This window comes from Diceros bicornis, chromosome 31 (assembly GCF_020826845.1).
Source record: "Diceros bicornis minor isolate mBicDic1 chromosome 31, mDicBic1.mat.cur, whole genome shotgun sequence".
Classification (NCBI taxonomy): domain Eukaryota; kingdom Metazoa; phylum Chordata; class Mammalia; order Perissodactyla; family Rhinocerotidae; genus Diceros; species Diceros bicornis.
In genome coordinates, this window is record NC_080770.1 from 12259470 (window position 1) to 12401539 (window position 142070).

At 49.1% G+C, this 142070-nt stretch overlaps 3 protein-coding genes across 8 annotated transcripts; 1 reads left to right on the plus strand and 2 right to left on the minus strand.

The window, feature by feature from the left end:
- Nucleotides 1–13746: 13746 nt before the first annotated feature.
- LOC131395528 (pregnancy-associated glycoprotein-like) lies at nt 13747–22849 on the minus strand. Its single transcript, XM_058527394.1, has 9 exons — nt 22797–22849; nt 21712–21871; nt 20713–20830; nt 20505–20623; nt 19110–19309; nt 16968–17084; nt 15423–15567; nt 15233–15331; nt 13747–14050 (listed from the first exon to the last, which is right to left on the minus strand). Exons 1-9 carry the CDS (start codon nt 22847–22849, stop codon nt 13898–13900), a joined length of 1164 nt encoding a protein of 387 aa, XP_058383377.1. The 3' UTR covers nt 13747–13897.
- A 17142-nt stretch (nt 22850–39991) lies between these two features.
- On the plus strand, nt 39992–68362 carry VPS37C (VPS37C subunit of ESCRT-I). Of its 6 annotated transcripts, none has more exons than XM_058526740.1 (6): nt 40194–40223; nt 58286–58337; nt 60245–60343; nt 64209–64380; nt 65155–65237; nt 66007–68362. In XM_058526740.1, exons 3-6 carry the CDS (start codon nt 60251–60253, stop codon nt 66727–66729), a joined length of 1071 nt encoding a protein of 356 aa, XP_058382723.1. In that variant the 5' UTR covers nt 40194–40223; nt 58286–58337; nt 60245–60250; the 3' UTR covers nt 66730–68362. The 6 variants fall into 6 exon arrangements, with proteins under 6 accessions (XP_058382725.1, XP_058382727.1, XP_058382723.1 ...); XM_058526739.1 differs by having other exon boundaries at nt 40201–40223; nt 58192–58337; XM_058526741.1 differs by lacking the exon at nt 40194–40223 and adding an exon at nt 54895–56183.
- A 3583-nt stretch (nt 68363–71945) lies between these two features.
- CD5 (CD5 molecule) lies at nt 71946–93345 on the minus strand. The gene is made up of 11 exons (XM_058526745.1): nt 93209–93345; nt 81952–81990; nt 79380–79679; nt 78825–78887; nt 78227–78559; nt 75905–76195; nt 75132–75257; nt 74258–74311; nt 73221–73340; nt 72585–72676; nt 71946–72166 (listed from the first exon to the last, which is right to left on the minus strand). The coding sequence occupies exons 1-10, from the start codon at nt 93258–93260 to the stop codon at nt 72588–72590; spliced, it is 1467 nt and encodes a 488-aa protein (XP_058382728.1). The 5' UTR covers nt 93261–93345; the 3' UTR covers nt 71946–72166; nt 72585–72587.
- Nucleotides 93346–142070: the final 48725 nt, after the last annotated feature.

A 142070-nucleotide genomic window follows, 5' to 3' on the forward strand; every position in this document is an offset into this window, starting at 1 on the left:
GGTTTAAAAACCCAATATTTACATGCAAATTCAACTTAGAGAATCAGGGAAAGGGGATGGGTGCTTTTGGTTTTAACCCCATATATGCTGGGTTTAATGTAGGGGAACTGTTATCAGGCCTGGCATCTATTCCCCTCTATTTTATGTTCATTCATCAATCTTGAGGGATTTGGGGTGATGACCAATCTAGCTAATTCCTGCTGAATTGGGGCATAGATCTGGGATAGAGGAATTAAACTGTTTTGCACTTATTTAGAAATATTTTTTTTCCCAGCTTCAGGTTGACATTTTGTATTATTAGAACTTTTGTACCTTATTCAACAGTTTTGGAACAATATCTAAAGGCACATTAAGTATCTGAATAGAAAGATAGGAGGTATAGACACCCCAAATTTTAACAGTCCCTGAAAAATAGATGTAATCCCTTGGGGAATCCAAGAAAACAGTCCTGAAAACCAGTCTGGGCCTGGAAACTCTGGGGAATACCTGCTGATAAGGGGTGTAGGTTGTTTCATTTCATTGAACCAGTCTCTTAGTAAGGTGATGATGTGGGTGGGTTCCAAAAGTTAGGCCTATATTGTGTAAGCAAGTAACTAGGTATTTAATAAGAAGCATTTCTAGAGAAACAAAAAGAAAAAACAAGGTTAATGGTTGGAGCAAATTATAAACCGGTTTCTGGGCCCAGGGGGCAACCAATCAATAAGATTTCTAGAAGTCAGAGTCGAGGCATCTTTTGCAGTTTGAAACACCTCTGATGGTGCCATCGGGTGTTCAGGTATCTTTCCTAATGGCTCACACAGCAACAAGCAGAAATCTTTTTTAAGTTTATATCAAGAGTCCAGCTTCAGTTTGCCGGGCTTCAGGAAAAAGTGCAGTCTCGGTTTTCAATGATTCCAAATGAAAATGATGGGAAAAAGTGGAAAATCTTAGTTTGGAGATTTGTAGCCAGATATTTCAGGAGACTAGAAGATTTCAGGCTCCAGATCAGTTTACAGATAGAAAACAAAAACCTTGAATATAATTAACAGAACCAAAATCCAATATCCACAAATGTGTATTATAGTTTCTAGTGAAACATAATTTTTCCTTCTAAAATCTCTCTCATTTTGACCAAAGACAGCCATATTAAGACTCATCCGTTTACAAAATAAGTCTACTTTTAATAAACTTGGCCCAATTATTTACATAAGTACAGCAAGAATAGCAACTGATCATATAGGCTCTTTTAAACCTGCTTTGCTGGAACTTTTTGTAAGGCATCTCAGATTGGACTTTAAAGGCCTCTCAAGGCCAGGAAAGCCAAGCCAAGGATTTTGTCATCAAACTTTGCCTGCAATATCTACTGATTTGGGTGAGTTCCTCTCTTCTTTTGAGGTTCCCCAAAATATTGAGGTTCCATGCACCTGCCAGATAAGTGACTTTCCTTACTTATCCAGTAAGGTTGCTGTTTGGAATGCTATAAATAAGGTACAGGCTAATATTTCCAAGTGGCTTTATTCCATAGAGTCCAATCTTGTCTCTCAAAAGCTGTCTGGTCATGTCTGACTCTATGTGTATTTTTCTCACATATGATATTCCAGTCAAAGCTTTGGTAATATAACCAATGCCTTCAATTGTGTCCTGCTATAAGGAGAACAGATTCTTATTGAGCTTATGCCAATAACTATATTGCCATGGAATACGAGTATTTACTTACTAAGGGTTTCCAAATTCTGGAGGGATCAGGTAGAGAGAAAAAGATAACTGTTTCAATTCTGCTTACAAAGGTATAATTTACCAAATTGTTGTCAGTCATAGGTAGCTTGAGAGAGAAGCGGAAAAGTTTTCCTTAAACCTGAAAAAAAACAAAACGTTAAAAAATCAGCAACATTTCAAACAAAAATTCATATAAATTATAATTATCCTCATCAGTTCATTAAGTCCCACGCAATCAATTCTTGATCTTAATCTTCTGTTAGCAGTCTCACGAAGTCATCAGTTTCTCAGTTAGAATTCTGTAATTTCTTACCCAGTTCAGTTTTACAATCTGAAAGTTTATCAGAAAACTCTATTCTAGAGTGTCAGATTCCTTTCCATGAATTTCTCTGAAGATGAAACATATTTGCCAAAACATCAGAATAAAACAACTGTCTGCAAACAGTAAAAGACTGAAAAATGACAATTGACAAAGAGATTTGCCTATTTCTGTAACATACAACACTTTGAGATAATAACTAGAATTATGACTGATAACCAGGATAGATCAGAATTTTAGGAATGTTGTATAATTTTTAAAACAGTTATATTAATAACATTTACCCACACAACATAACCTAGGAAGACTTATTATCATTTATTTGACAATATTTCCCACGTAATTTAACATACCAAATAAGTATAATTAGTTTAATATCTTTCTCTTTATACAAAGAAAGAACAAATTTTTTGAGAAGTCTTAGGGCTGATTGGACATTTTTAAAGTTCCTTTTTAAGTCAAAAGAAAGACTTTAATTTTGGCAGAAGTTCATTAAAAACATCAAAGGTTTTAAAATGCTTGGTCAAATAGAAAACAATGCCTAGTTATCCATTTAATCAAAGTGACAATAGAAAGAATCAAAGGCAAACAGAGAGTTAAAACAGTCAAAAAAAAAAACCTTAATAGATAAACCTCAGTCTTTTAGAACATAGGAAATTACTTTAACATAACATAGATTTTCCCCTCTTTTAGGTAGACTTACTCAAAGGAACACTTTTTTAGCTTCTATATAAAGAGCAGACCAAAATTTTAAGAAAATTACCTTTATGAGAGACAAAGCCAAATTCTAATTCTCCACCAGCTTACTTTAGCCGACTTGACCACGTACAAAATTCCTCAGCGTTTTACTTCCACAAACCTTTTGTTACTTACTCTTTACACTTAAAATTTGTGCCATGTCTTCTTTTTCCCTAATTCTTTAGGATAAATTTATCTTTCTTAACAAAACAAACAAAAATAATTCCATTCTTTATACCCTATTTACTGAAATCATACATTTGATTTTCCTTAATTTTTATTAAATTTAATCACATATTAGAATTTTTAACCCTTAGAAACCTTAATTTTTAAGTAAAAACTAAGTAAGCAATTATGAACTGTCTTTTACATTAGCATTTTGTGGCTTGAGAAATTTATAAACACTTTTTGTAATTTTAGAAACATGTTACTTTATAGTACAATCTTTTAACAGCACACAAGACATGTTTACCAATAGACCTAAAACACCTTTTAGTTTTTTTGTACTAAGAAGCCAAAGGCAGACAAATTTGTGCTTAGTAATCAATTGTTAATATTTTATCTTGCGTGGAAATGACCCAGATACTCAATAAATTTTTATCATTTAACTTAATTTAGCAAAACTCTCAAGCTGTAAGTTACCAAAAAGATTTTGGAAGCTATTTTTTAAGTACATATACCATAATACATAATTATTGCACTTAAAAGCTCTTATCCATTTTTATTTATTGAAATTAGTTTTTTAAATAATTATGTTTAGATTACTCACAAAAACTTCATTTGCCATTAAAGCAGTTAGCCATCATCTTAAGTGGTTTTAAGTACATAGAACATAACACACAATTATTGTTAAAAAGTTCCCCAAAAAACTTTCATCCTTTTCACATCTATTTCGTTTATTTGTTCCCAATTCTTATATTTAGACTGTTTACAAAACCCTCATGAGACATCAGACAGAAACAGTTATTATTCTGTTATTACTTTTGCTGACAAATTTTGTAACAGAGATAACATGTCTGTATCGTATCCAACGTTGATAACTTTGAAAACATATTTATTTTAAATCAAACCAGCAAACTTAAACAGGCTTTCATTTCCCTAAGATCATTTTATATCATGTTAAATAACTTTGGATATTAGAAGTTTCTGCATATCCATCAAAGACCACACTCCATTATGAGAGGTCTTGAGTCTTTTCTTTCCATGCTGACCTCAAGGTGGACTCATCTGAAACATAGGTTTCCCAGAATGGCCATAGCAATTCCAAATTATCTTAAAAGTTGACTTATTTTCACTTGCTTAATTTTAGATCAGGAATTTGGGGGAGTTGAAGGGGGGAAGCTCAGCAGGAGAGGAGAGAGGAGCAGCAGATTTGGCCTCGGTTGCTGCCATGTTTAATTATTTAATTATTTTCTTTTAAAGAGGCAGTGAAGTATTCCCGATTTCATTTAGAAGCCTCAAAAAATTAAAATAGGGTTCCCATTGGTTCTTTAACTTTGTAGCTGGCTTTTTCCAATTGCATATGTAAATACACCAGTTTGGGTAAACTGAAATTGCCCTATTTTGGCCATTTTAAAGTGAGATCTCCTTTAGTATGTTTAACATTGCCTGAAGGGCAGATTTATATGTTCTTACAATATGAAGCAGGGAAACATTCCCTTTCCCCAGTGAGACACAGATGTTTATCCCCACAATACAATCTATAATACAATCAGGCAGAAGAGATGTAATGATTTTACATAAAGCCCATTTAAATATATCAATTTTTACAAAACTTTATCTTAATTTTATCAATTTTTATACTTCTCATTGCAAATGTTTTAGAATTCTATTAACAAGATTCACTATTACAATACTGTGTAGGGGAAGCATTCCCAGCCAGAAATAACATCTATTTCCAAAAACACATTCATGCAAAGTTGATGTAACCTCTTTATATAATATTAGCTTAAACACTTTAATCTTTATAGTCTTATCAACCTGAGCAGCCTAACTGTTGCCCCAAACACTTGTTGGTCAGGTTTCTTATTGTGATTTCTTCCTTTTTAAATTTTTCAAACTGGGGTGACTAGAACAGTCCTGCCTGAGGTCCTTTAATGTGTGTGTGGGGGGCCAGTAGGGGGTCCCTTTAGCCCACCCAACCTTAGGCAGTGTTTTATTAAAACCTTTGTTTTAACTTTATTCATGTCTGTTCCATTCATCTCATTTTTCTTTTTAATAACTAGTTAAAGATTTCCATCCTGCTGAGTTGAGTCTTGTGACTCCTCCATTTCTGATTTTTTTATTTCCCCCCTTTAATATTTATCTGATTTAATCCACTGTCTTCTTTACCTTCTTATTATTTTTTAACTCCTCTAAAAATTTCCACCTTGTTGAGAGGAGTCCCTTTTTTCTCTCCCAGCTTCCCTTCACTCCTCTGTTAACTCAATGCCTTCATCATATCTGTAAGACCATGAAAAGAAGCTGAAACCCCAAGTTTAATTAAGTTTTCAAGACTAGTCATCGTATTTTCCTTTTAATTTGGTCTTTTCATAGGTACCGATAAAACAGCTGTTTATGATGAGAGCTCTCTAAAACTTTTCCAACTTAAGGATCCACTGTTTGCCCATTTTTTTTCCTCTGGAATTTGAAGACTCCGGAGTCTATTGCGGCCATGTGGTCTTACAAGAGAAAACCATCTTTTTCTTGGTCATGGGCTCGTTGCTGAATATAGCCCATCTAGCCAAGAGGTGGCCCAGAGGCTTTTCCTGGGAACAGATGGAGTTCCCCCCCTTTCAGAATAACAAACATACAGAACAGACAGCCAGGCAGGATCTCAAACAGAACAGACAGGTGCACCCAACAGATTCTGGGTAAAAGTCCTACAACTATTACCACTCCGGTAGGACACCTTATTAGCAAGATGGCCCTGCCTCTGAAAGAGACAGGGGCTCAGAACGAGGGGAAGGTGTTGCACCCGAGGCAACTTACCCTACTCCAGATTGAGTCCATCGACTCAACAGAAGCAAAAACAAACAAATAAACAATTCTAGAGCCTGTTTCCTTGCCATAAGAAAATGTGCCTAAGGTCAGCGGTGCCGCATCAGATGGAAAGTACCAGGGGCGGTCCCTAGGGCAAAGCACCCAGGCAGTTGCTGGACTGCTTCCCAGGAAATTTCAGTCAGCCCAGGGCCACAGAGCCACGGTCAAAGAGCCTCCCACCTGACTCTCCAAATTGTTACTGGCCACATACACAGGTTCTTTACCTACCACACAAGAGGGGCCAAATGAAAACTGGAACGCCAGGCTTATGGCAAGGAAAGAGTTTTTATTTCAGATGACATCAGCTGGGAGATAAGAATGAGCCCTCAAATTTGTCCCATCTCCCCAAAAGATGGACCACAAGTGGTTTTAAGTATTCCGAGGAATGTGGCTGCTTGTAGGGAGGGGAAGCCTGTGGCCTTGCTGGTTGGTGCTTTCCCACCAGCCTGCATTGGGCCTTATGAGACTGCTTGCGGGTAGGGGGATAGCAAGATAAGGGAATCTGCAGGTGGGTGTCCTTGGTTGTCTGCCTCTGTGGTGGATGGTGGATTCTGGCACCAGGAAGCCAAGGAGTTGAGGTTTGGGAAGCTTCAGCTTCTTGATATTCTCCCGATATCAGTTTCCCTGTAATAAAACTTCAAAAGACCCATTACTAGCCAAAACTTCAGTGTATGCCCAGAGTGAGGCCATCTGGGCTTTTAACAATATGTAGCTTCTATTTGCCTTGTGAAGCTCATGGATACAAAGGTTTAAAAACCCAATATTTACATATGAATGCAACTTAGAGAAGCAGGGAAAGGGGATGGGTGCTTTTGGTTTTAACCCCATATACGCCGGGTTTAACGTAGGGGAACTGATATCAGGGCTGGCATCACTGGGTCATTGACAGAATAAAATAGGTCCATCATAAGCAACAGCAAAATATAAGGCCCTTCTCTCCTCGCTTCTGTTGTGGGGAGGAAAGAAATGGGACCTTGGTTATGGTCAGATGGTCAGAGGCCTATGACAACATTACGAGAAACGAAATCACTCATAAATTCCCCTTCTTAATGTAAACATATTCTTTTTTTGAATAATCTCTTTATTTTTTTTCTTGGCATGAAACCATTTAAAAAATGTTTAACTTTTTACTCTGAAAATATTTCAAATCTACAGAAAAATGGCAAGAACAGTGCAACAAGCTCCTATATACACTTCACTCGGATTCACTCATTATTGACATTTTACCATATTCACTCTCTCTCCACACACACACACACACACACACAGAGTTATTATTTTGGTTGAATAATTTGAGTCAGTTGCAGACATCATGACCCTCTACTCCTAAATCTTTCATGTGTGTTGCCAAGAATGAAGACATTGACTTCTATGACCACAGTACACAGATCACATCCAGGAAATTTAACATTGGTACAATACTATTATCTAATACACGGCATATACCCAAATTTCACCTGATGTCCTGAGATTGTCCATTTTAGTGATTTTTTTTTCTGGTCCAGGATTTGATCCAGGATCATGGATTAGTTTTGGCCGCCTGGACTCTTCCCGCCCCTTCCGTCTGGAACAGCTGCCTTTGTTGCTCATGACATTGACAGCTGTGAGGTGTGCAGGCCAGCTGTGCAGAATGTCCCTTGATTGGGGTTTGTTTGATGTTTTCTTATGGTTAGATTCAGGTTGTGTGTTTGTCAGCAGGAACATCACAGAATTGATGCTGTGTCCTTCTTGGTGCATCATATCAGGAGGCACGTGGTGTTGGTTTCTCCCGTTAGTGGTGATGTGGTCTTTGATTATTTGGTTAACATGGTGTCTGCTGCCAGATTCTCCATGGCAGTGACTGTGTTGTGATTGCTAAGATATGCTGCAGCGAGATATTTTGGGACTGTATAAATAACCTGTTCTCCATCAAATTTTCACCCAAAGTTTAAACATCCTTTGATGATTTGTGCCTGAATCAATTATTGAGGTGATGGCTTTAGAGTGCTAATTTTCAAACTCTATCATTTCTTCTATATTTTTAAATTATCAATCTGTGGTGAGGAAGAGCTTTCCTTTCTTCCTATGTATTTATTTATCTGTTTGCATTTATTGATCAGTAGGGACTCATAGATTTTTGTCCTAGTTGATGAGTTATAATCCATTATTATCATTATTTATTTTCATGTTTAAATTGTCCTGGATTTGGCCCATGGAAACCCCTTTAATGTGACTCCTGTATTCTTTTGACACATCCCAGCATTCTTTGTGTTTATTGGTATAATGGGCTGAATTGTGTTCCTTCCAAATTCGTATGTTGAAGTCCTAACCCCCAAGTACCTCTGAATATGACTGTATTTGGAGATAGAGTCCTTAAAGTGGTGATTAAGATTAAATGAGCTCACCAGGGTGGGCCCTAATCCATTATGACTGGTGTTCTTATAAGAAGAGATTATGACACACACATGCACAGAGGAAAGACCATGTGAAGACACAGGGAGAAGACGACCATCTACATGCCAAGGAGAGAAGTCTCAGTAGAAACAACCCTGTCGACACCTTGATCTCAGACTTCCAGCCTCCAGCACTGTGAAGAAATAAATTTCTGCTGTTGAAGCCACCCAGTCTGTGGTATTTGTTAGGGCATCCCGAGCTGCCTAAGACAGTCCGCAATGTCCACACTTCTTGCTTTTGCAGAGTTGTACTCAGCATGGACTGATGACACAGTGTTTTCTTAACATTAATTTCACACAACATCCCCCAATTTTTTATTGAGCATCTATGATGTTCCAGGCCCTATTTTAGGACTGGGGATCCATCAAGGAACAAGAACAGACCCAAATCACTGCCCTCCAGAGTTTCCATCCCAGGGAAGGAGGCAGGTAATCACAGGATAAATAAATACATTACACAGTGTGTGAATGTGATGCTGGAGGGGAGTGAAAGGAAGGGGACAGGGAGTGTCGGCGAGGGTTGACGTTTAGATAGAGGGGCCACCGAAGTCTTCACTGAGGAGGAATTGTTTGAGTGTAGACCTGAGGGAGGAGACGGAGGAGTGTGTGTACTTGGGACCCACGAGTCAGGCTTCATTTTTCTTAATATGGGCAGAGTCCACACTCGTCACTTAAAGAGCCAGGAGCATACTCCTTCCTGGTGATAATTTCCTTGCTGTTAAAAACTAGAGTGGTTTCCAACATTCACTAGTATGAATGGATTTCCCAGGAAAGTATTTATAGCTAACAAATAATTTATAGCGAAATATATATATATGGAGTTTATTTGTCAAAGTGGGGTTAGCCAGTCTAAAGGCGGGAGAGTTGATGTGACAGTGGTTTCATGCCACTAAATAGCCATTTAAACAGGTGGAACCAATGAGGCAGTCCACCAGGAGCAAGACCTTGTAGTGCATGTGTAATACTCTCTTTGGCCACTAGGTGTCAGCCCTTCTCCATCAGTCCAAGGGTGACCTATTCTCCGGGCGTAGATTTCCTCCAGCAGGCAACCCCAGCAAAGATAAGGTCCTCTCTCTCCTGGAAGCCTCTGTCTTTTATAGAACAATGCTTAGCTTTGCCCCCATCGTAAAAGCTACCACGGAAAAAAGTAAGAAAAGCATAAGACGAGAGGAAAAATTGCCTGTCGTGCTGCCTCCTGGATATAACCACTGTTACACACTTTTGGTCTTTTTCTGGTGTATGTGAGAAATAGTGGTAGCACGTGCTACTATGTGACAGGCACTGTCCTAAAGATTTCCTGTAGATTAATTCACTTAATCCTCACTATAGACCTAGACGGTAGGGACTACTCTTTCCTGTTATTAGTTTAGTTATTTGTTGTACAGCCTGATTGAGATATATTTCATGTATCACAAATTCTACAATTTAAGGTGTAGAATTTGGTATTCTTTCATATATTTATGGATTCATACATCCATCATCATGATTTAATTTTAGAACATTTTCAATACCCCTCAAAGAAACCCCGTACACATTAGCAGTCAACCCCCGTTCCCATTCTTGCCCTTCCCCCCAACTAGGAGGGATTTTTCTTTTTTTATATTATTAATTAATTAATTTTTTATTGTAGTAAGAATATTTAACATGAGATCTACCCTCTTAACAAAGTTTTAAATGCGCAATACGGTATTGCTAATGATAGGCACTATGCTGTACGTCAGATCTCTAGAATTTATTCATCTTTCGTAACTGAAATTTCATGCCTGTTAAATAGCAACTCCCCGTTTCCCCCTCCTCCCAACCCCAGCCACCACCATTCCACTCTCTGCTTGTATAAATCTGACAATTTAGATATCTTGTATAGGTGAAATCATACAGTATTCATTCATCTGTGACTGACAATTCACTTAACGTAATGTCCTTGGATTCATCCATGTTGTCACAAATGGCAGGATTTCCTTCTTTTTTAAAGCTGAATAACATTTCATTGTATGAATATGCCACATTTTCCTTATCCATTCATCCGCTGATGGACACTTAATTTGCTTCTACCGTTTGGCTGTTGTGAGTAATGCTGTAATGAACATGACTGTACAGATGTCTCTTCGAACTCCTGATTTTAATACTTTTGGATAAATACCCAGAAGTGGGATTGCTGGATCCTATGGTAATTCTATTTTTAATTTTTATTTTATAATTTTTTTTTGCTGAGGAAGATTCACCCTGCACTAACATCTGTTGCCAATCTTTCTCTTTTTTTGCATGAGGTAGATTAGCCCTGAGCTAACATCCATGCCAGTCTTCCTCTATTTTGCATGTGGGACACCATCACAGCGTGGCTGGTGAGTGGTGTAGGTCCGAGACCGGGATCCAAACCTGGGCCACTGAAGTAGAGGGTGCAGAACTTTAACCACTCAGCCACAGGGCCAGCCCTTCTATTTTTAATTTTTTGAGGAACATCCACACTGTTTTCCACAGCAGCTGCACCAGTTTGCGTTCCCACCAATGGTGTACAGGGCTCCACATCCTCACCCACGCCTGTAATCTTTTGTGTTTTTGATAATAGCCATCCTAACAGGTGTGAGGTGATAGCTCATTGTGGTTTTGATGTGCATTTCCCTGATGCTTAGTGAGAGAGGAACTATTCTTATCCCAAATTACAGAAGAGGAAACTGACGTCCAGAGATGAACTTGCCTAAGGTCACATGACTGGTACATGTCAGAGCTGGGATTTGAACCCAGCAGAGAAGCCCCAGGACGTGCATGCCTGGTCTGTGTGCTGCACTGTCTTCTGTGGGCTTAGCAACCCTGGGATCAAGCTATTTTGTGTTCTCTTCTTTTCTCTTAACATTACATTGGAATTATTTCTCATAACATTAAACATTCCTTTAAAACACAATTTTAAGGTGGCTGCATGATGGTCTATCTATGCTGTGGATGCTCTAATGCCCATCGGGATGTTCCAGACTTTCCCCTTTGAAAGAGCCACTGAGGATTACATCCTTGCTCATTCACGTTTGTGGGCACTTCTGATCATCGCCTTAGCATAAATCTTAGAAACAAAATTGCTGAGAGAAATGCCATACATATTTTAAGGACAAATCATCTCCAAAAAGATTGTACCCATCTACACTTTTACAAGAAGTGTTTGAGAGCTAGCTTTTTCCTCTTTTCCTTTTTCCTTTCCTTTTTCCTTTTCTGCTTTCACATTCTCTCTCACCAAAGGCTATAAATCTGTTGGTCTGGATAAAAGCAGAGAAGAGTGGGAGATTTTTGCTTTGAAGATCAGAGTTTATCCTCATGTTGATGGCACAACCACAAATACAGAGCCTCAATAACGTTGGCTAATTGATGGCCACCAGCTCCATCCCTGGCCTTGGGCTCATTTAGGGCAGCAAAGCCTGACCTTTCACAGTTAATGTAACAGTGGTGAGCCACGCAGACACCATGCGTGTCTCCCGCCATAGAGGCAGCAGTGTGCTGCAGTGAAAGCAGTGACTAATTCATCCATTCATTTATTCAACATGTGTTTATTGAAGGCCCACTATGTGCCCGGCACCGGGGGCTGGAGCCAGAAGATGGGAGGAGAGGTCCGTCATCTGTCAATGGGGACAACATTATCTGCCTTGAAGGGGGTCATGGGGAGACAGCGAGAGAGCATCTGTCATCCATTGGAGCTGACATTCTTACTCTTATTGGTGGTTTCTGACCAATAGAGAGAGACCTTGCTCATGGTTCCATGAAGACCTACTTTGAAAATGAGTTTTACAAACAGTTCACCTGAGTGTCCATTAAGCCCAGTTCATATTTACTGTTTGTTTAAAAACAACACCAATTCTGACTCCCGCTTTTCCCTGCCCTCTATCAACTCTGGATCTCTTTTGCTTCCCCTTATGCTGACCATAATCCTGTGTCATCCCAAAGGGACTGGGTAAATGTAACCGTGACCACACAGCGGATTTGCACACAGATGGTAACTGCAGGGTTTGGGGGTGTGTTTCAGGGTGGGGTGGCAGGATTGAAGTTGATGTCACCCCCCGGAAGCCTCTCTCTGCTCCCTGAAGAGAAAGCCCATCACTCCTCCGGCCTCCCACCAACACCTCCACTGTTTTCTGCGTCGGGCACTCACCACTGGGGGCTATAGTTTGTCTCTTTTTATTTCTCCCTGACTCAGCCGTGGGTTCCTAATCCAGCCCACGGGTCCACCACAGTGCCCGGCACACAGGAGGTGGTCAGTAAATATGGACAGAACGAGAGGATGACGAAGGGAGGAAGACATCCCTGTGGCTACTATTTGTCTCACCTGAGTGAAGCACAGTACTATGCATTGAGATGGGCGCTGTTTCCCACCGTATTTACTCTTTCCATCTCCTTCTTCCATCCGGGCCTCCTTCCCTCTGCCTTCTGACCCCTGCTGCCCCCATACTGGGCCTCTACCCAGGTCAGAAGACGTGATGTCCCCATCCCAAACTTGCCAAACCATGGCAGCTCGAACCAAAGGGTTTCACAGCTATACCCCTGGAGGAGGTGCAGGATGGCATGCTCTGGAAGGCTGAAGGCTTTGTGCACCCTGAGTCCCCCTTTATATGAGAGTTCACCTCCCCAAGACAGTCTTGGAGGCCAAGGGAAGGGCCATGCTGGGGGTCTGAGGGGTGGGGATGGCTCAGGCATCCGCATGGACCTGTCACTTGGGAAGCAGGACTGGAAAGGACATTGCAGGTGTGGGTGGCTGAAAACTGGTGACTGGGGTCTTTGCCGGCCTGTTTGGGGGCCAGAGTGGAACCATCCCAGTTTTGAGAGCCTCACTGAGAGAATCCCTGGAGCAGAAGGCCACTGCTGGAAAGAATAGAGTCTATTTTTATTATCCTTTACTATCCTTCTGAATGAGGATTTGCGGATATTAGTGGGGTAGTCACAAACTTTCCCATCTGTCTAGCACATCTTCTGCCATTCCTTTTGGGGACTGGTCCTCTCCAGCTCCAGCCACGTGGTTCTGGAGAAAACTGTCAATCATGTCCACATCACAGGTGAGGCCACCTGACCAAGGAGAGCCAATCAGAGTACCCCATGCCAGAGACCCATGATGATTGGTCCAAGGCTGGACTCATGACCTGAGGTGGACCAATCAGAGTCCTCCCTGGTACCCTGATATTTTCTGAGCCTCGTTCCTTTCCCATTAGATGCCTTAAAGATGTAAAGCTCTGGAGCAGGCAGCAGCAAAGTCCTTCACCATGCGCAGAAGGCTGAGAGAAGAAAGCTGTCAGGCAAAGAGAATCAAGATGAGAGATGGGAAAGAGGGAGGGAGAGAAAGAGTGAGCTGATAGCTTTGGATTTCTTGGGTCCAGTCACCGAGATCTTTGGAGCTGCTCTGGTTCCTGCATCCTGGATCCTCAGCACCCTTCCAGTAAAGTCTCCCTTTGGGTTTAAGCCGGTTGGAGTTTGGCTCCTCTCACCTGTGGTCCAGACTCGATTCTAGAGTCCTGCCTGATTCTGATGCACCGACCCAACCCATAGAGAGGCATCCATTCGTATTAGCACCATTGGAAATAAGATCTTTATTCTCTACTGAGAATAGGGCTTTGCAGACCACCAAACACAGTTGGAGCCAGTGCCTCCAAGTGGGAATGCCCCGAATGTGTGTGCGGGGGTGTGTTTGGGGTGGCCTGGATGCTTCCTGGAGCAGCCTCAGCATTTACACCGCCTTAGCCAGTCCAATCCTGTTGTTTGCTCGATCGAAAATGGTGAAATACAGCCTCAGGAAGACGTCACCCAGGATCCAGACCTCCGAGGTGAACAAGTGGCCCATGCCCTTGTCAAAACTGCTGAAGCAGGTGCCCAAACGACCCTGGAGAAGACAGAAACACACACAGTCAGCCTGAGCCCTCAGCTGCCAGCCCTTCCACATCCGGGGCTGGCAGCTTCTCGGTTTTATTTACCTTGATTTTATCCGAGCCAACTGGCTCTTTCAGCAGCTGCAGAAGTGGGGTGCCCGCCTAGGAACCAGAACCACCTGTAGTTCTCCTCACACTGTGCTGTGTTTGGGCTGTTCCCTATGCAGAGAATGCCCTTCCTTCTCCCTCCCCCTCTCTCTGTCTGAGTGAGCTCAGCCCCCTCTGGGCAGCGTCCCGGACCACCGCGCCCACCCTCCTCGGCCACTCCAGGCTAGGATGTGTGGTTTCCCTGGTGCTCCCCGTGTCTGCAGCACTCGTCATGCCAGATCAGCCCCAGGCGCCACTTTGCACAGCTCCCTGGGGTTCCACTTGCCTGGATCCCGGTGTAGACCTGCCTCCACCCAAGCAGGCCTCCTCGTGCCTCCGTAAGGCTGAGGGCTTAGAATTATTTAAATTCCCTCTCTTCCTCAAAGCCTTCCTCGAACCCGTTCACACTCCTCTGAACTCCCACCGGGAGCTGACATTCATACCAGGTGCTGTGTGGCCCCTGAGGATCTCTTATTCATGTCAGCATCTAATAACCCCACTACGGGGGTTGGGGGACTGGTACCCCATTTCACAGACAGGGAACTGGGCCTTAGCAAGGGGAAGTTGCAGCCCAGGATGAGGGTAACCATATTATTTATCATCCACACCAGGACACTTTTGAGACGGGAAGGGAGCACTGTTAATAACTATGATGGGACAGCACACTGGGACTGTCCCCAGCCAACCCCACCTGTCACTATTCCTTTGCCTATTTCAGGAACTGCTGTAGCAGGCTTTCCATGTTCCTCCGAGCACCCGGGTCTAACTGAAGCTCCTCGAGGGCAGAGGCCCGGGGTGTCCCATCTCCTCATACCCAGCACCGGGCTGGCACCCAGTGGTTGCTCCATATTTATTTGAGGATGTTTCTCCTAGACTGCCCCTTGCTATCCAGAGGTTTGTTTTGTGGGCGGCACCAGCCCAGTGAGGGGGCTAGGCAGCATCTGCAATGACATGGCTTGGCCTCCAGGGGGCCTCTTCTTCCCAGCTGCAGCCCAGCAGTTCCCAAAAGGCCCAGACTTGAGGACCAGCCCCCAGGGGTGGCCCCTCACCTTCTGGATGTAGGCACTGGCTGGCACTGGGTAGCCGACACCGTTGATGGTGAAGACGACGTCAGGCAGGGTGTTGACGGTGTCACAGTTGATGATGTACTGTCAGAGAAAGAGGCAGAGAGAAGGTTGGCCCAACTGACCGATCGGAGTGTAGAGAGCCCCATAGTGACCCCGTGGCATGACCCTTCACCTCGCCGGTGTTGGAGGGCCTGGCCTGGATGATCCTCTGGATGTTGAGGATGGCGTCATGTGGGCCAATCAGCAATGAGGTCCCAGTATCCATAATGGCCTGGCAGCCACCATGACAAGCAACAACCTTCCCATTCATGGAGATGCTGAGAGACAGGGAGACAAAGCAGGCACCAAAATCACTTCCCCGCCACTGCCCCCTCCCTGGCTGTCTCCAGAACAGCCCCTGTCATTCCCTTTGCTCTGGTCACACTGACCTTCTCTGACTTCCTTCTTGCTCTTGTAATGCACCAAGCCCTTTCGTGCCTCAGGGCCTTTGCACGTGCAGGGGGTGGGTGGGGGTGGGGCCCTTCCTCGAACTGCCCGCACCCCCTTTGTCTGGGTAATTTCTCCTCTTCCTCCAGGTTCCAGCTTCATTGTCACCTTTTCAGGGAAGTTTTCCCCCAGACTAGAGCCAGGTCCTGGCTTGGTCATTCTTGGCATATCCTTACTCATTTCTAGCATGTATCTAAGTGGTAATTGATCATTTGCGTGACTTGTTGTTTCACGTATGTCTGCCCTATTAGATGGTGAGGTCTGTAAGAGCAACTTGTATCCTCAGTGCCTCCCTCAAGTGCCCAGCACACAGCCAATGCTCAACATATGTTTGTTGAATGAATGAATGAATGAGGGACAACTAGAGACATGTATCTGGTGTCTGACCAAGGATGGAGGCATGCCGTGAAGATGGAGGTTCTCCTGGGCAGCAGATGCTCAGAGTGGTGGGAAGGGACCTGCAGGCTGCTCCAGGAGAGGTTGTCTCCCCTCCAGCCTCCCGGCTCAGACGCTGAGGCACCTGGCCAGGCAATACCCGAGCTAGCCCAACAGGCAGGATGTGGGCCTCCAAAGGCCATTTTAAGCTTTTGTCTGATGGTATCACACAGAATCCCATCAATTATTGCCCCTTGTTCTCAGGCCACTCTGGGATTCGCAGCTTCCTGATTTTCTCTGTCACAGCCCCTGTCCCACTGTGTGCCCGGGATGGGGGTCAGGGGGGTGTCTCTTTGTATGATTTGCTTCTGGGTCTCCAGAATGAAGCTGACCTCTCTCCACTGCTGGATGGCTTCTCCTTGGGGTGACCATCCCTCCTGGCTTGCCCAGGACATTGCCTGTTTTCAAATTGGTGATGTCGCTTACTGCGAACCTCCGCTGTCCCGGGTGACCAGGGATGGTGGTCCCCTTATCATGACCCCCGTCAGATTGGTGGAATTCTCCCTGATCCCCTTCTCACCGCAGCCCTCCCCACGTGCACTAGCCTCTTCCCAGAGAGAGCTCAGTTCCCCAGGCCCCCTTCTCCGGCCTGATCCACTTCTCTGGTCTGGCCCCGGTCAGGAGGCCTGGGGCGATTATGAACCCGTAGGCGGTGTGTATGTCTGTGTGTGTGTTTCTGTCTGTCTGTGTGTGTTGCATGCATCTGTATGTGTCCACATGTGTCTGTGTGTCTGTGCATGCATGCATGTGTGTGCTTGGGGGTTTGCGGGGATGGCCCCCAGAGGGAGGGGCTTACCTGTCCATGGATATTTGCCAGTAGGTGCATTTGGACACGGGCACCCAGTGGAGCTCTCCGGTGTAGTAGGAAGGGTCCACCCCGCCAAACATCACCACGCTGCCCTTCTGGCCCTTGCTGAGGGGGAGGAAGAGGAACGCCTCATTGTGAGGGTAGAATAGTGGGGTCTTTTCTCAAGCTCATCGACACACCAGGCCCTGTCTTAGGGGCCGTGCATATCATCACTCACTTATCCACACATCACACCGCTCCATGGAGTAGACACTACTATCATCTCCACTTTACAGTCTGGGAAACTGAGGCACGGAGAGGTTGAGTACCTGCCCAGGGTCGGTCACATGGCTAATCAGTGCCGAAGCTGAGGTTCCAACTCGGACATTCTGGCTGGGCTACGACCACCCACCCCTCTGAAGAGGGCCATGTCCTGCCAGCGATCAGAGCGCTCGGAGATGCAGTTGGAGGATGCTGTGCTGGAGGGGGCTGGCCTCCAACTCCCCTAGCCTGTCATTTTTCAGAAAAGCTGAGGCCTAAGGGATGCTAAGGGCCGTGTGTTCAGGCTCACACAGGGCCCATCACAGCCTGCACCTGTGGCGTCCACAGGGCCCTACACCTTTGCTGTTCCTGTCTTGAAATTCCTGATACTTTTTGAACACAGGGCCTCCCCTTTTCGTTTTGCACTGGCTCCTGCAAAGTATGTGGCTGGCCCTGGGCTCATGGTGAAATCTCAGAGAGGGAGGAAACGTCCCCACAGATCCCTCCCCTTCCTTCCACATCGAATCTATCGGCAAATCCTGTCGCCTCTTCCTCCAACATGCACCTTGACTCCCTCCACTGCTCCCCCTCTTCCCTTCACCTCCCTGGACCAAGCTGCCACCCTCTCTCTCCTAAAGAGGCTGTGGCAGCCTCTTCCCTGGCCTCCCTGCCTCCACTCTGATCTGTCATTCTCCAGTGCGCACCCAGGGGGAGCTTTCAAAAGTGTAAGTCAGATCCTGTCTTGTCCCTGACACCCCCAGACTTCATCCCTCCCCCCTCCCTCCCTCCCAGTGCTCCAGCCACCCTGGCCCTGTTGCTGGTCCTTGGATGCTCCTTGAGGCCTTTGCACTCACTACCCGCCCCCATCTCCTGGAACTTTGCCTCTCAGGCCTAGCTCCCTCTCTTCATGGACTCTCAGCTCAGAGAGGCCTCCCCACCACCTCCCTAAAACCACATTCCCATCACCACCCATTGCTTTCACAGAACCAATTCTGTCTGGAGTTATCTTTTTCCTTTATTTATTTACTTATTCCTTGTTTGCCTTTTCTCCCTCTCGTCCATCTCCTTCACATGCACAGAGCAGCATCCAGCACATAGTAGGTGCTGAATAAATATTTGTTGAATGAATCATCTCCTTGGGTTGGGTACAAGTATTATGGAAGCTTAGAGAGGTTAAACAGCTTGTTTCAGTTCATGCTACAGAGCCGGGATTTGAAGTCAGGTCCCCCCAGAGCCCACAGCCTCAACCACACTCTTTGCCTCCTCCGCGGATCTATGGGGTCAACCTCCACCTTTGGCGGGAAGACATAATCTGTCAACAGGCGTCCTCCTCTAGAGGATGTCCCCCTCCCCGTGTCCTCCACCAGACCCTCCACAGGTCAGGGGACTTCAGCTTTTCCTGCCAGCAACTCCAGTCATGGGAGACCTGCTGATGGCTTCACCACCCACCATGGGGGCAGCCCTTCGGGCTGAGTTCAAGTCTTGCCACTATGAGGTCCTGACTGGGCAATCTTGTGCCATGCTCCTCTCTGAGCCTCAGTCCTCCCACCTGACACATGAGGGATTTGAACCACAGGGGCCAGCAAACTTTTCCTGTAAGGAGCCAGATCACCATTATTTTAGGCTTTGCAGGCTGCGTGATCTCTAGCACAGCTGCTCGACACTGCCGTTGTAGAGGAAAAACAGCCACAGACAAGATGGACATGAATGAGCGTGGCTGTGTTTCAATAAAACTTTATTTACAAAAACAAGTGGCAGGCCAGAGTTTGCTGACCCCTGGACTAGACTCTCTCTCAGGAAACTTCTGGATCAGACAGTCTATAATTTTTCCTGCCGCTGGAAGCATCTTACAGATAATCTGGAGAAAGGGCTTGTCCAGCCCAGACTTACCTGCTCAAGTAGAAGGCGAAGAGATTCTCAGAAATGAGGCCTTGGTTCCACAGGTTGTCGAAGACAGGGATGGCCCCTTTGACGCTCAGGGTGGGGTAGCTGAGGCCTACGATGCCGTCGAAAGCTGTGTATTCCATAAACTTGCCGGGTTCCTTCAGGCTCAGGCCAAATGCCTGGTTTACGTCGACAAGGCTCCCAATCTGTGGGAGAGGAGGGTGTTCCCGCGTACAGGTGTGGGACGTGGGGCTGGGCTGGGCTGGGGTGGAGGTGGGCACCTCTGAGAAAACCTGAGGCCTGACTGGGCCCTGGGCTGATCTCAGATGCTTATAAGATGCTGGAGCAAGAATGTGGGTTCCACTTGTCCGGCACAGAAGCAACTCCTGCTATTATCGTCTGAAGTTAGTCAAATGGGCCTGATCCCTTGTTTAGAGGTGGGCAAACTGAGACTCAGAGAGGGACCAGGTGGTTCCCACTTGAGGACAAAATGAGTAAAGAGCAAAATCATCTTCTTTTTGGCATCACTAAGATCTGAGGGCAGAAATGGAGTGAATTCCTTGCAATTCATTGTGGATCCTGAATCCGCCCAGGGAGATGAAATCATTACACCACATAGCTGCCAGGCTTCTTATGAAAATTCTGCCTGGGAAACACATTTTTGGATGTGTGTGTGTGTGTGTGTGTGTGCGTGTGTGTGTGTATGTGTGGACTCACACACTTTGGGGGAGGCGGTCAATAGTTTTTATTAGAGTCTCAAAGGCCCCCCAGAGGTAGGAACCTCTTTATGAGGGCCCGCCACATCTATGGCTCCCTGCTTTCCCTGCCTAGGTGCCTGGAGCCCTCGGCTGCCCCCAGAGCCCCAGGTTATTTCTGCCATCATGGAAAAAATACCCCACACCTGCTTGAGTCCTGACTCGCATCCCAGCTCTGCTGCTTACGAGGTATGTGACCTTGGCAAGGCCCTCACTTGCTCTGTTCCTCAGTCCCCTCATCTGTATCATGGAGATAATGATAGTGCCTGCGGCTGGGGTCGTGGCAGGATCGCACGTGTTATTACAGTGAAAGTCCCCGCAGGGTCCGAGAACACAAAAATGGGTGGTTTTCCCCACCTCTCCTTGCTCAAAGCAAAATCAGCCTTGAGCTAACATGGGAGAACGAGCTGCAAATCCACGTCCCCAGGCCCCTCCACACAATGACCCACTCTCTGGGTGAGTGATTCCGGGAGTGTATGTGTCCACAGGGGCACTATCTCCCCAGGGACACAGCCCCACCAGGCAGACGGCCAGCGGCTGGAGGACTTCAGAAAGATGGGTGCTCCCAGCTGACCCTGCATCGGGTCCTATAAGCAGCGGTTGCTCTCAGGGCCAGCCCTGCCTCAGCCTCTGGTTTCCACGTTACCTTAACAGTGTCGTAGCCAAGAAATCCTGACATCTTCCCGGTGCCGTAGGCGAGGTTGATGGGCTGGCCTGAGGCCACGAAGGTGGAGGACCGCAGAGGGTTGAAGGTATTGTGCTTGGCTGCAGACACAGGGGGTGAGCATCTGTCAGTCTCCTAAGGACCAAGGAGGAGGTGATGGGGGCACGAGACGGGGGTGGGGTGCACTCACCACAGGCCTGGCTGGTGCAGTAGATGGAGGGCACCCACATGTCAGCGGAGCCGGTGTCAAAGATGACCTTGAATTCCTGAGGGGGTGTTCCAATGCTGATGATGCCGACGTAGGCTAGCTGCCAGGGCCAAGGAGGGATGGTCAGGGCAGGCCTGGCTGCCCCAGCCAACCCCGATTCCCAGGGTGCCTGCCTCCATCGGGATGTCACATATCACCTAAAATCACTTTCCAGTGGCCCCCCCTCACAGCCTCTGCTCAGGCTGGTGCCTTCATTTGGAAAGCTCTCCAGTCTCCCCCACAGCTCTTTAAATTCTTCCACCCTTCAAGGCCCACCTTGAGTGCTTCCTCCTCCAGGCGGCCCTCCTAGGTCATCCCGGGTCACTTCCTCTAAACTCAAAACATGTGATATCCATGCTACACAGTTGGCCCTTTTATTTGACATTTATTTACTCTTTGCCCATCTCTCAGGCTGGGCTATGCATTCTTGAAGAAGAACGAGGCCTTTTGTCGTCAATAACAATAACCATAGGGTTAATCTTTGAGTGTCGCACGCCATAAAGGCTCAACAACTTTCTACTGGTGTCGTTCTTGGGCCTGGGGAGGCTGAACTTCCTCTGCCTGGGACATCAAACTTGATCTGCAGTTGGCTTTGTGGTTTGATCGGACACGCTCATTCTTCAACTATAACTCAGGGATTCGCTTAGTTCAGGAAGGACAAACTCCCTCCAACCAGGCGTGTGGTTCACAGGAGCCCAGTGACATATTGTTGGTACAGAAACAGATGTTTACCTGTCACCTGCTCATTGCTGGGCTGTCACCACAGACCAAGAGCCGAGGGTGGGTGTGCCCTCTCCTCTGGGGATGGGGTCCCTGTTCCCCAGAATTTCTGCCAGCCATCAGCCCAGCCCCTACATCCCGGCTCACACCTCCAGATGAGCCCCAGTGCTTGGCCGGAGCCCTAGGGGGCCCTGTGGTGTGCCAGCCTCCCCACACACTCACATCCAGGTAGTTCCTCATGGGTTCAAAAGTTACTCCAGAGTCCTGTTGTGTGTAAAGAAGCTCGTGGGTCAGACGGTAGGGGTACTTCTCCAGGTAGTCCTTCAGCATGTCTTTCTCCCTGAGGTTTTCTCGAATGGACTTGACCTTCATCAGAGGGATTCTTTCACCGTGCATTGGGAAAGGGAAGCAAATGAGTGACAGCTAGCAGCTGCCCCGTGTTACAGTATAACTGCCACACCTTGCATTGTAATTGCACTCTGTATTTTCCAGACATGTTTATGAGGGTCATCTTATTATCTGGACACAATGCAAAGACCATGACAATAGACCTAGGTTTGAGGACAGGTTCTGCTGTGTCATCTTGAGTAAGCCATATGGCCTTTCTGAGCTGCAGTTTCCCCATCTGTAAAAAATGGAATGATAATACCCCCCTCACATAGAATGTTCTGAGTATTAAGTGAGATGATGGATATAATGTACCCGACATATAGGAGGTCTTGACAATGACAGCCATTACTACTGCAATTGTCATCTCATGGTATCTTTCTCAAAGAAGCCCTGGGAGGAGTATTAATTAATAATAAATTAATAAAGTAAGGGGATAGAGAAACAAGAAAGAATCAAGATAGGAAAAAACACAGAGAATTCATGCACAAGAACATCCAAAGAGATGGAGAGATAAAAGAGAGAGTTACAGAGAGGGAGAAACAGAAACACATGCACACGGACGTGGAGAGAGAGCAGGGAGAAGACCTAGAAGCAAATGCAGGAGAAATACTGTACCCAGATGGGAGCGTGTCTGCAGCTGCACAGGTTGTGCACTGAACAATTCTGGGGAGTGCCATTCACATATCCCATGATGTGACTGGCACCCCTGGAGTTGTGCAACCCTACAGGCCTGCCCCTAGACCCCTGAGCCCCACAGTGCACACGGCAAACTACTCATCAGTAAACTGAGACTTGAACTTTAAGACAGTTAAGGAATGATTACGTTCCCTTCTCTACCCCAGGGTGGGTGGAACAACAAGAGGACGAAGAGAAAGAGCCCAGAGAGAGCTGATGCCACCTGCAGTCCCCCTACTTACATGACTAAACACTCTGAGAGGGCCACCAGCCCTAGGACCCCAAACCACTTCATGCTTCTTTTCTTCTCTCCATGCTTTGCTACTCACGAAAGAATGAGTTCTGAGCATGCAGTGGCCTGCAAGAGCTGCTCATTATATATGTTCTGACCTGCCTTAATCATCCATCCCCTTGAGGGCCACTAAGGGACCTGATAAGAAATACAAAGCTCCCTGATAAGATCTTTATCCCCATCAGCATTTGTGAGCAGGAGACTTAGAAATTCTCAGAATACAGAGATTTCTATTGTAATCTCTTCCTTGGGGCTTGGCTGAAAAAAAAAAAAAAAAAAAAAAAGCAACCAAAACCACACAGTCTAAGAAAGAGTGGGGCACTCTTGCTATCTTGGAGATAAAGCACTGCTAATAATGTGATAAAAATAAGTGCCATGTGCCACACTTGACATTTGTGATCTCATGCAATCTTCCTAGCGACCCCAGGAGGTGTGAATTTCTGTCTTGATTTGGAGAGGAGAGTGCCAGGAGTAAGAGAGAGCAAATGGCAAAGTGAAGACGTTGGGGGCAGCCCACTGACATACACGTGGCTTAAGGCAGTGGGACAGATGGCACAGATCAGGGGCACTTATGGTGTCAATCTGCTTCAAAGATCTAGGCTAGAGCAGTATTACAATTGCACAATTTTAATATTGGAAGAAATGTGATGCAGGCATCCAAAAGATATTTTATTCATCCAAGAAACATTTATTCAGGAGCCACTGTGCGCTGCAGTGTGGGCTAGATGCTGGAAAGTCAAAGTCAAATAAGACACAGGTGGTCCTTGTCTTTAGGGAGCTTGCAGTTTAGGGCAGGGCTCATGAACTCAAGGCCCAGGAGGCAAGGGGAATGAATGAAAGGGCTGGACATGAGAAACATCATGGGCACGGGGCAGCATACACCCCACCACCAGGGGGCAGCCTTTTCTCAGCTCCAACCAGTGGTTGCCATGCTGGAAAGCCAGCTAGTGATGCCAGATTGGCCAACTTGTCAAGAGAAGTCAGAAGTCTAGATATTTATGTGAAATTCTCTGATTTTTAAAGTTAACAACATAGTATGAGCCAAACCTCAAGCAATGATGGGCTGGATTCAGCCTGCAGGCTGTGCAGGATTTTATTTCTGGCCTAGAGGTACGAGTAAACAGAGGACTGAGGGGGCGGGGTTCAATGCATATTGATTGAATGAATAAGAGACTGAATGCATCTTAACCATGTTAATTTTCCTTCCATTTGTAAGAAAGACCACCAGGGTCAGAGAAACCAATGGACTTAACAAGAAGTTTCACTTGCTGAGCACCTGATATAATTCCCCAGTAGGATCCATGCCTTGAAACATTTTGTCTGCCAAACCAAACGTATAAAGGAATAATTACTTTTAAGTGTCTTATCAAGCAAAGAAGACAAAAAATCCCCCCATCAGAGCATCTGCTCAGCCTGAGATGAACAGGGCTGCCTCATTAAACTGGTATTATTCCAGCCAAAGTAAAGAGAATGGAATTTTTTGGCTCCTTTCAAAACTTCCAGAGCCTTGGTGTTCCTGATTGAGATCTGTCCACGCCTGTCCCTTGGGTGGAACAACAGGAGGCTGACCTGTCCCCAGGCTTGGGTGGTAGATGGAATGGGGGCTCTACATATTATTCCTCATTTTTGCACATTGTTAAAATTCAGTTTTGGTGGTTCAACCCCATGGAGGGGATTTGACAAAGCAAATCACACACACGTATGCCCTTTAACTCGGCAACTCTTCTTCTAGGAATCTATCCCAAAGAGACACTGACAAAAATACAGAAAGACGTATGCATAAGCTACCCACTGCAACGTTACATTATTTGCAAAAGCAAAAGATTAGAAACCTACCTGAAGTGACCATCATCAAGGGAGTGTCGAATAAGCTGGGTGAATCCCCACAACTGCGTATAATGCAGATGCAAAGAAGAACGGAATGGGTAAAATCTCCAGGGTATATTGTTTAGTTTTAAAAAAAGAGGGAGCAGGTCCCGCCCCATGGCTTAGCGGTTGGGTGCACACGCTCCGCTACTGGGGCCCGGGTTTGGATCCCGGGCGCGCACCGACGCACCGCTTCTCCAGCCATGCTGAGGCTGCGTCCCACATACAGCAACTGGAAGGATGTGCAACTGTGACATACAACTATCTACTGGGGCTTTGGGGAAAAAAAAGGAGGAGGATTGGCAATAGACGTTAGCTCAGAGCCGGTCTTCCTCAGCAAAAAGAGGAGGATTAGCACGGATGTTAGCTCAGGGCTGATCTTCCTCACAAAAAAAAAAAAAAAGAGGGAGCAGACAGTGTTGATAGTTTGCTGCTTTTCCATACACATATATGTATATTTTCAATAAGACAGAGTGGAAGAGTAAACCAAAAACTAATAAAAATAGTTATTTATGGGGGAGGGGCAAGGACGGAAGTGAGATTTTTCTGGCTTTATCACTTGACTTTGCAACCGGGTAAATGTTTTACAGAATCAAAAACAAAAGTTAAAAACACATCCTTCAAAATTGAGAACAAACTAAAACAAATGAGCCTAATTGTGTCAAGTTGATGACATAGCCACATGGAAGAAAACATCACTTCAAGTGACTGTAAAATGCAGAATTTTGACTCTACATCACAGTGGGATATTTTCTAAGGGAAAAAAAAAGAAAAAAAACAAAGAAATTTGAAACTGCATCCAATAGCTTTATTGTCGGTGACATTGTGACTGTTATTTTGAAACTATTATATGTATGTTATAGGTTGAAGCAAGTAAGTCATTATGCTGATGTTGTTATGAAGCAAGGCTTTCAGTGGAGGAGAAAAGAGATGTAAGTAAGTTAAGTTTAAGTAAGATAAAACAAAAAAAGCTTGAGTAAAACCCTGCCATCTTTTTTCCCCAGTTTTATTGAGAAATAATTGACATACATCACTGTATATAAGTTTAAGGTGTACAGTATGATGGTTTGATTTACATACAATGTGAAATGATTGTCACAATACGTTCAGCTAACATCCGTCTTCTCATAAAGCCACAATAAAAAAAAAAGAAAGACGAAAAAAGAAAAAAAATTTTCTCCTTGTGATAAGAACTCTTAAGATCTACTCCTTAGGGGCCGGCCCGGTGGCACAAGTGGTTAGGTGCACATGCTCTGCTTCAGCGGCCTGGGGTTCATGGGTTCGGACCCTGGGCGTGCACTGCACCACTTGTCAAGCCACACTGTGGTGATGTCCCATATAAAGTAGAGGAAGATGGGCACGGATGTTAGCCCAGGACCAATCTTCCTCAGCAAAAAGAGGAGGATTAGCATCGGATGTTAGCTCAAGGTTGATCTTTCTCACACACACACAAAAAAGATTTACTCCTTAACAACTCTCATATATATTGTAGAGCAGTGTTAACCACAGTCCTCATGTTCATTACATCCCTAGCACCTATTTATCTCATAACTGGAAGTTTGTATCTTTTGACCACCCTCCTCCAATTGCCCTGCCTCCTCCCATCCCCACCTCTGGTAACCACAAGTCTGATCTCTTTTTCTATGAGTTTAAACCCTGCAATCTTAAAACTGGAATAGGAAATAAAAGTTTGGACTAATTAATTAGTTTTCTTTTTCTGAGCAAATACATGTTTTCCAGCTCTGGCCACTGAAAAGCCTAGAAACAATGATAACCCAATAACACTGAATACCCTGAGGTCTAGCTTGTGGCCTCTAAATACCATTTTCCAGTAGAGAATCCAGAGATTCTCGAAGAGATAGCTCATTCCAGGGCTGGGCCAAGAAATGCACAAGATGAGCCTGGGATATCTTGAAGGACTGGAAAGTTGAGGGTCTTCAAAGACCACTGGGGGGCTGACAAAAGGAATCAGGAACCAGGAATCAATATGAAGAAGCTTCCACTGGCTAAAAGTGGGAGAGTTTGAGCATCACATCAGATCAATTGAAACAAATCAAATGTATAACAATCCATGAGTTCCATATGATATTACCCAACATCTGATTTGTCACCATGGGAGATGGTTAGAGCACCAACTCATCATTCTCATCATTGAGAGAGAAAGGGAAATAATCATCAATCTTTATGCTATTTCTGTCTGTATGAAGTATATTTCAAGTAACTATGCATAGTTCATGAAGGAAAGTTCTTTTTGGAAGAATTCCAGCAATTAAATTCAGAAGGAATGTCAGAATTAGGAAATCACTGTTTTGCGACTCCTAAACAAACAGTGGATCTAGGCAAAGATCATGAATGGACGCTAAGACCATAAGGCGAAGGGTTGAAGGGGAAGTTCATAATGGATGGATGAGGCTGACAACCTCAGGACCCACTGATCAATCTTAGCACCCATAAAAGTGGGACGAGTGGAAATGATGTGCCTTTTGAAGTGATGTAATAAGAAATATGCGGAACTATCTAGAAAGTATTCCAATAAAAAATTTGAACTGAAGTTTAGATCTAACTACCAGTTTTCAGGAAATAGGTAGATAAAGGAAGCAACCATCCAAAGCCAACACTTGGGACATTCTAGAGGACAAATGACCCCCTCCCACTTTTTAAACAAATAAATGGCACAAAAAGGAGGGAGGACTGTTAATAAAAGTCTTAAGAGACAATGACCAAATACAACATATGTGTACCTTCTCTAGATCATGATTCCTGATTCAAATAAACTGTTAAAAAGGCATTTTTGAGAGAATTAGGGAAATTTGAACAGGGTCTGGATATTAGAAGATATTAACATTATTGTTAATTTTGTTTGGAATAAAATAGCATTGTGGTTATATATATTTTAAAAATCCTTATCTCCTAGAGATGTACAATAAGTACTAAAGAGAAATGGTAATCTCTGCCTTAAAATACTCCAGCAAAAATGAATAAATAATAAAAATTTTAAAAATGAGTATCTAGATAAAACAAAGATTTGTGTAATTGCTATGGACTGAATTATGTCCCCCACAAAATTCATATATTGAAGTCCTAATCCCCAATATGATGGTATTTGGAGATGGGGCCATTGGGAGGTAATTAGGTTTACATAAGGTCACGAGGATGGGGCTGACATGATGGATTAGTGCCTTTATAAGAAGACCCACCAGAGCTCTCTCTCTCTCTCTCTCTTTCTCTTTCCCTGCCATGGGAGGACACAGCGAGAAGACATCTGTCTGCAAACCAGGAACTGAATTTTGATCGGCACCTTGATCTTGACTTCCAGCCTCCGGTCCATGGTGGCCTGGGCCGACTACGACAGTAATGCTGTAAATCTGTGTGGAGAGCAGTAACAAAATGGAGTAACATATGTGGAGGCTTCCACAATGAAGATGGGAGGCCATTAAGGGAGTGGGGCTTCTGCAAGCATACCACGTCCACCACCGGATGTTATTTGAACTTTTGAATACTACCTGACACTAGAGGTGACATCTTGAAACACTGCCTCATTCCAAGGACAATCTGCCTAGATACCACTCAAAGACCAACTGACAGCTTACCCGTCCAGAACCAATTATTATCTATTCACTGTCAACCTTTGTGAGCCTGTATCTTTTGCCTTTATAAACCTCTGCCTCCTTTGTCTTCCTCAGAACACATTTTGGGTTTCAACCCGAATCTGTGTCTCCCGAATTACAATTCTAATTTCTCAAATAAATATCTGCTGTTTGAATTGTGGCGGATTATTCCTCAGTCGACCTCTTGATGCTGAGTGATGGAAGACACGGTTCATGATACTATTCTTTTTTACTTTTGTCATGTTTGAAATTTTTGTGTAATAAGAAGTTTAAAAAACTTTCATTTTGAAGTTTCTGCCCTTAGTGATACCCCGAGGGTCCCAAGAAAAGCAGACCTGGGCAGACCCCCACTGGCTGAGTCGCTGGAGCCTCCCCTGCCCATTATTCCAGCTCTTCATTGGCGGACTGTCCCCATCACTCCCCGGAGCTGCTTGACCATCCAGCTTGAGACTTGGAAGAGCCATGTCAGGGCCTGGAGGTGGAAGGGATAAGGACATTTTTAGGAAAAACAAACTGGGCACCCCTTCCCTGGCTTCCTTTTCTTTAGCGCCATCTGCAGAGCAAGGCGCAGGGCCTGGATAGGGAGGGACCAAGGAGTGAGGCCATGGGGATATTCTGAAGGGAAGGGAGGAGGAATTCATAACAGAGTCACAGAGAGGAGAGCAGCCTGTGTAGGATCCAGGAGGGACTGGGATGGGGAAGAAGCCCTGGGAAAGGAAGACCTACCTACCAGAGGTCCAGTCCCATTTAGGTCTTCTGGTAAACTGCACTGGAGGTCCCATCCTTCCTGCTGGAATTTCTGCTCCAGACATGGAGGGGATACATGCTGCTAGTGAGATGGGAGAAAGAGGCACGGCCACTCCAGTGGTCCTTCAATAACTCTCTGGCTGTTGACATGATCTCAAGTTGGATAGCAAAAGGCAGGTCTTCCGAAGCATTTAAAATATTGCCTCATTGATCTAACCTTCCTGGCACGTCTTGTACCCAGAGTCCTTACATTGGTAATCATTCCTTCAGGAGAGGTGATTCGTCAGCCTAACGCAGGTTTCTATTGAAGAATACACAAGCTTCACAATGAGTAACTTCTGCCTTATAGTTACCTGATGTTGGCCCACTGAATCCACGTGGTAGAGTGTTTCTCCGGGAAAGGCCCAAAGGTCTTCCAGCTCGTGGGTGGCAGTTACATGGCACCTGGTCTGCTGCTCCGCATCGTGAGTCCAGGGTGGACATCGCCAGGCAATCACAGCACCCTGACCACTGGATGTGGCCTCGGCATCCTGAGCAACACGCACCCCTCGGCCGCTTGTTCTGCTAATCAACGTCGGCTCTCAGTCTGCAACGAGTGCTCTTCTTGAAGAAGTCCAATCTCCTCATCCTAGAGATGAGGAAACGGAGGACTGCGGCGTGTGACTTACCAAAAGGCTGCAGGCTAAGTTACTGATGTGCTGGGAGCCGGGGCCTCTGGTTCCCAGGCTGGGAGAGCTCTGAAATGGGGAAGGTCAGGGAAGGCTCCATTGTGCCCACTACTGCCACCTCCCGTGGGCGACTCTCAGAGGCCGGCAGGTGCCAGAGCTGAAGTCCTTTCCCTTTCTTTCTCGGGTCTGGCCCCTGTCTCTAGCCAGACCCGCCGTCTTGTGGCAGCAGGAAAGCAATACTGGGGGCTGGCTCTCCCACGTGCCAGGCACAGCAGGGGCGGCCCCAGCCGGAGTGGCACCAGGAGGCAGGAGGCAGTCGTACAGATAGCGCCTGACTTGTGCCCAGCTTGGCAGCCCCACAACACCCTCTCGTTCCCATGACACCGACCCTCACGGGATCGCATGGCACTGGCCTGCTTTAGAGCCATGAGCATCTCTGCTCAGCCTTTGGCCACTTAGATCCAATGTCTTATCTGTTCTTCAGGGAATACCTGGCTGAGAGGGAGGCTCAGACAAGCCTGGATTCAAGGGACTTGTTGCCTCTCTGATGCTCAAGAAAGACCGTGGAGCTTGGAAGGCCCTGATGGGGGGTGAAACCACTCATGCTCTATGGGGACTTTGCTGTGTGGATCTGGGTGGAGAAAAAGGGCCTACTAAGGCAGACCCCTGGGGAAAGGCTGGGCATTCCCTGGGTCCCAACTAATTGTGAGTTGAGTTCCAGTCATGAGGCCTCAGGGTCAGGTGCTAATGCTGATGCCCTGTGGTCACCTTTCGAGAAGGAATGGGGCAACCAGAATCTGCTGAGGGAGCAGCCACCTCCGGGGGCCCCATGATCCCACAGGGGAAGATTAGACAAGAGTGTTTACTTTCCTGTTGGCCCTATCGGTGCGCTGGAGGTTCCTCCCAGGAGGACAAGCAAACCACGAGGGTCAGAGACATTGGTGGTGGCAGTGACGTCCGTGGTGCTCCCGGGACCTGGTGCTGCTGGCGATAACCAGCTTATTCACACAGCCTGGGGCCCAGAACAAACTCAGCTCTATTGACAGCCCTGTTCTTCCCGCCTCAGGTTGCACACAGCCCCAGGGTTGCCATTCTGGGAAGGGGGGTGATAGCTCATTACTAGTAACTCACAAGCAAAGCGTGTGAGAGGTCATGGTGGGTGCCTTTTGGCCTAGATGTCCCCTGGTGGACGGTGGTGTGTCCAAGCATGAAGGAAGACTGGAGGTGGAAAAGTAACCATTTTTTGAGCTTGGTTACCTTGGGCCTTTGCAATTGCTATTCCCCGTGTCTAGAATGTTCTTCTCCCAGCTCTTTGCATGGCTGGCTCCTTCTCCACATTCAGCTGTCATCTTAAATGTCCCCTCCTCAGTGAGGCTTTCCCCGGCCACTCTGGTCTCCCAGGCACAGAGCCCAACTCATCATAGACATCAAATGCATTTTCCCACGTGCTTTTCGCGGGAGCCCTAGGAGGTTGAGAGTGTCTCCAATTTCCAGATGAGGAAACTGAGGCTTATAGGAGTTAAGCAACTCCCTTGAGGATGTGTGGCTAGTGGGTGATGGAGCCAAGATTCGAACCCAGGTCTGGCTGACTGCAAATTCCATGCTCTTGACACTCTGCTGCTCATTAATGCTGGGCTTGTGGGACCAGGAAAGGATGCAGAGGAGAGGACAGGTTGGAGAGGATAACAGAGAAGGGAGTCTCATCTATTAGGAAATATTTATTCTTTCAGGGAACACTTCTTGAAGGTGCTCTGAGCCAAGTCTGCAAAACGCTTGCTGTGTAGAGGAGAGCCTGGGGGGCGGGGACAGCATGCAGACTGCGCCCAGAATACAGGTGCCAGGCCGGGGGGGAAGGCGGCCTGAAGTCTAGTCCATGATCCAGTGCCAAGCCATGCCCCTGGGTGCTCATCCTCATGGACAAGGAGGGGCTAGCCTTGTCTGAATGGGCTAGCAGTGGCCTTGTACTCCAGGAAGCAAAAAGACAGAAAACAAGTATGCCCAGGCTATAACGAAGGCACACTCCAGGTATCCTGGGAAGGGGATGCCTGATGCTGCCTTGGATGGAAAGTTAGGCAGGCTTCCTAGTAGAGGTGGCAGCCAGTCTCAGCGGATGAAAGGACCTTGCTGAGTGGGCACGGGGAGGAGGGAATGTCAATCAAAGAGAGCAGTACTGGCATCTTAATGGACTCGAGGGATTGTGAGTCAGCTGGCAAGGTTGGATTGTGAGGGTCCTGGGCCTAAGTCACACATTGTATTAGTTAGAATGGGCAGTAACAAGCAACACTCAATTTAAACATAATAAACAAATCTCTTGCTCTCCCTGTCTGTCACTTGCAGGTCATCTGGGCTCTGATTGGGGACATCTTCACTCGGGGAAGCAGACTGATGGAGATGTCACCATCTGCAATGTCATTGTTGTCATGGCAGGGGAAGGACACGCGGCAGCTCATGCACTGGCTATCGAAGTGTTTGCCAAGAGTGACACATGTCACTACTGCTCACACTTCATTGGTCCAAACAAGTGACATGGTCACATGAATTTCAAGTTGTACTCCAGCATGAGTTTAGGATGAAGACTAGAAAAATCGGAGGAACAGCATTAATGATACTCAGGATAATGTGGAAAAGCAGGGCAAAGGCCAGGTCACAGGTGGGCCTTGAATGCCATGGCCGAGAGCGTGGAATTGATCCTGTGGGCAATGGGGAGCTTCGAGTAGGTGAGTGAGATGTTAGACTGTGGAGAATGGAGGAGAAAAAAGGAAAATGAAGCTAAAACATGGGAAGGATGCAAGAGATGAAAGGAGTTAAGAGGAAGGAGGGGGCCGGCCCCGTGGCTTAGCGGTTAAGTGAGCGTGCTCCGCTGCTGGCGGCCCGGGGTTCGGATCCCAGGCGCGCACTGACGTACCGCTTCTCTGGCCATGCTGAGGCTGCGTCCCACATACAGCAACTAAAAGGATGTGCAACTATGACATACAACTATCTACTGGGGCTTTGGGGGAAAAATAAATAAATAAATAAAATTATAAGAGGAAGGAGGGACATAAAACAGAGACAGGGAAGCTGCAGAAAGGGGGGGGGGCATTTGGACACCGAGTGAAGGTCGGGGTCTTTGGCTTCCAATTTCCCATTTCACTGGACAGAGGGAGAGTTAGGAGGGAGTGATGGAGAAGAGAGAGAGTGGACAGACATTTTGGGGGGTTGTTTACACGGGAGAATCAAGACTGCTGGGGCATAAGGACCACTCTAAAATCTCTAAAAGATTTTCACAATAACAAGGTACTAGATTTATTCTATGATGAGATTTCAGAGTGGAACAGGGACAAAGGTTAGGAACGGTAGAAGGCAGACTGAGCCTGAATTTGATAACAATTTCTGTTATCCACTTACTATCGTTATTCGAACTGTTTGCCAAGCATTTTGCACAGATAGCGGTACGTGTGTGTAATGTTTGGAAAGGTTCATTTCCTTCCTGTTCTCACAGCTGTAGGAGAGAAAGAATGAAAAGGTAATAGTCTAGGCTGGGATGAGAGGTGGTACTTAACAGTTCTGTGGTGTTCTAGAACTACACTGAAGGAAACTCTCACCCCAGCCAGTGTTTGGAAGGTCAAGTTAAATGAGAGCATCCACAGGTGGGGAGGTGGGTAGATGAGTAAGTGCCAGGATGGAAAGAAAGAGGAAACCCCCTCTGGAGGAAAGAGGGGTGGTGGCTTCCACTCATGGCTGAGGCTGGTTCTCCTCTCGTCAGGTCTTCGGGAAGGGGCAGAACTTCTGACTGTAGGTAGGTGGGTGCTGGGGCCTGACTCTGAGCATGTGGCCTTGAGAGGAGCTGGTGGGATCCCTGAGGACTGGCCCTGGCCCCTATCCAGGCCCTGAGAAGGCCACCACTCTCTGTGACCTGCCCAGACAGCGGGCACTGGCATGTCACCCTGTGGCTGAGGGAGCTCTGGCTACAAGGGTGACCACCGCAGCTGGACCCGCCCCCCCACTATTTTTTTTCTGATACCACAATAGTCTGTAAATCTCACAAGATTCTATGGAGGGGGAGGAAGAGTGGGATATAAGTTCTCTCTGGCCTGGAGGGGAGAGATTAAACTTGAGTTAAAGAAATAAAGGTATTGTGACATTGTTTACAAAATAAGAGGGAGCACAGCATAGCACTTAAGAACACAGAGCTGGGTTCAAATCCCAGCTTGGCCATTTACTAGCTGTGTGACCTTGGACAAGTTACTTACCCTCTCTGTGCCTCATGTTCCCCATCTTCAGATGGAGAATAATAACAGAACCTAATAAGCTGATGTGTGTAGGGTGCTTAGACTCGTGGTCAGCGCTATAAGCATTGTATAAAATCAATCATGTATTATGGACTCAAATTCACAGCTGTTACACCTGCCGTATGTGGGGGCGTGTCCAGGATTTGGGGTCAAGAGGGAGCTGCCTGTCAGTGTAACATAATGACAAGGGACCATCTGGTTCTGTCTCTGGCTTTACAGATGGGAAATCACGGCCCAGAGGGCAAAAGGGACCAAAAAGGTCGCCCTGGACCCAAGTAATTCAGTGACACACAGGGGCTGGGACTCAGGAGGGGGAGCCCGAGCCCGAGTCCTCAGTCTGTCTCTCACCAGCTGTGTGACCTTGGCAGTGGGGGGGGGCTGTCCAGCTCGGGGAGGATGGGCTGCTCTGTGGGCCTCCAGGCCTGAGCAGGAGCAGCCAGAGGCCATCAGACCTCCAGCTGGTCCGGGGCTTGGGGAGGTTTGTCTGACCTCCTGGGGCCTTATTCACGCAGACGCCAAGGCCACTGAGGATGAGAGTGTGGGAGCTGCCGTGTGACACCACAGGCTCAAAGTTGAAAAAACTTGCGAGTGTGTGTCTGTGTGTGTGTGTGTGTGTGTGTGTGTGCGCGCGCGCGCGCGCGTCAGGGCGGGGTTTAAATGCCGTGGGGAAACGCACTCCTGCTCCAGCTGGCGGCTCCTCCCCGGTTCCTCACAAGTGGCTGACTTAGAGGCTAGAAGGGGCTCCTCCCCTTGGTGGGCTTCCTGAGACGATGCTGGAGACAGCAGAAGGGGCGGAACACCTCGACACTATCTGGGGTTGCATTTTCCCGTCTTCGGTGTGCTTTTCCTTCCAGTGTCACCTGTGACTTGTCCTTGGAGGATCTAATACAACGGCCCATGGGCACAGGTAGCCCTTAGCCGAGGGCTGTGAAAGCCCCGCCCCCTTGTCTTGGGTTGGGGCGCTTTTGAGGCACGATTTATATTCCCGAGTTCCCTGTGGGAGAGGCCAGGGCTTCCCTCTGGAGGACTTCCAGGAAGTCACACCCAAGCCTGGCTTCGTCCCCATTCTTTGTCCTTCCTCTGCTCTCTCACTGGTTTCTCTGGGAGCAGCTTGGAAGTAAATCACTTGTACATGAAATCTCATCTCAGGGCTGCTTCTGACCTAAGATGGTCCCCTCTTCAGGCAACTGGCGGTTTAGGTTCCAAGACCCCAACTGGCTTAACTTCCCCTCCCAAGGTTTCCTGGAGCACCTTGAAGCTTTCCCTGCCATGTGGCTTTAACCCTTGCTTGATTTTCAGAACCCCCTGCTGCACTGCATATGCTGAAGGGCAGGGATCTTACCTGACTCATTCATAAGTCCATGGAAGTAGATGCGCTATCTATCCACCATACTCCAATTGTCAAAACAAGGCTAACACACAGGAGAGCCCTCTGTATCAGGGTACAAGGTTTAACTGCGGTAACTGAAGCCCAAATGACAGGGGCTTAAATGAAATACAATTTCATTTCTCTCTCATGTAACAGTCCAGGTGGCTCCACGATGATGGGGACCCAAATTCTTTCTTGTTGCTTTGCCATCTTCAACATGTGGTCTTCATCTCCTAGTCAAATGTGCCGGCCCCAGCTCCTGTCATTATATCTGCATTCCAGCTAGCAGGAAATAGAGAGGGGGAAGCAGCGTATGCCCCTTTCCTTAAAGGGCATAGTCAGAGATTATAAATATTTCTTTCACTCATATTTCATTGGCTATAATGAAGTCACAGGGGCATTTTCAGGTGGAAGAGAGGCTAGGAAATGTACTCTTTAGCTGGGTGGCCCTAGACTAGGGGTTTGATTACTAAAGGAAGAAGGAGACCGTTAGCTGTCCCTGTTACAACCTCCTGTTTCCATGAAGATAAGCTGTTACATTGTGAAGACACACAACCCCCAAATCTCAGTGGTCCCACACAACTAAGGTTTATTGCTCACTCGCATTCGACACGGGTGGGCAGGGGCAGCCCTGCCCATCACAGTCACTCGGGGGGAAAAGCTGGTGGATGCTCCCTCTTGATGCAGGGGAAGGGGATGTGTGGCAAATTGGACTCCGGTTCTTAAAGGCTTCCACCTGGAAGCGACATCACTTCTGCTCACACTCCAGTGGCCGAGGTAAGTTCCAAGGTCATGGCAAACCTGGGGGGCAGGTGTATAGTGGGGGAGGGGATGTGTGATCCTGCTACAGGGTATTTATGCCAAGCAACAATGGCCACCCCCCTTCATCTGCATGCCTACATTTTACTCTTCTCTGGTCCTCCCCACTCTGCCCCTCTTTTGGCCAGTAGATACAGATTTGGATGAGATTATATGAGAGGACATACACTAGCCTATTAATTAGTGGGGACACTAAGCAAAAATAATGAAAAGAAAAAAAACCCCAAAACTATACTTTAAGAAAGCATGTTTATAATCACAAATTTGCGTTTATACAAGAGTATGTATATGTGTAGTTTATGCATAAATTTAATAAAATAATAAAGGAAAGAAATTTGTTACATATAAACTCATTGACCAAAATCACCAAAATAATAATAATAAAGCTGTACCATATTAACTACATAGTAGTTTCAAGTTCAAATTTGGGTGCACATGATAAAAAACCTAAAAGAACCATAACTTGAACAAGACAAAACTTGATTTTTTTCTCCCACTTAAGACAATTCTGGAGGTAGGCTATCCAGAGTTTGAATAGTTTCCATTTGCAAGGTTACCTCATGGTCCACAATGACTGCAGGAGTTCCAGCCATCACATGTGAAATCTAGACAGCAGTTAAGAAGAAGGTGGGGAAGGCAAAAAGACTCACCTTCCAGCTGAGTTAGCTCCTTTAAAGTAGCCTTCCAAGCTCTCTCAATACTTCTGCTTATATCACAAAGTCACCCAGTCATAACTAACAGCAAGGGAGATTGGGAAATGCAGTCTTTTAGCTACTAGGCACATTGCTATATCATAAAATATACTCTGTTTTTAAGGAAAAGCAGAGAATGGATAATTTTGTAGGTAGTTACCAGTGCCTGCCTCAGAGGCACAATACCTTTCTGGATAGTGTGAGCTAAACTGTTGTGCGTGGTTTGGGAGCCGGGAGGAAGGAGCAGGAGTGAGAAACCAGCCAGACGGATCTGACTTCCAACTCCAGAGAAACAAAAAAGAAAGACAAAGTCTTGACAGAAGATCTCTTGAAGACCAAATTGGGAATTATACAGACCACGTGGCAAAACTTCCTTTAAAAACGGCTTCTCCGACCCAGTTCCCAAATCTCTCTCAATATCTCAGCTTCTCAAACATCTGTCTTTGTTACCTCAAACTCTGACCTCCCTGTCTGGCCTTCCTCACTTCTGTTTCCATCACTTCTCCATCCAGTCAACCATATAACAAGATCCAGTGTTGAGGAGCTAAACAAACAAACACACACTTTTTACAAGGCGGTAGAGAGGAAACAATGCACATTTCTACTTTGGTATCTTTTGTTCCTGATCCTGAAGGACTGAGAAGTCTTGGAATAGGAAGATCACCTCTTTCCTCTCAAATCCCAACCAAGAATGGGACCTCCCTGAGGCTGGAATGGTGTCTGCTCATCTTTGTGTCCACAGGTCCCAGGAGAACAGGATTCAGCAAATGTGGGTGGAATGAGTGAACGAGAGAAGAGAGTCAGGATCTGCCGTCTCTTTCTCTCTCTCTCTCTTTGCACGTATCAGGTCCACTCTGAATATGAATGAAATTGGGTACAACTGATGCATGGTACGTGGTGGCATAATTGCAAATGACAGGACCAGGACCAAAGCGGGTGGGGCTAGAGTGGGTTGGAGGGACCGGGGGAGGCTGAAAAGAGCCAGAGGTGGAAAATAGAAACAAGGCAGGAAGAGTACCTTTTTCCAATGCCACCTGCCTCAGATGAGTCAAATTTCCTGCCACTTTCTCTCCTGCCCTCCTTTGCCCCAGTTCAGAAGGGCCAGCCTGCCTCACCCCGCAAGACAACTTGGCAATGACCCAGTTGGTGCAGAGTAGGCAGCAGTTTGTCATTTCCCTTCAACACCCCCAGTGGAATCATTGTGTCTGTCACATTCACGAGTTATTATTGTCATTGTTTTAGGAGTTTCTAGCATCTGCGTAAAATGATGTATAAAATAGTCTCTACCTGTCCTTACAGAAGTTATCATCTAGGGGAGTATATGGTCAATTACAGAAAAATGTAGCAAATGCTAAGAAAGGAAAAAGTGTGCAGTGTTTGCAGAACATACAAGGGAGACACTTACCCAGTCTTGGGGGTAGAAGAGGGGCTTTCTAGAAGTGGAGTCTGAGACTTAAAGGGTGTGAATGACAGAAAACCTAAAAGAACAGGGACTTACACAAGGTGGTTTATTTCCCTCTCCTGTGGAAGTCCAGAAGTGGGCACCCACAGTGTCTTGGTGCTCCATGGTGTCAGGGCTCAGGCTTCTTCTATTTTGTTGTGCCACCAGGTATGGCTCCATTCCCATGGTCACCTCCCAGTTCAAGATGACTACTCTAGCTCCAGCCATTATGCCCACATTGCACGTTCCAACGTGGTACTAGTGAGTGAAAGAATTGGTAAACGTAAGCTCAAGCAAATCCATCAGTGGTGTTTTCTAATTTTTTTACCCCTAAAGTACAACACTGGATTAAAAATTATATAGCACAAAAGGGCTTATGACAAAAATCAGGTCATTTGCCCTGGCCTTCCCCACCCGTCAGAAACAATTTTAACCCAGCTTTCTGGAAGCTGCTGTTAATGGGAGCCATTCTGACATTATGTTCAAAGTGAAACGTTTGCAAAACCAACCATGGCATCCCTCAAATCAGTCACTGGTGTCTCAGAAAGGTCAATGGCTGAGACTCCCTTCCTCACTGATCCCTCTGCGCTCTAAGGGTTGGCCGCTGATTGGAGAAGGGTGATCACCTGACCCAAGGGTTGTTAATCCATAGGCTACCTGGCAGCCTATGAGGTGGCAGGAAAGAGTAAGCTCTGTCCAATAGGGGCAATGGTGATTATCTTAGCCAATCAGATCCATTCTCTCTAAAATTTGAAATAGAAAATTTGAGACTATCTACGGAAAGGAAAGAGTGTTAACACAAAAGTGAAAGGACAGAGTCAAATAAGGAGGATGAGGCCTTCAATACCGCTGTGCCTGGCGCTACCACCGCCTCTAGACTTTATGGTTAGGTGTCCCAATAAATCCCATTTTGCAGAAGCTGGTTTGATAGGGTTTCTGTCACTAGCAACAATGGTCTTAATTCAACATCTAATAAGGTTTTGCATTTTGGGCGGCACGGTTTCCTTGGTCTAAGACGCTCTCCTCTTGGGGTCCCACTTTTACAAAGCTACAATTACAGAGGCTGCTGAGAGGCAAAGGAGGGAACGGGATTCACCTCCAGGCCCGGTTGTCCACTAAAAGCTGCCCAGAGAAGAAAGTGCTAGAACTAGGGCCCTGCTTCACCTGTCAGCAGCCTCAGGATTCTGGGCAAGCGAGGATGCATAAGGCCGTCTGTAATTTACAAAGCACCACCCACACCGAATGAACCAAAAGTGTCATCTAGGGCCTTGGGAAACAGGGTACTTTCGGGGAAACTAGTTAGAGTGGTTTTGAGAGCCCGCCAGTCAGTTCTAGACTGACAGGCACTGCTGTTTGCCAGGGGACACTTAGGTCTGCGGTCACTCCAGTCCTGGGGCAAACGGAAGTGGGTGTTTGGCTGGCGTGGGGGTGCCGCAGTCTGAGCTCAAACCAGCTAGGGCGGCCCCTAGAAGCTGGGATTCCATTCGCGTCCTCTCGGGGCCCTCTTGGGCAGCCTCCAAGGAAGTGGCGGGATGCCGCGCAGGCGCACTCGCCCGACCGCCTGGTCTCCGCCCAGTGGGCGGTGTCCCTCCTGGGGGCGGGGCCAGAGGCCTAGGGGGCGGGGCCGGGCGTCCACCGCACGGGCGGGGTATCGTGGGTTCTCCTGCGAGTGTGGTGCCCGGTCGCCGCGAGTGTGTGTGCGGGGAGTGGGGAGACGGTGTCGTGGTGACTCAGGCCCGCGGGGCGCCAAGCTTGGTGCGGGCGTCGCTCCCCGCCCGGACGTTGGAAGGGGGTCATATCCGGCGGGAGGGGGCGGGCCTCCGGACCCGGAAGTGTGGGCGCCGGCAGTGCTTGAACCCGCGGCGGCGGTGGCGGCGGTGGAGGTGGCCGGGGCAGGTGAGCGGGGCCCGGGGAGGGGCGAGACGGGCATGGGGGTGGCGCTGGCGCCGGCGCTGGCTCCCGGCGCGCCCCCGCCTGCCCGCCTCCCCCTGGCGGAGGCCGGTGATTGGGCGCGAGGGGCGCGTGACTCCCGCCGAGGGCCGGCGCCCCTGCCCCTGGCGGTGGGAGGGCGGGAGAGGAGGGCGAGAGGCGCTGCCGGGGCATCCCAGCAGTCTCGCCTCCAGCCGCGCCTCACCCCACACCGCCACCCTCCATCCTCCACCCCCGATCTCAGTGTCCTGCTGGTCACAGTTCTAGTGATGTTGGAGCCCGTTTGCCCATTGTACAGATGGGGAAACAGGGCTAAGAGTGGGGGCTGACTTGCCAGAGGGCACACGGGAGCCGGTGGCAGAGGAAGGTCTCAGGGACTCGGGTCTTTGACTCCCCGGCCTGTGCCCTTTCCCTAGAGCGGTGAGAAGATAGGGCTTTCAGCCTTGGCTCTGTTCTTATCCTTTTGTCTCAACCCAGACTTGGACCGCCCAGTATCACTGACCATTCCCTACCACTGGACCCAGTGGGTACAAAGGGCATTGGGGTGTGTGTGTGTATGTATATATATATATATATATCTCCAGTATGTGTGTGGTTCCTCCTTGTTTCCCCCCCACGGCTGGTGAGGTGCCTATTTTTCCACTTTATGGATGGGGAAGGAGTTACCTGGGGCTATGTTGTGAGTTACTGGCAGAGTTGACCCTATGCCTCAGTGCTTTTTCAGCTACGAAGTGCTAGGGCTCACTCACCCTAGAAACGTCCACCTTTAGCTCTGGAAACTTCACAGGCTCACTTCCTTTGGCTTCAGCAGTATCCCAGTACTGCTGTTGCTGACTCAGGCCTCTTCCACCCCCTTCATTACCTCCTTGCCTCTTAGCCAGGAGTTCCATTTCCTACTGCTGCACCCAAGATGCTGCCACCTGACTCTCAGGTCTGTGACCTTCGGCCCTAGAGCTGGAGGTGGTGGTGACAAAGGGGTTCGGGAAGGAAAGACTTTTCTCTGGCTGTTGTCCAAAGCTGAACCGGGCACAAGCCCGAACTTGTTGGTTCTGGGTGGGAGTGAGGACTTGGGGTGAACTACTGGATGCTGAAGTGAGAGTCTTTGTTCTTGGCAGTCATAGTGACCAGAAAAGCATTTTTCCTAGATTATCTCGGGAATCTGGCGTGATGCCTTTGTAATTTCCATTAGGTAGAAAATTTTCATTGTAGACTTCTTCATCTGGGCAGCTCCTGGTGGCTGTTTTTAGGGAGCAATAGCTCTGACTTCTTGCTTGGCTGCTGTGTGCTCTTGGCACTGTTCTAGGGGCTTTGTGAACATACCAAATTCAGAGAACACTTAGGGTAAGTGGTGATCCCATTTCACAGGTGAAAAGTGAGTCGTAGAGATTTTAGATAATTTGGCTAGGGTCACGTAGCCAGTGAGTGGCCAAGTTGGGATTTTTAACCAGTAGTCTCATTTCGAAGCTCATGTACTTGCTGGACCTTAAGAATCATCTGTGATGCTTTTAAAAATACAGAGCCACACCTCTGGAGATTCTTGCTTAGACTGTCTGGAGGGGTCCCAGAAATCTGTATTTTTAACACAGGCACTGAGTGATTCTTATTGTAAGGCAAGTTTGGGAAGCACTGCCTTAAGGAGTTTGGAGATTTACTGAGCTTGGAAGTGAGATTATTTCTAAGGATTCTTGTTTTCTTTTTGCTTATTGCTGTGAAATTTGCTAATCTGACATAAATCTGCCGTTAAAAGGGCATCGGAGTAACTAGCCATGTGAATCATCTCTGGACACTGTTGGCCAGTACTAGTTGGGTTTTTCCAGACTGACATAATCAAGTTATTGGAGACCTTGTTTTAATCCAATTAGGTCTCTGTTGTTTGGAAACTTAGTTTCTGCTCAGGGTCTGGAGTTTTCAGAAGGTTCCAGTCTGTGCCTGGTTAGTTGCCCCATAACAGAGAGATCTCTGTAATGGCAACAATTTCTGAGGTTTTGGAAGCTTTAAAGGCATGTTTACATAGCAGGTGCACCCTCCACTGCATTTCTCTCCCCTTCACTAGTTTGTGTGAAAGACTTGAGCAAATACCAAACAGGTTTGTCGTGATTTAGCTGGGGCTGGTAAGTGGAGCCCCTGGGGCTTAGGATGGGCCAGAGAGGAGAGAGAAGGAGAGACTCAAGCATGAACATCAAACAGATAACCCACATCAGGTTATGCCTGGCACTGGAGACATATAAGTACTTTTAGTCCCACAGCTAATTTATCTGCTCCCTCCTCAGCAGGATTACAAGTTGTAAAAGAGGCAAAGTCAGCATTATAGTATTACTTTATTCTCTTTTTGTCTAGTAAAGATTGATTTCTAATTTAATTTCTTTGTAAACAGAGGATGTCCTTTGTATGGTTTGAATTGTTTTAATTTACTGAGAATTGTTTTATGGCCCAGGATATGGTCTCCCTTGGTAAATGTTCTGTGAGCACTTGAGAAGAATGTTTTCTGCTGTTGTTGAGTGGAGTGTTCTATAAATGTCTGTCAAATCAAGTTGGTTGGTAGTGCTGTTCGAGTATTCTATGTTCTTACTGCTTTTCTATCTACTTGTTTTATCAGTTATTGAAAGGGGGCATTGAAACTTCTGACTGTAATTGTGGTTTTGTCCATTTCTCCTTGTAGTTTTGTCAGTTTTTGCTTTATGTGTTTTGAAGCTCTGTTATTGAGTACATAAATATTTTGGAGTGTTATGTTCCTTTGATGAAGTGACCTCCTTTACCATGAAATAACCCTTTTAATCCTTGGTAATATTCTTTGCTCCGAAATCTGTTTCATCTCATATTAATATAGCCAATCCAGGTTTTAAAAAATTAGTGTTAGTGGATTGATATCCAGAATATATAAAGAACTCCTACAACTCAATAACAAACGAACAGCCTGATTAAAATGGGCAAAGGACTTGAATAGACATTTCTCCAAAGAAGATATATAAATGACCAATAAGCACATGAAGATGTTCAATATCACTAGTCATTAGGGAAATGTGAATCAAAGTGACAAGGAGATACCACTTTACACCCATTAGGATGGCTATTATTGAAAAAACCAGAAGTGTTGGCAAGGATGTGGAGAAATTGGAACTCTTATTTTTTCCTGGTGGAAATGTAGAATGCATAGCTGCTGTGGAAAACAGTATGGCAGTTCCTCAAAAAATTAAACATAGAATCACCATATGATCCAGCAATTCCAATTCTGAGTATATGCTCTAAAGAAGTATAAGCAAATTCTCAAACAGATCTTTGTACACCAATGTTCATGGGAGCGTTATTCACAATAGCCAAAAAGTGGAAGCAACCCAAGTGTCCATTGACAGATGAATGGATAAACAAATGTGGTACATACATACAATAGTATATTGTTCAGCTTTAAAAGGAAGGAAATTTTGACACATGCTACAACATGGGGTGAACCTTGAAGAAATAACGCTAAGTGAAACAAGCCAGCCACGAAAGGACAAATATTGCCTGATTCCTCTTATATAAGCTTCCTAGAGTAGTTAAGTTCATAGAGACAGAAAGAAGAATAATGATTGCCAGGGGCTGGTGGGAGGGGGGAATGCGAAATTAATGTTTAAGGGGCACAGAGTTTTAGTTTGGGATGATGAGAAAGTTCTGAAGGTGGATGGTGGTGATGGTTGTACAACAATGTCAATATAATTAGTGTCACAAAACTTTACACTTAAAGTTGGTTAAAATGGTAAATTTTATGTATGTTTTACCACAATTAAAAAAAATAGATAGGGATTAAAAAAGTTCATGTTAGCATGGTGTGTCTTTTTACATCCTTTTAAACTATTTGTGTCTTTATATTTAAAGTGGGTTTCTTGTAGGTGGCATATAGATGGGTTTTGCATTTTGTAAAATCCAGTCTTACAATCTCTGCCTTTTAATTGGGATGTTTAGACCATTTACATGTAATATAATTGTTACTATACAGTTGTGCATCACTTAACGATGGGGATACATTCTGAAAAATGCGTTGTTAGGTGATTTCGTTGTTGTGTGAACGTCATAGAGTGTACTTACACAAACCTGGGTGGTATAGCCTACTCCACACCTAGGCTATATGGTACTAATTGCATGGGACCACTGCCATATATGAGGTTTGTTGACTGAAACAGCATTATGTGTTTGGTAGTTGGGTTTAACTCTATCATCTTGCTATTTGTTTTCAATATGTACCGTGTTCTTTCTTCCCATTTCGCTTTTTTCCTAATCTCTTTGGAATTGAGTAATGTTTTCCCATTTTGTTTCCTTTGGTAATTTATTAGCTCTAACTATTTTTTTTTATTTTTGTGGGTGCTTTGAGATTCATAGTATGTATCTTTAGCTTGTCACAGTCTATCACCAAGTGATATTAAACCACTTTACATATGGTATAAGAATCTTATAATTGTATTCTTTCATTTCCTCCCTCCAGGCCTTTGTGTTATTGTTGTCACACGTTACGCTTCTACATATGTTATACATCCCACAATACGCTGTTATTATTTTTGCTTTAGTCAATTATTTTGTAAAGAGATTTAAAAAAAAAGAAAAAAGATCTTTTTTTTTTTTTGTGAGGAAGATCAGCCCTAAGCCAACATCTGCCAATCCTCCTCTTTTTGCTGAGGAAGACCGGCCCTGGGCTGACATCCATGCCCATCTTCCTCCACTCTATATGGGACACTGCCACAGCATGGCTTGACAAGCGGTGCACTGGTGTGTGGCCCGGGATCCGAACCAGCGAACCCTGGGCTGCTGCAGTGGAGCGCGCACACTTAACCGCTTACGCCACTGGGCCGGCCCCGAAAAAAGATCTTTTATATTTACTTACATGTTTATCATTTTTGGTGTTCTTCATTCTTCCGTGTAGGTCCAGTTTTCCATTTTGTTTCATGCTCTTTCTGACTTGAGGACTTTTTTTTTTTTTTTTTTAACATTTCTTGTAGTGCTGGTCTGTTGGTGATGAAGTCTTTCAGCTTTTGGATGTCTCAGAAAGTCTTTATTTTGCCTTTGTTTTTGAAAGGTATTTTCCTTGGCTATAGAATTCTAGGTTGACTGTTTTTCTTTCAATATGTTAAGATGTGGTTCCAGTGTCTTCTGGCTTGCATTGTTTCATGTGAGTAATCTGCTATAATTCTTATTTTTGTTCTTCTGGTTGTAATGTGTCTTTTTTCCTTCTGGCTGTTTTTCTTTTATCACTGGTTTCAAACAATTTAGTTATGATGCGCTTTGATGTATTTTTATTTATGTTTCTTGTGCTTGGGTTAATTGAGTTTTTTGGATCTCTGGGTTTATAGTTTTCATCAAATTTGGAAATTTTTCAGCCAGTAATTCTTCAGATATTTTCTCTATTTTCCTTTCTTTCTCTTCTTTGGGGACTCCAGTTACATGTATATTAGGATGCTTGAAGTTGTTTCACAGCTCTCTGATGCTTGATTTATTTTTTCCCCCAGTTTTTTTTCCTCTTGGGTTTGCTTTGGATAATTTCTTTTGCTATTTTTTCAAGTTCACTGATCTTTTCTTCTGCAGGCCTAATCTGCTATTATTTCCATCCACTATCCTTTTTATCTCAGGTATTGTAGTTTCCATCTCTAGAAGTTTGATTTAGGTCTTTTTTATATTTTCCATGCCTCTACTTAACATGCTCAGTCTTTCCTTTAGCTTGTTGAATATATGGAATATGGTTGTAGTAACCATCTTAATGTCTTTGCCTGCTAATTCTATTATTTATATTTCTGAGTCTGTTTTTATTGATTGATTTTTTTTCCCCATTATGGTGCATATTTTCTTGCTTCTTTGTATGTCTGGTAATTTTTGACTGGATGTCAGATGTTGTGCATTTTACCCTGTTGGGTGCTGGATATTTTTGTATTTCTATAAATATTCTTGACATTATTTTGGGACACTGTTAAGTTACTTGGAAACAGTTTGATCCCTTAAAGACTTGCCCTTAAGCTTTGTTAGCTGGGATCAGAACAGCCTTTAGAGCAGGGTTAATTTTCCCCACTACCAAGGCAATACCCTCTTCCGTGTTCTACCGATGTCCTATGAATTATGAGGTTTTTCCACCCTGGCTGGTGGGGACACGAATTATTCTTGGCTCAATTTGAGGTCCAAGGATTGTTTCTCTACACCTGATCAGTACTGTCAGCATCAGCTGAAAACTGGAGGGGGCCCCTCTGCAGATTTCCAGAGTTCTTTCTTTGTGTAGCTCTCTCTTCTCTGGTATTTGGCCCTGTGAACTCTGGGTACCTTGGCCTCCCTGGACTCCCAACTCCCTCTCCTCAATGTGGGGAGACTGTTGGGCTCCGCTTGGGCCCCTCTCCCTGTGCCATGGCCTGGAAACTCCCTCTCGGCAGTATGTTGGGGCAATTTTAGGGCTCACCATGTTTCTTCCTCCTCTCGGGAATCACTTTCCTGCACTACCTGATGTCTCATGTCTGAAAACTGTTGTTTCATTTATTTGGATTTTTGGTTGTTTGAGGCAGGAGAATAAACCTGGGCCCCGGTCCTCTATGTTGGCTGAGAGCAGAAGTCCCTGTCCGGTGAGCGCTCACTGAGTGCCTTGTGTGTGCTAGGCATTGACCTAGGTGCTGGGAGGCAGACATGAATGAGACGTGGGCTGTGCCCTTGGGGAGCTCACATCCTTGCCCAAGAAATATGCTGATTTCTACATAGTAAATGCTAGGTGGTGCTTACAGAGCACCAGGGGAGGGTAGGATGAATTCTTTGGGAGAAGGAGCAAGGAATGCTTCCCAGAGGAGCTGACATTTGAAGGACAGGCAGGCATTCTCAAGCTGGAGAAGGTGTAGGAAAGAGTATTCCAGGCAGAGGGAACAGCAGGAGCCAAGGCAGAGCAGCAGAGCTGGGGACTCCTTGAGGGCAGGATCCCTGTCGTGTTGATCTTTATATAGATGCAGAGTATTTGCCAAGTGATCAGAAGCATGTTTTCTGCTCTGGGATTAGAAGGTGCAATGGAAAGAATCGGGGTAAGGTGAGCAGCCCAAGGGGGAGCAGAGGGGGATCTAGCTGGAAGGGAGATTTGGGGTCCGCTGATACAGGGCCTTGAAAGCCAAGCTGAAGAGCACAAGATTTTGAATGTAATACCAAAACACTAGGGAGCTGTGGAAAGTTTTAAGCACAGACGTGAGAACCTCTGAGTTCTGTGTTCTCTAGAGATACTGGAGTATGTGGGTTAGAACGAGGTGGGCAGCTGCTGGAGAGGCTGACTCAGAGTGGACATTCTGCACGAGCCTGAAAATGAGTCCAGAGCTCAGTGCAGCTGCTGATAACGGTGTTGCCACCTTTTACCTGATTGGTAATGGCTTTCGTGGATTCCTGCCTGAGTCAAGAGCAGACATGAGGAGGCTCTGGCCTGGTTTCTCTTTTTCTGTGGCTACACTGTTGCCCTCAACACACCTGTTTTCCTCTGCTGGACCCAGAAGTTCATAGGGTCAGACATGACTGGTCAGGGTAGGGTCTACAGCTACCCCACTGTATACCAGCCTAGGATGGCCCAAAATCAGCGAGAACACTGAACCCCATCGTTTTGGACTTTGAATAAACACGCCTTGAGTGACCCCATACAGGCTCCTGGATATTTGTCCTGAGTGTGTCTTTGCCTTGACCATAATCTTGATCCTTCCTAAAGGGATGGCTGAACCTGCTGGCTCAGCTTGCTCCGTGCAGATTAGAAAGTGTGGGGTGAGGGTGGGGGCTGTCAGCAGCAGATTCAGATCTTTGCCATCATCTGAACAGTTGGGACAAAGGAGAAACAAATGGAAGTTTGGTGTGAAGTAACTTAGCATGGTTTTCTTTTCAAGGCAGAGCCATGGGCCAGAGAAGGACGAGGCTTTGCTAAGTGGCTGGGTTGTGCTTTATTGTCAGGAAGTTTCAAGAATGGGCTATGTATTAAATAACCTGTTTCTTGGCCATCATATTGATTGAAGCTGAATGCTATTGATCTGAGTTACATCCAGCCATCAGAGTTATGTTACTCTGTTGACTGCTGTGGTCTCAGGAGGAATCTCCCTTCCCTCTCCTTGGTGTCCACGTGGGAAGTACTTGAGTCGCAGAGGTAGGAATGGGCTGAGTGTGTGATGAAAATCATGACCATTTATTGAGCCCGGCCTGAGAGCCGGGCATTAGACCTTCCAGGCACTAACTCATGTCATCCTTGTGAAAGCCCTGCTGTGTAGAAGAAACCGAGGTATGGAAAGATTAAGTAGCCTGCGCAAGAGTGACCGAGAGCTCAGGGCTATCTTCCAGACACTGAGCCTGTTATCCTTGGGCTTCCCCTGCAGTGCCGAGGTCAGAAGGAGGCGCTGTTGCTGGTGCCGCTAGGATACCTGGGGCTCCAGGGCCCTGTGCGCACAGCCAAGGACTTTTTCTTTATCCTGAGGGCTGGTAAAGGAGAGTAGTTGCCAGACTAGTATTTGTTGAGGACAGTGTTATGCTGGGTTCTGAACATAAACAAGCCCTATTCTTTAGGTGTCTGGTTGAAAGATATCAGTAGTAATGTCCATTTATTAAGTTTGTACCCAGAGCTGGGCACTGTGTTTCACGGACATGGACTTGACTGAGAGATGGCATGGTGCCCTGCTGAAGAGCGCAACCCCGAAGCCAGACACCCCGGGTGAAATTCAGGCTCTACCATTTCCCGCAGTGAGACTGTGGGCAGGCACTAGACTTCTCTTCCACTCAGTTTTCTCGTCTGTAAAATGAGGAAAACCAAGGCTATATAGCGGTGAAGGCCTCTGTGGGCATCGTGTGAGTTACTGCAGACAGAGCGCCTAGAACAGTGCTCTGTACTTAGGAAGCGCTCTTCAAGTTAGCTGTGGTGACTGTCATCGTCCCTTCTTTACCAGTGGGACAGCGAGGAAGCGGGGAACTGGGCTGTAGGTGGTAAAGCCTGGTTCCACCCCTGCCCTCAAGAACTCCTTAGCTCTACTCGCGCTGCCTCTGCCTGGAATACTCTTTCCTGTACTGTCTCCATCCTTCAGATGTCAGCTCCTCTGTGACGCTTTCCTGGCTCCCTCTCTCGAAGACTTCATCCTGCCCTCCGTGTACCCTGTGGGTACCATGTAGCATTTGCCCTGCAGAGCCCTCCCTCCCTCTGGGCCCTGCTGGTGAGGTGTCGCAGCTGAAAGAGGGTGGAGGAGGGGGCTGGGGCAGCGGAAGGGTTGGGATCAACGGAGGTGAGGGGTCAGGGCAATGGTGTCTGGGAAGGTGCCTCCCAGCCTGCTTGAGTTCTCGGGGGAGGGCAGAGCTGGGACAGCAGGTCTCTCTTCCTCTGCCCCTTCCCCCAGAGCATGGCCTCTGTGATCTATTCTGTGCACTGGGGGTTTGGGGCAGTTTCATTTGGAAAAAACCAAAAATGTTCTGTAAAAAAAAGCTGAAGAAGTTTAGGAAAACAACAAGAGTGGGCACTGCAGGCAAGTGGGAAGAGAGGGTGGAGGCTGCATGTCCTGACAGCACGAAGTTGGCTGCGGGAGATAAGGGGACAGAGAGGGAGGGAGGAGTGGGGCTTCGAAGAGATGACTAGCTTTAGGGAAGGTGGAGGGAGCAGGGAAACAGTGTTTAAAAAAAAATTAATCCAGATGGTTGTAAGGAAGAGGCACTGGAGGTGGAAAGACCCATTTGGAGTTTGCATAAGGACAAGGATGGACGCACTGAAAAGATTTTGGGGTGACGGATGGAAACTAGACTTTTGGTGGTGAACACAACGTAGTCTGTACAGAAGTTGAAATATAATGGTGTACACCTGAAATTTACACAGTGTTATCAATGTGACCTCAATAAAATAATAAAAAACTATATTCTTACTGTAAACAAGTTTAAAAATATGTGCAAAATATAGAAAATAAAAATACCATGTAAGTGTGAAAAAAAAGACTTCGGAACAATGACTAGATAAAACCTGATGATTGGACTTCACAGGTGAGGGAGACCTATGCACCGAGATGGCCTGGAGGGAAGTGAGGGCGAGAAGCTGGGGTGCTGATAGAAATGGAGGTTGGGAGGGAAATCTAGTTTGGGGAGGAAAAAAAGGGATGAGAGCCCCCCCCCCCCACATTTGGCAGAGTAAATGGGCCCATCATTCCTGAGTCTTCTTACTTGGGAGCCTGCTTTTGGGAAAAGAGGGGTCAGATGGAGTTATTCAGTGGAGGCAAGGAGCATTTGGTTGTTATGTAGATATTTATGTAAAGATGACAGTTTCCTTCAGAAAGCCTGTCCTGAGAGGTTGGACATTCCCCTCATAGATATATGGGCATGCCTATATTTGAAGACCTTTGTTCAGACTGGTTTGCAGCCTGTTGAGAAATCCAGACCCTTTGCTTCCCTCTGGGACCTGCTCTTTCAGAGCCCACCCACTCGGTGCCTCGCTGGGGGCCTGGCCAAGTTATCAGGCAGCATTTTACTGCAATAAGGTGTGAATGTGTGTGGATGAACACTACCTAGCGCCTGCTGGGTGTTTTTCTAGCACCTCCAGAGGTTATCTTGTTTAATTCTCGTTAAATCCTTACAACAGCCCCATGATGTTGGTAGTATTAGCCCCATTTTACCAATGAGAAACAGAATCAGATAGGCTGAATTATTTACCCAAAGTCATATAGCTAGGAAAAGGTCAAACTGGAATTTAAATCCAGGAATATTTGGCTCTAAAGCCCTGAACTCTTTCCCCTGCCTTTGGGAGTGGAGAGGGATCTCCAACCCCAACTTCAACCCCAGAAATTCCTTGGAAAGAAGGAAAACTAAAAAAGTCTCCCTTCTGGGGCTTACACGCCAACTTGTCAAATGGTGGGGCAGATCGGTAGGTTGCTGTTTTGGGCCAGGTGAGAAGCACATGATGGTTTGATTTGTTTGTATTAACTCCCGTGGGAAGTTAGGTGACTGCAACTGTCTGATTACTTGCTTGCATGGCCGGAATCATTCTGGGAAAAGAAAATTAGATCAAGTCAACAAATACTTCCTCATTAAGCAGCAGGGTGAGGAAGGTTTCTAAGGCAACCGCAGATCTTTTTAACAGGAGGGGTGGGATGGGGCCAGTTCCACATAACACATAACACGCGCAGGTTGAACTGTGCTGGTTGCTATGGTAATGAGTTATGCTGTGGCAGGTGGATGTGGGAAACTCACAAGAAACCGAAGGCCTTTACGACTGTCCTTGCTGTGTGATTTCAGGCTCCAAGTAGCTGGCAAGGAAGTGTTGGCTGCTAATGGTAAGGAGGGGAGTGACTTGAGCAGGGAAGACAGAATCTCCCTGCCCAGTCACTCACAGTTCCCTGTTATGATTCAATAATAGCAGCACTCATTTTGTTTAACTCAATATTGAGCCCCAGGAGTGTCAGGAGTCCCCCCTAATCATCAGATTACCGCCCAAGAGGCAGAATAATTATTTGCTCCATGCTCAGGAGCTTGCAAAGAAAGCCCTCTCAGGGCTGTTGGCTCTGCGAGGCACACAGCCCCCAGGGTGAGGTTATCATCATGGTGCCCATTTTCCAGATAAGGTAACTGAGGTTAGGGGACTTGATCAAGCTCACAGGATAAAGAGCTGTGGAGCCAAAGTGCAAACCCAGGGCATCTGTCCCCAGACTGTGCTTTTCTCCTCTGCACCCTCTGAGAGAGAGCTGGCATTAACTATTTAGACGGAAGCGAGGGCCGAGGGGCACTGCAGGCTGTCGCTAAGAGTGGCACGCCTTACTCTGATCTGAGCCCCTTGCGCTGAGAAAATGCTGCATTTTGCTCTCTGTCTTTACTTTTTTTTTTTTTTAAGTTTATCTTTGCAAAGGATCTGGTGTCAGTTGAAACTATTTGTTTTTGAGCTGAACCAGCCTGGCAAAGATTCTCATTGAACAAGAGCCATCAGTGTGTTGCTTTTTTTTCTTTTTTGAATTTTTTTTTTTTTTTGCTTATTAAGAACAGATCTGGAAGGCTGCTGTGAGTTGGAGCCCTTCCTGATATCCCCTCTCCCGGGTGACATTCTGCAGCCTCCCCCCTGGGGAGTGGTGGGAAAAGGCACTGCCTCTGACCTAAACCTACCGGGGTGTAGTGTGGTTGCCTTTCGGCCCTACTATCTTCCACCAGATCTTGTTCCCCATGTTTAAGGCATGTGAGATCGATTTCATCAAGATATAAAGTAGTGGAAACAAGTTGAGACCTAGAGATGCAAGCAGCAGGGACCAGTGGCTGGAGTCACCATAGTGTGTGGATTGCAAATGCCCAGGGGCCGCACCTGGAAACCTGCCTTCTTGGTTCTGGTTGATGCTGCTGCAGCTTTGGCAACCCCCACACTCAGTGCTCTGTGGCAGAGGTGGGCACCAGGACTCCTGTGAAATGTCTTTGTCACCTCACCCCTCTGCCCCCCAGCCTTTTCTGTGGAATCTGTTCTCCCGCATGTGTCTTTCATGGAGGGTATGGTGTTGATTTCAGGTTACAAACCACAGCCCACCCGGTGTCTTTTACAACTTTGAATTGGCTACTGAAATTTAAAGATGGGGCGATGTCACATCAATCTGGATTTCTAGCCTCCCTTGGAGACCTGGCAGGCCTGGCCAAGCTGGGCTAGCCTTCCTACCTGCAGGAGATACGGGAGCTGGGCTGGAGGACAAGCTCCCTTTGATGATCAGCGGCTCAGTGTCTGATGTGCCTGCCCGGGCCCTTGAAGGCTTCCGGGTTTGTAACCTCTGGTGGAGGTGAAAGCTGCAGAGGAGACAAAACAAAAAAACAAAGAAAGAAAGAAAAGAAAAAAAGCTTTTTTTCCCTCTCGGGTTGTTAGCGAGACAGTGATACATTTTCTCGTCTTGGCGGGGTGAACACACATTAGCGCATGTGCTGCCTTCCCACCTTGTCTGATCTGTGAGTTGATGATATCGCCCCCCAAATGAGGTGTTGTCTCGCTGTACCTGTGAATGCTGTGTAGCTGCCTGCCTGCCTCGCCAGCCTTCCCCTCCCTGTCTCCCGCCACCCATACACAGTGGCTCCCGTGCGGGCCCTGCTGTCACCGCCCCCCACCCTCCAACTCCTGTGCTAGCATGAGCAGGCCTCCCCCTCGGAACTGTCCACCTCCCCATCCTTACTCCCCTGGTCACCACCTCTGTTACGGCCCTGTCTTACCTGTATTCACCATGATTTGTGAAGTTTTTGCTTTTTAAAACTGAGTTCCTGGAGACTTAGCATCCATTTTTATATGTTGAGGCTGTGTCTGGCACACAGAACTCAGTAAATATTTGTTGACACCCTCTGCCCGCATTTATCCGCCCTACCTTTATTTGGGGCCGGGTACAGTTCTTGGCACATAGTTATCGTGCATTAAACATGCATTCAGTGAAGGCGTGAAGAAGTGAATGGGGGTGTGGAAACATGGAAGAAGCCCTGTTATCACATCCCCGTGTATTCATGGCCCGTCTGCCAGCTCACTGACTGGTTCTTTGCCTCCCTCCCTCGTCCATTTTCCACCAGACATTCCTGTGAGCCATCCCTGTGCCAGAGTCTGTGTGGGTGAACAAGACATGCTCCTTGCCTTCAAGGGGCTTACTGTTCTCACCTCAGCTCTTCTGTCCGCCCCCCCTAAACAGCAGACTCCAGACACCCCCAAGAAGTACCCAGCATCCTCCTGGGCACCTTGGTAAGTGGAAGGGGGTCCACATAACTTCTCAGGAACCCCCCAGTTGTCTGCATTGTGACAGCCTTGGTGGTTGTGGCCAGTTTGAGAAGCACTGGTTTGGACTTTTCTGCCACACTGGGTGGCCCAGAGGCAGAACAGTGCTGGCGGCAGATGCCCAGACGTCAGGGGCACTTGCTTTGTGGGCCTTAGGCAAAATATTGTCCTGTTCTTCTCTCCTTTTCCAAATTACCGACCCAAAGAAGGGCTTGTTTTCAGCCTCACTGGGTGGCTCTGGATCAGGTGATGTGTCCGTGACTTCTGGAAGGAAGGCACCAGAACTGCCAGGGGTGGGTGATGCTGCGATAAATCTCACATGACGGCACTTGCCTGCCTGGCCTGAGATGTCCGAGGGCGAGGATGTGAGCGCCATCCATCTGGGAGCCAGGGACCAAGGAGGGGCTGGGATAATCCACGTGCTTGTGTGGGCGCGTAATCTCTGCATCTTGGACAACCTTGTGACTAAACTACCCTCATCTTTCCCCCAGTGATGGGCAGAGCAGTGGGGCAAAGGTGCTCGTGAAATTAAATCAGCAGAGATGGGAAGGGACTCAGGCCTCTGGGGTTTGACCCCAACAGCTTACAGGACCTTGGGCAATACCCTTACTCTTTCTTTCTGGACTTCATTTCATCTCAGAAATAGGGGTAATTAAGCCATGTGCTCGCTTTACTTCCTAGGGTGATTATATAAATTAATGGGAGAATTTGCAAAGGGCTTTGATCTCAGAAGAAGGGAGCCATGTGACCGTCAGAGATTGTGTATCCGTTTTACAGGTTAGGAAAATTGAGTCTCTATAAAGAGAATGTTTGGCACATTTGGGGGTGGATCCTGAGCACACGTCATTCCAGAAGAAATGGGCCCATGCGGCCCTTACATGTGCTGGCAGCGCCTTGTGAGGCAATGGGAGAGGAGGTGGCCCGGGGGGTGGAGCCTGATGGAAGGAGCAGCAGGGCTGCTAGTTCTGGTGGCCCATCTTTTGTCACCACAGGCGAGTTGCATGTCACTCTGCGTTAACTTCACCGCCTGTGAAATAGGCATGGTAGAATTGAGGGGGATGTTGAATTAGAAACCAGAGAAGGTGCAATTAGAAGAAAAATGCTACAGCCCACAGCCCACTGTGGCCAATTACATTTCAACTGAAAACTTGCCGGATGAAAAGAGGTCCATTTCCAGTGTTATCGAGGGCATCAGCATACACAGACCGACCTGGAGAGTTCGCTCTGGTGGGCCTGACCTGTCTATGACATGGAAGTGTTTCATACTGGAAGTTCTCAAGGCACTTAAAATACGCGTGGCCTATTTTGAAGTCTGCAATGAAAGGGACTTGACACAAGACAGGCATTTTACTACCATGGGGCTGAGATGTTTTCTGAATTTTAGAGTGGTCATCTTTCCCAATCGGAGTGGCAGAGATAGTCATTACAGACGGGAGCCAGAGTGCCCTCTTCCTGTCCCTTTGATCTCCAGTGTTCCAGAAGGCTTTTGTGCGTACCAGGCCTCCGACGGAGGTTGAGGGGTGACCTCAGCACCTAAGGACATGCTACCGGAGGCTGGACTGCACATTCCCACGCAGAATAGAATCCTGTGCCCCAACTGGGGACCACGGCCGGGGGACCTGAAGCCAGGGAGAGGGTGTTCTAATTAGGAGAGCTGTGTGTTTCGTTCATTGCCCACTTTGGGGAGAATTCTTGCTGTCTAGAAGACAATGTGATGATTTGGGCCACCGGGTAGGTGTTACAGGGATGTTTGCCACAGGGAGTTCGAGGCCATCAAACAGCCAGGTGTGGGGCTTTAGGTCCCAGAGGAAGATCACCGTTTGGGATGGTGGCTGGAGGGGAACGGATCCGAGGGGGCCTGTGTGACGGTACAATGGGCCACACACTTCACTGTACCCCAGAATTATCTGGAGACTCACTTGCTTATTTATTTCTTGATTGGCCACCATTCTTTATTTAACACAGGAAAATCTCCTTTCTTGCTGAATATCTGCAGTCACTTAATTACCCAACTTTGATGACAAGTTCCCTCCTTGGTGCTGCTGCTGTCCCTGTCTCTGTCCCCTGCGAAAGCAACAGCAGTCTTCTGCAGGTTTTAGCAACATCAGGCCCCCTTTTGTGCGACCTGGGACTTTCAAACCCACAGGGAGGGGCCTTGGTAACTTTGCTTTCACAGACTCATCCATCGAACACCCACGTTTACTACAAGTTCAAGAAGGATGGACACGCACACGAGATCCACAGAGGTATCAATAGTACCCTTTCGTCAGCCCCAGTGGGAAGAGAATTCAGAGTATTGTAAAAGACTTGAATGTTTCACAAAGATTTTGTTTTGGTGACTTTCCTTTAATTGAAATGTTTCCCTTTTTAGGGGGAAAAAAGTAGCTGGCGAGGGCAGGCCCATCAGGGAGGCTAGTCCTCTCAGTTAGCTGTAGGGCGGGTCCTGCTCAGGTAAGCTCCCGGTGCCTCCTGGGCCGCAGGGCCCAGCGCAGACCCACCCTCGGCCTTCCCTGCCTCGGCCTCGTGGAGTGTGGGTCTCCTGGCCTGTTAGAAGCCTGAGATTGTAGCAGGCACGCTCTTCATGTGAATCTCCCTGTGGAGTTGGCCAGAGCGTGGGCTATCTTCTCGAGAGCTGTAGCCTCAATGTTCTGCTGGTTGGGCTTGACAACGTGGTAGCCACGTCTGTCGCCGTCCCGGTTGGTGATACTTATTGTCATGGGGCTGCAAACCTGGAGCTTAAATCCTGGAGAGAAGGACCCCTGTCTTGTGGGCCTGGTCCCACCGTGCCTGTATGGGCCAAGCCATAGGCACTCAGAGGGAAGTGCATTCGGGGTCCTGGCAGAGACTCACTCAGTAGAGACCACACAGGGCATTGAGCCCCTGCATTCTCATCCTGCCTCTGCAGACACTGGTTGACAAATAAATCCCTTCCTCTCCCAGGGTCTTTGCTTTTCCTCCCTCAGATGAGCCTATGCCCACCTGAGTTCCCTCAGAGTGCTAGAGGAAGGGCAGAGTAAGACAATAGATGCCAAGCTGGTGTGACGCGGCTAGCTTAGTTAAAATGAAAACTTCATTAAAAGTTAAATTAAGAGCCCTGGAGATGCTGAAGTTCTGGGTCTAGAGGAGGCCGTGGAACTCTGGCTTTAAACAAGGACTCCAGTGATTCTGATGTACATGGTGAGAAACACCCTGGATTGGTTAGGGCACTGCCACCTCCTAGCCTGGTGACCTTGGGTACCTCTGTCAGCCTCCTCTGTGAGGTGGGATAATAGCGGTACTCACTGCGTAAGGTGGTTATGAGGGTCTTCGTAATGGCATATATGTAGCACTTACTGTGTTCCAGGCACTGCTCTGTTTTACAGATGGAGAAACTGAGGCACAAAGAGATGAAATAACACAGCTAGTAGGTGGCAGAGCCGGGATTCAAACCCAGGCAGTCTGGCTCCAGAGTCCATTCTCCTAACATCTAGGCCAGTGGTTCTCAAAGTGTGTTCCAGGGACCCCTGGGGGTCTCTGAGACCCTTTCAGGCCCTCCATGAGGTTGGAACGATTTTCATAATCTGAGACGTTATTTTCCTTTTTTACTCTCTTTCTCGAATGAGTGTACAGTGGAGTTTTCAGAGGGTACACGACATGACATCATTCTGGCAGCTAGTGTGTGTGCTTGTCTATTCTTGTGTTTTAAAAATTTCTCACTTTTAATTTCTAATACAGTAAATATTAGTAGCTAAAATCCACGTAAGTGAAATCTCTCTGGGGTCGTCAGTAATGTCAGGAGCGAGAGGTGTCCTGAGACAAAAAAGTGTGTGATCTGTTCTCAAGGCTGTGCTGCCCGAAGTGTGGTACTTGTCGAGCATGGAGCACGACACGTCCCCTGGTGGGTGGTTGAAAGAAAAGTTGGTGCCCGTCCTGGGGAATTGTGGCTCTGCCCAGGGCTCTCCCGGTGGGTGCGTGGAAACCTCGCTGAGTGTGAGAGTGTATCTGGATCCGCCGGGACCTTCGCAGATGGCACTGCTAACCGTGCTGATTGTGTGTGGTCGGCCAGCTGTCCCCACTGGAGCGTCCATCCTTGGCCCAGGGGTATCTCTATGCTCAGCCCTGACTCAGCGGGAGGGAGCAGACACCCTATTCTGTGGCAGGTCCCTCCCTGGGCGAGGCTGGACTGGGTGCTGCTGCTGCTGCAGCCCAGCAGGTTCTCAGCTGGGCCGTGCTGGAGGCCTTAGTAACAAATAAATAATTTCTGTGATGTTGGAGTCTTTCGCCAGCGTTTGTTCCAGGCCAGGCCTCACGCTAAACCGCTGCTTTGCCTGCGTTATCTCATTGAACCTTGCACCAACCCATTTTACAGATGAAGAGCCTGAGGCCCAGGGAGGTTCCACTTGTGTGAGGTCCCACAGCTGGTAAGTGGCAGGGCCCGGGACTCAGACTAGGTCTGTCTGACCCAGCCCATGCCCCTAACATGTTTCAGATCTTCAGAATGTTGCTCAGTTCCTCCTGCTCGTGGCAGACTCACTCGGTTTGCAGTGTACCTTTGGGGTTCTGTTCCTTTCCAGGGCCTGTGCAGTCTGCTCTTCCCGTGCCCCAACTTTTAGACCAAGGGTTTGGAGCAGCAGGGTAAGGTGTGGACAGAGTGCAGGTTTGAATTTGACTCTGCCGTTTGTAACCTTTCTGATCCCACCTGATTGCGCCCCCTCAACAGCGCATCTAAAACTCACACTGCGGTGCTCAGTAAGCGGGGGTCTCCACTGTCCCAGGACTAGCAAGGAGCTATGGTCTCTCTCAGAATCTTGCCCCGGATCAGCTGCATCAGCATCTCCAGGAGAAATCTCTGGATTTCTGGGCCACGCCCTGGCTCACTGCCGTGGAGCTCTGCGGGCAGGGCTGGGGCACCCGCGTTTTCAGCGAACAGCCCCCGGTGGACCCCAAAACCAGGCGTTCCTTGCCTTAGAGGTTGGGGGCTACATTCACCCCTCAGGAGAGAACAGATAGTGGTGGTGACCCTGTTTGGATAGCTCTTTATCAGTAAGGTGACCGTATAATTTGTTGCCTAAACTGGAACACTTTTGAGCATGAAAAGGGACACCATTAATAGCCACACCAGGACCTGAGGAGTAAACCAGGACTTTCCTGGCAAACTTGTCACTATTATCAGTTCTCTTGTCATCTTTCTGATGGCCCTGGAGACGCTATTCCCTTCCTATTAGAGATGGGGAAACTGAGACCCAGAGAAGATTGCTTCTGGCCACACAGTTTTAACCCTGGTCCTTGATTCCAGAATGCCTTCTTGGCCGAGTCGTTGGTGCTGGTCACTCAAGCAGAGCACTGGTGCGGGGGTGTGGGCGCCTCCAGATTCTATAGTGTTGGAATCTTTTAAAAACTAGCATAACCTTGGTAATGAGAAAAACCTACATTAAAGCCGTAACACACACATCTAGAAAAGATAAAAACATTGGATCCTGCCAGCAGAAAGGAAGCTAGTCCTGCGTATGCTTGTGCTGCCTCTTCTCAGTCCCTGGGGCTCCCTCCTGGGGCCTCGCTGTGACCCCTCTGTCACACAGACGGTTGATCGATGTCCCTCTGGGCAGAGTGACAGGGAGAGGAATGCTGACCCCAGCTCTTGTGTCAGAGCAGACATTCTATTCGGGTCAGTCAATTTCTTCTTCTTCTGATTGCCTAGGGGTTTTTTTTTTTGTTCCCTGGCGAGGAGGCGTGCATGTGACAGCCCGTGTTTGTGGCCTGCGGAGAGGACCACAGTGCAGAGAATACTTGAGGGAAACCCGAGGTTGTCAGTGTACTAAATATAACAATCAGCGACACACTCGAGCCTGTGATGTTGGAGCCCACAGAGTCCCAAGTGTGAAGGTTGAGTGTATTTCTGGTTCAGACAGAAATAGACACCTACCAGAGGGTGTGCTGGCATCAGGGCTCGCAGGCGGCCCCGGGCCAGATTTAGTCTCTGTCCCGGGTTGCCTGGCTCTCTCCTCCTGCCCCTTCCTATCTGCTCCTTGGGGAGCTTCATCTAACATCATGAGGAATCTTGGTTTTGCCTCTGGCTGCCGAGTGATTTCACGTATCCTGCTGTTCACAGTTTGGGTGGAAGGAGCCTCTCCTTGGTCTCCCTGGGGACAGGGGATGGCCAGGGTGGCCGGAATGTGCTCAGTGGGACTCTTGCCCCTCAAGCCTCCCTGTGGAGTGAAAGCATCCTTGGGAAACTCCAGTTTGTCTATGACAGATAATATATGTGGGCTCGGGGGTCCTTCCCCCCGAGCTGCCCCTTCCTCACTTCAGTGTCGTTCTGTGTTCACAGGGAAAGATGGAGACGCTGAAAGACAAGACCCTGGAGGAGCTGGAGGCGATGCAGAATGACCCGGAGGCCATTGACCAGCTGGCCCAGGAGTCCCCTGAGGTAGAGGAAGGGTGTCATGGGGCCAAAGAAAGGCCAGCAGATGGGACTGACGCCTGCTTAAGGACGCTTGCTTTCTGGGAGTTTGGGCCAAGGTTGTCTCCCTTTTCTGTGGCCTTCACCCTGGATCTAGCCTGAGGAGCCTCTGAGGTCTCAGTGTCGTTCCTGGGCCCTCTGAGAGTTCTAGGGGCAGTGCTGGGGAGCCTGGGGCCCCCACGTGAACTCAGGCCTCTGGTGCCTCCCAGGGACCCACGTACCCCAGGAGCCCCCACATACCGTCCTGGCCTGAATCTGGAGGCAGTTCCTGAATGTACTGTACTGTCTTGTAGCTGCCTTTCCCCAAGGGCCTCACCTGGCCCTGCATCTCCAGGAGGGGCCATTCTTGGGCTGGGATATAGGCTCATCTCCTGTTTGACCCCGTTTCCTACCATAACTGGCACCTAATCGTCTCAGCTCCTCATCACAGTCCTCCTGGGAATGAAATAACCCTCCTGAACGTACGGGGCTGTACACTTTATAAAGGGCTTTCCCTGTCTCCACGTCTCCTCGACCCTGCGACTCCCCTGCGAGGTAGGAGAGGTCAGGCGACTGGATGTGGCCACAGCGCTGGCTATACTCACAGTCACACCTCGAGTGGCTGCAGCCTGGCGACTGCTCTGGAAGCTACCGCCTGCTGCCCCTAAACTAAGGAGAGACACAGCCACATTTAATACCAAGCTCATTTGATTTGCATTTGGAATGTGTTTTTATTTCTGCTGATGAACAGCTGTGGTGTGTCGTCTGTGCATACACAATATGCTGCCAAAAAAAGGAAGCCACCCCACCCAGCTCCTCCTACTTCCTCCTCCCCAGAGCATGTCCCTCGCTGTAAGGGGGACACACAGGGTGGATGTGCTCCCTTGCTCGTGTTCTCGCTGCCCCCCACCACCCCTCCACTCAGATGAGCCATCTGTGCTGGGGCTGCAGGGGCGGGAGTATGGGACAGGGTGTGAGGAGAGGTCCGGGGATTCCCTGTGGCCCGTCCTGCCGCCCTGAGCTCGTTCAGTGAGGGCGTGATGCAAAGCTTGTCTTGGTTAAGCTCCAAGGCCGACTCAAATGGTTAATTAGGCCATGAGCCCTGCCAGGGCCGGGCTCTGAGCTGGCACGGCGCCGGGCTCAGCGCACGTCCTCACTCCTTCATCTTCCATTCTGCGTCTGTCACATAGGAAGCACCAAGTGTTTCTTGAACCTTCCGAGGCCTGCTCTAGAGTGCACGACACTTCACAGAAGCAAGCTTGACATAATGTAATTAGTTGGCCTCCAAGCTCAGGAGGCTGATAGGATCTGTGGCACGGCGCAGAATCTCGGAAAATGTGAGCAGGAACGACCTCTTGGGCAAAAGGCAACTTGAATTCTGTGGTGTGCAGCCATGCCTGACTGATTGATTCGAGTTCTCTGAGGGGAAGAACACTCATGGGATCAGAGGACGTGAAGTAGGGCGAGCTGCTTGACTTCAGAATGCCATGGACGAGGTTCTCTCTCGTGGGCTGTGAAGCATAATTGAGTCTCTGTGGGACTGTGAGGCGGGATGCGAGCTCATTAGTTTGGGATGTGGACGTTGCTTGGAGAAAAGAGTTAGTGGGAACATCTCTCCATGTAGAAGAGTGAATGGTGGCGTCGAGGCAGGCGGGCGCGGTGCTAGAACTGTCTTAGTGACCTCTCATAAATGACTGGTGGAGGGCTTCATAGTGAAGCCCTAATGGAGAAAGACTGGGGGAGGCTGTGGGCCGAGGGGGCAGAAATAGAGGGGACAAGGTTTAGGGGAAAGCGATACAGCGTAGATTTATTGGTTGAGACCCAGGGAAAAGACAGTGGATGTATGAAGAGGATACGTCTGTTACCACGTACATACCCAGGTTCTTTACCCGCCACACAAGAGGGGCCAAATAAAACTGGAACACCAGGCTTATTGCAAGGAAGGAGTTTTTATTTCGGGTGACGTCAGCTGGGAGACGAGAGCTCTCAAATTTGTCTTGTCTCCCCAAAAGACTGGAGGCAAGGGGTTTTAAAGGTTGTGAGGAATGTGGCTGCTGGTAGGGACGGGGAGCCTGTGGCCCTGCTGGTCAGCGCTTTCCCACCAGCCTGCGTTGGCCTTGTGAGGCTGCTGGCAGGGAGGGGGATGGCGAAATAAGGGAATCGCAAGTGGGTGTCCTTCAACCGTCTCTGTGGTGGAGGGTGGATTCTGGTGCCAGGGAGTCAAGCAGTTGAGGTCGGAGAAGCTTTAGCTTCTTGACATCAGTTTCCCTGTAACAAACCTCAAGAACTGGTAATTAGCCAAAACTTCAGTGTGAGCCCAGCTTGAGGCCACCTGGGCTTTTAACAATTTGTGTCTCTATCTGCCTTGTGAAGTTCAGGGATACAAAAGTTTAAAAAAAAAAACCAATATTTACATATGAATGTAACTTAGAGAAACAGGGATAGAGGGTGAGTGTTTTTGGTTTTAACTCCATATATTCTGGGTTTAATATAGGGGAACTGATAGCAGGGCCGCTATCACGCCCACTGAGGATCCCTGGGGCCCCCAAGGGGCAGCTGAGGCCTTCAGCCCTCCCACTCTGTGTCAGCCACAGAAGTAAAGAAAAGCTTTTATGGCTAATAAAAATGAGATCGAAACTCCACGGTGTTGACATCCCTGAGTCACTGTGCTTGCCGAGTGGCTCAGGAGGGTGTCTGTGGCCAGCGGCCGTGTCTGTGGGGGGAGGTGGCTGTGGCGTCCCTCTTCCCAGTCTGGAGCACGAAGCGCAGGCTCGAGGCCCTGTGGCTGGGGACCGCAGGAGGGCAGGCCTCCCTGAAGCCCTCTCATCCAGGATGCCTGGTCTGCATCTGGTGGGGGACAAGCCAGTTTGTCACGAGCTGACCCTGGCAGAGAAGCTGCACGGTGGCTCCCGTGTGGAAGCTGGTCTTGCTGGGCTGTGCCTGAGCCCTGGGTGGGTGCTGAGTCCTCTCTTCTGCCACATGGTGCTGTGGGTGTATTGTCCCTAGTGTCTCGAGGTGGCAGGTCTGATGCTCCGCCCTCCTCTCAGTAAAGAGGACGCCCTGGCACGTGGTTGGGGCTTCAGGTCAGAGCAGGTGGGGAAGGGTTCCCGTGGCTGCCGCCTCACTGGTGACGACAGCACAGGACCTGGCCGAGGGCAGAGTGCTCCTTGGCTTGGGAGAGTGCTTTCAGCAGGCACGTCCAGGTGCAAAGGTTGGCATCAGGGCTTCCGGTGGCTACAGGTGGCCTGTGTTGGTGGGAGTCCTCTGCTGACCATGGGGACTCCCCTCCAGTTCTTGGGGCCCATCCATTAATTCATGTGCACAGCTTCTCTGCAGAACACACATGTGGCTTAGGAGGCAGGGACAAGTCTCTCCTGAATCAGCATCACGGTCTGGCCCTGGCTTTCTCCATCTTCAGAGTAACTTTATTGGGGGGCCTCATTGTGTGTCTGGCCTGTGGCCTGGCTGGGCCACCTTAGTCCACCTCATAGTAGGTCTCACGACTCTGAATCTTGGGGATAAGTGGTTGGGACTTGTGGTCCCTTCTCTCGTGGAAAGCCTCTGACTTCTGCACAGCCCCTGGTGGGCCTGGCCCCTGCTCCTCACGTGGCCTTGGGTAAGCTAAGAGCCTTCAGTTCCATTTCCCACATGTATCCACCACACAAGCTGTTGGATTAAGGATTCGGGGGGTGCCTACGTCAGAGGGCTTTGCTCAGAGTTTGAACCCAGGTTCCTCTGACTCTAGTTGAGGCTGGGTATTGCCCGGTCCCCCTGTGGTGAGTGATGAGTTCCAGAAGCCCAGGTCCAGTCTGCCATGAGGTGTTTCTTACGGTCAAGTGTCCTGCTCTTTCAGGTCCAGGACCTGCAGCTGGAACGGGAGATGGCACTGGCTACCAACCGGAGCCTGGCCGAGCGGAACCTGGAGTTCCAGGGTCCCCTGGAGATCAGCCGCTCAAACCTCTCGGACAAGTACCAGGAGCTCCGGAAGCTCGTGGAGCGGTGCCAGGAGCAGAAGGCAAAGCTGGGTAGGGATGGCTGGGAGTGTGCCGTGGGGGCGCTCCTCTGTTAACTCAGGGTCCGCATTCAAGGTTGGACTTGGGGGAGCTGCTGGAATGGCCTGGAAGGATAGATTCCCTCTCCCTTGCCCAGGACAGGACAGGGCCAGCAGTTCCTGAGGGTCTCCATGTCCTCAGCCCTGTGCTGAGTGCTCTACTTACACTTTTTCACAACAGACATATAAGGGTTGGCATTGTTGTTATTCTCATTTCATAGATGAGAGAAATGAGACTGAGAGAGATTCAAGAGTTGGCCAGGGTTACACAGCTAGATAGAGGTGGAGCTGGGATCTGAGTCCAGAGAGCCTGTGTCCTACACTGCTGCTGTTGACTCGGCCAGCTCAGCTTCTGCTCTTTACAGAGCTGGTCTGAGCTCTCTGTGTCCCGGGACACACCTGTGGAAGTGGGTGGGGCTGTCCTGGTCTTGATGGTGAAGGACTTGATGCTCAGACAGGTGAAATAACCTTCCCCTGTGAGGTAGAACAGGGTCGGGGCGGGTCTGTGGGCTCCGAAGCCTGAGTCCTCTTGCTTCCCAGGCTGGCGTCGAGCAGACAGATCAGCCAAGGTCTGGGCTGGGCTCCTCTCTGCTCTGAAAGGTGACCTAAGGGAACTGGACCAAAAGGGGCTCTGCAGCAGACTCAGCACCTCAGTGCACACAGAGGACACTTGGAGAGCCTTGGCTGAGACCTTGGCCTCCAACCCTGCATCGAGAGGCACTTCTGAAATGCCTACCTTCCCTTCCAGAGAAATTTTCTTCAGCTCTGCAGCCAGCGACCTTGTTGGACCTTCTGCAGGTCGAAGGCATGAAGATTGAGGAAGAGTCGGAGGTGAGATGGCCCTTGACACCCCCTCTTCCTTGAGTAGAGTGTCAGTCCTGGAGCAGGAGCCCTCGTAGTGAGCACTGGCTGTCACAAAGTGTGGGACAGGGTGCTTTAGTAGCCTTGAGTCCCAGTGGAGGGCCTTTTGGATGCAGATGACAGGAATGCAGTCTCACCAGCTGAAGCAGAAGTGGGCGACTCACGGCCAGGCCACCGGTAGCTGGCAGACCCAGATGGAAGGCAGTGCGGCGGGAGCCCTTGAGGACTGAAGCCAGCCCCCAGCCCCCTCTTCTCCTGGGGCTGCCTGGTCTCTCTTTCCTGCTTCTCTCTGGGCATCTCTTCAGTCTCTGTGGGCAGACTGGCTCTCTCTACTTCTCCGTGCTCTGAGCAAAGGAAGCTTCCAGGTCCTCCCGGCCCTGGGCTAGCCTGCACTAGCAACCGAGTAGCTAGTGTTCCCCGGTCATTCAACATGTACATGCAGTAGCCACAGTGGGCCTGGCACGATGCCAGGGGCGGGGGACAGCAGTGACCATGACAGACTCTGCCCGCCCTCCAGGAGCTGACATTCTGGTGAGGGAGAGAGTAAATAAACGAGCATGTGTAATATGTCAACAGTAATAAGGGCCGGGAAGAGAAATTCCAAAATGGGGACCAGAGAAGGCAGGGAGCGCTTGAGGCGCATGGAGAGGGGAGGCCCGCAGCTGATCTTTTACCTGGGGAACATGGGTGGCCTTGATCCCAGCAGGTCCCTGTTGTCACCAGACCTTGTGTCTTCCAGGCCATGGCTGAGAAGTTCCTGGAAGGTGAGGTGCCCTTGGAAACGTTTCTGGAGAACTTTTCCTCCATGAGGACGCTGTCACATCTGCGCCGGGTTCGCGTGGAGAAGCTCCAGGACGTGATAAGGAAGCCCAGAGCTTCCCAGGAGCCGGCTGGTGACGCCCCTCCTCCCCGCCCGCCACCCCCACCTCGCCCAGCCCCGCAGGCAACGCCACCTCTGGCCGAAGAGCCACTGCAGTCATCAGCGGTGCCTCCCTTCCCTTTGCCCTACAGCCTGTCTCCCAGCATGCCCGTGGGCTCCACCGCCCAAGGCGTGCTCCCCCCGGCCCCCTTCCCGGTGGTGTCCCAGCCCTCCTTCTCCTACAGTGGGCCTTTGGGCCCCCCGTACTCATCAGTCCAGCCAGGACCCAGGGCTGCTGCTGCGGGCTACTCCTGGTCCCCACAGAGGAGCACCCCGCCCCGGCCGGGCTATCCCGTGGCCCCCTCTGGTGCCTCTGGCCCCGGCTACCCCATGGCAGGGAGCCGGGCCCCCAGTCCTGGTTATCCTCAGCAGACCCCCTACCTCTCACCAGGAGGAATACCTCCCTACCCAACACAGCCCCAGCTCCCCAGTTTCCCAGGCCAGCCCCAGCCCTCAGGCCCCTCTCAGCCACCCTATCCCCCTGGGCCCGCCCCTCCCTATGGATTTCCACCACCTCAGGGTCCTGCCTGGCCTGGGTACTAGACGCAGTCCTGGCCCTTGGCCCTTCCCTACTTCCGCCTCTACCGCAACCTTAGGCCCACCCTACGCGAGATTCGAGGTTAAATTGGAAGTGGAGTTGGCACTCCTTGTGGACTTGTGTCGGCACACCAGGGCCTTGGGGGGACCTGGCTGGGAGCACGCGGGCCCAGAAAGGCAGTGTGACCGGCTTGGCCGCACCAGATGTCACTGCCCTTACTGGCCTCCCCGGGGAAGGGAAGGCATCCTTTCAGTGACTGGCTTTCGCCTTTCTGGTGCTGGCCAGACGGGGCGTCCAGTCGCTCTCCGTGGATGTGAGCCAGCGGATACATGTGTTTGTGGACATCTTGTGCCTGCGCTCACAGGCACCTGAACCAAATCAGCGTTATCTTGGCGGCAAAGTGGCCAGGTCTTTGGCCGCTGCTCATTCCCTCCCTCTCCCTGGGATTTGGCACATTCCTCGTGGCACCCATGCTGAGGAGTGCAGCTGTTCGTGTCCATCTGGTCCATTCAAGGATGGCCTGCCCCACACACCATAACTAGGGTTGGATCAGAAGGAGAAAACAGTTAGGAAAAACGCATCATGACTTTTAAGTCACATCAAGCCATAATTGAACTCTGCTAGGTGGATGTCAGAGAAGCTTGTCCTCTCTGCTGGTTTGAACCACAGCAGCAGAGCCAGCGCAGCGAGAAGGGTGGGGACTGAAGGTGGACCCCAGACCTTGCTGCCGCCAGTTGGAAAATCTGGGGGGCCACCGTAGACCCTCTGGCTGGAGAAGAGGGAGCAGCTCTGGCGCAGGAGATTGTCGTCACATCGGGGCTCATTTAGGAGTGGAGGGCTGGTCGCCTCCCTGCCACCCTCTCTTCTCTGGGCCCCTCCGCTTCCGGTTGACTTTTCTGAGGCCCTCCCCATCCATCCATCCACTCCTTCAGTGCCTTGAATCTCATTCATAGCAGTCTCCTCCCTTCATCCCCTTCCTCTGGCTCCCTTGATGTAGCTCTCCCCCCTCCCAGTATCCTTCCTAAGACAGACATCAAAAGATGCCCTAACAGTAACCTCCCAGTGGTGCTTTCTAAAACACCATCACTATGTCGGAGTCCGTTTCTTTGCATCTCTCTTGTCTTCAGAATGTAAAGGGCAAGGATTGTGACTCCATGCCACATGCAGCCCCCAGCACGTTGGGGATTTTAAGCATGTTCAGTAATAAAAATGACAATACACCAAAGGGGGTGTGATGAGCGAAGCATTAACTTGGTTGTTCTAGATTTGAACCAGGTCTCGAGGGCAGACTCTGGAGCTGCTATTGATTAGAAGTCATATGTGCCTTGAAATGTCCACTACTCGAGTACCCAGCATCTGGTGGGCATGGGGTGCTGGGGGCCAACGAGGAAACTCAACCTTCTGGTGCCTGCCCCCTCCCCGGCCCGCATGCCATCAGTGGGTATGTGTGCGCGCAATGAGATGCTCCATTAGTGCTGTCGGTTCCTTGCCAATTGTGCTTGCTTCTCGTAAGTTATTTATATAAAAAGAGAAATCACTAATGGACTCTACTGGTTTGAGTGCTTCTGAACTGGATGAAGGATCTCCCATATGTTTGTATAATTAATTGCCATAATAAACTTTGATGAGTTACAAGTAGTGTTGTGGCTCCGGAGGGTTTGAGATGTGAAGATGTGGCTGCTTGGGGGTTATTGATTTCCTGTGCAGCCTTCAGGATCCCGCTCTGCTGAAAGGCCTCTTTGATTCACATCCACAAAGCCTCGTCTATCTGGATGTCGTGTCTTGAGCTGCTGCCCTCCCCTGCTCCTTCACCCCCCGGGCCTGGCTCTTCCAGAATTTCCCCTTCCTCCACCACTCTGGTTTTCCATCTTGGGCGTTTTCACGCTGGAGCCTGCCTGTTCTCGTCCTAGCAGAGCTTGGTCTGTGTGAGGCCGCAGGGCCCCACTAGGGGGCGCTCAGGCCTCAGCCTAGCTTGGGAGGGGCTCTTTCCTGCCACCTGCTGGGCTGACGAGGACCCTCTGGTCTCAGCCTCTCCAGGATCCCCAGCTGGGGTCAGAGGCTTCCCATCCAGTTTCTAAACTGGGATAGAGGGGCAGCGGGCTACTAAACTGGCTGTGGAGCAGAGAGGTCTTCTGCCTTTGCCCAGCCTGCCTCCCCCCAGCTCTCCCTGAGCTCAGCTGGTTATCGGGAGGCCTGGGAGGGCATCTTCTGCTTCCAGCAGAACCTGGGGAGACCAGGTGTCTAATGGACCCTCAAGTCAGCCCTTCTACTTTTCCTTTCCTGCAAGGTGACAAGGGCAGGCTGCCTGTGGTGATGCCCAGAGATGCAGAGAGTCGCCAATATTGGATACTCAACAGGGCTGCACGTTTTGTTAAGCTTTAGATGTACATTATCTCGTGGGGTCCTCTCAACAACTGTTTGACGTCCAAGCTTAATCAAGTGGAGGAGACTGCAGAGTGGGTGATCCAGTGACCAGGTCACACAGCCTAGAGGGGTGGGGGCTTGCTCCTGGCTCTGTCAGACCTGGCTGCAGGGGTCCCATGGTGATGCCTTTGTGGCATCAGAAGTCCTCAGGCTTTGAGGGATCACAGTCCTGAGAAAAGCTTAGGGGATCTAAGCCCATAGCTGACAGTCCCCTGGGCTCTGGTCAAATGTTTACTGCCCTTTGCCCCCTCCTGCACTCTGGCTTTACCTTGCAATTGTGGGGGGCTGAGGACACAGGACACCAGGGGGAACTAGAAGACGACTTGGCTTTGTAGGAAGAAGCTGAAAGTCTCACTGGGGGGGCATGATCAAGTCACCTGCTTTGGGTTGGTCCCAGAGTGGTGGCAGGGTGCACCAAGGGGTGAGGAGAGGAGACACCACTTCACCACTTCCCAAGAAAGGGCTTGGAGAGCTGCTTCAGCTGGTCACCCAGTGTGTGGCACCCCTGCTGCTCCTCGCTCTCCCTTCTCCCCAGGCCCTCCACACCTTAGATCTAGCACATTCTGGCTCACAGGCACTCCCCACGCCCCCCTCCCCATCCTGCATCCGCCATATGAAATCATCGGTGCCCTTTGCCAGACCGCAGTGGGGCTCTAGTTGCACGGACGAGGACAGACCCTAAGTGTCACATGTAGAGCCTCAAAGAAATTCCTAGCAGGGTAAGGACACGTGGCTGTGTTAGTGGGGCGAGGCCACTTGAAATGTCCTTTCAGCTGTTAGGTTAGTTCCACTCAGTACTCCCAGGTCCTAGAAGCATGACAACTTAGAAGCTAGACTTGGTGCTCGGTAGTCTAAGTGAGCTTTCCTCTTGGGTCCTTCATTTTCTTGACTTGACGTGAGAAGAACGTGCTAGAATCAGGTTGCACACTCAAATGCCTCCGAGGGTCGGGGTGGGTAGGTAACGTGATTTAGGGGAGTGGGCCGGAGTGTGGGGAATACACAAGTGAGTGCAGCCCTCTCTGGTTGAAGGGTGGCCCTGCTCTGCTCTCGCAGGAATGTGGACCTGGAGGTGACCCTGGTCACGGCAGGCATCCTCTACAGCTGAGGGGGTGGCTGTGGGAGTTGCTCACGGGAGGAGCAGTGCTGACCCCACAGCCCGTGGGCTGTGTCTACCCACCAAGGCTAGAACTTGACAAAGGTGCCTCCAAGGCTGAGATGGTTCCTATTCAAGTTGCTTAACCAAACAGATCTTTTCAGAAAGGCATCACTCAAGCCTACCACCACTTGGCAAACAGTTTTCTAAACAGACTTTTTGCCTCAACGCTGCTCTTTTTTGAGGGCTGTTTGTTTTTTAAGTAGGCCATGGTGGCGTTGAGGCCACTGTATGGTGGCCCAGCTAGAGATTAAAGAGCTCTGATCCAACAAAGGCGCTGGTGGGAGACACTTGGTGCCTGGCATCCGTTGCTCCTCCCTGAGGGCAGCCTCTCAGTCCCTGTGAGGAACCCTCCTCCTTGCCATGCATAGGAGGGTGACTGGGTGTCTGTTTTCTGGATTCCCGGGATGGCCAGGGGCAGATCCACACCCTGAGCTCAGCCACTGGGCTCCCTTGGGACTCTGAGTCCTGAGCAAGGGGAGGGCGGAGGCCCTGCTGGAGGGTGTTGGTAGGGACAGAGTGCTGACCGGACTCTTCCGGCATGCTAGTGCCACCCCCTCCCCTGCCATATCCTTCTAGTAACTTCCTTTTGCTCTTTAGAGTTGGCTTCTGTGGCTTGGACTATTGATCTCTGTTGCTCCCAGCAGATACAGTGCCAAATCGTTTGGAGAAAGGCCCCACACCCAAGGCGTGTTACCCTGCTGCTTGGTCTCCTCAGGGCGCTGTCTGAGGCTCATGGGCTTAGTGAGGCCCGGCACAGCCTCTCCCTCTGCTGGACTCCCTCTACTGGCCTAGGTAGATAGTCTCCTCCTGCTCATGCTTAGGAAACCCAGGCACCCAGGACTAGGTGTGTGTCTAGGCTCTCCGAGGAGTGGAGGAGACTAATTCAGTTGAGGGATTTATTTAACCCAAAGGAGTGTTCGGCCCATTCTCTGACTCTTGAGTTAGAAGGTTAACCATGATTGGCTGAAACTACTTTAGTCTTGGATTTTTACCTGCTGTGTGAAACAAAAACCCAAATGGGCTGGGATTCAGTAGGGACCCCTTTAAGCAGGGCCCTGGGGTGGCACCAATGCCCTTGGGCTTGACAGCCAGCCGTCCCTGCTCTCTGTTGGGGGGGCGTCTTTCAGTGAGGGGCTGTGGGGAGTCATAAGATGGAGGGGAGGTGATGGGGCTCTGGGTCAGGCGGCCACGTGAAGCCTGGGTGCCCCAGACGACACTTTGCTGGCAGCCGCTGTGACGTGCTAAGCTGTCTCTGCATCAGGTGTGCAGCCCTCTGAGCACAAGGCTGCAGAGAGGCCCCTGCAGGCACCCCTTCCCATGGGCATCCCCAGAGGGATCCAGGGGGTGGAGCCCAGACTGAGGAGGCCAGGCACTCTACCTCTCAGGAAGGAGAAAAAGCATTATTTACAAAGAACTTATGAAAAATACACTAGAGAAATATGCCCCGTTTCCTTCCCCAGGTGTGAGCTTCCTTGTCAGTCCTCACTGGGGTCAGAGTCTGGGTTGAGAGCTGCTTCCGCTCCGGTGCTGCTTCCCACAGACAGGGGAGGGGGCTGCCCAGGGCTGGACCCCACGTGTCTCTGCTTGGGAGGGCTGCTTGGTGGGCTCTGCCCTTTCACAGCTTCCACACTCGGAGCGGCTGCCGAGCGGTGCTGGGCGTCTCCACGTGGGCCAGGCGCCAGCGGGGAGACGGCAGAGCTGGCTGCAACGCCGGGCGGGTGGGAGGATGCATTTGAAGGGCATCTTGCCTCCATCCATGTTCTGGCTGGGGCAGGAATCAGCACATCATTTCCAAGCAGTGGATGCAGAGTATTCTCAGGACAAAAGGTCTGGCCTTGAAGTTTCGTTCCTGGTTCCCGGATCTGTGGGATGAGAAGACGTGTCAGAGGAGGAAACCACACACCCTGGAGATGGTTCAGGGAGGTGGGGGACCCCCGGGCTCAATGTCAGGGACAGCCCTCTGGGTCAGGGGCTTCTTGTCTCTGCGGACAGCTCTGTAGGGGTGCAGTCCATCAAGAAACTCTCGGGGGCTCTTTTGGGTGGGCTTCCGGGATGGAGTTTAAGAGGTGCTATTAAGGTGGATGATTCCTCTGCTCTAATGGCGAAATCAGCTCCCATCCCCTAAATTGCTGATGCTTATCCTTTCCCTTTACATAAGTCAAGATGCCCAGAGTCCCCCATTCATGGATGGGCAGGGTGGCAGGAAGTAAGGAATTAAGTGGCTGGTGCTCATCCCCAGGGCTGTGTGGGGATCCAAGGGGAATGGAGGGCCAGGCTCACCTCTTACAGCCTCTGAGCCCCGTGCAGGTCATAGTCGCTGTCGGAGGAGTTATCAGGCTGGGTGGAGACGCGATGCAGGGCCCCTTCCAGAGCTGTGGAAAGAAAGGAAAGCATTTGCAGCGGGGTTATCCTGCCAGGCTACACAGACAGAGAGAGCCCCTCAGAGCTGAGAGCCCCGTAGGGTCGGAAGATCACAGGGGCTTTATGAGCTGGTGGCTACACAGCCCATGTCTGTTTTGATCAAATTCGCCAGTGTCCACTAATGATGCTGAACTCCAGGCTCCCTGTGGCTTAATTGTTAGTGCCAGTCGGGGAGCATTCAATACAGGGCGCCTGCGGGCCACTGGATGGCTCTGTTTTGCCTGGAAGGAATCCAAGGGGCCTCATTTACCATCCTGCCTGCAAGGCCCTGCAGAGAAAGAGGCCCATTAGGTCTCAGCAATGCTGGAGTTAATGGCATCCCAGTGCATCCTTCTCTCTAGTTGAGTGGCCTGTCAAGGCGTATCCTTTCCATATCCTGCTGTGACTGGCTGTCAAAGGGGCAGTTTGATCCCCTCCACCCCTGGGGCTTCCCTTCTCCATTTAGGCAATCATGTGACCTCTGCTCCATTCCTAGGAGCGCCAGCACGCGCTTACCTGGATAAGCTGAGATGTGGGAGTTCCTGGGAGGCTGACTGTATTCGTTCTCCACGTGTGAGGCTGTCGGGTTCTCAACCTGGGACCGGACAGTCGCCGTGTGGTTGCGATGGAAAGACACTGAGCAGATGCAGGAGACGGTGTCATTAGACTCCCTGCTCTGTCCTCCTCCTCCTTCCCAACCAGCCCGGAACTTGGATTTCCTGTTCCCATTGTGTAACGGGCAAGAGGCAAAGGCACCCACAGCTCCTTCAATGCATCCTTCTTTTCCTTTCCTCCTAGGGAGGTTCATACTAGCAGGGGTCAGACTTTTAGAGCTGGATAGTCCTGCAAGCTGATTGGCGGGGTGGGCCTTCAGTGGGTCAGTTAGTCAGTCAGCAAGCATTAATTAAGCAGGGAATTGGAACATAAGTGATAGGGCAGATATACTCCCTGCTCTCCTGGAGCTGAGGGCCTTGATATTGTAAAAAAGACTTGACAACATAGAGCCTTCTTGAAGGATTCAGCCCTTGACTTGTCAAAGGGGGAAGAATATGGAGTGGGAGGCAGGAGGGGGCTACAGTTCCCTCCATGAGGGTGGCTCTGGCTGTGGACAGAAGGAGAGACGATGAAGACCAGGGGTGTGGGTTGGGCTGCCTGCATCAAAATGTTATAAAACTGGCCTTATTAAGTTGTTCCGTGATAAAACTAGCTTGAACAGCTCTTCTTAATGGATCCCCCACTTTGGACATCAACAATGCAAAAAAGCCCATTAAAGGTTCTGATAAGTCCTGAAATACAGAACCAAGTCTAGCTTCGGTAACTCATGGATTTCCAAATCTCTTTGATCATGGAGTCCTCTTTTCCGAGTGCCACCTGTTAGCACCTGTTGGCCACAGTCACACCTGAGACAAACATGGTGGAGATCAGAGGCCTCGAGCAGCCACTGGCTCTGTCTGTGGTCAGAATGAGCCTTGACCCTGCCTCCATGGCCTCCTTCCTGAGCCCCGTGGACACTGGCTGGGGCGAGGGAGGACCCTGCCTCTGGGGACACTTACTGTTCTGGTTCATTCCCGTCGGGCCAATCCACTGGCGTTGCTTCTTCTGGCGGACTGGGCGACAGACAGGAAACACACATCAGGGGAGGTCATAGGGAGGTAGATGGGGGAGGAGGGGGCCAGGGAGGGAGGGAGGAGGTGGCAGGTGGGCCCCCTGAAGTCTTTTGGGACCTCAGTTTTCTGACTTGCTCAGGAGGGGACCTGGACCCACCTAGTGCTAAAGGAACGCGCGGGCTGAGGAGGCTGGTTCTCCAGGAGCAAGGATCACTGGGGTTTGGAACCAGAATTAAGACCTGGGAAGGCACTAGGGACTCAGCCAACACTGCCCACGTCTGAGCCTTCTCTTTTCAGCCTCTCTCATCCCACTTCCTTGTCTCAGAATAATTTTCTGCTGAGTTCTGCAAGGCAAGGTAACACCTCCTCCATTCGCAATGTGCACCGCCGCCCATTTGGTAGATGGGGGACCGAGGCTCAGAGAGGAAGCGCTCAGTCAGCAACCCCTGCAGCTGATAAGTGGCAGAGCTGGGCCTGGGACACGTGTCTCCCAAGGTCAGAGGCCTTGCTGATGACCCTCTGGGCCCGCCACGGTCTCAAGGATGGCCACACCCTCCCTTTGTCCTGGAGCGAGTGGGTCTCAGCTGGGCCCCAGATGTGGGCAAATCAGCGAGCACAATGTTCCTGACCTTCTGATTCTGTTCCTTTGGGGAGAAACAAGGCCAGTGGGCAGGAGAGGGGTGGGGCTGGGTGGTGAGGCAGAGGAGCCCTCAGCCGGCTCTCTGGGGGCGGGACCCTCCTCCGTGGGGCTCCAGTGCAGCCATCTCATCTCCCCAGCGGGGGGCTTGAAAGGGAGGTGGTTAGGGGCACCTGCACCTACATCTCTTCAGCAGCTTCCTGTAGACGAGGGGGCCGCACACCACCAGCAGCACCGCCAGGAGCACAAGGGCCAGAATGATGCTCATCACCGTGCCTGCGCTTGGGCCCGCTGGGTTTGGATCCTGGCCTGGGGGTGCACAGAGAAGTCCGGTCAGTCCTGGCCCTGGGGCGGCGTCAAAACCGTCCATTCAGTGGGAATGTGCTGGCTGGCTGGCTTCCCTCAGTAATTCCCCAGCATGTGTGGAAGGCGGTTGTTTATCCGGCTGTCTCTCCATCAGTCTCTAGAACTCTCTGCCCCTTCGTCCATCCACCATTTATCATCTAACAATTGATCATCCAGCTGTCATTTGCTACTCTTGTTATCAACTGCTTAACTTTCTACCATTTGCCAGTTACTGATACGCGATCGCCTTGCCATCATAGACCAATACATGATCATATACCCATACCCGTCCACCCATCCATCTGTTTCTCTTTTGTGTGTTATTCAGGTGCCATTAGTTAGCAAATATGTGCCATCTACCTTGCTTTTCTATCTTCCATCTTGGAAGAGCAGAGAATAGAATGAAGCCTTCTCTCATTCACCAGCTGCCTAACGATTATGGCCAGTCTCTTATTTATGGTTCATGCTCATCGCTGTCTGAGCACTCTGCCCCCTCTCCCACCACTTGCCATCTCTCCATCCTTTTCTAGGGTTCTGGGGCTCTCTGACCGGGTCCTAGAGGGAAAACTCCAGAGCTGCCCTCCACCCACCATGGGCTGTGGCCAACTCACATGAGACAAACACCCTCTTGCAGAAGGATTTTTTCTCCTGAAGCTGGTGGCACTGGGACAGCTTCTCCTGGGGACAGAAGACCCCCCGGGAGGTCTTCTCTCCGGCATCCTGCACGTAGGAGTTGATGTGGCCACACTGCTGCTCCTGGCACACCTCCTCCCACCGTGCTGGGCCCCTGGCCGAGGTGCTGTCGCACAGAGCCTCCCACTGCTTGCCGTGGCGCACCTCCACGGAGCCTTCACACACGCCGCTGCCCCCCACCAGGCGGCTCTGCACCTTGGGCTGGAACTCTGGGGAGGGGAAGCAATGGGAGGTGAGGGGGCAGGCTTGCAGGCTGCTCCCTCTGCCCCGAGCCTGTGTGTCTGGCCATTGGGGCCCCGTGTCACTGGTAAAGCAGGGGCTCTGGCAGAGCCCAACTCTCGGGGGGTTAGGCACCATGTGGGACCACCTTCCTTCTAGCATCCTCTTTAGAACTTCCCCCACCAAGCACTGTCCCTGGCACCTCTAGGCAGGTGCTGGCAGCATGGGCACTGTCGGTGAAGAAGCTGGCAGGGTAGCGATGCCTGTTGGCAGCCAATCCAGGTAGAGCTAAGAGAAGAGCCGTGGGAAACAGGCTCCACCTGGGTCCACTTCCCTCTTAGACATCCTCTTATTTTCTCGCTTCTCCTTGGGAGGCAGGAGAGCTTTTCAGAAAGGGCAAGCTGAGGCCCAAGGATGGAAAATACCTCCTCCTCTGGGTCCTGGCAGTTCACAGTGGGGCAGAACCCGGGAACACTGCTGCCCAGGCCCCGCACCCTGAGGGGCAGGCTTTCATCACAGGCGCCTGGTCCGACAGACACTGAATTCATTTCTGCTCATCAGGCTGGGGCCTGGGGGTCCATAGCTGGCTTCCATAGCTGAGGCCTGTACGTGCTCAGGTTAGAGCGAGCTGTGATCTCACCAGCTTTGGCCAGTTTCCATAGCAACATCCACCTTCAAAGCCCTAGTAAATCTTCCATTTAGAAAACATAGGGTATGGTTTCACAGGTTGTAGCCTGCAGGAGGGCTCCTAGCCAAAGGCAGGGTGCTGAGAGCCAGCTACTTTTCCCTTCCTCAGGCCAAGAGACCCTGGGGGGCTGCTTCTGCCTGGAGGGGGCAGCGTTTTCCTCACTCACACCAGGTATCCAATGGGTTGGGAGCAGCCCTGCCTGCAGAATGGCCCAGTGATCCAGGCCATGCTTCCTAGCTTTGTGCACAGGAAGCCTGGGGACCTTGCTGAAATGCAGATCCTGATTCAATAGGTCTTGGTGGGGCCTGAGAATCTGCATTTCTAACCAGCCACCGATGATACCAGTGCTGCTGGTCCAGGACCATACTTTGAGCAGCCAAGCCTTAGAAAACAGGCTCTGGAGTGGAAATCCCAGCTGGCGGTCTATGATATTGGGCAAGAAATTGACCATCTCTGAGCCTCAGTTTCCTCATCTGTAAAGTGGGGGTAATAATAGCACCCACCTCCTTAGGTGGTTTTGAAAATGAAAGAATCCCTGGAATGTTCCCTGGCACAAAGGAAGCACTCAGAAAGTAGAATTCTTTGAGTCTGGACTCCACTAGAACCCCCTTGGTGGTGGGCGCCCACTACCCGCCCCAGGATGCTGTGATTATTCTTCCTTAGTTTGAACTCTGGTCTCTTTCCCCTCAGTTTCCCCACTGGTCCTGGTTTTGGGGTCCCACAGACTGGCCTCATCGGCCTCCCAGCCTCAACCATAGCAGCATCGCCAGTCTCTTCGTGTTGTGGCTCGAGAGCCTCCACAGGAAGCCCTCTGGGGACCTGCTCTGGTCTCTCTCCACCTGCTGTGCCTCGGGACCTCCCACCTCTCCTCATCATTCCAATGTTTTCTGTCCCTGGGATTCACAAGCTCTCCTCCTGCCAGGCTCGCCCCTCCAAGTGCTTCATCCTGTTCTGCACTTGGCCCAGGCCGTGAGCCCTACCTAAAAATCTTCCTCTCCTTTGCCCCACCAAACCCGCACTTCTCTCCTTTAAAACCCGCCGGAGACCTTGCCTCCTCCTTGAAGTCTGGCTGGTGCCACCTCCCCATGTGGCAGCAGAGCCTGCGGTGCATTTGGGCTGGGCAGTGTCACTTTGCAGAGATTCCCAAGGCACTGGGAGTCAGTGAAGCCTGCCCACCCCACCACTGCCCCACATCTTAGAGGCCAACGATCAGCCCTCTGTTTCCCTTGTGTTCTCCATCACGCCTGGGGACCTTTGCTACACGCAGGGGTTTTCAGGAATGTGTGTTGACCATCTGGGGACGCCCCATGGGTCTTGGCCCAGTCTCACTCACCAGAGCAGATGAGGGCGAGAACTTGGCCGCCCTCCAAGGGCTGCACTTTTCTGAAGCACTGCTCCAGGGAGGTACAGCTCGCGTTCTGGATCTCCCATTGGATTGGCAAGGGCCTGCTCTCCCCTGCGTCTTGTACCGGGGCTGCTTCCACCTCCGGCAGATGCTTCAGGAAGGAGCCACACCGGAGGGCGTCACAGATGCGGTCCCCCAGGTCCTTGATCTTGTCCTGGGCCTCGTAGCTGATGGTGCCACCCTGGCTGCCGCTGTAGAACTCCACCACGCCCGCACACCGCAGGCCCCCGGGCCCTGCCACCAGCTGCACCCTGGGAGGAGCTGGGGGGAGAGAGTGGAGACGGGAGAGGCCTGAGTGCTGATGGCCCCACAGTGGGGCCTTCCTTGCTTCTGGCTCTGGCTCCAACACATGGACAAATGAATACCTGGCTGAGGCCCTGGGAGGTGGTAAGGTCTCAAATATTGCACAGGACAGACTTACATTAAAACTTTTCATGTTTATCTGAAATTCAAATGTAACTGGGAATCCTGTGTTTCCATTTGCTAAACCCGACACCCGACCCCAGGGCCCTCAGAATCTTCTTACCTGTGGGCTCTGGAGTGGTTGTGGGCGGGGGGCTCGTGGGCGGAGGTGTTGTCTTCAGTGGCTCTGCAATGACACTCTGGTGAGGGAGGGGCAGGGGACCCTGGGAGGGAGGAATGACGGGGGAGGAGGGAAGAATGGGGGATGTGGGGAGGGCTCTGGGCAACTGGCAGTGTTGAGAAAGATCTGGAACTTCTGATGTAAGTACCAAGAGCTCCATTAGGCCCACTTGACTCACACGTTGTCTTGAAGCCGTCTGTGAGGTGGGCAGTACCAGCCCATTTTACAGTTGGGAAAATGGAGGTTCAAAGGGGACAATGAGGTTAGCACTCAGCAGAACCAGGCCCTTGATATGTTTCATCCTACCAGACAGATGCCAGCACCCCTCAGCCCTCCCCCTCCAGTTCCTCACCAGGGTATGTTTCTGGAGGTGGGGATGGTTGTAAATCAGGGAGCCCCTTCCACCTGCCTGCTCAGGGCCCAGATCACAGGCCCTGGGCAGCCTCCCTGGGGCTGGTGCCCAGGCCCAGGTACCCATGTGGCTGGCTAGTTACCCACCTGAGCAGATCAGGCCCAGAGGTTCCTTCCAGTCTGTGCTGCTGCAGTTGGAGAAAGATCCTAGTTGTCCCATGCAGGTGATCTGTTTGCTGGGACTGTTGAAGTAAGGCACGTGGGCCAGGACCAAGGCATTCTCGCACAGCAGCTTCTGGCAGAGCTTCGAGGCCTGCTTGAGGTCCTGCTGGTGGTACGGGCTCCGGCTCCAGCTCCGGCTGTACACCGTGTACCACGAGCCCCTGAAATAGACCTCCAGCTGGCCCTGGCACCGTGAGTTGGAGGCTCCTAGTCTCACCTGGAACCCTAGGGGTCAAAGAGGTGGGGGGGTCAGGCTGGGCAGGGCCCTCTACTGCCCCCTCTCTGCCTGGGCCCCCATGCCCACCAGGCTCCCTTCTGCCCCAGGGGCTGCCTCCCTTGCTACCAGCTTTGTCCCTCTGGGGCACGGCAGGAACTTCCCAGAAACTCAGGCTGGGGCTGCTCCTGACCCAGGTGGGCCCCCCAAAGCTGGGCCTCGAAGGATGGAGCTCGAGACCTTAGAGCCGAGGGCCACTTGAGCCGTGGGCAAGGAGTCCTCAGCACCCACCGTCCAGCAGAATCGCCCCACTCCTGGAAATTCTGCTTCAATAGATCCGAGAGAGGGCCTGGCACCTAATTTTTTTTTTCTCTCTCTCTCTTTCTCTGACTTTTAAAATCAATTTTATTGAGGTCCAATTTACATACAGTGCAGTGCACTCATTTTAAGGGGACTTGTTTAATGGAATTTGACAAATGTGTACAGGCCTGTCGCCACCCTCGCACTCTAGATATAGAACATTTCCGTCACCCGGAAAGTTCCCTCGATTTCCCTGAATCCAGCCTCAGGCAACCACTGATCTGCTTTCTGTCACACTAGAGATTCATTTTGCTTGTCCTAAAATGTCCTATACATGGAATCCGGTGGCCTGTTTTATCGTCTGGCTTCTTTCGCTCAGCGTGTATTAGAAGTGTCTCCTGTGGTGGCCTGTATCAGTAGTTCATTCCTTTTGACTGCTGAATAGTGTTTCATTGTATGGATATGCCACAATTTGTTTATCTGTACACCATTTGCGTTGTTTCCAGGTTTTGGCCACTATGAATGTTTGGGGACTCATCTTTGTGTGGGTACATCTTCTTGTTTCTCTTGGGTAAATACGAAGGAGTGGAATTTCTGGGTCATAAGTAGAGACGTGGCTTGTGTGATTTTTTAAAGCTCCATGAAGGGAAAAATAAGAATATATATTTGTACTCGCATAAAGAGACTCTGGAAGGATCGCAAGAAATGAATAAATGTGGTTATGACCTGGGTGTTGGGTGGGGGAAGGACTAGACAGATGGAGGACAGAAATGGAAATGAGATTCTTCACTGTGGATCTTTTTATATTTTTAAAGTTTTGAGCCAAGCAATTGTGTTACCTAGTCAAGAAATTAAAAAAAAAAAAAATGTGGAAGGCTCTTCTATGTGATTCTGAGGCGGTGGTTTTCTCTGGTTGGGAACTACTGGTCAGGCTTCATTTTTCTTCCCACAGATGGGGACACCGGGGCCCAGAGTACAGGGCTTGACTTGCCAAGGTCACTTGGCCAGTTAAAGGCAAAGTGGGCTCATTCCAACACCTGGCATTGGTGGAATGTTTATAGGCTTTCTCTTCAGCGAGCTGACACGCTGAATCCTCACCAGAGAAGAGGTTTTCTCCCCATTTTATGGGTGGGGAAATAGGGCTCAGAGACCCCAAGTAGCTTGCTAGAGCTCAGAGCTAAGATGCCATCGTGGGGTTCCAGGTCCTGGCCCAGGGCCTGCCAAGGCCCCTGTGGCCCCTTCTGGTTGCATGTTGCCTTCGTGAGAACCTCCATCCACATTTCTCCCAAAATACGTTTGGCATGATGTTATCTCAGGAAACGTGAAAAAGAGAGGTCTGTGGTGACATGAGCCTGGGAACTGCTGAGTTAAAAAATGTTTACAGGTTTCTTTGCTACAGGACTTCTCAGAGCCTTTATTAGGCCCGTATACACTGTCGGTCTCCAGCGGGTGATGTGGTGTGGCCTACCCTTCATCCAACATGTTCCGTGGAACCCTATTTAGGAAACACTAACCTCTACGATTAAAGTCCACCCTCGAAGGCAGGACACTCAATACACTTTACACTCTGGTGCAGCCTCTCTCTGCAGCCTCAGCTACAAATATCTTTGAACAGGGAGCATCTGGCAGGACCAGGTAGGAAACAGGACTGTACAAGGTGCCTTTACGGACCAGTATGTTTTCTGTGCATGGTGAGTGGCTCATAATACTAATTGTCATGAGAACTACCATTTGCCTGGTGCTTTATGGCTGTAGAGAGCATCCACTTGCAAAAGGGCATCTTAAATGTGTGTGCATGCATGTGTGTGCGTGTGTGTGTGCGCGTGTGTGTGTGTGTGTGGTAGGGCTCTCTCTCTTTCTCTCTGTGGAGTGGGATTCACTCTGGTGAAGGTGACAGCTTTTTAAGTGGCGGGTCCCCCTATAATCTGATGGACTTACAGCCCTGCTCTCCCCGCCCCAGGCCTCCGTGTGGCTCTTCCTTACCTGGGTCCTCCCAGTTGGGCCCTCCGAGGCAGGAAGTGACTGCAGAAAGGAGAGAGGAGGGTCAGGAAGTGAAGTCTCCCTCCTGCTCCCTTCTCTCCAAGCTCACATCCACCCACAGCCTGAGCAATGGCCTTTTCCGCCTGCCCCACATTGCAGGGTACGGGGGCAGGGATTTTCATACTACATGTCGAAACCCCTAGGTGGGTCATGAAATCAATTTAGTGGGTTGCAGCCATCAATTTCTTTCTTGTTTTAAAACTTTACTTTTTAAATGAATATGCAGTAAAATTTATTTTCCTTTAGTGCACAATTCTATGAATGTTCACACATGCATAGATCTGTGTAATCACCATCACAATCAAGGTATACAACAATTCCATCGCCCCCCAAAATCTCCTCATGTTATACCTTTGTAGTAATACGCAGTATTGCAAGCATTGATTTTAAAAAAAATATGTAGTAACACAACCACCATTTTTTTTTTTTTTTTTTTTTTGCTGAGGAAGATTTGCCCTGAGCCAACATCCATTGCCAATCTTCCTCTTTTTGCTGAGGAAGATCTGCCCTGAGCTAACATCTGTTGCCAATCTTCCTCTATTTTGTATGTAAGCCGCCACCACGGCACGGCCACTGACAGAAGAGTGGTGTAGGTCTGAGCCCAGGAACCGAACCTGGGCCACCAAAGTGGAGTGTGCCGAACTTAACCGCTAGACTACCAGGGCCGGCCACTTACCGTATTTTATAAACTGAAATGGACTAGAATAGAAAATGTCAGAATGCACCGTGTGTTGTGAGGGTAAGGATAATTTTTTGTGCATTGGGCTGCAATATAAAAACGTTCTGTGTGTTGCATTCAGTCAAAAATTTGAACTCCATAGTTCTAGAGAACCAAGAAATGAGCCGGAAAAAGAAACCAAGACAACATTTGTTACTTTTTAGTATTCCCAAGGCGGGACAAGAATGACAGCATTTATCTTTAACAGCTCCCAGTTTCCAGAGGAGGAAATTGAAGCTTAAAGAGACTTCGATTCATAGGGCCTTGCAAAGGTGATGCAGCCAGTTGGCAAGGGAGCCAAGCCCACAGCCCCAGTGAACGTGGGTCTGTAGGGAACTGGCCTGCCCTCTGGCTCGGCTCCTGCCCGGGCCCATTCAATAGGAATGTGGGTCATTTGGGAAGTTCCAACTCTTCCCAGGCCTGACTGTGGAGCAGGCACTTATGGCAGAGCAGCTTGGCTAACTCATCCGTGGCTGGGGCGGAGGTTTGATTTGGGTGGGGATGGGATGGGACGGGGTGGCAGGCCTGTGTGTCCACAAAGGCCACCCTCCACATTCGCCAACAGCTTTATCAATCACGGAGCAGGTCTTCTGATCACCACTTGTCTGACTCCTGGACTAACTTCTCTACTGAGAGCTGGTGACAGCATTGGGTCAGGGCGACTACTTTACATAGCAAACAGCTGTATTTAAGTTGCCTTTTTTTGGCTTAGGAAGATTAGCCCTGAGCTAACATCTGTGCCAATCTCCCTCTATTTTGTATGTGGGTCGCCGACACAGCGTGGCTGATGAGTGGTGTATGTCCGCACCTGGGATCCGAACCTGCGAACCTGGGCTGCCGAAGTGGAGTGCACCAAACTTTAACCACTAGGCCACACGGCTGGCCCCTTAAGTTGCTTTTGAGAAATTGTTGCTGGATGTTAAAAAAAAAGGTGTGTTTTTAAAAGCCTATTCTTACCTGAGTGTTTGGAACTGGTGGTACAACTTTAGGGGGAGATGCACCCCTGCCAACCCACCCTCTCCCCACAACCAAGACTCCTTGTAATGAAGTTGTTGAGGCTCTGTGATGTTCCCTCCATCTTGGCAAGAGCCCATCGCTGTTGCCCTGGGGGTCATGGAACTCAGAAGGGGGAGGTGTTTCTCATGCAGAGAGCATGTCGGGCCCAGAGCTCTGACCTAGCTGGGGAGGGGTTAACCAGCTGTTAATCAACAGATCTATTGCAGTGGGCAGGGCAACCTCAGGAGGACATGGTGGAGAGGTCCAAGCTAGTGTGGTGAAAGCAGAGGCAGAGGATCCTTTACCCTGCCCTCACCTCTCATCCCTTACCTCTCACTCCACCTCCCTTCGGTCCCAGCTCTCCACCATGAATGGGGCTGTCCACCCTTAGGGATTCATTTCTTTGGCTAAGCCATGAGGGCTGAGGCAGCTTGAAGTGGCATTTATAGGGAAAGAGAATACAAAGATCCATACTTTGGTGCCCTATGACACAGAACAGGTTTTCAGCTACTGATAATGCTCTCTGGGTCTGAGACCAGCTCTGCCATTTCCTACCTGTGGGCCCTGGGGAGCATGTCTCTTAGTCCCTCTGAGCCTGTTTCTTCCTCTACAGCATGGGGACAAGAACGGGACCAGCTTTATAGTGATGTTGTGAGAAGGAGACGAAATAATCTATGTAAAGGACTTAGCCTGGTGCCTTCCTGGCCCGTGTTCACTTCTCAGAGCTGGTGGTACTGGTTATGGAGCTGGCTGGGCCTGGGGCGGGGGTGAGCAAGACTGCAGGCCTGCCTGGGAACTTGCACAGTGGGAGGAATCTCGCTCCGGGATACTGGGAGAGCCAGATCATAAGGCTCACCACTTCCCTTTCCGACTGGGACCCTCGTACTCCCAAAGTCATCACAGTCAACGTTTGTTATTAACAGCAGTTACCAATTATGGAGCACCTACTGTATACTCAGCACTCGAGGTGGTTCCTTATAGATGTCATTATTAATCTCGCACATGGCCCCACAATGTGAGTTGAGTATGTTCATGGTATAGATGTCGGGAGAGGGCAAGTGCCCTGTCCACGGTGACACTGCTAGCAACTGGCAGGGCCTGGATTTGAACCATGAGTCGGACTTCTAAATGCACGCTCTCTGCCACCCAACTGTGCCTCCAACGTGCTGAGTTTGGGGCTGCAGAGTTGAACAGAGCCTAGACTCTGACCCTGAGGTGCTCGAGCAGCCAGACCCTAAAGGCGCTGGGGGCAGGGGCTGGGCCTGATCATCCTCACAGATAGCACACGGAACAGCTCAGAGAACATTCTCAAGAAAGACTGAACAAGAAGAGAACCAAGCACAATTCTAAAAAACAAAATGCTGTGTTGACAAAAGGCGTCTATGCATTCCAGGGCTTTGCGTCCCTCTGGGTGCCTGTCTGTCCTCGGTTGAGCAGCATTTCCCTCTACCATCATCATCATCACCACCAACATCACCACCATCATCATCATCCCCATTACCGGCACTGCCACGGCCATCGTCATCGCCATTGCCACCACCATCACCATCACCAACATCATCACCGCCACCATCACCACCACCACCACCATCACCATCACCACCACCACCATCATCCCCATTACTGGCACTGGCACTGCCATCGTCATCTCCATTGCCACCACCATCACCATCACCATCACCATCACCACCACCATCACCATCACCACCATCACCACCATCATCATCATCATCACCATTACCGCCATTATTATTATTATCATTGCCATTACCACCGCCGTCACCCTCACCACCATCAATGTTTTATAGTTTTCACTCTTTCCAAGGTATTTGTGTGTGTGTGTGTGTGTGTGTGTGAGGAAGATTAGCCCTGAGCTAACATCCATTGCCAATCTTCTTTTTGCTGAGGCAGATTGGCCCTGGGCTAACATCCGTGCCCATCCTCCTCTACTTTTTCATATGGGACGCTGCCACAGCATGGGCTGACAATCGGTGCATTGGTCTGCGCCTGGGATTTGAACCTCCGAACCCCGGGCTGCTGAAGTGGAGCACGCGAACTGAACTGCTAGCCACTGGGCCGGACCCCTTTCAAGGCATTTTTATGTATGAACTCTCTCAAACCTCACCACAGCTCTGTGAAGCGGATACTGTTATTTCGATCCCCATACTATAGATAAGGAAACTGAGAGAGATTAAATAACCTGCCCAAGCAGCTGGCGAGTGCTGGAGCCGGGCCTCCAAGCTAGGCTACCTGGCACAGAATCTGTGCTTTTGACCGCTGGGCCAAGCTGCCTAAGCTTCCCTTCAGAGGGAAGGCTGTGACGACCTGCCCTGTGTTTCACCGATTCCTGCGTGTTCCTGGTGTGCAAGTCCGATGACGAGAACAAACTTTGTGATTCCATTCATTCAGTGAAACATGCCATGGGAAGACTTTTCCAGGAACTTGCTGTGTGATCTTGGTGAGTCACTCAACCTCTCTGGGCTTGGTTTCCTCGTCTGTAAAGTGAGGGAGTTAGATTCCCCAATGGATCCATCACCTTACTCTTTGGTTCAAACTCCTCTGATGTATAATCTGTAGTTTCCTGATGTATGTCAACGGCCGGCAGGGGTGGGCAGAGGTGGACGGTGAGATGCATGCCTGACTTGGAGGTTTCCTGGGTGCTTAGTCTTTCTGTCTCCCAGGGGTCCCTTTAGTTTTTGAATGTCCACAACTTATTTTCCTTCTTTGAGCTGCTTCTCACAGGGGTCAGACCAACATCCTCCTTCTCCTGCATCCTGCAGATTGTGCTCTTGATCTCTCTGACCCCCTCCTGAGCTACAACTTAGCCCGACCCCTGCATGCAGCCCGAGGCCCAAGGCCCTGCTGCTGCAGTGTCTGGAAGCCTGGAGACCCCCAAGACCACAGGGACATGAGGCACGGAAATGTCATGCCATTTCCTCACCCTCCATCCACACCACACCCCAAGCAGCTGGGGCTGGGAACGAGAATTCTCCCAAGGCCCCTTCCTTCTCGGCCAACCTTCCCTCGGAGCCTCCAGTTTAGGGCTTGGACTGGCCACGCCGGGGCAAAGCTTAGGGCCAAAAAAGCCAGAGGGGTCAGAGGCTCTATCTCTCTCTCAAGCCCCTCTCTTCTTCGTGTTTGCAGAGATTTGATCGTTTTGACCCTGCCTGCCCTGATGAGGTCTCGGCGAGGAGCAAACAAATTCCTGGAAGCAGCTCTGAGACATTTATATCCTCACTCTCTACTCCTTCTCCTCTCATCCCTCCAACATTCCGGATGATTCTCACTTTGGCTCTCTGTCCGGCAACCCCGTAGGCCACATCAGGCCATGAGTAGTTTTATTTGCTCTGCACAATGTTTAAAATTTGGGAGGGAGCCACTTTTTCAAAAGTTTCTTCTTGTTCTGTTTTGCTTTTTAGAAAAACCCCAAGATCCAGATATTTTTGAAAAATAGGATGCTCCGGCCACACTAGGTGGCATCGCCACGAGCCCCAGGCAGCGACCTGTCCATTCTGGCTTGCCAGCGTCCCCGAGGCACCCCACTGTTACCCTGTGTCTGGAGAGCCCCAGCTTCACACACAGGATGGTTTCTGCAGCAAAATGTATGAATTTTCACACTATGCAGGAGGCGTTAAGATTATAAAAAGCCTCCCTTTCGTTCAGGTCAGGATTTGCACTGAATGCGTTTGCCAGAAATTTACTAACATTTTCAGGGTTTTGGAATTGCAGATAAATGTTTTTGGACCTGCATACTGGTTCCACTTTACAGTACTCAGCAGAGCTGGAATGTGGTCCAGGCTGCCCACCTCTGCCTCACTCACAGGCCCTGCCTGGACCCATGAGCATCTGCACTGGCAGCCCCTAAGCACTGGGAAATGGAGGCAAAGTGTGGCCTGTTGAGGGTCCAGTGGGCCCTGGGGACCCCACGGACGGGCTGAGACATTACTGATCATAATAGCAGTGATCGCAAACATGTGTCAAGCTCTCAACCTTGTGCAAACCCCCCGGGTGAGAGTTTTCCACGGGCGACCCCATTTCTTCCCAACAGCCTCAATGAGGGGGCTGTCACCACTGGCTCACAGATCAGGAAACCGACGGACTGATTTAGTGTGGTTTGGAAGTCAGATGTTCCATTTTTTTTCTATAAACTATGATTTCCTCTACTAGTCCATAAGCTTCTCATGGATGTACGGCAAGCTCAGTATGTCTGACTGCCTTTGGGGGGCATTCTGGATTTTCCTTCCTCCCGTCCTCTGATGGGAGGCTGACGGGAAGGTCAGAAATCCCTCTTTTCTGAAACAACACTCATCTGTGGAGCCGTGTCTAACCTGGGTGTGTATCAGAGTTTCAGGGAAACAAAGACTACAAAAGGCCCCAAATTCTGTTTCTCGGGTTGCGAGCACCAGATGAAGTGGTTGGTTTATGACTAGAAGGCTTTTTATGTGCAAAACACACAGAGAATCACACTGGGCTTAAGCCAGGAGAGGCCTTGGGAATGGAGCCCGCGGAAGAACAGCAGATTTGGGTCTCTAATCTCGCTCACCCAGGGCCTGCGCTAACGAGCGGATAGCCAGCGGACCGGGGGCAGAATGGCCTTCACTATCTAAATTATGATTGCTCTCTCCCTGGTGGCCTGGTGTGTCTGAGTGAATTTGTATGAGTTTCAAGCCACATATGTATCTCCACTGTGACAGTGACAAGCCCTGCTTTTTGTTCAGAGCCTCACATATCCCAGAGCTCTTGAGCACACAGGGGCTCATTCTTTCCACCCACAGCTCTGAGAGGAAGGGACCATGATCACCCCCATTTTCAGATCAGGAAATGGTGGTTCAGAGAGGCTGAGCAACTTGCCCAAGGTCACACAGCTCTCTGGTGGTAGAGTCAGGGCAGAAACCCTATCTCCATCACTTGGCGGGGCCCCATGGGAATCTACCGCTCCCCATGGGACAACCCAGAGCCTGCTCACATCATAGTATAGGTGGGGGAAACTGCGGCTCAGTAGAGCGTGGGGCTCACTCCATATGCTTCCATGGGAGTCTGTGGTGGCATATCAGACTCTTGTCGAATCTGCCAACTGCCACCAATTTTCTATCCTGTTTCCACCACCTCTCTCCCAGCTGTGCCCTCAGGAGGAAGGCAGAATGAGGGTCCCTGTGGGAATGGCAAGAGCCAAGCCATCTAACTGAGGTACCCAACGATGATGATGGTGGTGGTAGTGATTGTAGTAATTACAGAGGAAGACATACAGGGTCACAATCCCTTATCTGCAATTCACAATCCCAAACCAAAAGTCTTTTCTAATGTTTTTGGTGGGGGGGAGGCAATTTATAGCCTCTCTGGGTCCCTCTTAGTGAGCGAATTCACGTTTCACTGCAGAAAAGGGAACGCGTTGCCCTAGACCTCGCTGGGCGTATTATGAGCGCACAGTGCACACACAACATTACCTTCTATGATCTGAAACATTCTGGATTCCCAAATGCATCTGGCCCGAGGTCAAGAGAAGGGGCTGTGGGCCTGGAGAGGTCTGAGTTCCCGGTTCTCTCGAGGGCACTCGGCCCACTTTCTCTGCTCAGCACCTGTATGGCTCGAGTTCAGCGGAGAAGAAGCCTCAGTCCTCACGGAGGCGTCGGGGCCCCTTGCCAGCAGCCCGTGTGCTGACCGGCCCTCTGCCTGGAGTGGCTGGCCCCAGTTCCACCCAGCATGCTCACTCACATCCTACAAGTATTTGCTCAAAGATTATCTTCTCGTGGGACCCACTGCACCCTCCTTCGGTACAGCCGGCCCACAGTGCTCCCAATCCCGCCCCATCCCACCCAAGACCTCCTAGGACCCGCGCAGTCCCTGGCCTAGTCTGTGTCTTGTCTGTGTCCCCATCATACCCCGACTACTATGTCGGATCCACCAAGGCAGGAATTTTGACAGTTCACTGCTGTGTCCCCAGCACCTGGAACAGTGCCTAGCTCATAGCAGGCACTCAAGAAATGCTTGCTGTCTGAATGAATGAATGAACCAGATTTAATGATTGCAATCATCCTTTGAGGTGGGCACCATGGTGATCCCCATTTTGTACACAGAAGGGTGACTCTCAGAGAGGTGTTCTTGTCATTTGTGAGTGGCCAGGTAGAAACAACCCCAGATCGGCAGGCCTTCACATGTGTGTGCGCACGCACACACACACACACACACACACACACACACACACAGAGGCACACAGAGTAAGTGTTCAATCAGTTTTGTCAGGTGGAGCTCAAGTCCCTCCCTGGTCGCTGTGGGGAAAACCCCTCTGAACTATTGGACCTGGACGGAGTGACCAGAAGGGCCAGCGCCAGCCCTGAGCCCCCTGGTCCCTCAATTCCCCTCTAGGGGCGGGAAGCTCAGGGCTGCTGGGGTCCTGATTCTTTGAGCCCAGGGCCAGCGAGGGCCTCAGCCTCTGCAGCCTGGGAGAGCGGGCCGGGCGGCCACTTGCAGCTGGATCCCCCTGCCCTCCTCTATCGTGGACGCCTGGCCCCTCTCAGGCCTGTCCTGCCTGTTGCCTTTGCCCTTGATGTCCCCTCTGCCTGGGACACTCTTCCCTCTTTCCTCTGCCTGGCTGGCTCCTTCCTTCATTCAGACGAGACATCACCTCCTCAAAGAGGCCCTCCCTGCCTGCCCAGCCCTCGGGGACAGCCCTTTGTGGACTTGGTCACTGAGTCTCAGCATTGCTATCTCCTTCACTGCATTTATCATGATATTTAGAAATTTGTAAATATTTCAGGTGCTCATTCACTTGCGTTCTCTAACAGGTCCCCCGTTAGCCTGGTACATAGCGCCAGATCCATGGTGGGAGGGACTCCTGTCTGGTTCACGGCTGATCTCTACTGCTTTGCACAGAGCTGGACACACAGCAGATGCTCAATTATTATTATTGTTGTTATTCATGCTTTTACTGAGCACTTACTGTACTATATGCCGACTAAAGCTCTAAATTCATTGATTCACTTAATCCTTACAAATCTCTGTGAGGCAGGTACTATGATTATTCCCATTGTGCAGATGAGCAAACTGAAACTTACAGAATGGGTCCAAGGGCACTCAGAGGCAAGTGGCAGACCGGAATTCAAACTGCAGAGTCCACAGCTTCCGGAGTCTCGGCAGCAGGACCTGACCCGGCCGTGGTGGTCAGGGCTGCCTTCCCATTCCACCCCCAGGAGTGAGCCCCAGGCAGGTTGGGGTGAAGGGCAGTGGCAGAGGGGAACAGCTATGGGAAGTCGTGGTTGCTATTGCCCCAGGCATGCCCTGGGCATCTTCATGACCCAAAGTTCCCCAAGCCATGGGCATGGCCCCGATGGCCAGCCAGGAGGCCTCAGGGTCCCCAGGGCTCTGGCAGCGAGGCATCTCTTCTTGGAATGGCTCGAAGGATGCCTGTGTTGTTTGCCTAGCCCCAACTCTGGTCCTTGGCATCCCCAACCCTTGGTGGCTGCCTGTCTGCGGGTGGCTGTAGTGTCCTGCGGCCATGTTCCTATTCACGGGTGTGGCTTTGGTGGGTCTTTGCTCTTAGCTAAGGGCACAGAAGGGTCTCCATGAGAGCAGAGGGCTGGGCTGGGGTTGGCTCTGCTCACTAGCTGCTACGTACGCCCTGGGCTTGCCACTCGGCTTTTCTGGGCCTCAGTTTTCCCCACTGTGAAATGGGGCAACGGGCCCGCCTTCTTCATAAGCTCTTGTGAAGCTTGCAGAGGAAAATGGCCTTAAAGGTATTTTGTAAGCTGTGACCCACTGAACACTGGGAATGTTTGTTATCTACTAGTTCACACAAAGACACGCTGGGAACCATGTGTTCCTGGGGTTCCAGAAGGTTCTCATACACTGCCTCCGACTCTTCCTGACATGGGGCTCCATTGGGCCGGGGGACCTGCCCGGTCCTGCCAGGAGCCTCACCCCATGAGGGATTCAGGTGGGAGGCCCATAGAGTGCGACCCCCACTCCTGTACCCAGCTGGGAGCCTGGCCAGCCTCCCTGATGCAGTAGGGACAGAGACCACAGGTAGGGGTGGGTGGGGGGTTTAAGGGCCTGCTCCTAGGAATCTCCAGGATGAAGGAGGCCACGGCAGCGCCTCAGGAGGGCCCCAAAAGGCATCCAGGGCCCGTCTCTGGACCGCTCCTCTGGGGACAGAAGGCACTTTGTACGTCTTGCACTTGCATGTAAGAACAGCCGTGTGAGCCTGTGTGCACTTGTGCCATCGTCACACACACAGGGAAGGGAAGACTACGTTTGGAGGCCATGATCGGCTCATGAAAACACACACACACCTACTTACACACACGCTCACACACACTCATACACATACACTTACACACCAGCTTCTCTAGGCGGGACTGAGCTCCCTGCTAAGGCAGGCAGTGTGCCCCGAGTCCTTTCCCTCCAAACTGGGAAGCCGCGAGCTCCTTTCGGTTCCGTCTGTTCTGTCCTGAAGTCAAGCCCTCTCTCACCCTGCCACACCCTCCGAACCCCTGAGAAGTGGTCAGATCTCATCCAGTCCACCCGTCTGCAGTTTATAAATGGGGAGATAAAGGCCCCGAGAGGCTCGGGGGCCAATCCGAGGTCATACATGGCCAGGCTAGGACCCAGGCTCAGGCCACAGCACACACTGCCCTCCTTCCCCAGCCCCCCGCCCCCTGCCACTTGCCCAAGTCCTCGCTACTGCCCAGTGTTGGTGACTGCCCCAGTAGTGGAGCTCTGGTCCTGAGCCAGTGTCCCAAGGCCGCAAGGACAGAGGGCCCTCAGTTTCCACCATGTCCTCCTCAGCAAATGGGAGGCCCCAGATTCACCCCATCCCTAGCTTTATGCCCAGCTTATCCCTTATCCAGAGGCCCCGGGGGCATTTCCACAGTGGCCCCCAGGGACAGGTTCTGGAGCCCCTCCTCCGGGCCTGGAGTGGGAGCAGATGCAGCATGTGCCCACACTGTGGCTGGCAAGCCTGGCCGGGGCCCCTCAGGGATGGAACCAGAGAAACTAGGAACTAAGGCGCAGCTTTGACATCTGCTCAGCTGCATTCTCAGAGGCAGTCTCCATCCTGCTTCAGCCCGCTCTGCCCTGAGCTTCATCCCAACTGCCCAGGAGATGGCAAGGTTCCTGTCCCTGGAGGCATGCAAGGAAAGGCTGGACACTCCCGGGGCAAGGGGAAGGTGCAGAGGGAAGCCTGCATCGTATGGGAGCCAGACAACATGATTTCTAGGCTGAGTGTCTGGTTTTAGCATGAGTCCTGCCTGGAAGGATAAAGTAAGGCCCCAGCAGTGCAAAAGAGAAGAGAGTTGGGGCACTGGGACAAACAGATCCGAGAGCTGAGCTGGGGCTTGGGGAGCAAACAGGCATCCTGGAGGCCACAAGCCTCCGTGGTGCTCCAGAGACGTGACATGCGGGCCCCAGAGTCAGACCAAGGGAAGAACTGGCATCTCCTCCCTTGCACCCCGAGCCCAGGTCCCCCGGCAGACGCCCCAGAGGGCTACTCACCCAGCACCCCGAGCAGGTACAGGGCGGCCAGCGGCGGTTGCTGAGACCCCATGGGCGCGGCCTTCTCCTGCCTCAGCCTTGGCAAGCGCAGCACCCGTGGGTGCGGGTGTCTGGCCCCATGTCTCCCTCTCAGGGAGGAGGGGCGGGGTGGGCGGGCGTGGGCAGGGATGGGACGGGAAGCAGGCAGTGTGAGGCCTGCGTCACGTGTGTTTGAAGTTGAACTGTCAACTTCTTCCTGGTAAAACCACCTACCCTAGTTTGAATGGCGGCCCTGGCCTCTGCCAGCTTCCTGCCTAAGGTCCCCGGGCTGGGGCAGTGCTCCAACCACGCCACACGGGGACAGGGCTGAGGCGTGTCCACACACAGGACACGTCCCCACACAGGGAAGGTGTGGGGAGCCCTGAGCCGGGCCGATGGGAGGGGGGAGACCTGGCCACACTGACGGCAGGCCTGAAGGGACTGAGGGGGACGGGGCACAGGTCCCTGAGGCAGGGGTCCCACCGAGAAGACTCTGAGCTGTGCGGGGCGGTGAGAGGTTGAAGTGGGGGGCACCACACCAGTTCTTGCTGCAGGTTCTGTGATGAAAAACAGATGACACCCTCCGTCTCCCCTTATGGGGATGAGGTTGGAGTTTGAGGGGAATCCTCATAGGTGGTATTTTACTAGCAAGCACGGGAGAGGGCTCCTCCATGCATGTTGGGCTTGTGTCAGTGTGTGTGTGTGTACGAGATCTCGTGACAATGTGTGAGATCTCAGTGTCGATGGTGCCATCTCTGTGTCAATGTGTCATCTCCGTGTCGATGTGTGATCTCCGTGTCGATGTGTAATCTCCATGTCCATGTGTGATCTCTGTGTCGATGTTCCCCCGCGGAGGGGCTGGAATCAACCCCTGGCCTGTTGAGGAAGAGGCAGGGTAGCTGAGTTTCTGCAAAGTAGATGGGGGAGACTAGGACAGGGGGAGGACTCTCGGGGGCCTGGGCTGGGTTCAGTCCCTCCTTCACGGCCTCTGTGCTCCAGCACAGGTTAGACTGAGGCCCAGACCCAGCTCCTTGGGGCATCTCATAATCCGGGCTGTCCCAGGCAGGCATGAAGCAGTTCAGGGACATGCCGAGAGATGAGTGTGAAGTGTTGGAAGGTAAGGGTCTGAACTGGGCCCCCCAGCTGCACCCTCCCCCGACCCAGGTCCCCCAGGGCTGGAGGGTCCCTCCTTGGGCTGGTCAGATTGTCTCAGCAGGTACCCAACAGCATCGGCTTAGCTCCCCAGTGTTCAACACTCCCCAGTCTCCACTGACATGAGGCCTGGAGGGTTTGGGGTGATTGAATCCATCCACCAGAGGGAAGGAGCAAGGCCTGGGGTCAAGGAAGGAGGACTCCCATAATAGTTGTGATTGGGGCACATACCCACCACCCCATGCAGGATTCGGAGGTGTCTCCTCCCCTCCTCAAAGGTGACACTGCCTCAGCCTGTGATGTGGAGGGCCTCAACCAGCCCATCCTAGTCTTGCCCCCACCCTTACATCCACCCTTCCTGTCCTGTGACTCTGGAAATCCCAGACTTTTCATTCCTTCATTCGTTCATTCATTCATTCGACAAATCTTTGCCCCAGGCTAAGCACCAAGGATGCAGAGATGAAGGAGGCAGACATGTTTCCACTCCAAGGTCCTCTCTGGATTATTCTCTCTTGAAGACTCGGTGTTTAGAAAGAGTTTACAGGTCTACACACTAGCTGTGTGTAGTAAGTGGCCCCTGTCACCACACTCAGTTTACATAATCGCAGCCCAAAACGGAGAAGGGATTTGTATCGAGCACCTCCGTGCGCCAGGGGCGGGGCCTCTTTTTATCTTCCCAGCCATCATGGGAAGTGGGTGGAGTTTTCCATTTCACGGATGAGTAAACCGAGGCTCAGAGAGGAACACGCTTGGCCTCAGGAGATCAAAACTAAGACTTGAACCCACGTTGCTCTCACTCCACGACCCTGGCCGCTACTCCCCACCCCCTGCTTACCAAAAGCAAAGAAAACAAACCAAAAATTTGACTTTTTATTTGATCTCGGAGAGTTCATCATAGGCAAGGGGATGGTTCCGACTCTTTTCTGTCTGTTAGTTTTTGGAAAATTGATGGCAGCTCAGGGCCACGGGTGGACAGGGTCCCCACACGCCATCCCAGTGGACAGGGTCCCCACACTCCTAAAGCTGTCTCCTCCTTCACGCGCCCCAGCCGCTGCCCTACAGGCTCCCTCCTCTGCCCCCCGAGCCCCTCCCTCTTTGCCGCCCACCCCCTTTAGTTACCCCTCCCCTCCACCCCTGCCGGGCCTCCAGGCCCCTGTCCTCGCTTGGACCCCAGATCCCTGATGGGAGTTTCCTGTGCCCATCACCCGCACTTTCCATGACACAAGAGGAAGTCAGCTGAGCCCGGGCTGGGTTTTCCAGCAGCCCCGGTGGAGGCCGAAGGTGTGGGTGGGGAGGGGTAGCAGCCCCCAGGCCCGGGCGTCAGTACCTCCTCGGCCTCCGCCGAAGAGGCGCCTGCCTGCGCTGCCCCGACCTCAACAGGTAACCACGGGGGGTGCGTGTGTCCGTCAGTCCGTCAGCCCCACGTTCCCGCAGCCCCTCTGGGCTCCGTGACCCCCAAGCGCCCCCAGGATTTGCCCTCTTGCCGGGGCAAAGGGGCCATCGGGGATGCGTGGGGGGAAGGGAGGAGCTGAGGGCTGGGAGGGAGGGGCGACGGGAGGAGAGGAGGGAGACCGAGAAATGGGACTAGAGCATAGTAGGACCTCAGTGTTTGTTGAATGAATGAATCTATGGGATGGTTCCTAAAGACGGTGGGGTGGCCTGGCCGCCAGAGGAGGTGCCTCTGCTCTGAGATGGGCGGAAAGAGCCCTGTGAGTGTTTTGTTTGTTGAATGACTCAGTGACCTGAATCCTTGAAAACCTGTAGTCGGCAGCGTGGAGAGGGGGACCCGGAGAGGGGAGCAGGCTTTGCAGCAGCCTCCTTAACCCCACATCTCAGGAAGTGCATCCCCTCTCCCAGCTTTGCTCCTGCTCAATTAGTTCAATGGTGGGAGGCCGGGAAGGGGGAAAGGAGGGACATCCGGGTTCTGGTTCCTCATGGACAGTGAGAGGCATGCAGGTGTGGTGAAGGGGCTGGGTCCTACCTCTGCCCCAAATTGCCATGTAGCCAGTCAGGGCTCAGCTGATTTGTCTGTAAGATCTGGGACTGGATGATCCCGAGGCTAGTTCTCTTGTTCTAGGAAACTGCACCCCCACCCACCGCTGTGCCATAGGAGTTGGAGGTGGGGGACTTCTCTGTTCTGGGACCTGGAGGGTTTGACTCTTTCTCTTGAGTAAGCGGGTGTCAAGTGTCAGAGCTTCTGGGGAAGGGCAGAGGGCAGAGGATTGGAGGTTGCGCTGGATGGGGGCGTGCTGGCTCTGTCAGATTGGTCAGTGTGTACACTTTTCCACAGTCCTGGGTGGGAGTAGGGCCGCCCTCCAGGGCCTGAGCGGCCTGCAGGGCAGGTCAGGACACCCCACCTCCATCTTTCCCAGCCCCTCCACGGAGCCCGGGTTTTGCTCACAGACAAGGCTGGCCTCACATCCCTGCGGTGAAACCTTGAGAAAATGACTCAAGCCCATTACCTCTGCTCCTCATCTGTGAAATGTGATGGTTTGAAGATGCAGCGGAACAACCCGTGTAGAGAGTATAGCACAATCCTAGGAAGGGCACCTGGAACCAGAGTTGTGTTACGATGATCATTTCAGGGTAGGGAGTGTAGGGTTTGGGGGTCTGGATGCCGGCTGCACATGCTGACCTGCTGGGTGACCCTGGGCAAGTCATTTCCCGTTTCTGGGACCTATAAGATGGGGGTAGGGAACGATCCCTGCATCGCAGGGCTTCTAGAACGTTCCATTATAATGACACAAAGAGCTTGTAAACCCTAGTGCACTCCTTTGGGTGTAAGGGTTGGTCAGCTCAGGCCTGGTCCACCCAAGCCTCCTCGGGGCCTCTTCACACTTCCTCACTGGGCTGTGTGCACGGAGGCCCAGCAGATGCCCTTGAATGAACTGACCTGCCGTTTTCACCCCCACTGGGCCCACTGCAGGCCTCCCCATGGCGAGTGTGTGAGAAACACACATCCCAGACCCCACAATGTGTGCAAATCCCATATCTCAAGGATTCAGCATTCACGTTTTCTCTTTATTGCTCCTGTAAGTAAGATTGGACTCATTCAACCATGGGGCATACGCTTTGATTGAGGAAATAAGGCCACCCAGTAGATAAAGTAGGACAAGTGTTAACCAAGCCCATTTTCAGATGAAGTAACTGAGGATCAGGGAGGTTAGGTGAATTCCCCAAGGCGCACAGCTAACCGACAGTAGGCGGACTGGACCCCCAGGTCTCCTGGCCTGCGGGCGACCCTCTCCCGGCACAACCTCTCTCTTGTCTCAGGCTGGTGCTTCCCCTGCCCTTGGAGGGGTTTTGCTGTGTTGTAGTAGAGACTGTGGGGGTCTAGGAGGCCAACAGGCCCAGCTGTGTGTCCTCGAGTCTCTGTAGCCTCTGCTCTCAGACTCTTTCTGTGAAATGGGCAGAGCAGAACCTGTCTGGAGGGTTGGCTGAGTGCACCCATGGAAAAGGCACAGAGTGGGTCATCAGCAGAGCGGGCTTCAGAGCAGCAGACTCTCCAGTAGTCCTGTTAGAGTAGCGGGCTGCTACATGTCTAAGGTCCCTGGGCACTTGTTGGAAGGTCTCCTGTCTCTCTCTTTCTTCTGCTATTCAACCCAAGCCTTCTCTCCCCAGCACCTGCCACAAAGCTATTTCTTGAACAAATGAATGAATGAATGAATGACAAGCAGGCTTTCAGTATGAGCACATGAAACAGACTGATGGGCATCCCGCAAACCTGAGCTTCCAGTCTAGTGGGGAGACAGGCAGCTGGGACAGAGCATGAGAAGGGCTGGGGCTGAGGGAGCACGCAGGAGGAAGTGTGTCAGATCCAACCTCTGGGGAAGTCAAGGAAGGCTTCCTGGAGGGGGTGACATGCAAACTGAGCCTGCAAGGGTGAGTAGGAGTTTCCCAGTTTGGAGGTGGGATTGGTTTTTCTGAGGGCAAAGCCTTCTGGGTCCTATTAGCACAATAGCTGTGTTACTGCAAGTGAGAAGGGTCTAGAAGTTGGGGGACCTGGGGGTCAGTCCTGACTCAGCCCCTCACTGGCTCTGTGCCTGAGGTCGAGTGTCTCCCCCAGGCCTCAATTTATCTGTGAAATAAAGGGGCTACACCAGAAGGTCCCCGAGATTCCTCAATCTGTGAGTTGAGATTTGGCATCTTATTTAAAGAATATCATTTACTCTGGTAAATGAAAGATCGATACAACCTTTTTTTGAAGGACAAAATGGCAAAAGCCACAACATTTTTTTAAAAGCTCATACACAGTGTTTCTTTTAGAGAGCCTTCTTATACTCTCCAGGGTGCAAGGGAATATACAGAAGGGTGTTTAGGTCACATAGGGATAATGAAAACCTGGGAAGACAGGACAAAGGGCAAGTAAGTTCCACCTGACTCTGCTCTGGAATACTATACAGCCAACAAGAAGGAGGACATAGTTCACACACGGAGATGGCCATTCTGCTCCATTAAAAAGCTAAATTTCAGGACAATTTGTATATTGCAATCTTATTTTCATCAAAAAAAAATATGAGTGAATTGAATAGTTGGATAAAATGTTTCTACATTCACAGAAGAAAGGTTTTGCAGAATATTCATCAAAAGAATGATAACAGAGATGAATTGTGGGGCACAGGGTTCAGTAGAGTTGGTAGAGTGAGAATGGCCTGGGCTTTTGTTGTTAGTTTATGCACTTATTGTTTAGTTTTTTTCAAAAGATGTATATTAAGATTTTATGATAAATTAAAAAATAACATAAAAGGGATCTGCAAAAAATCTTTTAGAGAAAAAAGTCCCCTGTCTGTCTTTGTATAATTATATATGACAAATAACATTTTTATTATATGATTTTCCTTAATACTAAAAGTAATACATATTTATTGAGAAAAATCAGCAAGTACAGTAGAATATAAAAAATAAATCCACCATCCAATATGACTACCGTTAACATATTAGGGCATATATTTTTATTCTTTTTTCTATCTATAATTCCAATAATTATACTGTATTTCAAAATTAGTGTTATATATGATATATATCTATATATAAAAGATATGTATATGTATTTGTATAAATTTATATAAATAAATATATATACATAACGCAGATATATATAAATATATATATACACACAAATATATACATATATTTATCCTTGTAACCTGCTTTTTCTCTTAAAATATATCCTGGGTGTCTTCCCATGTCATAGACGTATATAACATGGTTTTTTAAATGGCCCTGATTTTTTTTAACTAATCCCTATTACCGGACATTTGTGTGGTTTATTCTCTCTCTCTCTCTCTCTCTTTTTCTTTTGGCTATTAAAAATAACTTTGTGATAAGTATTTTTTCACAAGTATCTTTTTTAAATATCCTTATTTCCTTTAAGTAGAATTATTTGAATCAAAAGTTATGGCCATTTTAAATACCAAAAGCCCTTTCTAAAAATGGAATGAGTGACTTCCACCCCAGCTTGGTTCTGGTAAATCAGAATGCTGACTGGCCAGATTTGCTTAAAAAGGGGCACACCCGAATAGGTTTACAATCACTTTCAGGGTCGAGGTTCTTTTACCCTGTGGGTGGGCACCCCAGGCACCCCCTGACAGTCAGTGAGGGAGGGGCCCAGGCACACCCCGGAGCGCAAATTTGAGATAACATTAAGACACTTTTTTTGTGTGTGTATGAGGAAGACTGGCCGTGAGCTCACATTTGTGGCCATCTTCCTCTATTTTGTGTGTGGGACGCTGCCCACAGCATGGCTTGATGAGTGGTGTAGGTCCACCCCCAGGATCTGAACCCACAAACCCCAGGCAGCCGAAGCAGCGCGCTCGAACTTAACCACCACGCCACAGGGCCAGCTCCTAAGACACATTTTTGGTGAGTGTCCAGGGCTCTTCTGTGATAATTTCTGTTTGATTAGTGATCTGGACCAGATTGGTGGGACGTTCTGAGAAGCCAAGGCCACTGGCCCTGTTTTAGAGATAGCGAGACTGGAGAGATGAGGGGACGGGCCCAGGTGTGTCAGCCTTGGCCCGGGGGCAGAGGCAGGTCAACGGAGGCGTCTGGAGAGAGATGGGCTCTGGTCTGGTGCAGAGGGTGGAGGGTGTAGCCCAGTGCCTCCCACCCAATTGCTCCCCACATGGCGCCTCATCTGAGGGTGCGTCCCAGCAGGCCCCAAAACTTCAGAATGAGTTCCATGTCCTTAATTCTTTAAGCTCTGCTGAAGGCAGGGCCGTGTTGAGTTGACCCTACGAGATGGTGTGGAAGCAAGTGTTTATCGGCTCTGTGTGTGGTGATAATGGTAGTGGTGACGATGTTGGTGGTGAAGGTGATGACGATGTTGGCGATGATGACGTGGATAATGAGGATGACGATGATAATGGTCATAAAAATGATGAAGATGGTGGTGATGTCAATAATGAAGGCGACGATGATGATGATGTCAATAATAATGATGATGACGAGGTTTGTGATGACAATGGCGATATTGATTACCGTCTACTAAGGGCCTGCACGGCGCTAAGGGCTCTGAGTAATTCATTATCTTGGTTTTCTCCAGTGTGAGTGTGCCGCCATCACTGATATGGAGGATGATTTGTGGTGGCTCACAGATGAACATCTTTATCTTAATTGTTATGTGTCTGTTTCCACTTATATTAATATACTAGGAAGTAGATAATTAGCTCACCAAACCCATAATTTATGAGAGTGATATAAAGTTTCATTTTTAGATTATTTAGGTAAAACTGCTGAGTTGATTTAAAGGAAAAATATTAATACTTGGAACTTGGATAAGGTAAATATCATGAAGACGGAACTTAAATAGTGGACATTTGGGACCATTAGAGGCAGATACCATTATTATCCCTCTTTGCAGAAGAGAGAGTAGAAGCTGAGAGTTTAATTAGGCTGACATCCAGCAATATGCGAGTGGTAGAGCTGGGACTTAAACCCAGATGCTTAATTACAAAAAACATTTTATTTAAATATAGGATACACACAGAAAAGTGCATATATCATTCATGTATAGCTTCAATGACTTCACAAACTGAACACACTGTGTAACCAGCACCCAGATAAAGAAGCAGAACTTGGGGCCGGCCGGGTGGCGCAAGTGGTTAAGTGTGCGCGCTCTGCTGCGGTGGCCCGGGGTTCGCCGGTTTGGATCCTGGGTGTGCACCGACGCACCGCTTGGCAAGCCATGCTCTGGCAGTGTCCCACGTAAAGTGGAGGAAGATGGGCACGGATGTTAGCCCAGGGCCAGTCTTCCTCAGCAAAACAAAGAGGAGGATTGGCAGGTGTTAGCACAGGGCTGATCTTCCTCACAAAAAAAAAAAAAAAGGAACAAAACTTGACCAGCACCCAGAAACCCCCCTCATGCACTTCCTTTTAGTCACCACCCCCTCCCCAGGTTGCCGCCATACTGACTTTTATCATCATAGATTACTTTTGTCTGTTCTTAAACTTTATCTAAATGGTATCACACAGTTTGTACTTTTTTGCATCTGGCTTTTTTTCCTTCAACATTATGCCTGGGAGCTTCATCCATGTTATTGTGTGTAGCAGGAGTTTGTTCTTCTTCACTACTGTATAGTATTCCACAGTGTGATGACACTACAATTTATTTACGCCTTCTGCCGTGATGGGCATTTGTTTTGTACAAAGTCCACGTTTTTTAAGCCTGAAGCTCTGCTGCCACCCACAGATACCCGCACGTCACAGAGTGAACAGGACTTTCTCTAAAGAGCTAGAGACCAGGAAGGGGTGTGAAACACACAAACCCACAATTACAGAGGCAGGTGACTTACTAATTATAGAGCGGCCTTGAGGTGGACTGGGCGGTGAGTGGTTTGGACAACCTTCATGCTTCTCTGGAGGCTTTGTATTTCATAAAGCACTTTTCCGAGCAGCATCTTACAGCCCCATCAGGAAGGGCGATCCCTTGTCCCCATGCTACAAACAAGGAAACTGAGGCTAAGGGAGGTGACCCCAACACCACACGGCAAAAAAGAAACAGAACCAGGGTCTGGACTCAGACCTCCTGATACTAAGTTCTTGGCTATTTGTGCCTCCTTCCAGATGCCTGGTAAATCCAGGGGTCCTGCCAGGCCGCAGAGACCCTCATAGCCTGGGGATCTGAGCCACCTTCTAAGAAGGGTTTAAAGCTCAAAGCAAGGATTTAAAGTCAAAACAAGTCATCTTTGGCTTTTTGGAGTGAGAAGCTGCCTTCCTTCGAGCTTCACTTTATTCATTTTGCAAAGCAAGGGGAGAGTCCCTCCCCTCCATTGCCTGCCCCCCCCCCAGGGGAAGGGCTGTGGTCACTGGGATCAGTAACAGCCCTGGGCTGTCGTCCTCCTGAGCAATGAACTTTCACATTCATTGTCGTAGTCGATCTCATAACCGCCCCGGGAGGAAGGCAGTGCAGATAACATTTGCCCCATATTTCAGAGAGGTGAAGTAACCTGCCCATAGTGCCTTGGCGGGTTAAGGAACCAACAGGGACCCGGGGCTCTCCCTTCTCAGCCCAAGAGGATACCCTCGCCCTGCTACACTGGGCCTTGCTTTTAGGATGTAGCCCACACTTGGGCCTTGGGGCCTGAAGTACAGGAACATGGGGGCTCAGAGATGTTAGGGGCTTCCCCAGAACACACAGCAAGAAGGATCAGGTGGAGTGAGAGCCCACGGGTCCTGCATCCCATGTCTGCAGGATGGGACCAGGGTGGGAAGGCTGGGGGACGAGGGTCAGCAGAGAACCCTGGGGCAGACTGGCTCTAGGGCAGCCTCCCTCGTGGGGATGGGGGTTAAATGGGCTTCTAGAGCCCCTTTTTATTATCTGGAGAGCTCTGCTGCTCACCAGCTGAGGAACCCCCTCTGTAAGACGGGAATAATAGCAGTACCTGCCTCATTGGCTCAGGATTAAATGAGGCCAAACTGTGAGAATGGTGCCTCCAGTACAAACACAGCTAATGAGGGCAGCCAGGGAGGGTCATGCGCGTGGCTTTGGGGACAGATGAACCAACACACGCCCCCTCCCCATATTCCAGAAGGAAAGTGTTTGTGACTGTCAGAAATACAACCCAGTCGTCCGAAGCAGATGGAACCAGCCCATAAACTGTGACCATCAAGTATTGTTTCCTTGATTCTGTGACAAGGCCACTCTGCTTGGGTCTCATCAGGCTGGAAAGTAGAATGTGCCCCGTAGCATATAAGTCACACTCCAGGTGGCCTTGTGCCCGGGGAGGGGCCTGCAGGAAAGCCCCTTGTCTAGGCTAGGCCTGTCCGTGGGGGTGGGTCCTGTCCTCAAGGGGACCACTCCCAGGGCCTGACCTCTGTGCCCTGTGAGGTTGGTCTGATCACGGTGCAGGGCTGGCACTGGGCCTTGATGAGACAGGCACTGGGGAGGAAGGCCGAGGCTTGATGCTGGGGCAACGAACCTAGGGGTGAGGTCTGGGTGGGGCTAGAGGAGTGTGGGAGGCGGAAGGAAGCTAGAGCTGGTCCTGCCCCCACTCTCCCCCTGGCCCAAGGCTTCCTCCATCCAGGAAGCCCTCCTTGGTTCCCACTCTGCAGTGAGGTGTGGCCTGCTGTATCTCCTTCCATCTTCTTTTCTCCTCTAAGCTCCCTCCGACTTCCCCTCTCTGACAAAGGAGTTGGACAGAAAAGCTAAAAGTCTAAAATTCTGTAATCCTGAGAGCTCGTTCCTCTCCAGGCTCTGCTAAAGGTATAGCCATTGTGGCCACAGATTGTCCTGAGAAGTTTCAGGTCAAATCCTGATGATGGGATTTGTGGAGGGAATGGGATATTTAAAACACGAATGAGGATTTCTCATGAGGGGTCCATTGCTCCACTTGGTGGCCTTGTGGTGCCTGGATCCCTGAAAAGGGAGGCTGCATGCTGGAGCTGGGGGCTGATGCTGGGGGCCGTCGGGGAGCCGAGGGGCTTCCCCTGCCATGCTGAGCACCAGATGGTGTGGGACACAGAGCTGCCACCTCTGAAGGTGGGGTCTTTCAGCCCAAGGGACACTCCAAGGCGCTGTGACAGACAGCTGCTTCTTTTGAGTCCTGGTACCCAGTGACCCCCAGTTGTGAGTGAATCCAATTGGGGGGGTCTTTGGGGCACAACTGAGGAACTCTCTTTGTTCTGCCCAAGGTTTGGGGGCCCTGGGAGAAGGGATGAACCAGAATGGGTGGTCGGGCCCCGGGAGCTCCCTGCCCGGGCAAATCACTGAGGGCTGCAACCTAGTTTCTGCTTCCTCTGGGGGCCACCTCTGGCCGGGGAAATTGTCCAGGCTCACCCTGAGACCAGGGTGGGGCAGGGGTCCCGAACTTGGCGTCCAGATTTGTGCATCAGGGTTCCACAAACTGCCCGATGTTATGTGTGTGCGTCTGTGTGTTTTTTTGGATAGAAGGCCCATACCTTTAGTCCGAGGCTCCATGCCTCCCCCTCACCTCAGAAGGCTCTAGAACCCGAGGTGCAGGACGAGGCCGTGCAGCGTGGAAACGTGGTTTCGTGTTTTGTTGGTTTGCTGCAGAGAATGCATCTTCTCCCCACTTAGGAAACTGCCATTTGGGGACCTGGGCTTTGTGCTTTTGTCTCTATTGTTGGGCTCTGTGTGCAACTGATCGTTCTGCCACAGATCACAGCCTGCATGCATTTCCGTCACCTCCCCAAGTCCTGAGATGAGGAGCCTGGTGCTGGTTGCTGGGGCTTAGAGGTAAAATGAACCTCACTGTGCAGAGAACGGAACTGAGGTCCCCCCCAAAATCAAGTGACCGGCACAGGCCCCTACGGCCGGTCCAGAATGGTGTCTGGGATTTCCCATTCTGGGTGCTGGGTCCTTTCATCCCATTATTTCTTAACCTCCTGGCTTTTCCTGTTGCCATGGCGACAAGAGAACAGGGGCTGGAGGGAGTTAATATTTGCTGGTACTTTCTATGCATCGGCTGTTTGATCGACCTCTCACCACAACCCTGCAAGTCTAGGATCTCATCCCCCTGTTATGGCCACTGCCCAGCGTGGACGGATAATCAGGCCGTGGTCCCATTGTCTGACCCCAGAGCCCCTGCATGTCCCACAGAACCATGCTGTCTCCTCCCATTTTCACGGCCTCTGTCTCATCACCACCGGCTTCTCACACTCCAATCCACAGCCCACTCATTTCAAGCAAAATTCTAAATTCAGCATCTCTGAAGTATGCCGGGCTGAGCAGATCTGACACTGCGGCCTGGCAGTCCCCTACTTTTGGTTGACAGAGAGGCTTCCCATGCTTTGTCTGAGGCCCTGGGGAATTTGGGGAGCTCAGGGATCAGGAGAGGGACCAGACACAACCATACTTGGTCTGATAGAAGGAGAGCGGCCGAACCTCATGCTGGGAGAAAGTGTACGTTCCCCATTATGGTGGTAGCCCTTTTTGAGGTTGAAAGTTTCTTTTTTGCTCCCCAGCTGTATGGGGAACCTGTGGGTTTGGGAGTGCTTGGGGTGACTAGGCCCAGCTTTGGTGGGACTCATCGGGGCAGGGTGGGGATGGCCACTCCCAGGTTGTCAGGGGAAAAAAATCTATAAGTAACAGAAATGTGATAGATCTGTTAACAATTACGTGAACTGTGAAACGCAAGTTCCTCTCCTACGTGCTCTGACCGTGAAAAAATTCACAGACGTTTTTTGGGAAGCTTAGAAAATTAAAAGGTACCGCTCGCCAGGCCAGGCAACCTGCCTCTGTCACCTGGGCGTGCTTGCAGCCGTGCTGAGCCTGAGTTTGAGCGTGGACAAGAGGAGGCCTTTTTGGTCCAGCCCGCAACTGCAGGCCCAGTAGAGTGGGCTCCTTTCGGAGTGGCCGTGGTCCCTGTGCCACCCTCCTCCTCACTCAACCCCCACCCCCAGTACTGTCTCTGTCTGACTCGGTTTCCCTCCCCAACCCAAGGTAAGAGAACCTGGCTTTCTTAGCTACCTTTTTTCTTAATTAGGAAAAAATAGTACCCATTCACTATGCTTTGTACAAAGATTGGAAGATTCATAAAATGTATAGGAATAAAATTTCAACCACCCCCCAGAATCCCAACTCCCAAAGATGCCCCCGGTCCCCCCCAGCTGCGGCCACCCCCCTGAGGCTCTCACTTATGTCCCCTGACTGCCCAGGCTTCATCTAACCTCTGTAGCATGGCCAATTAAACTCATTTCTTTATTTCCAGCGTTCTTTGTTTTTAAAGCATTTTTATTGTTGTAAAGGTTGCATGCTCTCTGAAGAAAATTTGGGAAGCACAGAAAGATATTTTCTTGCTTCTTCGAGTAAAGACAGGAAGATCATAATCCTACCTGCCCGAGGTGACCACTGTGAGTTTGGAATAGCTCCTTCGCGTCCTTGTGGACGCGTTTAAAGCGTATGTTTCCACGGTTGAGAGCTTATTGTACAGAGGATTCTGGGTCTTGGTCTGTCCTGCAATGGTGTGAATAAACATTTCTCGTGTTAATAAAAATAGTGGCTCTCTTGTGTGGTCTGGTATGTGCTCAGATTATGGCCAGCACCTTGGCGGCAGCATCTCACTTAATTTTCTCACGACCTTACGAGGCAGGGGCTGTTGTTAATTTCACAGATGAGAAACTGAAGTGACCTTGTCTGATGTCAGAGAGCCAGCCCGCCTGGCTCTGAGGTCCCTGCTCTTAATCACTAGGTTATGTCTCCCCCTCTGAATTTTTAATGACTTTTCTAGTTCTCTACAAAAGCAGCAAATGACCATTGTTAACAATTCAGAAATTACCGAACAGCGTAAAGAATATTCAGAATCCCATCACCCCGTGATGTTTATTTCTGAAGTTTGACATTTTGTGCCTATATAGTCCCCATATTTTTATAGTTGATGTTATCCCATTTGGAATGATTTTTTAAAAAAATCTAATATCATAACGTATTTCCCAAGTCATTAGACCCTCTCGGAGAAACATAATTTTTATGGATGGTTTATCAGTCCATGGAGCAGGGGATCTTTAGTGAGTGTAATCATTTCTTGGAGGCTGGACTTTTAGGCTGGACTCTCTTTCTGAATTTATAAATAACTCAGAGATGAATAACTTTCTGCGTTAAAACTGTTTCTGTATTTCTGACTGTTTTTTTTTTTTTGTGAGGAAGATAAGCCCTGAGCTAACATCCATGCCAATCCTCCTCTTTTGTTGCTGAGGAAGACCAGCCCTGAGCTAACATCTATTGCCAATCCTCCTTCTTTTTTTTTTTTTTTTTTCCTTTTTCTCCCCAAGGCCCTAGTAGATAGTTGTATGTCATAGTTGCACATCCTGCTAATTGCTGTACATGGGACGCCGCCTCAGCATTGCCGGACAAGCGGTGTGTCGGTGCACGCCGAGGGTTCCAAACCCGGGCCGCCAGTAGTGGAGCGCACGCACTTAACCACTAAGCCTCGGGGCCGGCCCCCTGACTGTTTCTTTAGGATATATTCCCAGAAACTGAATTTGTGGGCTGAGGGTGTTTATAACCCTCAATTTCTTTTGCCAAATTATTTTGCACATGGTTGGAACTCTTCACCCTTCAGTTAGCAGCATCCACTTTACTCCTAATTAGATGAATATGAAATATTACCTTGGTTTAATTTGCATTCCTTTTATTCTTAATGAAGTTGAATTTTTTAATGTTGTTTGTTAGTCACTTGTATATCTTCTTTTGTGAATCATCTAAGTGCTTTCCAGTTGAAAGGTTCTATGATGACAGATGTCCCATAGGATAGCTACTAGTCAAATGTAGCTATTGACCACTTGAAATGTGGCTAGTTTGACCGAGAAACTGAATTTTTAATTTAATTTAAATTTGGATTTAATTTAATTTAAAGTTTTATTTTAAATCTAAATTTAACAGCCACAATGGCTAGTGGCTACCACATTGGATAGCACAGGTCTAAAGCCTTTCCCCAGTTATGTATTGGAATCTCAGTGAGTGTTTTGTATTGATTCATATAAGTTCTTTATATATTATGGCTATTCATCTTTTGCCGTATTTCTTACAGATATTTTCCCCAGGTTGCTATTTGACCTTTACTTTTTTGTTCACGTTGTTTACAGAGTATCAAAATGTTAGGTAGCCAAATCTCGTGATCTTTTCTTTTTGTGGTTTCTCCCATAGCTTTAGGCTTAGAAAGTCCTCCCCCTCACAGAGGTTTGATAAATACTCTCATCAACTTTATTCGAGTCTTTCTGTGATTTTTTTTTCCTTTAGCCCTTTAATCCACCCAGAATTAATTTTGCTGTGTGGTATGAGGTATGGTATGTCTTAGTCATCTCTGTGTCTGGCATAGAATATATGCTTAATACATTTTATCTCAGATGGGACATTTTGGTGCCTGTAGGTTAGATTGGGTTGGGGAGGGGTGTGTAAGCAGGGTGAAAGTAAATAGTGGATAAAATACCACTACTTAAAACGTTGATATGTTTTAAAATTGTGATGTTTATGAAGATTTTAACGACATAAGAAAACAACTCTGATACAATGTTATTTTCAAAGAAAGATACAAAATCATACCTACAATGTAATATCAATTGTTTTAAAAAAGCAATGAAAATATTGGAAGAAATATTCCAAAATATTAATAGTAATTGTCTCTGGGTAGTTGGGTTTTTTTCTCCTGCTTCTTAACATTTCTCTACTTCTCCAGTCGACCACAGTACTTTATGATCAGAAATATTAAATATAGTGCTTGGAGAAACAATGCATCACAGCCATCATCCATCATGTCAGCAATTCACAGGACCAAGCTCTGGGTTTAGGGCGGGTGGGCTGTGGTGGGGAAGGGTCCTCACTGGCTTTTGGTTCAGGCAAGCTGAGGCTGAATTTGCATGTGACACAGCAGAGAGTGTCTCAGGCAAGTGATATAACCCCGGGCTGTTTTCTCATCTCCAAAATAAAATAATAACAACTTTGTGTGGGGTCTGTGAGGATATACTGTTTTGTTGTTAATTACACACACATGCACACACACAGAGTATACATATGTGCAAAATTACACATATCACGGAAACATATTCAAAGAACACCAACATAAATTTTTAAAAAGCAATATTCTCTCATCTCTGTCATTTCTCACCAAGCCCACTCTCCAGAGGTAACCACGGCTAAAACTTTGGTCTGAATCGTTATTTGTTTATTTTACAAATTGGGATCATATTATACTTATTATTTATGCATAAGAAGATTGCTTTCTTTTTTTTTCACTTTCCAATAAATTGTGAGTGACTTTCCCTGTTAATACAGGTGAATTTGTATCGTTCTCTTTAATGTCTGCACAGTCATCCAAAATATGAATGTGCTGTCATTTATTTTATTCTTCTCTTCATCTTCATTTAGTCTGCTCCCCCTGTTACAGGGAGAGCACAGCGAATGTGTCTTTAGGCACATGTGTTTAGTATCTTTTAGGATGGGTTTTCCAGATATGGTGGTGTTTTGTGTATATGAGCATTTAAAGTTTTGAAAGATAATGCCGAATTGGTTCTTTTAAGAAAGGTGAACAAGTGGACAAGATTACTGTAAGGTAGGAAGCCTCTGATTGCCCCACTTCCTCAATTCTGGATGTTACTGATAGTTTTAACTTTTACCAATATGATAGGTATAAAATATCTAATTGTGTTTAAAATTTTTATTTCTTTAATTATCAGGGAAGTTGAACATTTTTTTCATATGTTTTGTGGCATTTATGTTTCTTCATTGCTTACTTATCTATTTATATTCTTTCCCTGTTTTTCTTTTGGCTTGTCTGTCCCTTCCTGGTTGATTTACAGAAGCTCTTGATATTTACTGGATATTAATTGTTTGTTGATTACATGTGTTGCAAATATTTTATCCCAGTCTGCCATTTTGTTTGCAACGATTTATTTTTATGGTGTCTTTCACTATTCATAAGTTTTAGATTTTTTTATGTGGTCAAAATTCTTTTTCTTTCTCTTTATGACTTCTAGTTTTTATATTATGCTTAGAAAGATCTTTTCCACATTGAAGTTATAAAAATTTTCCCCTATATTTTTTTCTAGTGTTTTTGTTGTTTTATTTTATTACACAGACGTCTTTAATCCACCTGTATTTTTTTGCATATAGGGTGAGATGTGACTTGTTTCAGTTACTTAAAATCATCTTTAAAGTTTTTATTTTTTAATCTTTTTCTCCAAAAGGAGAGCAGATGCCTCAACACCACTATTTGAAGACTCCGTGTTTCCCCCACTGATTAGAAACACCACCACATTATTGAATTTCCTCATAAATCTGGATCTTTTTCTGGATTCTCTCTTCTTTTCTATTAGTTAATCTAGTCCCAAAAGGGTACAGTCAGCTTCTGTCAATTTAACTGTACTTTCGATATGAGGAAGGGCATTCTTCTTTCTCAAACATTTATTAGTTATTCTCACTCATTTTCAAATAAATTTGTCAAATCTCTCACCCCTGAAAAATCCCATTATATTTATATTTGGATGCATATATGGATTGATTTGGAGTAGAATTAACATGATTATAATATTGAACCTTCCCATGGAGGATCTGGTATTAGACTAAATAAAAGTTATACTCTGGGCTTCTGTTTCCCCATTTGTAAAGAGAGAAGATTGGATTAGATGTGAAGTGCCCTTTAGGTTCTATAATTGAAAATAACAACAATAATAGTTGTTATAGTTATTATGTAGTTATAATAATAATAATAATAGTCATTATAGGACCTAAAGTGCCACTCTGGGCACCAGGGTGCAAAGATATGGAGGACAAAGTCCTGGTCCTCCAAGAGCTTTTCATCAAAGGGGAGATTCAACATGTACATGAAATTATGGCCAAAATGCCATAGATTCATGGGTAAATGTAAATAAAAGAGAGAAAGGAAGAAACAGATGGCGGGAGCTGCAGCTGTCAACCCAGCGAACAACATCTTTGGGAATGCTATGCAGATGGCACAAATGTTCACCAGCTTTAGTGAAATTTCAGGTGAAAAAAATCAACAGTGGTGTCTATCTAAATTCCTATATAACATCCCTCCTTTTGGGATACCTTTCTGTTTTTAGTAACCAGCTAGTTTGTGACTGGTTATTTTTCTCTGATGCAGCAAGAATGTGTCCAGGCTTGGACGCTCACAGCTTCTTAGGGTCAGATGGAACCTCAGAGACTGAACCCTTTATCGTGTAGACCAGGAAAATGGGTCCCAGAGCGGGAAAATGACTTGCCCAAAGTCACACGGCGATTTGGAGCCAGGAGAACTCCCTAAAGCTCTGTGGCTGCCTTGTGGTTTATCCTATCTCCCTCTGGGTTTCTGGAAGGGCACCTCTTCTCAGTAGGGGGCAGTTGTAACACTGCCTACTCCACCTCCGGGATATCAGAGGGTCTGTGGAGTGAACGGATAAGTGAGCTGTGGGGGGTGGAGAGTGGGGACTGCCCCCCATGGGGCCAGCTGACACCACATCCTGCTGATTCAGGCCTCTTGGAAGGCCTGACTTGTCTCTTGAAAATTCCCCATGGTGTGCTACACATGGGGCCCGGGGCCCTGGCTTCTGATCCCGGATTGGATTCCGACTTGAGCAAGTCTCCTTCTCCTCTCTCTGGGCCTGCGGAAGAGTGGCCAAGCAGGTTGTTTCTAAGTCCCTCCACTGGGATCCTGAGCCGCTGTGTTCTTTAGCATCTCAGCCATAGGTTGGGTCCGAGGCTCTGTGTGTCCATCCTGCTGGCCTGAGTGTGACCACAGTCAGGGTGTGTTGGGGGGTGACAGTGGGCAGTGACCAAAGTGGACTCCAGTGTGTTGACAGAATTTTGGGTGGGGAAGATTGCGACAGCCTCCCGCTCACACTCGCTGTGAAGCCATCTTGATTCACTGAGTGGCCCATCTCCCTGCCAGCACCAACCTCTCCGGAATTTGCCTCTCTGATTCCCCGTGCAGGGCAAAACCACCTGTGGTCAATCTGTGTCCCCTTCTGCCCCAGGCAAAGGCCCACAGAGAGCCTGACAACCCCCCAAATCACTCAATCTAAGCAGAGGAGCCCCTTGACTAGCATCTTCGTGTAGGTGGACGCCTACAGAGAATGAGACTTGGGCTTATTATCCCGAACCCATGTGGACTCGCTCTCTAAAGGCGGGAAACTGAGGCCCTGCACCACCACAGTCACCTCCCTCCCCTGGGACTGCCCCAGGTGAGGCCCCGTTTCTTCCCAGAAGCCAACTCCCCCTCACCTTGCACTGTGCAGTGGGTGGGGTCCTTGGCCCCGTTCCTGTAACTGGGCCCCGTGTCTCCAGGCCCCGGGCCTGCCTTCTTCTACCTTTAAACACAGCTTCTTTCTTCAGGGCATAGATGTGCTTCCAGCCTCCAAGAAGCCCTAGCTCGTGAACTGAGATGTTTATTTTCAAAGTAGTGGTGTGGGTCGTCTTTGTGGATGGCTCTTTCATTTGTTCATTCATTCATTCATTCATACCTTCGTTGAGCACCTGGCTTGTGCTAGGCACCCTGCATATAAAGATGAACAGATCCTGGTCAAATTCACGGATTCTGACTCTACCTGGATGAGAGCCTTTCCCTTGGTGGTGGCAGTGGGGGGTTTGGTAAGCTTCTCCCAGGCTACTGGGGGGGATCCCACGTGTCCCTTGGAGAAGCACGGGATCCCACTGGAGGCTCTGACATGGAGTGGCTCTGGACCCCAGCAGCGGATTCCACTGTCTGTGGCTTTGTGCTCGCTCTTGCTTCTGACCATCTTCCCTGAAGCAGAGCGAGGCTTGGTATCCCCACAACCCCCACTTGCTGCCAGGTGACATCTCACCAATGACCTGGTCGGCCTGTGGTCAACCCTGGCCACACTGAGGGCCACACTGCTCCATGAATCAGGGCGGCCTGCAGAGTTGCATTAGGCGTTAGCTGAAGGAGCCTCTGGTTCTCACCTCGGGTGGGCGACTTTCCTACCCCAGAGCCGCCACCGCCACCAGCTCTGCAGGAAGTGGTTATTTCTGTTCCCCTCCTTCAGTCACACACGTAGACCTGGAGCCACAGAGAAGAGAGGCTGGGCTGCAGGGCCAGGGTCTCAGCTTAGACTGCTCTCGACAGTGGGTGCCAGGTCTGGCTGCGGAGACTTTAGAGTTTTTAATGTTTTTTTTCTAAAATGGATGCACCTTTTCTGTTTTATTTACTAAGAATATTAATATGTGCTATTCTAAAATCATTCGCAGGATCCAGGAAAGAATAAAAAAGAGAATAGCTTACCTCTAGACTCACTAACTGGAGACTACCACTGTTGAGGTTTTTGGTATACATCTTTCTAGACACTTCTGTGCAAACACACCTTTTTAAAAAAACATGAATGGGCTCCTACAACACTTGGTTTTATACTTAACATCATAGTTGTCTTTCTGAGTTAGGAAATGCAGATCATGCTCATTTTTTCAAGGAAGTCACGATTTATTCCCTTCGTTCCCCTGTTTGTGGACACTCGGATGGTTTCTACTGTTTTGTCAGCACTGCTCTGATAGATGCCCCTGAACTGTTCCCTTGTGAACTCCTTCAGCCATCGCCCTGCAATGAATCTCTAGGGTTGGGATCACGGGGTCATGGGGATGTCCATTTAAAAGGCCAAGCATATTGCTTCCTGTGATATGATTAGGATCTGCTTTCAATTGGGGGGAAAAAACACCCAGTTCCCTGGTATCTTCCCAGGTCCATTTGAGCCCCCTAATCCTTTCTGCATCCCCTTCCCCAGCCCGTCTCCCGGTTTCTGGCTGATTCACTTTCCCCCGTGCAAGAGCCTGGCGGGTTTGTCTGTCCTCTGTCCAGCACGGTCACTGTCATCACGGGGTGGGGGAGGCAGGCGGTAGAGACAGGGCAAAATCAAGCTTGTGGTCAGGGTGGGGTTCTTCCTCCTTTCTCTGACTTGTGTGGTTGGACCTTAGCCTGGGTCTCCTGGCCCGTCCAACAAGGATGCTGAAACGTTGCTCTGGGCTGAGATGAAGGTTAATCTGAGACCACGGTGGCCAAACTTTGTAAATTGTAAAAGGCAGGACACTGTGAGGGGAACAAGGAGGGAAGGGGCATCTTAGAGGTTGGGCGAGGGGAATGGGGAGAGCCATGGGAACTGCGGGGTCCCTTGTCCCCACCTCTGAGGGGACACAGGGACCTGCTGGGGACACAGGGCACCTTCAATCCTGCCCTGAGTGTCAGCACTGAGGAGCCAGGAGAGAGAGGAATAGCTTTGCTGCCGAGGCCACGGCCCCAGAGGGAGGTCGCTGAGCCTGGACTCGTTCATTTATTCAACAACTTATTGAGGGCCTACTATGCGCTAGACACTGTTCTTGGTGGGGGGGATACAGCAATGAACAAAACAGACCCAAAACACTCCTGGCCCCATGCTTCTAACGTTCTAATTTGGAGAGACAGCCAATAAACAAAATAAGTAAGTAAAAACGTATTGTGTGTCAGATGGTGATAAACGCTTTGCAGGAGAATAAAGCAGCCCAGGGGAGTTGGAAGAGGAGTGGCAGTTTTAAATAGGATTGTTGGGGAAGGCCCCACCTAAGGGGAGGGAGGGAGCCAGGTGGATATCAGGAGGAAGAGCTTTCCAGGCAGAGGGACCAGGCAGTGCAAAGGCCCTGAGGCAGAAGCTGTCTAGTGTTTGATGGTGGAAGCAGTGCAAGCAGGATAGAGCAGTAGGATGAGAGATTGGAGAGCTCACAGAGCCCTTTTACAGGATCACTCTGCAGGCAATGTGGAGATTGCACTGAAGGGAGCAGGGCAGAAAGCAAGGAGACCAGCTAAGAGTGAGAAACGATGGTGGCCCGGAGTACCAACCAGAGTGGTCACCGTGGAGGTCGTCAGAGCCTGGCCACATGTTGAAGGTGGAACCAGCAGGATTTCTGGATGGATTGCACGTGGGGTGTGAGAGACAAAGGAGTCTGGGGCGACACCATGGTTTTCGGCTGGAGCACCTGGACGGATGGAGGACCTTGTCCTGAGATAGGGACTCTCAGGAATTTCCTTTTGGCCCCCTTACATTTGAGATGCCATCGCACATCCAAGTGGGGATGCTGAGTGGGCAGTGGGCAGTGGGACATGTGAGTCTGGGGCCCAGGAGAGAGGTCCAGGCTGGGGACATGTTGGCGTCATCACTATGGATGTGGGAGGGACAGTGGGTGGTGGCAGCAGAGTCATGTGAAGTCATTGCCCTCCCTTTCTCTGCCCCTCAGTTGTGCCTCTGAGAAGAGAGCCAGTCACTTCCACCCGGAGCCCACCCCACTTCGCCTGTCAGCCATTCCCCTCCCTACCCCCTCTCCTGTCTTCCTTTCTCAGTCACCTGTCGTCTACATGTGGGTTGTGGGGGGGGGGGTTGCTATTTTGGGCTTCCTCTGCCCCTCAGTGAGCAGAAGAGAAAGCTTTGGAGGCCATCAACACCAGCCCCAGCAAGCTCCCAAACTAGGTCACCGTGGAGCCTGGGGTCTCCATGCTCCAGGCTCCAGCCACATCTGTCATGATCCCAGACTCCATGTCCCTGCTCCCAGCGGGCGCCACCTGGGCGGCATGCGGCTCTGGTCTCCCCACTGGTCCTCTGTTCGAGCTCAGAATGTGAAACGGCCGACTCCTTTGCGGGTTCCAAGCATGGGCCACAGAGAGGGGCCTTGTGTTCGTTGCGTTTCCACCGACAGACTTGCTCCCCAGGCCAGCCAGGAGATCTGCCCACCGTGATCACTGGGAAATACAAATGGGTTTGCAGAGTCTGCAATCTCATATTTCACAGGAAGGATTCAGACTCAGGCAAAACTGTCTTTGGCTGAGCCTTTTCATCTTTTGATCAAGCATATATAGGGTTAGCTCTGAAACAGATGTGTAAACAGACACTGTTAATGATTTAAAGAAAAAACTTTTATTAAAGTCTAAAACACACACATGTGTGCACACACACACATGCACACACACCCCTGTTACCACTGCCCAGCTGGAGATATAGAACATTTCCATCCCCCCAGAAGGCTCCCTAGTGCCTCTTCCCATCAGTAGCTCCCCTCCCACCACGAGCTAAGTCCTATTCTGACTTCCATCACTTTTGATTCATTTTGCCTCTTCTGCAGCTGCACATAAATGGAGTCAGAGTATGTACTTTCCTGTGTCTAGCTTCTTTCACTCATCATTTGTCGTTAGCGCCATCAAGTCACTTCTGACTCAACACCCCTGTGTACAGCAGAGTGGAACCCCGCCTGGTCTTTTTGTGCCATCATGTCTGCTTCCGGCGCTCTATCAGGCAATGCTCCGCTGCTATTCACAGGGTTTTCATGGCCAACTTTTTCAGAACCAGATCTGTCTTAGTCTGGAAGCTCTGCTGAAACCTCTCCACCATGGGTGACCCTGCTGGTATTTGAAATCCCAGTGGCATAGCTTTCAGCATCACGGCAACACGCAGCTGCCACAATATGACAACCAACAGTCGGGTGGTGTGGTTCCCTGCCTGGGAAACGAACCTGGGGCCGTGGCAATGAGAGCACCGAATCTTAACCCCTAGACCGCCTTCTCTCATCATATGCCTGTGAAATTCATCCATGTTTTTGAGTGTAGCAGCGGTTTGCGCTTTTCTATTGCTGTGTTGTATTCCATTGTATGAATCCCGCATTTTGTTTAGTGTTAGTGATTTTGCTTCAAGCAACATGAAGATCTAGACACTGTGTCTCTTTCGGCATTGTATCCACAGACCCTGGCATGAGCTTGGCACATAGTTTGTCCAATAAATGAATGAATCTTTGTTCTTCCCTTCGGTGGACATTAGCCAGGGCCGGAGTCGAGCCACACAGTGCGTGGTCATCACATTTGTGGACTGCCTCTCAGTCATGCTGGAATTGTCTCTCAAGGACCACGTAGTTGCTCATGAAAACCTCTGAGGAGGACTCGAGTCCACAGTCCTTGTCCTTCTCAGCTGCTCTGTGGAGGGCGTGTGCTCTCCTCCATCAGGCCCGTAGCAGACCACCACCTTGTTACAATCCTGGCTCTGAGGTTGCTTGAGCCCCAGATGTGACCCCTTGGTCCCACCTTGGGGAAAGGGGTGGGGACATGCCTCCATCAAGTAGCCTGAAGCCGTGTATGCCGCAGGGGTGACATGAGGAGACTGGATGCTAGAGCCTTGCTGTGTGACTGCGGCCACACCACTACCCTCTCTGGGCCTTGCTCCCCTTCTCTGTACAGATAGCCTGGCTTTGTCTCATTTCGGGTTCTCTCAGGGCTTCTGTCCACTGTGGCCACAGTTGACTGTGGGAGCCTGCAGGATGGGACAAGTAGGGGACGTTTCAGAATGTCCCTCCTCTGTTGGCTGCTAGGATAGGCTGATGCGGTCCACAGCTACCATCCCAGAATTGCTTCTCCAGGTAGAAAGCTTTGCTCAGCCAGGCACGTTGTCGATAAGACCACTCCCCCCAGCCCTGCCCTGGCCCTCGCCTTTGATGGTGAAATGTGAAATCAGGAAGCGGCTAGCTCTTGAGTGAAGTTGTATCGAAATGAATCCATCAAGGCAAATGGGATCTTGATTTTTTTGTGTTCCGTGGTTGCTGTTTCCTGAGTGGAAACATAAAAGATGACAGGGTGCTTTCAATAGAAAACAAAGTGAGATGGATGATGGAGTAAACATTAGGTGGGAATGTTAAAACCAGGCATTTTGTGAAGAGAAAGCCTCCTCCAACAGACCCTGGATCTTCTGCCTTCATACACTGAGGCTGGGTCTACACAGTCTAAACATCTGGGATAATCCAAACGAAAGGAGGCTAGATATTTTGTCTACACTGGTAGCAAATGTATGACACACATGTGCCCACTCCATTCCTGTGCCCCTGACAGACATCACTAATCAATTACAGAATTTGTTTCTGCTAAGTTCAGATGCAGCCCAGATTTACGCTCAGCAAGAACAGTATTTCGTACCATCAGAGCTGGCATGTGTGTTTAAATCTGTTTGTTAGCTCTGGTCTGTACAGAGCCAAGCAGTATGAAAACTTGGAAATTTCTGCATACTAGTTGAAGGTTTTTTCGCTTTTATCCAGGTCTTTGGCTTGACTTAATCTAGATGCTCACTAGGTGGAATGTGAGAGCTCTAGAAAGGACCACACAATGCCTCCAGAAACGCCACTGGTAGAGAGTCATTCCTTGGGGTACCCTTTTAAAAGTAGGAAATGGGGGGCCGGCCTGGTGGCATAGTGATTAAGTTCACACGCTCCACTTTGGCAGCCCGGGGTGTGTGGGTTCAGATCCCAGGCGTGGACCTCTGCACCACTCATCAAGCCATGCTGTGGCTGCGTCCCACGTACAAAATAGAGGAAGACTGGCACAGATGTCAGCTTAGGGCCAATCTTCCTCACCAAAAAAAAAAAAAAGTAGGAAATGGGAAGATCTTTCTGAATCTTGAGTGTGGGTTTTATAGCCTGAGAAAGGATCTTGGGACATCAGAGCTGGGGAAGGGAGCAAAGGAGAGATGGAGGCCTTGACCCTCTTGGCTGACTTCTCTAACTTCTCCTTTTGGGTTGGCGCCAGCCCAGGATTCAACAACAGACAGGTAGCAATGATGACAATAACACAATAGCAACATGCCCCTCACGTCTAGAGGTCACTTTATAGTTTACAAACTGCTGTCACAGACATTAACTTCTTTAATCCTCCCACCCTGAGATGTATCATGATCCTCATTTTAAAGATGAGGAAGCAAGCACAGAGACGTTCATCAATGTCTGCAGCGGCACACAGCTAAGGATGGCCCAGACCGTCCTGTGTGACCCCGACCCGCGTGATCTTTCCCCTGCCAAGTGAAGCGTCCTCAGTGATCCCTCAGTTCTTGAATTCCTTTTCTACTTCTTACCTGACCCCGCTGTCAGCATGTCTTTACCTTCTGCCCTGTCTGCTGACTGTGTCCCGGAACTGAGCACGTTAACAGCTTCTGTAAAGTGGCGGCACAATCTCCCTTTCTCGCTGGTAGTTTCATAGGGCCCCATCTCCTCTCCTTATGGGAAATGACTGAGTTCCCCCCTCCGTGCACCCCCAGCCTTCCTCACAGTGCTCCTTGGTCATGTGCTGCTTCAAGTTGAAAACAGAGCAGGCAGGAGACGTTTTGGGCTTGGAAGTGAGGTGAGGCTTCTGAGCATGCTATGGACCCGGCTTGCTTTAGCCCTGAAGTGGAATCAAGTTATTAAATGCTGTGTGCCTTAAAGTTCACTCCCAAGAGCATCTTCCTTATTTTTCCTTTTTGCTCTCTCTAAGTTATTTTGGTAGGTTCTCTGTGGACCTCAGGCTCCTATATGAAAATATACTGCTTTCTAACTGGGAGGGAGAAAATAAAGAAAAAAATCCCTGCAAAACCGACCCTCAATTTGGATCCTGCAAGGACATGGCTGGTCTCCTTATTGGCTTCCTGCTTCCAAGATTATGCTCCATCCAATCCTTCTTCCAGACAGCTGCCAGCGTGGTCTCTGTAAAACAGAAATCTGGGCACGGCATCATTGCCTGCCCGCCTCTTAAAACCCTTTATTCCAAGCTTCAGCCCCTCCCTCCATTATACACACACTGGGCAGGTAATGCCAGTGAACTAATTGGACCAGACAGGGGAGACATGAGGGGGTGGCGGGGGCCTCAGTGAACTGGGTGGAGTGCACCCCATCTGAAAAGAACCATCCCAACTCTAGATGAATATAGGCTCCATGTCCCCAGATCCTGATTTTTCAATACAACCTGGGAAACCTGGAATTTTATATGAAATCTTCCAATTTTCAAATGTTGGTTTATATTTTTTTAAAAGGCACCATGTGGGCCACCAACGAAGCGTTTCTGTGGGTCAGATACCCACATGCTGTGACCTTTGCCTTCTGTTTTATGCTCACGACCTGCTAGCTGTTGTCTGTTAATGCCACATTCTTGCATCTCTGTGGCTTCCCACGTCCTGATCCCTATGCTGCCTTGGCAGGTCAACTTGTCCTCATGTTGTGCTCAGACTAGCGATGTGACTTTGGGCCGGATGAAGGAACAGCTTAGTGACTCAGTTCCCTCCTCCACAAGGTGAAGATGATAATGGCACCTACCTCAAAGAGCGACGGGGAAGATTATATGAGTTAGTGAGTGTCAAGTGTTAGAAAATGTTTGGCGTATTGCAGACGCTAAGCCAGTGTTAGTTAACATTGTCATTGTCATTATGATCATTATCATCCTGCTACTCTTGGTGGTCATCTCCTCTGAGAAGCCTTCCTAGACTCCTGGAGAACAGACTGCCCCCCCCATCCTGTAGCACATGTGCACCCCCCATCGCAGCACCCATCTCACTGTGTTGATTGCCTGTTGGCTTCTTGGTCTCCCCCGGACTGTGAGTACCTCGAGAAGAAGAACTGTGTCTTTCATACACAACTCCTAACAACACTTGGCCAGGAAGAGGCCTCCGTAGAGGCTTACTGAATGGATAGACCTTGAATGAATGGTGGGCTGGGGGCCTGATCAACTGGATATTTCAAGCCAGGCCAGGGATGTGCTTCTTCTAGAGGCTCAACAGGGTGGGCTTGTCTGGCCCCACTGTGGTGTGACATCCATGCCTCCTAGCAGCTCCGTTGCGGATGGAAGCAAGGAAACAGGAAGTGAAATTGACAGACACTGACCAACCTGGTTTCACTTCAGGTGCAAATGAAAGGGACTGAGCCCCCCAAGAGGGGCAGGGGGGGCGTGAGTCATTGTGTGTCATCAAGATTTTTTGGATACATCTTTCGGTTTCAAAAGCATGAGGCACTATTACTATAGGTTGAGAACCTGGAGCGCCAAATGACTGGATCCCAAACAGGACGCGGCGATCTGAGTCTGGTAAAGTACCTGGGAGTTTTCTTTGCTCCACCCAAGGTTGGTGGTTGAGCTGTGGGGCCTTACAGTGATGTTATGGTCCCATACAGTAGCGTTCCTGAACCTCTGAGCCCTGACTAATTCTTCTGCCCCTGAGCTGGTGTTAAAAAAAAAACAAAAACCCTCTGTGGTCGCAACCAAGATGTGACGATAGACTCTGAGCCCCGAGAGTCTCACCCAGCCCACTCCGGCACGTTTTGGGGATGCTGTGAAACTCGACCGAGCTGCCTGTTATCATAAGAGAACCAAGTGAGTGGGGGTAAGACATTCAGATCAGCGTGAGTTCTGTTTCTCACTGGTTATACAAACAGGCGCTTGCCGGAAGCTGCCTCAGTGGGAACGGAGTGCAGCTTCATGAGGGCACTGTCAAGTCTTTGCTGGGAATGATGGAGGTTCTTTCCATTTTCTCGTTTTCCATTACTCTAATATGGTTATGACCCGGGACTTTTTGTATGTGGGGTCCTGGTGGAATGTTTGTGATATTCAGGAGTTCTGGTGGGAGTTGTGGGGGGTGCGGATGGGGTGAACCTGAAACTTGCCCCAAATTTGTGTTCCGTTCATTATTACAAGTTACCCACATCATGTGTAATATGTGTTCAAGAGATGTGAGGTGTGGCCGGAAGAAGATGGGATTTGGAGTCAATTGGTCCTGGTCCTTCCCAGACAACTTGATGGGACAAGTCCCTCTAACTCTCTGAGCCCCGAGTCCCCATCTTTAATAATATATTTGTGACATAATATTGGTGGGAAAGAGTTAGACAATGTGCAGATGGGTCCTTGGACAAAGTGGCCTAAAAATGGTTGCTATCATTGATGCCCCCTTGTGCCCATCCCCACGCTCCAGGCAGATCGACCTTGAAGTTGGAGAAGGTCAACTTCAAGGCCACTCAGTTGCATGAATCCTTCCATGACTCTCTATCTAATTTTATTTGTGTACTGTTGGATTCTTTTTGAAGAGGGCCCCCTAAATTATATAACCTTCAGGACCCAAAAACCCTGGATCCATCCCTGATCGTGTATCATGATTAATGAAGACCTGGTTCAGTTGACTAAGTGCTAGAATCTTGGCTTCATCTGTAGAGAGGGTCCAGCTATTGACATATTTGTTCATCTTGTTTGTAGTTGTTATGAAAAGTATTTACTTAATACCCCAAATAAGAATCATACCCTAGGGAACCAGTCATCCTGTGTAGATAATAACTATGGATAGTCCTTGCTAGAAAATAAAAGGTCCAACGTGATACTCATTTGAATTAGCTTCAGTAGTAAGTGTGAAGGGCTTGGTCCTCATGGAGATGTTTCTCAATGGGCTGACAACTACTTGTGAGGTGGGCAAGATGGGGTCATTATTATTCCCTCTTAGCAGGTGCACAGACAGACCCAAAGAGATCAAGGAGCTCATTCAAGGTCACACTGCCGCTAAGAGGCACAGCAAGGATTCAAGTCCCAATCATTGAAACTCCAAATCACTGCTCTTTCAACTGCCAACATGTTGCTTCTCCAAGACGCTGCACTCAAGGAAGACCAGGGTGGATTTGCTGACATGTATTTCTCTTTATGGAGAGCAACCTCACTTCAACTCTATCTGCTGTGGGTCGGTGACAGCAAAAGGGCCTGGAAGGGGTCTGTGTGTTAGGCTCTGTGCCCAGTGGAGTCACCAAGGCCACTCCGTCCAGCCAGGTGCACATTACTCTCCGGGGTTATCGGAAGAGGAGACTGAGGTTCACACAGATGGTAGAGGCTCTTCCCCACCCCCACCCTCTCTCCTTGATTGTCAGGTTCAAGGTTACCCTGAAGGAGTTGGCAATGGTTCAACTTGTGGAAAACCAAAGTGCCCACTTGAGAGGTGATGACCCTTTGATTTTGTGGCTCAATTTTTCCTAGTTGACTATTGACTTAAACATTTGGTATGGTGTGAGGGGAGAGTTTCTCGTGTTTTGATTATTGCTGAACGTTACCCATCTAACAGGTTAATTTGGACATTAGCTGCAACTAACCTACCTATGTAGCTTCAGCTGGGGTATCTGTCAGTGCTAGAAACCCAGGAGGAAGACCTCTAGAACATCAGGACCAGAAGGGGCTGTGTCTAGTGCAAGGGTTGCAAACTCAGATGCCTCAAGGGGCTGGGCAGGTGACCATGCCATGTGAATCAGGCCAGGGATATGCCAACAGGGAGTGGCAGGGCTGTGGCATTCAAATTCAACCCGTTCAAAACTCTATGCTCATCAAACAAAGCTTATCACACTGGGCACAATTGGCCTACATGCTGTCAGTCTGCAAATCGAATGTGGCCAAACCTCTTTGTTACGCCACTGGAGAACTGAGGTCCTGGGTGGCAGTGACTTCCCAATAAATTCATGAGTCTCAGTGTTGTTTGTCATTGTAAATTAAAACAAACAAAACGCCTTCATTTGCATGTAAGGTTTTAGAGTTTATTAAGTGGTCACACGAATTATTTTAGTGAGTCCTCATCATATCCTCACTTTAAATATGAGAGGATTCGGGTTCACAGAGTTTAGCCAACTTTAACTGCACGTTGGGTGACCGTAAGTCCTGCTTGCCGGGGACAGTCCTGATTTACACCATTGTCCCAGCATCGTTATTAATAGCCGCGCTTCAGGCCACAAAGTGCCCTGGCTCGGCGGATAAGTCACAGGCCACACTAGCTGTAAGGTCCCTGTGGGCTCTGGACATGGCCGCTTTCCCTAACCTTCTGAGGCAACACGGCTAGTTCATGGCCGAGCAGTGCTGATTCCCGTCTGGTGTTCTTTCCTCTGCCGTCTCCTCGTGAGAAGTTCAGCAATGTGGGAGCTTCAGTGAACCCTTGGGAGAGGGGGAGCAGCGTGGCTGTTAACGGCACAGGCTCCAATGTCTGCCTGGCCCGGGTTTGAACAGGCTCTGCCTCTTACCCTCGTAAGTTACTTAGCCTCTCTGAGCCTCAGTTTCCGTATCTGTAAAATGGGGGTAATAATGACAGCTTCTTCATAGCCTAGGCCTGAGGATTAACTGAGAGAATGCATAGAAACTGCTTAGCACACAGTTTGCGTCGACATCAGGAATTACCACGGGGCCGACGAGTGTTCGGAATTGGTTAACCTTGGGCCCCTACGGGGAAAATGTCATATTCTAAGACATTTGAGGCAAAGCGAAGCCCCCATCACGCACCAGTGTTGATGAGTAATGTCCTGACTTGCTTTCAGGGTGCGAAGCCCAGCACTGGCCCACATGCTCGGGCGTGCTGGTGCCACGTGCCCGGGCCATGTGGGAGCTCCATGGGGTCGGGTGGGTTGGGGGTTGGGAGGGGCCCACTGAGGGGCCCTCTGCAATTGTTGTGGCTCTGCGCTTGTCTCATTGAAGAGGTGGGTTTGGAGTTGGGTTTCTAGAGTGGGAGGGTGGCAGGTTGGCTGGGGCGCACTTTGGGATCCGGCTAAGATGTGTTTTCCCCAGAACTGCCGTGGCTGTCAGTGTACGGATGGGACTGGGGGCAAGGAAACCTTGAAGAAGGTGAGCTTTCTGGGGTCATGGGGCCCGTGGGACACACGGGTTTGAGGGCATTCTGCAGGCATTCCAGGGAAAAGCACCCAGAACGTGACCACACTGCGGAGGAGCCTGAAATCCAGTCTGGCTCCCTAGGGGACCCAGCGGCTCTCAACCCTGGCTGTGCTTTAGAATCCCCTGGGGAGCTTAAAAAAAAATCCCTCTCTTCAGGCTGCACCCCAGACCAATTAAGTCAGGATTCCTGGGGTGGCTGCAGACATCAGGTTCAGCGCGCTCAGAGCCCAGCCCTCATTCTGTAAATTATGCTCAGACTCATTTGTTACTGTGACTACTAATTCTCATTGTGAGCAAATGGGGATAATGCTGGAAGTGCACTTTGTAAGCCATCAGGGGCCATGCAGGCGTGGGGTCATAACCATCAATCCATCCTCTGGTACCTTAGGACAGCAATCTGCTGACACATGAGCCTCGCCAGGCGCCCCGCCTTGGTATTTACTCTCGGAGTAGCTGGGGGCCGCATGTCTGGTCATGCACGCCAGTAATGGAGCGTTGAGTAGATGAGGAAAAGCACCTGTGGGGTCTTCGTGATGCCGATCTGGGGTCTGCGCTGACCAAAATTTGCAGGCAGTGGGGCGGTGACTGGCTTCGTGTGGTCCACAGCTCTGGGTTGGCGGGCCAGCTCTGTCAGCCGCCAGCCACATGACTTCCCCTCTCCAGGCCTCAGTTTCCTCCTTTGTACATGGGGACGTGCGTGCTTGCCAGTGTGGGGTTGCTGTGAGAACTCAGAGCAAGGCTTCTGCCCGACGATGCACTTTGCAGCGTCTGAGCTGTGCGCCTTTGAAGCCCTCGTCTCTTCTCGTTTTTATTACCTCTGACACAGCAGGCTAATGATCTGCTCTGACAGCTGGATCTTTCTCTATTTGCATGTCTATTTCCCTGCAGTATTGGAGGCCGCCCGTTCTCAAACTTCTTCAGAATTACCTGGGTACACTTGTTAAAATGCAGCTTCCCTGTTTCAGTTGGTCTGGGGGTGGGACCCAGGAATCTGCATTTTCACAAGTGTCTTCACTTGTTATCTGAATGATATCCACAGTCCAGTGTGTGTGGGGGCAGGGGAGGGCAGGGAGATGACAGAGCCCCTTCCCTCCCTCCCTCATTTATCTCGACCCCTTCACTTAACACATCCCCTTTGGGCACCTGTACTTGGGCTTTGGCAAGACTAGACCGGGTTTGACTCCAGCTCTGATGCTCCCAGCTATGAGACACAAGACAGGTATTCCATCCCTCTGAGCCTCAGTGTCCTTGACTGTGAAACATGAAGACAATCCAGGGCTTAGTATGCGTCAGCCAGCGTTGTTCCATTTCTGTGTGCCTGCCTGGGCTCTGGGATGTTCACCCTGTGGCTTCTCCCTCATCCCAGAGCCGGCCCTGGCCATCCCAGAGCCCCCACCCTGGACCCCCTCCGAGAGACCCCACCCTTCCCTGCCTGGGCTTTCAGGCTGCCCCTACATCACGGCTGGTACCCCTGGAACAGGAAGCAGCCCTGTGATGGGCAGAACCTGGTGTGGCGGATGTGAGGAAGTTCAGGACAAATGACTGAGTCTGATCTGAAGCCCAAGGGACTGTGACAAATGGCCGTGAGCTGCAGAAGGGACATTATGACGAAGGGGATGCGTCTCTAGCCCGGTTCTTGGTCTCAGGGGCCTCCTCTGAGCTGCTGGGATAGTAATATAGGATGAGGATGATAATAAGAGATGCTGGTTACTGAGCACATGGCCACTTGCAAGGTGGGTACCAAGCAACTTACCTCTTTAACTCATTTAATCTTCATATCAGCCTGACTGTCTCCATTCTGGAGATGAGGGAGTGGATCCCCACCTAGTAAGTACCAGAGTTGAATCCAGGTCTGTTGGCGTGGTTACACCCACTCTCTGCTATAGTCTTGTTAATAGTTAGGACTGGTATCTCAGAGCATGTTACCGTTTTCAAAACATCTTTGTACGCAGTATCTGAATTGATCCTTACAACTAGCACTATTCGCCAGGTACTTTTAAAAACAGCTTTATCCAACTATTATTTACATACCATAAGATTTACCTGCTTTCATTGTACAATTCAATAATCTTTAGTAAATTTACAAAACTGTGCAACCATCACCACAATCCAATTTTGTGACGTTTCCATCACCCCAGAAAGATCCCTTGTGCCTACTCTCCATTCTACCCCATCTCCAGGCAATCACCCATCTACTTTCTGTCTCTACAGTTTTGCTTTTCCTGGATATTTCATATAAATGGAATCACACAATGTGTGGTCTTTTGTGCCTGGCTTCTTTCACTTAGCAGAATGTTTTTGAGGTTCATCCCTATTGTCGCACGTGTCAGTACCTGGTCCTTTGTCACCGCTGGGTCGTATTCCATGCGTGGATACATCACTTTTTATTTAGACATTCACCGGTTGATGGACGCTTGGGTTGTTTCCACCTTGCCACCAGGTTCTCGTACTGTTCCTGTGACATTTTACAGCTGAAGAAACTGAGTCCTGGATGTTATTACTGTCTCCGTTTCACAGCTGAAATGCCTTGCTAGTTCACCTGCTAGGAAGCGTCAGAGCCAGACTCCAATCCCAAACTCCATCAGCCCAATTCCAAACCCATTCTGTGGTCCTGGCTTCAGCTACAAGCCTGGGTAGCCGTTTTGCCCATTTGCTTTTGGAAGTCCCTACTCCTTCTGTTCCTCCAGCTTTCCCGCAGAAGGGCAGCCACCGCCTGCCAGCAAAAATAACCTCCTGAGGCTGCGGAGGCCTGGAAATCAATTTCAATCGAGTAGTGGCTCCCTCCCTCCCAAGAGCAGGAAGGGGGACAGTGACGTGTGCTTCGGGCTTGATGGGCTCCCCCCGGTAGGAGAGCTGAGAGTGCACTGAAAGCCGTGGCTCTTTGCTGTTAATGTAAAAAGCTCCCAGGTGCTGAGAAACTAGACCCAGAGATAAGCTGCTCCGGCGCACACAGACGGCATTTTCTGGTCTCTGTTTCCCCTTCTACAATGTTGGGGAAGCAGTGCTGGCTCTCTGGGGACTGACTGTTCACAGCACTGCCCCCAGGACATCCACCTATCCAGGCCTCTGGCCCCCAAGGCAGGACCCCTCCAGGGTCCAGGAGTGAGGCCGTGGCTGGGGAGATGGGGGCAAGGCAGGGGCCCCCACCTGTGGGTCCACCGGCCCGCCCAGCTCCCCGTGGTCATGCGGGGCAAAGGCTAGACTCACCTTAGTCCCCCAGGTTTGGAAGATCTGCTCCAGGGAGGCAGGGCCGGGTAGGAACAAGGGCCCACCTGGAGCCACCCCAGGATACTGTCTGGTCCAGCGTGGGGTTCAGGTTGGCAGTGTGAGCACTGGGCTCTCCAGCCTTGGGGTGAGGGGACCTGGTCAGAAATGGAAGTGTGGGTGTGGTGAGGGTCCCCATACCTGTGACTTCCATGCATTGGCTGCTCTTAGCTCCTGTCTCAAAGCTGCTCTCCTGCGAGGACACTCATCTCTTCTGGGGGACAACATGGGGTGGGGGGAGGGCATGGACAGACACTCGGCCAGACCTGGTGGGATCCTGGCTCTGTCCCTGTCTATGTGACCTGTTCCAGATACTTCACCTCTCTGAACCTCACATAGAACCGGGGCTGGACACCTGCCCTGCTTCCTGCTGAGCCTGTTTCCTGTGTCCAAAGGGCAGGAGAGAGCATCCTGTGACTCAAGCCTGAGAGGTCTCGTGGCTGCAGTGTGGCCTTCTTGGGCCTCTCATTTTTCTGGACTCCCTCCCAGGCCCCAGGAAATAGTAACTATGGGTACCTGCAGGGCCCGGAGGAGGAGAATAGTTCTATCTGAGCCCTTGGAGTTGAAATGCTCGCTATTTAATTTCCTCCAGGAATGACTTTTTCATCTTAGCTGGTGATTATAAATCTAAGGCCCAAATGCACAGAAAGCCACTTCCATAGAGATTTTAATGAAGCCAAAGGGAGCCGGGGTGGGAAGTGACCTTTTTAGGGGCTGGAACAAGGAATCTCAGTGATTTTCCTATCCTGGCTGTGCCCACGGTGTTGAGATGAGCAGTTAATTCTCTTACAAATAAAACATACCGTGGAGTGTGTATTACGCAGCCATTAAAACCCATATAACAGATTGTAATGACGGGACATACTATTCATATCGTGCGAAGAGACGCTCTCAAGCTAGACGTGGGGATTTACCGTATAATCACAGCTACATCGTATATTTTAAGCTGTAATTTATAACTTTGTTCTTTAAATTTATAAAATACTAAATATATAATGTATAAATATAGTTTTAATTAAAAAAACATCAGTTACTGGGGCTGGCCCAGTGGTGTAGTGGTTAGTTTCAAGTGATCTGCTCCGGCCGCCCAAGGTTCGTGGGTTTGGATCCTGGGCACGAAGCTATGCACTGCTCGTCAAGCCATGCTGTGGTGCCGTCCCACATACAAAATAAAGGAATATGGGCACAGATGTTAGGTCAGAGCCAATCTTCCTCACCAAAAAAAAAAAAAAATCAGTTACTAGTTATTTACTAAAATGAATGTTTGTATTTAAACAGTTCCCACTTAGTGGGCGTTCGCTGTGTCCCAGGTGCGGTAAACAGCCCTTGCTGTGTCTTATCTTAAAGAATCCTCACCACAACCTGGTGAGGCAAATCCTCTTCTTGTCCCCGTTTCACAGATGAGGAATGAGGCTGAGGAGGGTTTAATGATATGCCCAAAGTCGCATGGCTAGGAGGTGAAGTAGCCAGAACAGTACCCAGCTCTGCAACTCTGGCTCCCCGGCTTTTTATGTTGTTCTGTAGACACCACTTCGTATGTGTCATTGCAGAAGGGAGGTTGGGAAGGCAAGAAAAAAGGATGCTTAAATGGGAGCATTGATTGACTCAGGGGTGGAGAGGTTGCTTATGGGCAGTTAAAAAAATTTTTTTAGATGTTTGTGCGTTTTCTAAAATGTTAGCATATGACTGCATAAGGGAGGTAAAAAAACCTTTTCCTTTACCCTCTTAGATTCAGTGCCTGGGGCCTGCAAATCAACCTGATAAAAGACAGATTAAGAGGAGGAAAGGTTTATTTTGCGTGCACATGGGAGCTTCACGGGAAGGAAGCGAAAACCCAAAGAAGGGGTTAGACCTGGGGGCTCATACACCATTTTAACAGAGGTGATAAATTGTGGAGAAGTAAATAGACAAAGGGGTGGGATTGGGCTTCTAGGGAAGGTAAATTGTAGGAAAGTAAATGTATGGGGGAAACTAATGGAAGATAAGGGTTATTTAGTAAAGTTTGTTGCGCAGATTCAAGTTGGTGCCTTTTTCATCGGTGAGAGTCATTTCCAGTGATGGAGTCATCCTCCTCTTGCTGGTACGGGAGAGGGAGCCACCTTTACAAATGGGAATTTGTGTTACCTTTACGAAGGGAAACGTATGCCCTGCTTTTAGTAGAAAAGAGGAGAGGGCAGAGAGCTAATTGCTTTCAGCTCAAAACAATCCTTACACCAAAGTGGTCTATTTTGGGGTGCCATACTCCTTTAATTGTATATTACATTTAAATCAGGAAAATGTGATTACAGTTCTTGTTTTAAATGTGCTAACTTGAAGGACATAATTTAAAAGAGAAAGATCTGTGCATTTACGTGTCTACTGTAGACTTATCTATTGGATAGGAAACCAACGTGCCACCTAAAACGTGACCAAGGAAAGTACCAAAAAGCTACTTAAATAAAGCAGCCATTAAAAACGACAGGCCAGCCCAGGAAAGTCCTGGGATGTGACATGAGGTGACACAAGGCAGAACCCGGTGAGGCCACATGGGGAAACAGAGTCACACAGGGCAGGACCAGAGGGGGCCAGGCTCAGGGCACAGTGGTCTGTGGGGGACACAGATGAGGCTGCGGGCGGCTTCTCTCTGCTTCGGCCTCCCGCAGCCGATGTCTCCTTCATGCCGTTATAAAACTTGTAGGAGCCAAGGAAAAAAAGCAGTCAATTCATTTTAAAAAGGAAAACAAAGAAAATCAAACTAAACTAATGATTTTCCATCACAAAGCCCTGTTTCATTACAAAATAAAAAAGACTAGAAAAGAAAAGTGCCCTCTTCCCACAGTGATGAAACTGCGGCGGTTGGTTTTACAAAGAAAACAGAATTGAGCTGAACGTGCCGAGACCGTGTGTGAAAAACAGAAGTCAAGGGCTTTGAGAACTTAGTAGTAAGAACCACAGAGCATCGGCAGTGAGGATTTGGGGAGCACTTACTCTATGCAGCCACTGAGCCAGGAGTGCCTGCGGCGATCACCACAGTTGTCACCATAATTGATGGTGACGATGATGAGAATGGTGTCACTATTGGTAGCTGGCATCTGTAGTGTGCAAGCTCTGTGCTATGCACCTTTCATGCCTTAGCTCACTTAGAATCGCAACCACCCAGGGAGACGAGGAAATCGAGCCACAAAGAAGGGAAGTAAACAGCTGCTTAGCAGGAGGAGGTGGGTGCCGTGATCAGCTCCATTTCACCGGATAAGAAATTAGAAGCAGAGGGAGGCGAAGTAACTAACTCAGGGTCACAGGTCCAGGCACGGTAAACGTGGGTGGAATGAGTAAATAAATATGTTGCTCGGTACACATGGTATTCAGGAACATTTCTTTAGAGGCATTGTTTGGCGATGCTTGGCTGGGCATTGGGGTTGATCCTAATTTGAACCACTTCTAGACACCACAGCGTGGAGAATTTACCACCACTCTTTGCCAAGGCCCGGTCTTAATGACAGCTTTGGCTGAAACTTAGTTAAAAAGGAAAGGTGGTGTGTAGCCAAGCAGGTAGCTTTCTGTGATGTCCCTTCAAACCAGGCTAGTGTTTCAAGAACAGACGTCGCTGGGCTCCAATGGAGGGCCCAGCCTGGAGGTGGGGGTGGGGGATTGGAAGCAATTGCTTGCGGAACAGCACTGATCTTGCAATGGGTGGAAACAGAGTGGAGGAGAGAGTGCCCAACAGGGCCTGAGTGGGTCTGAAAAGCTTCGTGGGGAAGGAGGGGCTCCCTGGGGCCTTACCTGGTGGGTGGACCCCAGGGAGGGCGCATCAGGTGGGAGAGACAGACGCACAGGAGCTTAACGACAAGAAGGAAGGTGGTGTTTCTGCAGTCTGGTACAGGTGTGCCCTGAGGTGAATTTCTTGCTTGTGCCTGTGTGAGCATGGGAACTACAGATGGGGGAGGGTTTTTGTTTCTTTTGTTTTGCTTCTTAATTCAGACATTCTCTCAGTCACCTTAGAACCTGGTAGGCCCCTCATTTAGAGTTCTAGATCCACAGGAGACGGCCCTTTAAGGGCAATTTTAATTGACTGACTGTCGCCTTTACCTGGTGGGCAAGAAGAGAACTGATCAATTTTGATGGTTAAGAACAAAATACGGAGTGGTCGAAGATGATGCTTTCTCATTCCACCGAGGATGTGAGGCAGCAGTGCATGAAAGGGAACAGGATAAAAATTAATAAGAAAAATCTAGGCAATGGGAAAATAAGCATTGAAAATTGGGTGGGAAAGTTGTCCACACAATTCATCGTACCCAAAGGGCTGTCCTTTTGTTAGGTGGTGGGGCACTGGTTTGCTTCTGAGCTTCTTGGTGGCCAAAGCAAAGAGGTAAACCCAGCAGCCTGAGGACCCCTTCTACTGTCTTGAAAGACATTCTCATCATCAATATGAGCAATCCCCAGCAAGTTTCATGGAGCTGGTTCTTATGAAATCCCTCAATGCCCGAAGGTCTGCACAGTTCAGTGAAAGCAATTCATCAGGGGCAAAGGGAATGAATGCCTGGGAAAGAGGCATTAATTATGGCGGCAGCAGGAATTTATGAATTAGTCAGAGCATTGGCCCTTTCTAAGCCTGGTTTCTAGAGCCAGAGACGCTGTTGAAAGCTGGGCTTCCTGATGAGAGTTTTCCCTAAGTGCCTTCAGGAATTGCCCAGTCCTCAGAAATAAAGTGATGCATGAGATGTGCTCTGATCAGTGCCTGGTACATAGTAGGTACTCAATTCGGTTTGTTGTTGCTGCTGTAGGGTAGAGCTAACGTGCCCGGTTGAAGCCCACGCTCGTGCTTGCTACACAGCATCAAAAAAGCTCTTTGGTAAGAAGAGGCCTATTTTAGGAGCACTGGTGGGGGGGGGCTGCTAGCTGGTGGATAATTGAGAGATTTGCTACCGAGCGAACATGGATCTCAGGGCATCCTCATCTGTGCGTGTTCGAGGTTTCAAGGAGAGAGCAGGACTCTGAGAGCAGTCTGTAGAAAAGAGAACTCAGTACTGAGAGGCGGGTGACTGCATGGCCGGACTTCTTCCAGTGATGCTGGCCTGGCTGAAGGCAGAGCTGCATCCCAACATGTTTACAGCCCAAGGTGGCATTGGAAGTCACCGGCAAGTCACCCTCCAGATGGGGAAATAGGTACCATTTAAGCCTGGAGGGTATTTGAGGGCTGTCACAGTATCATTTCAGAGAGGAACACTATTCTCAGCTGTGTTATTTATTCTAAATTACACCAAACACTTCATCTTCTTGGAAAATTGGCTGCCACCTCCAGAAATCAGGGAATGCTACAGCTGGAGGCATCTCAGTGTTCATCTGATGCCTCTCATGTCCTCGTCTTACAAAGGGGGAAACAGAGGCCCTGACAGGGAGAGTGAATTACAGCTAATATAACAATTAGTCTGGAAGCTGACTCCCAGTCCAGCTCACTTACTGATGTGTTAATTACTAAGTGAAATGTTACAAACAACCTCCGTGTGCATCTATAGGGGCTTGGTTAAATAAGTAATGGTACACCCATATGACAAGATGTATGGGTGGAAGTATTTTAAAGCAGACCATTAAAAAAGAATGAGGTAGATGGACTTTTATTGACGAGGAAGGATGTCCATGACGTATTGATGAATGAAAGAAGCAGTTTGCAAAACAACATTTTTATGTGGCTGTGTGTATATGTGGGTGTGTGTATATTTATAATACATATGTATATCTGTTATCGTACAACAAAATGTTAGAGGTGATTCTCTCCAAGTGGTAAGATTTTAGATTATTTTTACTTTCTTCTATAAGTTTTGTGCAGCATTTGGCCTGTTTCTTTCAATGAGTATGGATTTGTTGTAATAAAAAGCTATACTAACTTTGAAAACCGTTAGTTGCTCATTTAAAATAGGTTTTAAAAATTATCAAAGCAATCCATGTTCTAGCAGAAAACTTGAAAAACTATTTTTTAAAACTGAAAGAAAAAAGAAAATCCCATCCAATTCTAGCTTCCAGAATATCACGGGCAACCATTAGGTTCGTTTGCTGTATATATCCCTAGGACTTATAGAATAAGAATCGCTTCTGAAAACCACATACAAGTCTATCTGATCTACATGCCAGAATTTACTAAATGGTTTTCTTGGATGTTGGATATCTAGTTTTAGTTTTTCTTATGACATGTTTGGTAAAGGACATCCTTGTGCATATATGTTCGTCCACACTATGTTCTTAACAGTTCCTAATGTGGGTCTCCTGATCACAATCACGGGCATTGTTACAGCCTTGGTACATATTTCCCAATTGCTTGAAAAAACAGTCTATCAATTTATATTCCAGCCCCAAGTATGGGAGAGTGCCTACTTGACCCCATCTCGTCAACGTGGCAATTGTCTTTTAAAAATATTTACTAAATCAATTAATCTCTGAGCTATTGGAGGTATGTCAGGCTGAAAGTCAGGAGGCTGGTGCAGGGAGCTAGGGTGCTGTGGGTGTCATTTAAAGATGGCTTCACGATGCCTTGCGTCCCTTCCCACTCAATCCAACAAACATCCAAGGGACATGAAGGGAGGTTTGGCACAAAGGCATCCCGAAGTATTGGACAGAAAGACGAAGTGTTGTAACTTAGAGGTTAAGGCAATTCTTCCCAAACCCAAATGGTATTGGGGGGGGTGTGTGGTGATGGGGAGGAGGGATTTAAGAAATTTTAAAGTTCACCTAAAGGATAAACTGGTGAGAATTACCAACAAACTTTTGAGAGAAAGGTTGCCCTTCCAGATATTAAGACTGAAGTATTTTTTACGGAACTAAAAGATGATATAGGCCAATGTTTATCTGATTTAAGGATGAAGGAAAGACTTACTAAACACAAAATAATGAAGAAGCTACAAAAGTAAAATGGAAGTAGATTTTAAAATTCTGTAAATCAAAAAGCGTCATGAGCAAAATTTTCAGCTATTTGATAATTAAGAGCACGTATTTGTAACATATAGGAAAAAGGATTACTATCTCTAGTATTTATTCATTCGTTTAACATTTATGGAGTGCTTATGATGGTTGAGGCACTGTTATAAATGCCAGGGATTCATAAATATATTAAATACTTTTGTCTTTCCATAAGAAACAGATAGGACCCTAATGGAAAAATAGGTGGAAATATAAACAATTTACAAAAGAAAAGATAGAAATGGCCAATAAGCATATGAAAAAACCCAACCTCTCTAATAATCATGAGCACGCAAATTAATTCAACGATGAGAAATAATTTTTCACTTTAAAATAGTGGATTAAAGGGTAAATTGGTTAAAACATTTTGGAAATAATTGGATGATGCTTTTTTTAGTTATTAAAAAGTATGTGTAATTCAATCTAAAAATTCTAGCTCTAGGACTTCATTGTAAACAATGACTCAGAGATGCAGCTAAGGTTCCCTGACAAGGATGCTTATTACAGCATGATTACACACACACACGTGCGCGGGCAAAAATGGACTCAAAGTATCAACATTTGAGTAATAGCTTAATAAATTAAGGTGCATTTATATATGGAATATTATGTAGACATTAAAAACTTTGATGTTTAAGAATATTTAATCACATATTACTAGGTGAGAAAAAGTAGGATGTAAAACTCTGTGAATTTTGAAATTATATGTGTTTAAAAGCATGCAGTGTTTCTATATGTGTCTATATTTAAAGGACTGAACAGAGCCAGCCCTGATGGCCTAGTGGTTCGAGTTTGGTGGTCTCACTGCTTCTGTGGCCCCGGTTTGTTTCCCGGTCACAGAACCACACTGCCTGTCTGTCAGTTGCCATGCTGTGGTGGCGGCTCGCATAGAGAACTAGAAGGACTTACAACTGGGACTTCCAACCACGCACTGGGGCTTTGGGGAGGAAAAAAAAGAAAAAGAGGAAGATTGGCAACAGATGTTAGCCCAGGGTGAATCTTCCCTGCAAAATAAATAAATAAAGGACAGAACAGTTGTGACAAAAGTTCAGAAAGATGCACGGCGAGTTGTTGACTTTGGGGAGGAGCCTCTTATTTCTGTTTTACAAGCAATATTTTATTTTTTAATTTTTGCTGGGAGGAAGCAATGCTTTTGTAAATAAGGAGATAGTATAGGAAGTTAACATAAGATAAAAAGTACAATTAACATCGTTAAACACACAACCACCCAACAAAACACACAGGTGGGAATACTAGCATTATGATGATTAGGATTTTGAACTATATTTTTACTCTTGTCTGTATTTTCTAGATTTTCTGCAACAAATAAGTGTAGCTTTTATACCAAGAAGTAGAGCATAACCATTAGTATAAAATTCCTACAATGTCTAGGTGACCCTTCTAGTCATTTTTGTATGCTCAGGATGTCCAAATACTCAGGAAACAGGATAAACTAATTTTTTTTGTGAGGAGGACTAGCCCTGAGCTAACATCCGATGCCAATCCTCCCCTTTTTTCTTGAGGAAGACTGGCCCTGGGCTAACATCCATGCCCATCCTCCTCTACTTTATATGGGACGCCACCACAGCATGGCTTAGCAAGCAGTGCGTCGGTGCGCGCCCGGGATCCGAACCTGCGAACCCCAGTCCGCCGCATCGGAGCCCGTGCGCTTAATCGCTGCACCACTGGGCCGGCCCCCAGGATAAATTCATTTTAAACCGTTGTTAGTTACATTCCCAATCTGTTTTCTTCAACTTCTAGACACCTTTTCACATGAAATACCTCTAAATTTGAAGCAGTGGGTCCAATCATTAATTTGATCAAAAGTGTAATAAATAATCACTATTTCACACATTTTTCCAGCCTTTTTGGACACTCTGTAATGTATTTGTTGAGCTGGAAGATGAAGAAAAACATACCGAGCACGGTATTTGAGAATTTAACTTGCTGTTTAAAACTAAGTTTAGCTAGTGGGAGTGCAAACACGATACAACCACTTTGGAGAACGGTTTGACTGTTTCTTATATAGTTAAACGTGCATCTAGCATCAACATGAGAATCCCACTTCTAGATATTTACCCAAGAGAAATGAAAGCGAATATTCAGACAGGGCTTGTCCACGGTGTTCATAGCAGCGCTGTTCATTGTAGCCCCAAACTGGACATTACCCAAATAGGCATCCCCGGGTAAACAGATAGACTGTGGACTATCTATCTTTTGCAACAGTGAAAAAGAACAAACAACTGATAACATGACAACACGATGAAGTTCAGAACACGGCACTGAGGGAAGAAGGCAGAATGAAAGTGCATACTGTACAATTCCATTTTTATAGAATTCTGGAAATGACAAAACTAAACCATAGCAAAGAAAACCCACCAGTGCTTGCCTGGGGCTGGGGTGGGGGGCATGACTGCACAGGGCACAAGGGAACATCCTAGGGTGGTGGAGGTGTTCTTTGTCTTGTCTGTAGTGGTCATTACATGGATATAGGCATTGGTCAAAACTCATTCAACTGTCTGCTTAAAATGGGTACATTTCATTGTATGTAAATTGTACCTCTGCAAAATTGATTTTTTTTAAAAAGTGAATTTATTCTATGCAGAGCCAGCTATGTAATTAAGAATTAAGATGCTGGCAGCAGAGCATTAAACCAAGCCTAGGGCCTTTCTGAGTGTGGTGCCCTGCACAGGCCCTGTGACCATGAAGCTGGTCCAGATTCTGTTTCCTGACTTTTCAGATACCTTCAGATGCTCTGTGTGTGTGTGTTACACAACTTGACATAAATGGGATCTCATGACAAATGTTGTTTTTAAATTCACTTTTTAACTCAATATCATGCTGAGGTCATCTCTCCAAGCCAACAAATCTAGTTCGACATCACCCTCCAGAAAGCATTCTACTGTGGGGTGTAACCTAAATGATTAAGCAGTCTCCTTTTGATAGCGTTTTAGGATGTTTTCCATTTCTCGCAAGTATCAACATGCAGCCCCCGCATGGTCTGGGGATCTGTACGACAGAAGTTTCTAGGCCTTTTCCCAGCAGACTGCCCTCCTCCTCAGGCACCAGCTCTGACTGTGTGTAAAGGTTGTTTGCCCTTCTCCTTTCCCTTTTTGCCTTCTTTTCTTCTTGAGCCCTAAATAGAGTGGGTAGGTCTCTACAATCTAGTTTCTTTAGCTCAGAGGCTTCTCCCTTTGCTCCCCCTCTGGGGACCCGAGGGACCTGACCCCTTGCATCTTTATTATGCCTGGTCGCTCCAGAGGCCTCGAAGGAAGTCCTCCAGAAAGTGAGGCTGCACCCAGAGTTCCTCAGGGTCAACCAGTCAGTGTCCCTGCTCTACGTGGGCTTGTCACTAACAGTTCCTTGCATTCACCTCAGCCCTGTGCCCTATGGAAGGTTCTGAGCCTCAGGATTTCCAGAATCTACCACGAGACAGCCTTATATCCGCAGAGGAAAGGGACACCGCCACATTTCAAAAGAAGGGAAGTCTCCACTTATATTTTTACCATATACAGCTTTATGTCGGCTTCCCACACCCGGAACAGTCTCTTGGGGCACCTGCCGCTGGCTTTAGAGTCAACCGAGGTGAACGGATCAGCCTGAGGGACCTGGGGTCACCCCCTGTCAGTGAGGCAGACATTTGTTGGGCACATGTCACGTGTGAGGCCACGCAGCAGTGTCTACAGCCATTCAGGTTGTGTGAAGTGGAAGTGAATGATGGCCTCGGACTAGCTCCCAGGCCTCAGGAAATTCACCTGATGCCCTCAACGGCTACTTTTGCTGTATAATGCCATCTTTATGCTAGATGATCTTGATGGGTCTTTAAGATTTCTTCCAGGCCCCAAGTGTCAGGGTCCTGTCTCTATTCCTCTAGAACAGGAAGCACTTTCCTCAGCTTGGAAGGACTTCAGTCTGTCCTGCCAGGGAGCCTGTCCAGAGCTTCCCAGAGCACAGCTTAATAGCTCCTCTTCAAAGAGAAGACAGGCCGGTGGGGGGCGGTGCAGAGGGGCTCCCCTGGGAGGGATCTTCCATGGAAGCAATGGCGGCCGACCCGTGTAACCTGCTGCTTTATCTCGGCTGGATATCCAGCGTTTGTGAGAGCCTTGAGCACTCTGAGAAGGGATCTCAGGCCTCATCTAGACTCGGGTCCCCTGGGAAAGAGCCCTGTAGTTGATCAGGAGTTCTGCCAGCGGAGGGGATATGTACACTGTCAATGGTCAACACAGCCGGGCGCTGAAGGCCATATGGACAGATTATGCTCAGTAATAACTACTGCACTAGGGAGGAGTGTCCAGGGTCAACGGAGTTCAACTTTGATTCTTGTGGGATGACTGGGTGACTTAAAGAGAGAATGAGGGGGTAGTGGGGGGAGTGGAGGGGCTGGAGCAGAGTCAGGGAAGTGAAAAATTACAGAAGGCAGGTAAGAGTGTGGGTCAGTGTCAATGTGGTTAGGCCATCTGTATCTGCTAACTGGTATTTATCAAAGGCAGGCTTCTGCCCTCCCATGGAGACTGGGAGACAGAGGCCCCCTCCTAATGATGATTACATTCAAAGGAATGGCCCTCGGGTCCCTGAGAGAGACACCGCTGGGTGGTAGGAGATACGTGTACATCTCAAAGGGACAGATAAAGGATTTACAATGGCAAGTTTTTAAAGGAAATTTTTTGGGGCCCAGTGGCATAGTGGTTAAGTTCATGCGCTCCGCTTCGGCGACCTGGGGTTCATGAGTTCAGATCCTGGGCGCAGACCTACGCACCGCTTGTCAAGCCATGCTGTGGCAGGCGTCCCACGTATAAAGTAGAGGAAGATGGGCATGGATGTTAGCCCAGGTCTGGTCTTCCTCAGTGAAAAAAAAAGAAAAAAAGAGGAGGATTGGCAACGGATGTTAGCTCAGGGCTGGTCTTCCTCAAACACACACAATAATAAAATAAAATAAAGAAATTCATAATAAAGTAAATGTTCTACGGAGGTCAGGGGGCTATCCTCAGGTGTTGGCTGGAACAAATGGTAAGTTCATTTGGCCACCTTGTGCCTTTCCAGACAGGAACTCAAAGGAGCTGGGTCATCCCAGGATGTGGCCTTAGGCTGCTAGAAGCCGCATTAGAGCTTGGCTCAGGGTTTTGGACTGAATAGTTCATGCCAAGAGTTTTTGCAGTTCTCAATCCAGAGGATTCACCTCTCTTCATCTTTGTGCTAGGCTGGTGGTCTTCAGATGGGAACGGACCCGGATAGTCTTAAGGGACTTGATTTCCAGGTCCCCGCCATCCGTTTGTACTCCTCCCTGTCCATGTTTTTCATAATCGTTCCTCTTCCGCTGAACTAAAATGATGCAGACCTAACCCATCCTCAATCTTACTGGGCGGAAAAATTCCTGGGCACTGACAAAGGGACAACTTGAAGTGATGGTGGTGGTGACGAGGAAGTCAACTACTCTAAGATAACAAATCATTTTGCAAGATAGTTTCTAGTTTTTATTTTGAACAGAATCTTAAAAACTAAAAAGTACTTTGATGCTAGATTACTTTGTGATGTTTGGCATCTAACCTGGTCACAGTTGATTGATTTCGCTGTAAAAAAACAGTCACTGTATAAAAAAAAGTCCTTCTAGTCCCATCCAGTTAGCACTTCCGTCTATAAAAATGAAAAGTAGGATGCTAATGCCTGTTTTGTTTTCATAGTAAATAATATCCTTTCCTTCTGGGACAGGGACGACATCTTTCATATGGGAATTTCATCTCCCATTTTTAAGAAAAGAAGGAAGGTCAAAGTGTTTTTCTTGTATTTGCTGTTTTGCAAGTGCCTTTAACTCAAAACAATCCTCACGTCTTTTTTTTTTTTTTTTTTTTTGTGAGGAAGATCAGCCCTGAGCTAACATCTGCCAATCCTCCTCTTTTTGGTGAGGAAGACTGGCCCTGGGCTAACATCTGTGCCCATCTTCCTCCACTTTATATGGGACACCGCCACAGCATGGCTTGGCAAGCGGTGCATCAGTGTGCGCCCAGGATCCTAACCGGCGAACCCTGGGCCGCCGCAGCAGAGCGCGCGCCCTTAACCGCTTGCCCCACCAGGCCGGCCCAATCCTCATGTCTTAAGTGGCATATTTTAGGGCGGACCATTCTGCCAACCTTCAACTCCCATCTTCGTAGCAGCATTAGTCACAGTAGCTAAAATGTGGAAGCAGTCCATTGACGGATATGAGTGGATAAGCAAAATGTGGTCTATCCATACAATGGAATGTTATCCAGCCTTAAAAAGGAGGGCGATTCTGACACATGCTACAACGTGGATGAACTCTGAGGACATGATGCTAAGTGAAATAAGCCGGACATAAAAAGACAAATACTGTACGATTCCACTTATATGAGATATTTAGAGTAGTCAAAATCATAGAGACAGAAAGTAGAATGGTGGTTTCCAGGGCCGGCGGGGGAGGAAGGAATGGGGAGTTAGTGTTTAATGGGGACAGTTTCAGTTTTACAAGATGAAAAGAGCTATGGAGATGGATGGTGGTGATGGTTACACAACAGTATGAATGTATTTAGTACCACTGAACTGTACGCTTAAAAATGGTTCAGACGTAAATTTTGTGTTGTGTGTATTTTACCACAATAAAAAAATTTGAAGAAAGAAAAGACGATGGTGGATATCAAAGTTATCTTCCACTAGGTTCATTTAAAAGGATGATGTAACAGTTTTCTTTTTAAATGTCAGTATTGAAAATACGACATTGAATCCAAAATATGAATCACATCCTGCTTCATCAAACTTTTGATAAAACATTTTAGAAAACAACTTAAAAATGTGTGAGGGCCTTGGTGCGGCTTTCTTGAAACCATTGCTCTAGACCTGGGGTAAGTGAGTTCCCGCCCTTGGGCTCAGTCTGGCCCCGGGCTTGGTTTTGTATGGCCTGCAGACTAAGAATGGTTTTCACATTTTTAAATGGTTGAAAAAAAAGTCAAAGGAAGATTACTTCGTGACACACAAAAATTATATGAAATTCAAATTTTAGCACCCATAAATAGAGTTTGCTTGGAACGCAGCCACACTCCTTCATTTCCGTATTGTCTATGGCTGCTTTCACAGTACTATGGCAGAGTAGAGTAGTTGCAACAGAGGCCATATGGCCGGCAAATTCT

Coding starts and splice junctions, on each gene's coding strand:
- LOC131395528 (XM_058527394.1), bottom strand. CDS start 22,849: ATGAAGTGGTTTGGGGTCCTAGGGCTGGTGGCCCTCTCAGAGTGTTTA. Junction 20,624..20,712: donor CTGCACCAGCCAGGCCTGTG/GTGAGTGCACCC, acceptor CTGTGTCTGCAG/CCAAGCACAATACCTTCAAC. Junction 15,568..16,967: donor TGGCAAATATCCATGGACAG/GTAAGCCCCTCC, acceptor CCTGTCTCTCAG/CATCTCCATGAATGGGAAGG.
- VPS37C (XM_058526738.1), top strand. Junction 60,344..64,208: donor TGGCCCAGGAGTCCCCTGAG/GTAGAGGAAGGG, acceptor CTGCTCTTTCAG/GTCCAGGACCTGCAGCTGGA. Junction 64,381..65,154: donor GGAGCAGAAGGCAAAGCTGG/GTAGGGATGGCT, acceptor CTTCCCTTCCAG/AGAAATTTTCTTCAGCTCTG.
- CD5 (XM_058526745.1), bottom strand. CDS start 93,260: ATGGGGTCTCAGCAACCGCCGCTGGCCGCCCTGTACCTGCTCGGGGTG. Junction 81,991..93,208: donor GTACCTGCTCGGGGTGCTGG/GTGAGTAGCCCT, acceptor TCCTTTCTGCAG/TCACTTCCTGCCTCGGAGGG. Junction 72,677..73,220: donor CCACATCTCAGCTTATCCAG/GTAAGCGCGTGC, acceptor TTCTTTCCACAG/CTCTGGAAGGGGCCCTGCAT.